Source organism: Microchirus variegatus (assembly GCF_963457635.1).
Source record: "Microchirus variegatus genome assembly, chromosome: 14".
NCBI classification, from domain to species: domain Eukaryota; kingdom Metazoa; phylum Chordata; class Actinopteri; order Pleuronectiformes; family Soleidae; genus Microchirus; species Microchirus variegatus.
Window position 1 is genome coordinate 13,750,688 of NC_139815.1, and position 125,460 is coordinate 13,876,147.

At 40.2% G+C, this 125,460-nt stretch overlaps 2 protein-coding genes across 2 annotated transcripts in view; one reads left to right on the forward strand and one right to left on the reverse strand.

Annotated features, from left to right (window-relative positions):
- Positions 1 to 51,443: 51,443 nt before the first annotated feature.
- On the reverse strand, positions 51,444 to 119,754 carry cd276 (CD276 molecule). Its single transcript, XM_083900688.1, has 8 exons — positions 119,517 to 119,754; positions 111,735 to 111,832; positions 99,379 to 99,729; positions 96,551 to 96,847; positions 73,916 to 74,053; positions 70,320 to 70,361; positions 65,760 to 65,798; positions 51,444 to 52,297 (listed from the first exon to the last, which is right to left on the reverse strand). Exons 2-7 carry the CDS (start codon positions 111,778 to 111,780, stop codon positions 65,776 to 65,778), a joined length of 897 nt encoding a protein of 298 aa, XP_083756814.1. The 5' UTR covers positions 111,781 to 111,832; positions 119,517 to 119,754; the 3' UTR covers positions 51,444 to 52,297; positions 65,760 to 65,775.
- A 2,914-nt stretch (positions 119,755 to 122,668) lies between these two features.
- LOC310936792 (ubiquitin-like protein 7) overlaps positions 122,669 to 125,460 on the forward strand; it is a 5,073-nt gene continuing 2,281 nt past the window's right edge. The window contains exons 1-8 of the mRNA XM_083900940.1: positions 122,669 to 122,771; positions 123,376 to 123,550; positions 123,664 to 123,783; positions 123,876 to 123,961; positions 124,848 to 124,932; positions 125,021 to 125,078; positions 125,163 to 125,296; positions 125,406 to 125,455. Coding sequence (XP_083757066.1) covers positions 123,376 to 123,550; positions 123,664 to 123,783; positions 123,876 to 123,961; positions 124,848 to 124,932; positions 125,021 to 125,078; positions 125,163 to 125,296; positions 125,406 to 125,455 — 708 coding nt within the window. The 5' untranslated portion in view covers positions 122,669 to 122,771. The remainder of the gene's footprint in view (positions 122,772 to 123,375; positions 123,551 to 123,663; positions 123,784 to 123,875; positions 123,962 to 124,847; positions 124,933 to 125,020; positions 125,079 to 125,162; positions 125,297 to 125,405; positions 125,456 to 125,460) is intronic.

The following is a 125,460-nucleotide window of genomic DNA, read 5'->3' on the forward strand; positions in this document are numbered from 1 at the left end:
CAGAGCCACACCTTGGTCTCAGAGTGACACATTTATTGCCTGTTATCTCAGAAAGAAGGGCAGGGAGGAGAGAAAACAACTTTGTGTGTGACGAGTCACACAGACACATGCAAGACACAAAAAACATTTCAAAATATGGGAACAATTAAACCCACTTCATGAACTTTTTGGTAATTATTTGACAAAAATGTTACAGGTTAGCCCAAAGTACACTGCAGCAGACATTATATAACGATGTGTCCTAGGTGCAGGAATTTATTGAAAAGAGCTGGGAGTTCAGTGTATTTGGAGAAAATGGTGACTGGAGGCAAAGGATCAGGCTTAACAGGTCTTTCCCTCTCATGAGCATACACCTGTATCTTTCTAAACAGCCATTAGCCTCGACAAATAAAACAATACATTAGACCTTTCAATAATTATCACTGGATTCCCATAACAAAGCCCAGGTGTATCTCTTTGGCACACAAGAAAATATGCATTAGAGGGGATTTACTTGAACGGGTTTATATGTTCAAATTCTCAGAAAATGTTTCAGTTTATTCAAACTGCTTTACTAAATTGCTTTTACTCTATTTTCAGGTTCTGTGTCAAACACCTGCTCACAGCTCCCCCTCCCAAAAGCCTTGTCTGCCGAAAGTATTTGGTCAACCAAATTGATTTACATACGTGCCAGGCTAACAACAATGGCGAGTTAAAGACCATAGTTATTTTACCCATAATCGGACAGCAAGGAGAAAGAAGCCAATAGCAGTGAAGACCCAGACTCCATAGCAGACAGCTGTTCAATATTTTGAGATTGTCATAATTTTAGGGTAAAACAAGGTTATGGAAGTAACAGTCTGAAAGCTGACCAGCCGTTTTCTGGGAGAATTTTTGAGAGAGAAAGCTCTCTGTGCGGTGCACTTTGTGCTTTGATGTATGGCAGACATTTTACATGCACAGAAATCCTACAGAAAGCCCTAAAAAAGACACTAAAAGAGCATAAGATGTCACCCTGATGTGAAAACATCAATAAACAAGATTTACCAAGAGGAGGTGGAAATGATGATCCGACTCCAGATAAGTATGCAGCTTGGTATTAAACTGGTAGTATGGTCTATGCAGCGAGTCTTCATGTGTGTGTGCAGGCATTAGCTTCAGGGAGTTATGGTTCTTTCCTGAAAAGAGACAGAATAATAATGGCATGAGAGTAGTATTTATCACATGAAATAACTATTCGCAGCAACACGAGAACAGACCATTTCCCTCCAAGCCATCCGCAAGAAAGGGACCACCATGCACTAGGAGACCATAAAATCTAGCATGTAATATAATACCACTGTAATGTCCAACTCATGCAAACGCCCACTACACATGGACATGTAACCACAGCTCGTATATAGGAAGCTCAGTAAATATTATACTCTTTGCAATTCATGAAGCTATTATCTTTGACCACAGAGAAATTTGTAGATAAATGTTTCACATTAAAGGGAAAATCAATAGTTTCCCATAAGAGGGGTACTGTCTCTTAATGGTGCAGTAGATCCAGTTTACAGCTGACCTTTCTTACGCACAACTTTTCCTATCATAGTACTAAATATGGGCAGACAACAAGTTCTGTTACTGTTTACCTCAAGCACACTATCTGTCCAATGTACTCTCAAAGCACTGTCCCTTCCATTATACACTATCACACTATGCAGTTCTGTGCAAAAGTCTTATTGTTATTGGGATAATTTCCTCAATTTCAAAGATTCATTAAAATTATTCCTTAAGAGGTTTGCAAATATTTTCAACGCATCCTTGTTCAGGGCGATGTCGACTATTATGATAGTAAATTTCAAGTCATTCCGAGATACTTTTTGTTTTTGAGACTAAAGTCAGCTCACTGTCAAAATGCATCAGGGCAAATGGATCATTTCCTGAATTTCAAAAAATCATTAAAATTATTCTTTAAGAGGTTTGCAAATATTTTCAACAGATCCTTGTTCAGGGCGATGCCGGCTATTATGATGGTAAATTCACATATTGGATGGATCAAGTCATTCCGAGATACTTTTTGTTTTTCAGAAGAAGAGTATAACACCTCCCCGCACCCTTAAAATGTTGGCACTGAAGGCAGCGCGTTGAAAAAGTTTTGTTCAAATTGTGTTCAATTTTGTTTAGACCAACTTTCAGTCGCATCATTCAAATCCAAAAGCCAATGATCAGAACATTTGACAGAGATAAAAAAAAAAGCAAAGCTGGTGGTGCCCTGAAACTTTTTGCACAGTACTGAACATCACAGAAAAATGGGTTGAAAAGCTAAAGCTCATTTCATTCAGAGGAGACAGTTTATCTCTTACCCTGATCACACTCGATGTTTCAAAAAGTGTCCGATTTCTTGTTTCATTATCCTCTGTTATCATAATCAGGCCTTTGGCAAATGGTTGTCATGGAAACATTATCCAGACTGTGCTGACTTAACTGTACGTTGACCTTCAGAATTGAAATGACTGTCACATGGAGGATAAACAAAAGCAGCAACCACCGCAGCTTTAGTAAACTTCTGAGGAGAGCCTTGGAAAGGGATGGCTCACACACCAGTCATCTTGAAAATAGCTGTGAAATACTGAAGAAATAAAGGCTGACAAGGTTAACTGAGGCTACCATGATGAAGTTGCAGCATATTTTTTGGACAGAGACCATGACGCTTGTCATTGCAAAATCAAAGATAAAGAAGCACACATCTGCCTGAGGGAGTTTTGTTAATGAATTTATGATTATGTCTCATGGCATCCTGGTTGGCAGATAACACATACTATAAATATTGCATATTTGCTGAGAGTGGTAAAAAAAAGACATGAAGAGGACTGAAAAACTAATCCCACAAGTGAATTATTACTGTACTCGGAGTACCTTCATCAAACATAAATGCTGCAATAAACCAACAGTTCTATACATTAAGATGGCCATTAACCTAATCATATTTCAAAATCATGACTGAATCCCATCCTGTAAATAAACTTCTTCATATTTATAACTACAGCTTCAACGATCAGTTAGTAGATAATTGATTAATTAATCGCCGATTATTCCAATATGTTGATTATTTGTTGGCAACTTTGGTAACTTGACATAAAACAATCCTTACACAAGCAATTGCTAAGCATAAAGAAAATATAAACCTAAAAAAAATACAACCAACTCTTGATGTTCAATATTCAATGCCTGAGAAGAACCTTGAAGTATTAGGAGACAATTTGCATTTCAGAATAAGGAGCTGTACCCATCACTGCCTGCTCTTCTAATGCGTCTCATTGTCATTTCTTCTCTCAATCACTGAGATGTCAAAGACATTACAGACGGGCCGTGGACCCTGCTGGGAGGGCAAACAGTGATGGGTATCAGTATTGACATTGGTCTAAAAGGATCAGTTAAGCCTTCTCCTTACCCCGCAGGCCTCACAATTCCCTATTTATACAGCAACCGCCTGCAAATGGGCTTCCCCTATGGTGCTCTTACTCTCTGGTGATCTCTAACAAAATACAAGGGGCACTACTGCCTAATGCCCCATAAAACTCTGACATTACCTTTCCACAGGAGAGGAGGACACACTCGATTTGATGGGCTAATTGTGTGTGGCATATTTAATAAATGTCTCCCGAACGACAAATTCCCACCTGCATAGTCCCAATGTCGTGTGAATGCCATTAAAAGCATAGGAGTAATTGAATTTGTATTTATGAATCTTTTATCAAGTGATTCACTCATTACTGGTAAATACAGTGTTTGTCACTTGTCTTCATGAGAAGAAGGACACAAAGGCAACAGTTTAAGATAGATTGCTATTAGTGTCAGTAGGATACAAAATACAAATACATACAAGACATAAATACAAAAATGACAAGCATCATTTTAGTAATATTAATATAAGTTAAAGGAAATAGAGATGTAAAGATATAAAAACCTCAAAACACATAAACCATGCACAGGAGCAGTGGGCATCATTTATCCACGCCTGGGGAGCAATGGGGATTAGGTACCTTGACCGGTCTTGGGATTTGAACCAGTGCCCCTCTGGTTACAAGCCCAATTCCCATCAACTTGGCTGCATAGTCTACCCATAATGGCCATGATATTTACTGTGATAGTCAAATCTGATATTCTTTTGTATTGGTAAACATGACTCCCCTCCTATCGACATACAATATGTGTTATGATATTGTGTTGTGTTGTGTGTGGGGTCCGGAAAAACATCTTAAAGGTAGAGTTGGAGATCCTGGAACAACTGTGTGAGCAGGCTACATTCACCTGAACGCACAATGAACAAGGATTTTACGAGCATTGCACAGCATCGGTAACGTTCCGTACTTTTCGGTGCCGCTAACTTTTTTCGGATACTTCTTCAAATGAGAAGGCGACGGCAAAAAAAACCAAATACTCTAAAAAGATCACAAGGACATAAAGTTAACCCACTTGTCCAGCGCCATTATGGCATCACTTTGCCGCCCTTTCTGGACTTTCAGTTGTCGCCACCAATCAACCGCAGCACTGATGTTCACTCTGGTCTTGGATTGCTCTGCATCAGCCTTTTTTTGGCAGTAGCTTTCACAAAAAAACGTTTTTTTGTTTGCAACCAACACCTGTTGTTGGCACCTTTACTGCCATATTGCTGCAACTGTTTTGTGTTTTGTTGAATGATTAGTAAGCTAGCATAAGCGCTGGCGTTGTCTTCTGAACATGCGTGATTAGTGCACGAAGAGGTGTATAGGGGGAGAGGGTGGCAGAAGGCAGTTTGATTGATGCATCACAATCCAATTAATTCCTTCGGGGCTGTTTTTACAGGCCTGTCCGTTCCACAGGTGACTGACATTTTTTCTTTGTTGTGACAATGCATTAATGAATTGGTTACAAGAAGGATTTAAAGCAATACAGTAAAAAATGCTCCAGGAAATGTCTTCTATCCCTGAAAAAACAAGCAATCACAGTCTACATTTTGAACCACTACCAGCACAGTATACCTAATAGTGTGAGAAAGCTGCAACAGAACATTTGAGTAGATGTTTGTCATGGGTGTGGTGAGCTCACATTGTTGATGTTGAGCTTAATTTTGATAAGTGACAAATTACAGTACACCGACTTCAAATTTCACTGAATGGCAGAAATTCATGTAAGCTAAATCAAAAATGACAGGCAGTGTGCAATGCAGCATAGGAAGATTAATTGCGCTCTGGCTATTCAAGGTCCGTCTTCACAGAGTCATAAGTCATGTTTTTCTGTGTATGAAGACGGCAAATTAAAAAGTCACATATCATGCCCGAAGAATCAAAACGAGTAAGGTCTTTTTTTATATAACAGCAAATATTGTTACAATCCTGTTGGTAATGTGAACAAAAAAAATGGTGCAGCGATTAGGTACCTTTGGACTCCATGACTACATTGTATCTTTTCTGTAGAGAGCACAATGCAGTATAATGGAAAACGTGTCACCATTTTGCGAGATTTGGTGTATTTTATTCATGGAAAGATGAATTTTCTGTGAAAAGATATAATTACTAGAAGATTAATGAGCAGTGTCAGTGCAGCAAAGTTAAAGTAAGTCAAGTAATTACCAGTTAAAAAAAGATATTACTGGGGATGGACTGCAGTCATAGGTTGCCGATATATTCAGAGCTGTTTTCCCAGTTGAAATTGGTATCATGAATCAAAAAGTTAAGCAGTGATTGTTTTTTTCTTCTGTTGCTTAATAACAATAACAAAAAATCTGGCATCCTTCCATATGTTCCACTCTGCGACTTTTGACAAACTGACACTGACATTTTTTATTTTTATTTTTTTTATTTAGTCCAGTTCCAGCAGCTATGCTACAGAAACAAAACAATGCTTTGCAAATTCTCTTTCTGACTAATTCCAAAATGCTCCCACACTGATGACTTGACTATGCTCAGCGGGTTTGCAGACTAAGTTATTGTTCAACAAAAAATTATGGCTGTTTTGGTCCTCCCTACAGTAAAGGTTAGGCCAGTTTTATTTGTATAAGTATAATATTCACATCATTTCGAGCTTCCTTTGTGTTTACCAGAATAATAACTTGGAGGTCACCAGCGGTGGCAGTGGGTTGGGGTTATAGTGGTGGTTTGTCCAAACTCCATTTATTGCAAGTGAATTTGTAGATGTTTGTTTCATGGTTATGGTTGTTCAGGGTCAGAGTTGTTAGTCAACTTCCAATTTGATATTGCACTCTAATGCTGAAATATACTCTTGATGCTCCTATTGGTTCACTGAGCTTTTACTGCTGTAAACTAATCACGAACAGATAACAAGATAACAAAGACAAATGAATAACAAAACCAGCCAAAGCATTTCTTGTTTCACGTTATGTTATACTGATCGCTACAGGCAGCACCTTGCTTACAAATGTGTTATTGTGGTAGCTATATGCTAAGTGGCTGGCAAGCTTGTCATCTACAGGAAGCAACAAACTCACACTGTTTTCTGTGAAGAGATTACTGACCGGCATAAAAGAATAGATGCTGCTTGACATTCCTTCAAAGCATCGAAAATGCAGCAGCAGCAGCATCACCGCATGTAGCCCGGTGTCTGACTTTGGGAGGACGGATATCTTTGATGGTTGCAAATATCAAAGGCAGGAAATTTGCAGCTATATGCAGTAATTTTTAGACACCTATACCCCACACACCCTCTGTTTATTTATTAATCTGAGACAGTTCATTCAAAAAAAAAAGTCTGTTTTGAAGATAAGAACTAAAACATCTGATCTAAGTAAAAAAAAAAAGAAAACAGAAATAGTCTTCATATTTGGTCTGTACAGTACAGTATTCACGATCAGTCAGTTTCCACTGATCATGGAGACGATAGACATCTTTTCATCACAGTGTGAGCTCCTCCAAAAGAACTGGCAACAGTCAAGGCAGACACAGAGTAGCCAGATGTCATTGCACTATCATGCACTGCTATTAAACATTTATGAGCCATTAGACTGCCGTGCTGGATGATGCTACTTCTGCTTATAATGTCTGAGAGGCACAGGAAGGGGGGGAGGGGCACACACCAGGTTAATTAAGTCTTTTTCGTCAGTGCATCAGGGACTGTTTGCACGCGTAAGACCTACATGCGATTTAACAACAGAATCACATGTTGACATTTAATGACGCTACATCCTAATAGATGAAACATTTCCTCTCCTCTGCTCGACCGTACAGTGAGTGCATATCACACAGCCCTCTTCACTACATCATGTCAGCTGAGAAGCCAGTGTAGATAAAGAAGCTAAAGCCCTTTTTTTTTTTCGAAAGGGATTTTGCTGTAAGAAGGTGATTTTGTTCTCTTGGTGTCTGTTATATTACTTTCAGCATTTCTGCAGCCGTAAGACCAGATCTCATTCCAGCATCATGCCTGAGAGAAGGCTTAAGGGAGATGACAGGCCTCTGTCAGAGCCTCCGTGCCAGGAAAATTAGGGTTATACAATTACACAGTTCCACAAGCGTCACCAGAAAGCTCTCCTCGTTATTGGATGGATTTCAAAACCCACTTCTTTAAAATATAGAGTTAGAGGAACCCTAGAAACACAATCCATCCCCCCCTCTATGTATGTCTACATCTCGTTTGCATTTAGACTGGCCAGAGAGAAAAGAAGAATGAAGCTTTTTTTCCACGTTTCAGCTTCTGAAATGTGCATATTTTCTAGTGTATTTGCTCCAAATAATAAATAAATAATTTTATCTGAATCATTTTGGTTTGTGGCCAAAACAAGACATTCGAGAACATCATCATTTCCAGGTTTGACAAACACTGATCAACATTTTTTGACGTTTTCTGATATTTAATTACCAAACCATTAATCGATCAATTGAGAAAAGATCGATCATGAAAATAATCGTTAGTTGCATCTAATTTGTTCTATTGTTACTAATTTTCCATATTTACCTGACTGTCTTTTACTGTGATGCAAACCCAAGAGAAGCATTGCAGTAATCAAGCTTACACAGAAATGTTTTATTGGTTTTTCTCTGAAATCCCTAGCAATAATGATAAAAAAACTGTTATTGTATCATTTTTCTAGATGTCGATTTGTTAGAGCCACATTCTAAGGTGTAAAAGTAGAGATATAGTTTTGTTCTTAAAGTAATGTCAGGAAATTGGAGGATTCGGAATTGCTTTTACAACATTGAAATGTGTGTGGTTGTTGGCCTGCGCGTGTTTGGAACCATCTATTGTTTAACATTCTGGTGTTAGCCACAAAAAAGATACTGCATAAAATATCACAAAGCAATCCATCCAACCCATGTATGCAGGCAAAAGCAACATCTGAGGTACCTGTAGATAGTAGACGTTTTTATTTAGGCTTTTATTTTTTTTGGAATGGGTTCATTTGGGTTGGCACATGCATAGAGGTATTAAAGTAGTGGAGAAGTCTATAAAAGCAGGACAGAAAGTTAGTAAAAAGAAAGGTATATCCTGAATTGTCAAGAGAATTGTCCCTCAGAGCCACTTTGGAATATAATACAATGCAATGCCCTACTGAGCACTGAGTCTGAAGATCTCATGTTAAGCTTCAGCTTGTATCAGGGGCAGTGAAATGTTCTTTTTTTTAAGGGGAGGATGAGTAATAAGTTAACATTTATGAAAAAAATTCAAAGAAATTAGCTCACGATACATTTAATTCCATCACATCCGTCTACATTCAAGTATGTAATATACACTTATCAGTGTCAATTTAGTGGTTGAAGAAGCAGAAAATTCTGCCCGTTTGAAAAATGTGTTTCGATATACTGTAAACCAATCTACACAATGCAGCCCACATACTAATTAGATCATTCGATCTTTAATGTCAATTGAAGGGAATACATTCACGACAAAGTAGGCTATCATTTCTTTCTTATCACAAGACGCCAACTGCATGTCACCTCATATTCCCCTGGGTTTTTATTGCAGCTCCTGGGGATCAAACTGTCTAGGGGAGACTATAAAGGTGATTGCAGTGTTTATGAGAACTGATTTTCAATCAGGCAAACGCGGCAGAGTGACTTTCCTCTTGAGCACAATTCAGCCCTTCACATGCTGAGTGATAATTGCAGCTCATCGGAAAAGGCTGTTTTCATGCTCCCTCTCTCTCTCTTTCTCTCCATCTCCTGTTCACTCTCTCTTTAAGGTGCATCTGCATTTGCCACGTCCCCCCCCCGATTTTGAATTAGTTTCTCAACTGTGCAACAGTAAAAGAAGAAGCAGAACATAAGACAAAAGGTAGTGAAGCACACTGTTGTTTTCCTCAGTCAAGGTTACCTGTGATTTTGTGTTTGGCAGGATTGAATAATTTATTCATCTATGGGGAGACAGTATTTGGATCTCTCTGAGGTTTTGGTAATATTTAATTTAAATGTAAGAAAGTGCACCAGAAAGAAGCATGACGCATAAAGACGGGACCCATCCACACCGACTGTACTCACACAACCAACCTGCCACAGTTACTACCTACAGTACCTACCCCTTATGCATTTTCAACCCTTCTCTCTTCATTTTCATCACACATTGCCGATGAGGTCATGAGCTCAATTAATCATTCTGCAGCCCCTCCTCACATTAATCAGAAACCCTTTTTCTAGAAGTGGTTGTATTGTCAGTGGGTGTCCATACATCCATCCATATGCAAATACTTACACACAACTGGAACACACATCCATCCATCCCTAGCTGGCATTATTGTACCTTTATGTAGGGAATATGAGCTGGGCTATTTAATAGTCTTTCTTCTTTTCTGTGGAAAATCTGCTAAAAATGCAAGTGATGACAAAATGGTCGAGCTTTGGATTTCTCTACATGTGGAAATGGTTTGTAAGGATGCAGGGAAGGAAGTGTTTGCACAGTTTATTATTATCAGATTATCTGTCCAAACTAAGCTGCAAATATTAGTGTGCCTGGCTAACTGGGTTACAGCCCACAGATGTCGCCTGTCTTTACCTGCAGCATTATTCTAAAAATTCTTTGCACAGCAGCATCTATCCTGTGGAGGAAAATACTCGAGCATCAGCTTTTAAAGTAACAATAATCACTCTGCCCTGTTCTTTATTTGTTTTGGGAAAGTTTATCCTTCAGAAATCCCAGTCAAGTGTACGTGTCATAGGATTATTTCTCATCCTCAAAGCGTTCTCCCTTGTTAAAGGTAAGCTTTCCTTTCAACAAACCAAACATCAAAACAGCACCACAGCCTATAGCGTTACAAAGGCTAACGTGCTCTTCCCTGCAAATCACTGTTGCTGTTGATGTCAACATGGATCATGAGCTGGTGAGTCATTCAAACCTACCATTAACATCTGGCCTGAGTGATGAAATAATGTGTAATAAATAGGTCTGAATGCTCTCAGTCACAAAAACTACATTCAGAGCATTTATTTCGATAAGTCCACTGATCACCAAATTATTGATTATTTTTCTATTTCTATTTTATCTTATTTCATACTACAGCAGTGTGAGTAGAGCTATCCTTCACTCAGATTCTCTCAACTCTTGGTCTTTCTCTCACTCTCCCTGTCGCTCATGCAAACACACACCAGCACACACATAGTCACGTGGACAGGGTTCTAGCTAGCACAGTTAAGCTAATTTTCAGTGAGCATAATGGAATTTTGACTGTATTTACATTAAGCCACAAAACTCATTCCAAGAACTAATCATGACGTTAGCATACATTTACCATATTTGGAAGGCTGGGCCACCTGGATTGCCACTTTCTAGAGTGTATCAACTCAACTTAAACTAAATGGCATCATTTTTATCGAGGTAAAGGAACACATTTAAGAGTTAATGAGATACTTGCCGCGCGCTGCTGGCAGAAAGATGTCAAATTCACCAGCGCAGTTCTGGCACGTCCTTTGTGAAGGTTACACACTGCCAAGATACAAAAGGTATACAAATTACCCATCAAGAATATATGGTGCAAGAAGAACAATGTTCCCCTTTGGGTACCATTAGAATGGCTAATTTTCACCTTAAATTTTCAAAAGCTCTGCATCAACCACTCGCTTGGTTGCTGTGCTCTCTCGCCATTACCATTATGCTAAAATAAAATCCTGGCTAGAACCCTGGACACATCTAATCAGAATGAATATTGGTCTCACAAACAGACTTAAGGACTGGGAAGTTCCACTCTGCTGTGGTCACAGGCATGGCTAGGTATTAAACTTCAATACATTTGTGGTGTCGACTGGGTATCAAACTTCCTCGGTATCCCCTAATATTGCAATGTCATTCAATATCAGAAGTCTCACCAGCATCACTAAGCCAATGAACATGAAGTACGTAAGTTTACCATATAAAAACATTCCCAAGAGCACTTGGCTTGAATGAGTTTTCAACCTGGATATTGCCGTGTCATCCATCCACAAGTTTCTTTTGTAACACAAGTGTCCATATTTCAAGGTAACTTATGTGACAACAATTGCTTGGACTAGCCCTGATAATGCCCTAATTGACCGATAAATATTTAATATTAGCCTTCCTTTGGTCTTTTGGTGCGTTTTCAAGGGAAGAAGATAGCTTGAGCGGCAGGGACAGCTTGTTCAATTATAATACATTTGTGGCTCTTATCTGTCCTTAGTCAACCTTGGCAATTTTTACTGCACCTCTTTTTACTGCTCTCTACTCCAAGGCACAGAAAACACCCATCTTTATGTCAAATATCTGCTTAAAACGCAAGACAAAGCCCTATCTACAGGCAGCTGTGAGCGTGCTAAGAGAGCAAATGATTCAGCTCCCTCAGTGCAGCACAGATTGGCTTGTGATGCATTGGATCGTTCAGCATTCTAGAGACGGTAAACTCATTTTGTAAATGGACATATTTGAAATACTTCTTGATAATACACAGTTCATTTGATATACTAACAGGGCGAGTGCTCACAATAGCTGCATTTTTATGAATCAAGCTACTATAAATCAATAAAATTTTTCCTGGAATGTAAGAAGATAATACCTGAATTCCTCATTTTACCTAAATGTTGCTGAATTTATGTCTATTTTTTTTTTTTTTAAATGCTGAATGAAGCAAGCAAATAAAAAAAAAAAAATATGCAGCAAGAAAGTGGACGGCTGTGGTGCTGGAAACCCAGACCAAAACATTGCCAGAACACCACTGAGAATTCACAAGTTGGCTATGTTCCTATCATACAATCTGCTGCTGGTGCAGTCGCAGTCAAAACAACAAACCGTGGCTTCTGGGTATTCTATAACGTACAGTGAGCACATGACTGGACTGTCCATATTAAACCTAAATCATGGTTCTCCTTGACTTTTTTTTTTTAGCTATCAATAAATGCAGTATATAAATAATAATGACTGAATTCTAAAGACGAAATAAACAAAATTAATTGTCATTGATGGTAAATGGTTTGTATTTATATAGCGCTTTTCTAGTCTTGATACTCACACACTTTTGATACTACACTCACACTTCCAAACAGCGCAACTATGTGCAGCACATTTTCTATCACTCATCTTTCATACCCACTCACACGCTGCCGGCACAGCCATCAGGAGCAACATGGAGTTAAGCGTCTTGCCCAAGGAAACATCGGCATGTAAACTAGCAGAGCCGGGATTAGAACCCACAACCTTGGAGTAGAAAGACGAGTAACACTGAGCTACCGTCGCCTATAAGACACCAAAAGTAGATTATACTGAGACAGCCTTGTGCACCACCAACAGCTGAAACAAAGCACTGTACATCAGAGATAAATAAAATATAAAAATATAAGACCTAATAGACCGAAGAACAAACAGTAAAACATGCAATAAAACAATAAAATACTGTAGAAAGTATAAAAACACAAATAAACAAGTCACAATAAAACTATAAAAAAGATGAAACCAGTGTCTCCTACTGGGTCGAAAGCCAAAGAGTAAAAATGGGTTTTAAGATGCGAGATGTTTTGAGGTCACATCACAGATCCTTGTGGACCCTTTCATATTCCTGGATGTGTACAGTGCTCTGTTGAGCAGTGTCTCTTCATCAGAAGAAAAATACTCATAAAGCACACATTCATTCATGTACAGGCTCTGTTCACCATAAATCTTAGGAGACTAAAAATGAGCCTTTATGCCCAACAAAGTTGCGATATGCCTCAATAAGATAACATACCTTTGGACTTGAGATCGAAAAGCATGACAAGAAATTTCACATCATGTATAAAGTGTCGAAACCAAAGCAAAAATAAATAAATACATCACAAACACATGACCTAACACGTGACATGACGTGAATGAATGTGTGCATTGCCGCATTATGCAGGTTATAAACACGCTAACAATTCTAACAATAATAATAATCATTCCTATGTATAAAATAAGTATAATATTTAATACATATTTTATCACATTTCATAAACAAATGTATTTAACCACAATAATGACACCCTAATTGTTTAGTGTGTATGATTCAAATCTTGAATTAAACCAGCTGAGTTTGTTTACTTAGTTTACAATAGAGTATATGAGAATGTTCATATCCTCCGCTCCTGCATCGCCCGGGCCTACAAATCATATTGTTTATCCTGTTTAATTAACTTCTGCAAGCAGCAATGCTATTTTCATTTAAATAGAAATCTGTTCCAATTAAACTACACTTCTTAATTACATAAGACGCAATAAATTGCAAATATAATCTTAACAATTACTGGTGAATGTCATCACATTCATTCCTTTAAAAAAAAAAAAAAGTCCACTTAATGATGACTGCCAGCCTCACATTTTGGGCTCGATTGGCTGTTTATTGTCCTGTTGTTGTTTTTTTGTTTGTTTGTTGTTTTGCATTACTTTGATGTCAAGCAATTCTTTTTATTTTTCACTTGTGCCACCATCCAAAGCTCAGGGGACACAGCATTCAGCGCTTCAGTTATTGCAGGCTTCATCTTCACTCCAGAGGACATTCCACCTCTGACATAGTTATTTCAATTTCTGCTGTTGTACAATACTTTTTTCTTTTTTTTTTAAACCTTTTGGGACCATCGCTTGTAATCCATCTTGGTTCCACCAATTTGTTTAGCACAGGACTTTCTTCAAGATATACCAAACAGCAGAGCTGATATAGAGAAATGGCAGTATGCTGATTTCAGAAAGTGGACACGCATCTGCCAATATAGAATCTATTTATAAAGCAAGTTGTGTATGTGTGTCTGTGTCTGTCTGTGACGGGCATATCTCACTGACCATTAGTCAGATCGCCCTAAGACTGTGGATATGGGTTGAGCATGGCCCAATTGTGTGCATCCTTGATTTTCACATTATTTGGAGGAATTTTAATTTTCGCTGATTTATCATGCTGCACCAGGCAGGCAGCAGCTCATCAGCAGAAGCTGCGCTGTCTGGGGTGGGGAGGTGGGAGTGAAGAGGCTGTCCTCACCGTGGGTGAGACATTTTTACACGGTTCACCACAGAACATGGTGTTATACTGAAACGACGAGGTGTCCATTCACCAATACATGCGCACATATTTACTTTGCATTAGCATGCTACTACTATGCGGCTAACTTGGCAAACCTGTTTCCAAAAGCAAGCTAACAAGGACTCGATTAGCATTAGCATAGGAATAACATAATACAAACACTGTGCAACCTCATTAGGCACAACGCAAATGTTTTCATTTTCGATTAGCATTAGCGTACCTAGCTGTTGTGACTGTCAGCCACGTACAGGGTTTTCAATTATGTTAGCCTTTACGTACCTTATCATGCATTACCATAACTGAAAACATTTCTTCAGCTCCAATTATAGGAATACATACTTCCTCCGGGCACTGCACTAGTATGCAAGTGAATGAGGCCCATTAAAAAGGATGGAATTGGCATGTGTGAAAAATGTGTGTCACACATAGTGATAATGCAAGTCACAAGATGTAGCAAAACCGCTATCAACTTTTCTTCAGGATCGTTTATCTACATGGTGTAGACGCCAAGCCATAGAGATACTTAGACCACTTATTTAGTATACTATATACTGTATTTTTAGTATATTGTGCCTTACTTAATATCTTTGTATATGTATCTTAGGCCACGTCCAGATGGGTTTGGCACAAAAACATAAAAAAAAATTTTCTTTGCCTTTTTCAAAAAGTTACCCATAAAGACTGCATTGTTTCAGGAAATCTTCATTCACATGGAACCCCCTGAAACAGCTAAAGTATATAATGTCAGCACTGTAGTTGTGCTTCAAAATTACACCAAAAAACAGAAGAGGTGTTTACTGATATATTATATATAATATTATTATATGTCAGTTTGTCTACGTTTACATTTTGTAACATTTCCGTGTGCATATTTAGGGACTTCACAGATGCCCGGTGACTTTTTTTTCTTTAAAAAGCTTTCTGTCATAAACCTAAATACTTTACGTGTAAGAAATGCACAATTCTGCTGCACGAGTGAGATTCATCTAACTGTATTTACAGAAGTGCTGTGTGAGCAGCAGCAGTGCACACACACAGCACACATAAACAGACGAGCTGTGGATGTTCAGTGCAGCCGATCACTCATCTGTTGTTTATCTAAGTAAAAAAATATAGGATTTTTTTTCTCCTCTTATTATTTTACAATTCAACAGCGTTTTTTTCCACCCCCGTGTGTGAAATCTCTGAAGACAGGACATGTTCTAGTGATATCTAGTGTCTTTTCAGATTGATTTAAGTTACCTTTCATTGACATTAGTTGGTAATAATGTCAAACAATCTCCAAATACATGACAGCGCAAGAGAGAGCTGGGAATATGACGTCCCTAAAGTAGTGCATTTGCTGTACAGGTGTATGTACGCAATGTTCTGTTCATTTCATTAGGTCCTTGTCGACTACACATGTGAGGTTCTTGGCATTTTGAGGCTTAGGAAACACCAGTTTACATACCAAACAACAAATAGATTAATTAATGAATTAAATAAATAAATAGATAAAGGCGGCAGATAATGGATCATGAAAATAACCATTGCTTACATACCATGATTTTACTCACTGTTGAAATGCTGAATACATTCTATCACTCAGAGGTGCAAACCCTGAAACCATTTCTCTCACATCCATTCTTTCTCTAAAATGTTTTTTGGGTTTTTTTTTTGGACACCACAGGAAAGTCACTTAACTGAAAAAGCAGGGGTGTGCACATTTGCAGTGGCCCAAAATCATCATTTGCACATGGAAACAGCATCTGTCTTCATCCTGGGCAATTTGCATATAATACCACAGAGGTGCGTCAATGTCAAATAGAAGTCTTCATTTCAATGTACCATCTACGCCATGTGTCCTCTCCTCTGCTGAGACGCTGAGATAAGTGCACCTGTGATACACAGAACACTGAGCAAAATGAAAGAATAAGCCATCAAGATTCTGAAAGGATTGTTATGTTGATTTACCACAAACATAAAAGCTACTTTCATATCCATATTTTCATTTCACACACATATATATATATATTGTAGATCCTGGAGATTTTCAATAAATCATGACCTGGGCTCTGTCCCATAAACTGTGTTCAGGATTTGGGCAAAATCAAAGTAAAATCAATATCCAACACAGTGGAAGAACAGGGAGGTAAAACTAATTGAAAAACCCCTCAGTCCAAAGACACTGACACAACAATATAACACACTATTGAATTATTAAATAACCATCACAATTAGTACAAGAAAAAAACCAAAAAAAAAGTGTTTCTCATTTGTTAAGTTCAGGATAAAAGTCAAGCCAAGTTCCCTTGCAATCAAATATAGCAAGAAAACATTAATGTAGGTTATTAACAGATGTTGCGTCGCTTAAAAACCAATGTCACTTCATGCCTTGTAGCTCGTTATATAAATGACATATGATTATCTGATGTTAATTATAATGAAAGCAGTCCATTGCACTAATTGTGAAAATGCGAAGTCGGAAACATGAAATGCACACGTGTTTGCAACAGAGGTGAAGTGATGAAGTCAATCAATCCAAAACACAGTTCTCTATTGAATACAATCACAGAAAAACATGGGCATCTTGTCTGTCTAACCAAGATAAAATATTCAATAACCCTTTAACACTGCCGCCGATGACATTCTTGCACAAGTGCACTCTGCATTACCGTAATTAGGTAAAACGGTTTGCGCTATTGGCTATTTTTTGAAAAAAAACAACTAGTGTTTGTTTGTGCTTCCACACTTGCACTTGCCAACATGTCCAGCAGAGGCCACCAGAGGCTTGTTGCGTGAATGGGGTAAAGTCTGCCATCTCCGATTGCCTCGTTTGGCCTGTTTTTGCACATTGAAACAAAGACTCAAAAAAGGTATTGTCACTATGTTTTGTACTGTTCAAAATTCGTATTTAACGTGCAAAATCTGTTGTTCATGTTCAACTGCAGTGTTTTTTCTCGAAAATCAATTGCCATTTTTTTTTCTCTTATTTTTAAATTGTTAGTACACTATTTTGTAAATAACTGCTAGATATTCAAAGTTATTCTGGAAAGATTGTCAAAAATCACATATTTCTTGCACTTTTATGGTTGAATTAAGCAGGACATTTTTGTGTCAAAGAGTTAAATTATGCTTTAATGTTGAAATAATTGCTGTTATTTGAATTATATTGTGTTGCTCAAATCACAATCAAACTAGTTCATCCTTTACTCCACTCTGAGACATTTATGGTTAAATCCCTCTGAGGTTCTGAGAGGGAAAGGTTCCATAATGTAACCACTGACTGTAGTAACACTTAAACCATCCGGCTGGTGTAACACACTAGTTTAGCTACATGTATTATTCATGCATCTTTCCTCAGAAGGATGCATTAAATATTTGTTAACTTATAAATGCATCATGCAACACTTTGCACATCAGGACTTTTATTTTTCCATGCACGTTTCATTGTAAAGCTCTACCTGCTTCACCGCCGGTCCTATTAAAGGCAAAGACGAAAGAAGCACGAATATTGAAGAGGAGCGGTTACAGTACATGTTACCTTGAAAGATGGAGGAAAACACAAGGCAAGAGACACTTTATATCCACAAATAAATAAAGCGCCTTTGTGCAGTCACTCGCAGACAACTATTGCAACATCTGAGAAGCCAGTGATGTTGTATATTGGCAAGAAGGGCATAACAAAAAGAGACAAGCAGCAGTGACAGTGACTCTGAACAAAGATTTGAGACATTTTTATACTTTTAAACTCAGACTTTATACTAAGTTCAGAATATCTAAAGATGCTTTACTGTAAAGACACTGGGACCCTCTTTTCCCAAGTTGTGAGATTAACTCTATAGAATTAAAAGCAGGGCAAGCATTGCAGTAGTTATTGTTTTAAATAGTCCCAATAAATCATCTTTGATCACTAAACACCCAGTGATACTGTCCACATTTTTACTCTCTACACACAGACGGGGGTAAGTACATTGTATTATTAATAGGATTTGGTTATTTTCTGCAGTGATTAATTAGATTCTATGTTGCTCCACAGAGACAATATTGTATTACACATTCAAACATGTTTAGACCGACTCTGAACAAATGAACATAAAAGAAACCACAGAATTCCATCAGTGTTTGTGTTTTGTTCGATAAAATTAGAGCAGAACATTTTTTTTTCTATTCATTTTCAATGTGCCCCAAATCTCATCAAATGTCCCTCCAAAACATGCTGCGGATCATTTATTACAGAATTCAAACCAGACAGGGATTTTATGTTTCTGGGCGCCACACACATTATTTTAGCGCACAAGGTGGAATATCACAAAACACTGCTTTGGTTGGTGCTGCAAAATAGTCTCTCTTTTTTCATGCCATTTTGCTGTCACACATGTCTCCCTGTGAGTCAGACTGGTTGGGCCAGCAAATGATGCAGCGCGACAAACGAGAGGACATGAAGAATAAAAAATTGTGAGGCTGAAAAAAGCAGCGATAAAAAGAAAAGTTTGAGGATCGTGTGTAAGAAACTCGACCAGTTAAAAAAGTGCACACAGTCTCACGTGATGTGAAGCTACGATGCAAATAAACGCCTTGTTAAATTGAAGACAATGAGTAGTGTCTGCACTAAAGTGTGAGATACTTTGCCGTTTATTGGACTCTCAGCTGAAGAAGCAGGAGAACAATTTACTGCACGAGAGGAAGGGAAAAAAAACAGAGCCGCAGTCAGCAGCAGACGTGTGCTCTGTAACCTCCAGAGAGAACAGGTAGGATCGATCCATGTTCGAACGCATTGGGAGATGGTTAGAGAGAGGATGCGGGACAGTTTATTTTAATGTGACGCAGTGTTTCACAGGGGAGGTCAACGAATACAGGGTTTTCTATGGCCAATGCCAATTTACGTATAACAGTTTCATAAAACAGAGGATACACAAAATTACTTCAATTAAATAAACATTTAGGTCCATTTATACACTTATGGTCCATCTCCCCAATCCGCATCTTGCACCTGCACTGCAGTGCACTATATAATCCAAATAAAAATCAAGTATAAACTAACTATTAAATACATGATGCAGATAATCAAAAAAGTTAAAATGTTGTCAAATAAACCTAAAATGAAGTTTTAGTGAGTTTTAGTGAGCATCTAACAAGTTTGTGATAACAGGGCAGCTGATAGCCAAGCAGTAAAGGTGGCCTTGGTAAATGGCTGATAACCAGAGGGTTGCCGGTTCGAGTCCCCGACAGGTCAAGGGAATTGGACACTCTAAATCCCCTTTTCCACTTTCTATTTACATTACTGATAGTGCCTATAGTACTTTTTTAGTACCTGCTCCGACATGGTTCCCAGCGAGCTGACCCGATACTATGCTTGACATCGTGAGACTGCTGGCCACTGATTGGTCAGAGTGACGTCACAGGAAGAGGCAAGAGCAAAACGTCCAACACGCGTCAAGCCGAACAATGCCAAACTGTAGATCTGTTCGACAATCCTAAAAATCTGGGTTAATCTCCAACAATTACCAAGAAAATGTCTGCATTTCAGTCCAGTGACTGTGTCAGACAAATCTTTTCAATTAACTATTTCTAATGATTCAGTTACACTGAAAAACAACTGCTTTACAAGTCACTAGTCACTAGTTTGAGTGTGTCGCATGTAAAAGGAAGACATGGCAGTTTCATCCAGCCGTGCAGAGGCAAGGCGAGCAAAGACCATGTAGTGGAAACGCAGCATAAATTATTGCGATTGGGCCACATCCACTGTACTCCTAGTGCCGGTCCCAAGCCTGAATAAATGGGAGGGTTGCATCAGTAAGGAAATCCGGTATAAGAAAATATGCGATTCAAATAAGTGGATCATTGTGGCATCCTATAGAGGGAGCTGCTGAAATAAAATATACATGTTCATAGGACAAAAGTGTAAAAATGTTAACTTAAATATGTAATAATCTGTCTGTGCATGTTGAGTCTCCATCTCTTTCATGTGTGTCGAAAAAGAGAGGGCGAGTGGGTGGTAGCTCTGATCAGCTCAGGTGGTTGATTAAAAAGATTTTTGCATCTGGGATGGTGTGGTTTGACTCTTTAATGTGTCTGGAGGGTGCGTGACATGATGAGGAGCTTACAGTCTATCTCCTGTATCACGCTATTAAAAACCAGCACAAGTTACTTAGCCAATGCTTCCTACACATGAGAGTGCACTGCCGACCTCAGCACTCACCTTACCATGCCATGTTTGTTTTTTTATAGGTACCATGTACGGCACGTGTCAAACTCAAGGCCCAGGGGCCAGATGTGGCCCGCCACGTCATTTAATGTGACCCTCCAGTGATTAATTGGTCTTAAAAATCTGTGTTAAAATAGGTCTATGCTGCTTTCCCACAATGCATGGCGATTGCGTTACCCGCAAAGTGACGGCATCCTGCCACTAGATCGCAGTGTATCATTGTATATGCATCATGCGACGAGTGAAATTGACTGTGTTCACAAAAGCCACAACCAAAAAACGATGTGGCAGTGAAAGCTAGCTTTATTGTGCTTCAAAGTCTTTTTCTGAGGGTGCGTTTTTGAAGCAGTGCATGCTGAAAGTGTGTGAGCAGGTCTGCCCCGACCAGATACAGACTTTTAAAACTGTTAGTTTTTCAAGAAACACCATCGCAGACCGGGTTACATCTATAATGCATCATATTTGTAACTTGAATAAGTAATAAATACAGAAAGTTATTTAGCAATATGTTACGGAGAAGTTACCTTTATTTTACATTATATTTGGTTACATTTAGTTACATCTATTCTGTTTGACAGTAATCTGGCCCTTTGAGGGTAACCATAATGCTGATGTGGCCCTCAGTGAAAATGAGTTTGACATCCCTGATGTAAGGTATTAGAAAGAACTGACGCTACAGAGCTGCAGCCTCAACAGCACAACCTAGTGCTCACAGCAAGAAATCTAAAAACAAAGCATTCTCGCTTCTTCTTCTTCTTCGACAGACAGAAGAAAAAGGTTGAAGTAATTTAACAAAGCTACAAAATAAAACGTTTCTTGGAGCGAGAGCCAATTAATTGGTGATTATGTGCTGGTTTACTGTGTGTAATTTCAGAAATATCGTGGTATCGGTTAATTTATTTATAAAAAAAAAGAGTTTTGATTGCACTGCATAATTAAAAGTTCAGCCCCTTTGATGCATGCGCCCACGGATAATAATTACAAAGCTCAACAGGAAGCCAACATTGATATGCGCCTCCCTTGAGTATGATGCTCCTCTTCTTGTTTGTGGTTTTACCTCAGACCACAGTTACATTTCAAACCTTTAAAAGTCCTTTTGTTTATAGTGGATGAGCCACTGCATTGTGAAGTCATTTAAGAAAACAGCTACTTCTTCTTGGCATAATTAAGTGTGACTCTAACTAAACAATCTGGATATGCCTATTAGTAACAACAAAACAATAAGAATATCACCCCATTTGTTTTCATCAAATTTGATGGAGTATCAATTTCCATCTCTCTGTTAATGGTTTCAAAATGTTTCAGAGATTAAAGATGGATTAAAAAAAACACTATATGCTATTCCCCCAAGACATGATTTTCCTCATGATGGAGCATATCGGAAATACACATCAAGACGGGAAAGCTGACTTCAAAAATGTCGGATTATCATTCTGCGTATTGTTGAGACAGAAATGGGGAGCACATGATTTCAACAAGCTATTAATGCGATGTCTGGTCCATCATTGTGCCGTGAAAAGTCCACATCAGACAAAGAATAAAAGCCACTAAACAAACAGGGCTGGCAAAGTGCAGAGGACCGGCTGAGGCTGCCCAGAGGCTCATTAAAGCAGCCTGCCTCTCTTTTCTTAAAAGCGGCTGCAGTCGAAGGCTCGCCCATAGAACCTCCAAACTGACAGAATATTTCATTAGAAGCCTTGAATATTTCATTTGAAAACACATCTTCGGATGCATTTCCTCTTTCCTCTCATACATTGGGAATTAGGCGCTGCAACAATTAAATGTACTCATCTGCATATGAAGAGGAGCCTGTAAAATTGGTTCTCAGTGAATGCAATTCTCGGCTGCATTTCGAACAGGGTTACACACGGGAGATAAAGAACGCAAGGCTCCATAAATTCCCAGGCCCGGGTGTAATGCTGCGGCCCATCAAATGGCTCATCAACACACCTTAAAACACTCATTACAACCTCGGCTACTCCACACCCTGTCTGATGTCCTGTGGCCCATTGAAAGCGACGTTCAGCTTTCCTGGCCCGTCTGCCACTGTGTCACCATAGCAACCGGTCTCTCATTCACAACCATTCACAGATACCTTTTTTTTTTTTTTTTCCTTCACAGCTACATTTCCTGAAGGCTGGTTAAAAGTATGACAGCTAGCCATCCAAGTGATGTTGAAATCCTTCAAGTTGAGGTTGTTAAAGTGTCGTCTCATTTCCCCTAACTCCCAAAAAAAAGGAGAAAGATTGAAATGAAACAGTACAGCTGCATAATCATCACTTTGAACAGATGAATGCATGATTGATGATTAATGCAATACTATACTGCGCTGGAACATTATTCTGAAATGTTCTAATCGTTATTGTATCATAGCCTCCTTTTTTTGTGTGTGGTGGCTGCCTATTTATGAGAATATGCCAACAATATGCCAACTGCCTTGGCACTCAGTGTAAGATCCCACATCCAGATTGTCATTATGACAGAAACAAGGGCTTTAATTCAAACTAATTAAATCATATTGTTGTCATTTATTTAAAAAGGGGATTTTTTTAGGCCTTAAAATAGTGTGTTGGTTTTAAAAAATGAGACACAAGAGTATATATATATATATATATATAATTAACATTTTCGTCATCTCCAAGGTGCTCCACAATGTTGCCTTCTGATGTCTACTTGAATGACATGTTGGTAAAACGCCTGTACAAATGTCATTTTAAAGATGTTTTAATTTTACTGTTCGTGTACAACTACAGTGTTTTTTTTTCCTCAATGAAATGTTTTGTTTGTTTGTAAACTATTAACATGCATTAAATTGTAAATTACTGTAAAATATTGAAAGTTATATACAGAAATGGACAAAAGCACTTACTCACAGGACCCTTTTGAGGTTAAAATAAGCAAAAATACATTTTGAGGCTTAGGTGTACTTAGGTCGACTTCATAGAGGATAATTCCTGTACAAATACTGCTTATTGTTGTGATCCACAGACACTATGTGCATGTACTTTTCTTGCATAAACACTGACTTGTAATCCTCATGGAGACCAAAACCTGGTCCAAAAGAGACAGAGCCTCATGGCACCTGAAATGGAGCATCTTCAGCAGGTAGAAATAAGGGTTCTAAAAGTGTCCTTCTACAAGGGCTGAGGAAAAACCCTTTCCTGAAGAAAGTGTTTAAGGGTTCTCGGTAACACTAATGGTTCCAGTAAGAACCATTTTGATCCAGAGAGCCCTTTAAAACCCCTTTCCTGAATAAAGGGTTTTAAAAGGGTTTTTGGTAGAACCCTCCAAAAGGGTTCCAGGTGGAACCTTTATAAAAAAGGTTCTGCCTGGAGCCAAAAAGGGTTCTCCTATGAGGACAAGCCAAAGAACCTTACATGGTTCTACTTAGCACTTTTATTTCTAAGAGTGTAGAAGACAAAGAACTAATGAGCATGTTAGCCTGGGTTTTACATTCTCACTATGCCGGTCAGCACTGATAAAAACCTGCATGCACTGCAGCGTGGTTTGACCAGATAGTGAATGCCGATTAAACACATGTCCACTGGTAATGGGTTATTAATGAAAGAGTCATGAATTGTGTGTCTATATTCAGAAAGGCAGGTACACGCATTATTCTCTTCAACAGCCACATACTGAGGCAGTGACCTATTTAAAGACGCACGCTCACTGAAAGTTGTTCACTTTCTCGTTCATTAACTTAACCACTTCTTTATTTTGACATGATTTGTCTCCGTAAATAATGAGGTGTGTAACACACCAACAATGCATAATGACCGCTTTCTTTTTTCCCCCGCACAGTCTGATCCACGTCTACGCTGCATCTCCTTCCCTCCGATAATTTTCCTCTTTTCTCAGTATCCGGCGTTCACTGTTCAAGCTGCACATGAAAATTAGACCGACACGATGACAAGCTTTGTACTTACAAATTAACAGCTGCTGACACCTCAGCTCGTGTTGCTTTTACTATCAAAGTGAGTTAAAATAAGAACCCGGTTAGTTTCCACATTATCAAAACAGAAATAGATAACAATAATTCATGTCATTAATTCAAACTGTGCAACAGGAGTAGTTTCTGTTAACTATGTGGCAAATGTGTTCCTACTAATAATCTATAAGTTAGTTTTGTTCGTCTTCGATCCCCTAAAGACGTAGTTGGTAATAAAGTATTTCTCTGGAACAATAAACTCCATCACCCACACTAAGAAGCTGATTAAGAAAATGGGTTTTCAGGGCCTGCAACGATTGAATGATGTAGATGAGACATATGAACGCAACAAATGTTTTCTGCTTTAATAGGTGAGAATGCAAATCCTCACTGCACTGGGACAATTACATGCTGAATAAATAAAAGTAACTAATCCCACTGCCTGTTTTACTGTCGACTATCATGAGCCTGTATTTATAGTCATTTTAAAGCACACTGCTGTCCTCATAACTTTCATGGACAATGGGGAGGGAAATGAATGCAAACACCATCTGGTGCTATTCCTACGTCAAAGAGAATATGCTTAATTCGCACTAAGAATTTAGATTAAAAGCTGATCTGCCAGTGTACAATGAGATACTAAGGCCGTAATGCAACCATTTTTATTCATCCATCCTTTACTGATGTGATCTCGTTTTTAGTTTTGGAGAGGTCAACCAATATGGGTTTTTATAAATCAGTGTACCATTGGCCCAAGATGCCTTTTTTGCTTTTATCTCCATTTGATGCAACAGTTTAATAATAACAAATGGCACAGAATTGCTCGGTGTATAAACACGTATGGGCAGCCCCTCCAATCTGCATTCTGTGTCTGCAACACAGTGTCCTTTGAGTGTCTTGAAAGGCGCCTTCAAATATAATAACAATTATTATTATTATTTTTAATTTTTAAAAACATTGAATACATTTTGAATACATTAAAATAAAAAAAAATAAAAAAAACTTTGTCATTTAAATATCTGGATTAAAATATTACGTTTTCATGAGAGATCAGCATTTATCAAGTTCCTGAGAATAAAACCGTAAGAATTGTGTTATGCTGAATAAACGACGGACATCGTGTCATCACTGAAAGATGAATGCAGTCCATTGGCTCGAGTATAACCTCCTCAGTTGTGTGAGAGTTTTTTTTATAAATGGAGTATTTATTGTGAAAGCAGAGAAGCAGTTTGCAACAATTGTGTCTATGAAAGCACCTTTGTGGATATTGCGTTAAATAATGCATGCTCAAGCGTGTTTTATTGCACTACATATGACAGCTGGCCGCAGTGTGTGAAACTGCAGTGCATCTAGATGGTGCTTTTGGGTCAGGGACAGATCGTGACGTCTCTGAGCAAAGAGGAATCCGGTATCAAAGAACTGCCTCGGAGAGGCAACACATAGGAAGAGGGCTTTATCATGTTGAAGTGTTAAATATTTATTTGATATCACAGCCACTTACAGTTGCTGTAGCTCAAGTGTGACATGACTGAAAACCACAGCAAACCATTAATATTTCAGTAAAATATCCTGTGGATAGTCTATTTATTTAGTCCAACTGAGAATCGTAGGAAATGAATCTCTTTCGCTCACATTTCCTCCCTTTTTTCTGAACATTCCAGTAAAGGCGTTAACTTGAACACATTCTTATTAGCTATCTAAAAATAGTCTCCTAGTTTGAGGGTCTATGTAATAATCTGCCAAAGCACAGAGGGAGAATCATGACCAGCCAGCTGCAGATGTTTCAATGAAAAACCTAAGGATTATAGCGTTATATGAATCTCATGTGGGATACAAGTCACCTTTATGAAGGATTTCTTGCCGATCATCAGCACTGGTAAATCAATATGAGGAAACAGCCAAGGTTTGTCGAATGTCACACTCGGTATATAATATACAGCATGATTGCAACACCGGTGGTGAGATTGCGTTATCCTTTTCTCCAGGAAATATGATCCATAATCATCATCATTCCACATTAATTTGCCATTTTAGTGTGGCGCATTCATACAGTGAGATTCAGCTATTGGGGTTTAAGGGTATGAACATAAAGGCAGGATTTTATGAGATCCTATCTCTGTGCCTTTAAACTTAGGCTGAACTTAGGCTTGTTATGGCTTTGTTGCAGTTAACGTTTTTATGCTCCTGTTGTATTGACACTACAGCTCCATTCTTTTCTCATTTTCTATCACTCCGTGTATGACTTTATGTCGAGCAAATCTAAATTTATTTGCAGTACAGCCCTGAAGCCAACACAATAACAGGCTTTGTAAAAGCGGCTGCATGGCTTTTATCAACTGTGCATCTGCTCATCATCGAGTTTATGATTCTTGTCACTGATAGCAGTCACTCGTCAGAGGCTGTAAGAGGATAGTTTTGCTGTGCCTGTGCCACACAGCTTCATTAATACTGTGCAAACGATGGAAAACACAACCGCTATCGACGTTATTGACCCGACATCCTCTGTGGTGACATGATGATGATGTGACACTTGACACATTGATTTATTACAACAATGTTCACCCTTTTCACCAAATTTTAGCAGAAAGTATTGAAAAAATATATTTGCATTATTGTCTTCACGTATGATTTATGAACCATGTATCCATCTACCTTATCTAATTTTATCGATACTTATCACATAATTAAATATTGTCATTTTACAATTAAAGGTACAATATGCATGAATTGTCTTGGTTCCGCCAGTTAAATCACAATTTTCAATTTTCACATTCAGCCAACAAATTCACGTTTTGGTTTGCCGTTTGGCTTGCTGCGCCACCCACTGCCACTCACCCCCATAATGCAGCCCATAGCACTGAGACAACCAGGTTGCCAGAAGATGTGTCAGATGGTGAGCTACAGCTCAGAGTCAGAAATGCCTAATATTACCAAACCTAAAAAGGCTCCTGCTTCCCCTTTCAAAACCATTTTTTGGGTAGAAAGAGAAGGAAAAATTAGGTTTGCTTTGAGTTACAGGTATATCCTGAGTTCAGGTGTCCCAGTGTGACTGTGCTAGTTAAAGTTTGTTTTATCCATACTGGAAATGATAATCAGACTTAATCAAATTTGGACTACACACAAACCTAGGTGTTCGTGAAATACTGGTGTCACCCTTGCTTCAGACTGTTGGCAGTTAAATGGGCTTGAGGACGTATTGCCTTCATACTTCAAGGACCTTTGTTTGGGACTTACTTGTCTCTGTGTGTTGTCTCACTTTTGTAAGGCCTTCTCCACACAGTCTTGAAGTCAAGAATGTCACATTTTTCTCGGGTTATTGTCAATAGAATGATGATGAGCGCAACAGGAGCAAACGCTTTGTGGAGAAAATGTCTTTGAGCACAATCTGTCTTCCTGCGTTGCCTTTTTCGATGTCTGCAGTGTGACAACTGGGATTCGAGTCCTCTGGGAAGAAGGTGGGATACAGGATAACAAACTGCACGAGGGACTTCCACAAGAAATGGCTTTAACATATGCACCAATTACAGTGAGCACAGCATGTATCCTTTTCCAAACACTATTGAGAGCAGCACACAAACCCCCCAAGAAAACATCTGCTTCTGTGCCGAGATCCAAATGCTACTTCCACATACTGTACATGCACATTATTTTGAGGCACACACACAAATGAGTGCGTTCACACACAAATGAGTGCGTTCACACACAAATGAGTGCGTGCACACACATATGCACAACACAAAATTAATAACTGCCTTTTGTGTAATAACAGGCAGAGCTCTCAAGTCACACGCATTCAGTGTGAGACACATGTATTTCAATAAGTTCACAAGCTCACACATGACATTTCTCACGCTGATAAATGATAATAGTCACCGCACATAAATTAGTAATCTATGAATCGATGATGCGAAGGCAGATTGCTCTGCGTAGTTTATTCATACAGCTGTCTTGAATAAGCAACCTATCAGCCAATCGGAAAATAGTATTTCCTGTTGCTGAATGGGAGTGAATGGCAGAACTGTTGTGTAAAGCAGTTATGAGTGGTCATCAAGACTAGAAAAGCACTATATACAGTCAATACAGACCATTTATCAATGCTAAGTTATCTTGGCTATCTGCTAACTGGTATTAAACAAAAGAACATACATCCCGATGGTGTCTTCATCACTGCTGGGGACTTCAATCACACTCATTTGAAGAGTGTGTGCTGCCGAAGTTCAACCAGCACGTTAAATGTGCAAATAGGAGAGCTAATATGCTAGACTGTGTACTCTAACATCATTAGCACATACAGAGCCTTCCCCCTTACTCAACCCCTGCCAATCTGACCACCTGTCTCTTCTTGACCCCTGCATATAGACCCATTATTAAAAAACTGAACCCCATTACTACAATTGTTACAAAATGGCCTAAAGACACATCTTCTCAACTACAGAATTGCTTTGAAAAGACTGTCTGTAGCCTCTTCTCTGACCCAGACCTAGATACTTACACCATCACTTCTACATCAGGACCTGCATTGAAAAGATAACAACAAATAGATACATCAGAATTTTCCCTAAGAGCAAACCCTGGATGACCAAGAAGGAAGAAGTTTGTTTCAATTCAGTCTTATATTGACAGATATTTCAAATACCTCAGTTTGACGGAGAAAAGGACATGTGTAACATTATTTTGAGGACAGAATATGTTTTCTTTTCCCTGAGAAAAAAAGCTGTGATTATTTTTTTTATTATTATTATATTTATTATTTTTAAGAAAAAGATGAGTATATTTTTTTGCTTATGCCTTTGACTTCTTCGATTTCAGTTGTCATGACAAAAAAACATCCTATAGTGAGCTCAGAATGGTGAATCGCTTCACATTGGGGGTTCAAAAGAATCATTGCATCCCTAAAAATAACTCATAATTGACTTCAGGAGACACTGTGTGTGAGGATTCAAGTTGCTGGGGACAATTAACTCATTTAGGCCTGAAAAGCCTGGAAAAAATGCCTGGAAAACCTATGGGTGATTCCAGAAAGGACCTCTAAAACCTGAGGTTCAAATTCAGCAATTGTGTCAATGCCTAATAAAATGATTGATTTCTCAGCCTCTGTAGCAGATAGGAACAAAATTCATGATAGTGCTTGCAGCGGTTTGGCATCTGAAGGTAAATTGACTTTCACCCCTGGTGTGCGGTTGAATTGAAAGCACTCCGTCGATTGCTGTGGGAATCCTCTGTCTTCCAGTCACTTTCAAAACATTCAAACTCATCGTCATTATCTCCGACCTCTTCATCTGCAAACACATGTCTTAACCATAAATCCCGATCAATTGGTTCAGTGCGTTCAAAGTCATCAAAGTCATCAGCAATAATGTCATCGAAGCCAACAAACTCCAACTCCTTCAGAAATCTCTTTGCTGTCAAAGTCCTCCATGTTTGCTCGAAGAACTTTCAAAACAAAACGAAGATTGTCGTATCCGCTTTCCAGGCGTCAATGGTAGAATTACGCAACAGCGCCCCCCGGCTTTAAAGGTAGAATGGGTCTCTGGAAGACATTTTCAGGACTCGATGCCTCCAGGAAGCTAACAAAGTGTCCCACCACTATCAATACTTGTTCTTGTTACCCTCTTGAAGGCGCTACAGAGCACTGAATCGTCTTCACTGTGAAACATTTGCCTTTTAACAGTGCTAACAATCTCCTTCTTATGTAATCATCTGAGATGATTGCACAATGCATGTGTGAGTCTTTTGAATACAGGTATGTGTGGGTGTATTTAATGACGACGAAGCCATTCTATGCTATACTATTCTATTTACTGCCACAGCACAACAAATCCCATCAATATGTCTTTATGTTAAAGTCTATTTGTACCATCCCAGCTATTGTCTAATCCCTCCTTTAACCTGGCTCATGTAAAAAATAATGAATGTAGTCAATCATCCTGATGGCAACAACAACACAAATGAAGAGGTATCAGGCACTCTGTCAAAAAAAAAAAATCAAGTAAAATATGCATCGTTGCTTCATTCAATTACAATATCATACAGCTATAGGGATCTCAGGGATCTTTACGTATTGAATGGACCCATATACCTTTTTGCCGAAAAACAATAAACTGGATAAGAACAGTTATCATAAGTTAGTTATTCCGGACTTGCTTTCTCATCTAAAACATCCAAAAATGAAAACTTCACTTGATTTTTCAGTGAAAATGTTGGTACAAACATCTTAAAGGTGAAGTAAGTAGTTTATAGTGCCATCTAGAGGAGAGGCTGAAATTTACAACAAAGAACTGCTCCTCTGCTCACCCCCTCCCTTCCCTGAACGATACGGTATCCTCAGCCGGTCAAATGTCGTCCTCGTCTTTCTCCGTGTCAGCAGATGAGGTTCGTGAGGTGAGGGAGAGGGCGAGCTACCGCAGCCGTAGCAGACGAAGCGGAGAGAGTGGAGGCGGGACTTCTGCTACAAGCGACGCTTGATTTGTTCTCTTGCGTTTGTCTATACAGGCTCCCGTAGAAACATGGCATAGTGGCAATGCAGTAGCGGCCCGCGACCATGTTATTTTCCATGACTTTTTGAAACACTACGAAAATGAAACGAAGAATATTATACAGCGACTAGACAATGCAGGAGCACATAATATATATACAAAAGTGGATTTTGGGTCAATAAACCGATAAATACTACAGTGTGTCCCTTTAAACAACACTCATTAATAAACATAAGCGTATATCTCAGCTATGGCTGCTAATTTAAGTGTGGACCATTGCAGACATTTTTTAGTTGCTGCCATAGTCTTTTCATTTTTGCAATTACCACCACAGCCCAAGTGCACAGACTCCCTGTGCTTCCCTGCACTGTTCAAACTGTTCAAGCTATTCCGCACAGATTTCTTCCAGTTTATACACTGGAAATCATTCTCACTCAGATTATATAGGGATCAATGCACACTGATCCCCTGGAGGATTTCACACCGTTTTTTTTTTTTTTTCTTCAAGCACCAGGCACCATTTTCTTGGATGGTCGAAATCAGATTTTATGTTGTACAAATTAGATTATTATGGGGGCCTGTCATTTTATGAAGTCATAGTCTAAGCTTTGAGCAGCCCATATTTCTTTTACATCAGTGCTATTAACTTAAAATGTATAAAAAAAAAAATAGTCTATTATAAATTGGTCTTATTTAAGCTGTGGTAGCACAGGAGGATTGCAAAGTGTTGCAGTAGTTTTACTTTTTCATTTTCTGGAATGCATTAAGCTTCCATTTCAGTCTGCTATTCTGAAGACAAAGGTCATGCTTTGTAATATCAACCTTAGTGTCCCACTCCCCCTTACCCACCACATAAATACAAGGGGAAAATTATGTTTGGGTTACCCATGTGTGCTCCTTCACTCTTAGTTTATTAGTGTTTTGCTATCATACTCAGTTACCAGAGCAGAGCATGGTTTATCCCAATGTTACATCGATAAAATAACACATCTTTCAAGATTGTCAGCTTGGAGAGGTTCGACTCCACTCGTTATATCTTTGCTTTTCCATTAGAGATTGTACCTGGTTCTTTTTGAGTACCTGCTCTGGCGAGGCTCCAAGCGAGCTGAGGCGATACTATCGTGTGATGTTGACAGACTGTCGGCCACTGATTGGTCAGAGAATGCCATCACCGGAAGAGTCATGAGCGAGACATCCGGCACAAGAATTAAACCGAACAATGCCAAACAGTAGATCAGTTAAAAAGACGTAAAAATCAAGAAAAAACATATTAATCTCCAATATTTAGCAAGGATATTTATATATTCAATCTCAATATTTAACAGAGGAGTCACAGTGATGCAGGAAGTACTGTACTAATATTATAACTTAACTGATTCTAGTGATTCAGTACACTGAAAAGCACAGTTTTGCTGTTTGTGTGGCATATAAAATAATGTCACGGCAGTCTTGCTATGGTGACCCCACATTGAGGAGTTACTATAGTAATGGAAAACGGCATGCCTGATACCAAACCGAGTAGAGTCGAGCCAAGTCATGCTAGAACCGTATTGTGGAAAAGCGCCATTAGTAAGGTTATGTACAAATGTACAAAAGAAAATGTTCCCGAATGTGACTTCATGTATTCACGTAGCACTTTTGTTTCAAAGGCTGAGCAGGCAGAGGAGGAATAATAATTATTACCACACTGCTGCTTTGAAGACGTCAATAGGATGGCAGAAGGGAGGTCAACAGGCTCATGCATGGAGACAAATATACACAAACCCATCAATCATTAAAGTTAACCACGGGCACAGAAAGTAATCATGAACATTTTGGCCCTAAAGTGATACATCTTTACAGCTTCATGGAAGATCAGGAAGCAGAATCATTACACAAATCACCTCATTTCACTTGACTACAGTAAAGTTATTATGGCCAACGTGGGCAGTTAGCATTCATTCATATTTAATGCATAAGGTCATGATCGCCAAGCGTCAGTATGTGACATTATTTACAGGCATAAGAGGCAGTCACACAGAAGGATTTCAGCACTCACTGTAGCTCCTATATATTGGCAGGTTCATAAATGCGGGCATTGTTTAGCATGAGAAAGAGCCACAATACACTGGCCATAAGGCAGGAGTTCCTAATTACTGCCTTGTGGGGCCCTGCGTATCATCAGCAGCAATTTTTGTGTGGCAAATATTCCCACAACAGCCTTTGATGTAATTACTTTCCAAACAGCTCCCCTCTAGCCAATATCCTGTTCTAAATTCATGGCTTGGCTTGTTTGCAGCGTCACTGGAACACACACGTTTTTCATTTGTTGCCCTGTGGAGAACAGAAACGCTGCAGCTCCACCGACACTAGAAAGAGAACCACACAACTTTCATGACCACAGCAGATGAGCAGCACGGTGGCAATAAAAATAATGTCATGGTGAAATCAAACAAGTATAATTTGGTTTGTGTAATCTCTATGGTCAGTGACTATGATCACATTCTGTGGGCATGAGCAAGGGAACATGAAACTCAAAATTTAAAATTTCACTAGTTGCCAAGACATTGCACTATAAATGACAAATGCCATCCTCTGTGGACCATGAACAAACTGTTGTGCCAGTCCATCTAACAGATGTTGTTATGTGGATATGGGGCAATATTGACCTGCCGGGAGCACTACAGGAAAGGTCAGGGCATCACCAGAGTCATTAGATTTACTTCTATGGATATGTACCAAAATTCAAGGCAATTGATCTAATAATTCTGAAGATGTGTCAAATGAAACTGCTGGAACATTTGGGGAAATAATAGAATCAGAAGGTTCCAACTTCTGAAGAACGTTCAAAATTTAAACTTGATCTTCAGTGGTTGTTGAGAACGTTGACAATCCAATCCGTTATTTTAGTCCACTCACTGTTGTTAGGATGTCTCAGTTTGGACAAAAGTGGTGGACCCACTAAGTGACTGAGGTACTGATGTGTAGAGTACAGAATTTCAGTTTAGTTATGACTCTCCATCTTTTAGGGTTCTTTCTTGTTGTTATAAGGTAATTACGTATTATAGCCTGTGCTATGTGGTTGCTCTGTTGTATATGAGACCTGGCATCGCTGTTGTAACCACTAGCTAACTTTTTTTTCCCCCACCACAATTTGTTGTGGTCCTGTTCTTTGTATGCATTTCCATACAGGTGAGTTACATTTTCTCGTAATCATGACACCAAGCCACCTTGGTCCTAATGTACATGTGTTTATCAAAAGCAGGGAAATGATAAGAATTTATCTGAGCTGCTCAATAAATAAAACACATCTCCATGTGAAGCAAATTAAGCTCAAGGAGGCTTTAACTGCATCCAAATGTATTTCCTTGTTCATCACAAAGATCACAGAACGAACTATGAGGACCCTGCTTTTACGGTCTTTTAAGGGATTTAGTTTTCACTTTTTTACATTAGCTGGTTTGTTTTGGTTTGGTTGAAGCTTCAGTTAAAACCGACTCCACAGTTTAATGACAATACACAAATGTGACACAATCTGCATTGATATTTTGGTCTCCTATGAGATTTGCTTTCACTATATATTTTCACCACCAGGATGGGATTTAATGGAAAAAAAATGACAACTCGATTTATGGCATAAAGGACGAAACAATGAAGCTAATAACATTCATCGAGTGTCCTTGCGTTTTCCCAGCAGGGGTGCCTCACATGACACAACAAAAACAGAATCTTATTGCCAAATTATTTATCACAAAGCAGTGGCCAGAATTAGACATTTCCATAAAATGGATCGTTATGCAGTTCACACACACACAGAAATAAAGACCACAAATTAGAGGCTGTCAAACGAGAGTGTCCTTTAAACTTAATATCTGTCAGTGCTTTCACAAAAGCATCACTGTCTTCATTATGACTTGATGAAATCGGCTTCAAAGGACCGTCGCATATTTAGGGTGGGGTGGAACGGGAATGCATTCCTGCTCATGTCACTTGACAAATTGTGCTTCAAGGTTTCTATTTATATCATTCTCATCTTACAGGGAAGGGTAGAATCATCCCAATTCCCTTGCCATTTGCCAGAGGCTTAGCATGACATATTGCTAATCTGGTTATTATGCAATTTATCAGCCGTCTCTCTTTTACAGGCATGCATGGATATTATGCAGGTTTCTTATGAGCCTAACTGCAATAACACTGCAAGGAGCTAATGAGCAGCTGCTACTACTGTGGTAATTCATCTCAAGTCACTTCAGGGTACTCCTGTTGCAACAACTTGTTAGTCTAAGTCACTCCATTAAACTAACCAAATTATTTTTTCTTTGAAAATGATATGGACAGTCTCACAGGCTGGAACCAATGGATTGTGGGGGGAAAAACGAGAGCAAAGGTATCATCAGAGTCCACTGTTTGATGGCAAATATTTCAGGAAAGAGAGGTTCAAGACCTTACTGCAGACAAAAAGCCTCACATAGTTGGTGTCCGGAATGCAAGTGAAGCAGATATTTCGGCGAGGATTCATTATTGCCTCTGGCATCTTTCAACATATGAAGTGTGGCCACAGCTAAAAGAGGAAGCTGCTTTTTTTTCTGTTAGCAAAGTGAGCGTGGCTTGATGTGGATGACAGATTCAGAGTGGCCTGAAGCAAACATCTATCCGAGCCTTGGATGGTCATCCTTTTCAGCATTTAGCTGCATTTTTGCACCATCAGCTAATTAAGGTTGACCTGTCATTAAAGACACATAAATCAGACCTTAATGTGATTCAGGAGTCTCTGTGAGACACTGTGTGGGAAGAATGGGGTCCTTTGATTTAATGGACCCTGAGCTGAAGGGGATATAAGTCTTGATAATGATGACCAAGTACAGTGTATTGATTACCGCTCTCCTCTGGTGTCTATGGGGGTTAAAGCAGCCAGGAAGGAGACTGAACTGTGATAGCTCAGCTGCGAGGAGCAAGTTTACACAGGGACACAGTGGTCAGAATAACTTCACTAATGTGTTTTTGTCAAACCACTTTATCATTTCTATGAGAAGCCTGCACATTTAATAATTCGGTTACTGCTGTAATAAAAAAACTAATTCTGTGTGAATATTAGAAAGATATTGTTATCTCTCTGGGGGGGAAACAAAGCACTAACTTTGGCTGCCCCGCAGATGACAGCTGTCCTGAAAACACTACATTTACACCAAGGATTGTGTTCTCGGTCTATGACTTGTCCCTCTTTAATTGACAGAAATATAAACATTCACACAACGGATGCCAACTACTGAATTAATCGTTAACTCTTTCAAGTGCAGTCCACCTCTGTTCTACACACAATTCCCATCCATGCCATCACTTCTTTATGAAAGTGCTAAATGCTGGCAGGGCCCGCACTGGGAAAATTGTCCACAGTAAGAGCTTTCACTAATTATAAGACAACAGTAGCAAAAGTTTGACAGTTAGTGGTTTGGCATTTTGTATTCCCATCATTATAAAACATTAAATATCTCTCATATAAGAGTCGTGGGATCATTTTGCCCAGTGTCATTAAGATTCTGGTTAATTATCATGGCCCATTGGGTCCAGCACCTCCTGCAATGTGCTGCTCCCCTCTGTCCATTATCCACTATGCAATTATCAACACACTGTCTAGCCACCATGACAACATTTGCTCTTGAAAACATGTTAATAATTACCTCAATATGTTGATTTGTAAAATGCTGTTAACGAAAGGCTCTCTTGTTGTTAGTTTGCCTGATTTTGAAATCAAAAGGCTTTTAGGTAGGAACTTGAGAGAATCTAATTGCCTGCTTTCAACTGCAAAACAGCTCTTAATTCTCTTCCATCACACAATGTTTTGCATTAAAGGAACAATGATAATGTCCTATGTTGGTGCAATGCCAATCTACTGTCTGTTACTGAATATAAATGCCTTTAAGAATGAAAAACAAAAAATGCTGTTTGCATTTCAAAATATTCACAACGTCAGATAAATCCGTCACTTTCTGATAAGCCACATATACACAGAACACAACTTACTACCAACATATTCCTGTGTTTGTTCTATTTTTGATTGCTCTATGTGTTTTGCAAATTAAAAAATATGATTCATACATGTTGGAAACAATCAATATCAATCAAATGCTCTACCTCATTTTAATTATTACTTGGTGAATCTTTGGGTGGCTCATGATTCGATTCGATTCTTAGGGTCATGATTCGATTCAAAATCGATTCTCGATTCAACCGATTTGATTCATATGATTCTCGATTAAAAAATTGATACAATGCATAGTGTTTTAAGCAAATTATGGAATCAAAACAATACAGTTTGTATAAGATAATGTGATCTTTATATAAACTGATTCCAAAGATGTGATCACACAAAGGCTAACTTAAGAAAAAAGTTAAAATTTATTAATTCAATACTAATAAAAACTTACTTACTGTACAAAAAAAATGACTTGCATATATAAAAGCTTAGGCTAGCTGCCTTTTTCTCCCAGAAGTTACAAAAAAACACTGTACACAAATAACACAAACTGGTGTTTTGTGTGGTTTTTCAAAATAGAAACTTAAAAAAATTATTTTCAAGTTTATGAATCAATTCAGAATCGTGGATGATTAAAATCGATTCCTATGTGAATTGATTATTTCCCCACCCCTTCTGGTAAATATTGAGTTGACTACATATGTCTTTAATCCAATTCCAACTGCAACATCAAATATATCCAAAACATCCCAATTCGATGATTAGCCTAAAAACACTCAACAACACATAATCTAAAGAAATACAAAAACAGCAACATAAAAATTTGGAAATACTATTATAAATAAAAATGCCTAGCGCTTGCTCGTTGTGTTCTGTTGGGTTTCTCTTCCCTCTATAATATTGTAAAAGTTTTTGCCTCACTATGTACAGCGCCTTGAGATAATGTATGTTGTGATTTGGAGCTAGACAAATAAAATTTAATTTAATTGAACTGAAATCGAAAAAAGCTCATTTTTAATCAAACTTTTCCATGCTAGTAGCACTAGCACTGTAGGTCATATTTAAACAGGGTGATTTTTTTTGTAGTAGTAGTAGTAGTAGTTACCACTGTATGTGACATTTACAACTGGACAAACAAACAAACAAACAAGCGAACAGACAGCAGTAAAACTCACCTGAATACTTTCCCAGAGAAACTGAGCCCTCGTCCTTCTCTGAGTGAACAGTTTGCGTTTTCGAAAAACACAACAGGTGTCGAACGTTTCCTCACATCTAGCTAGCTCCCAGGCGCCGCCGTTTGTTTTCCTGCCGACATGTAATCCTCTCACTTGTAATATTTCAGTCAAGTTTACTGTATAATCACAACTTTGTTAACGTTCTCGCAGCAGACAAAACTGTGTAAATGCGTAGACGCCACGTTCGCTGCGTTTCCCCGTTGACGCCATACGTCAGCGTGTCCGCCATCTTGGATAGGTCGACGTGGAGACTGAAAAGTCAAACGTTTACATTCTTCTTCTTCTTCGTCTTCTTCTCTTGATTATTGGCGTGTTGCAACCAAAAACGTTTACATTCAACAGTGTGAGTCAGTTTATATTAAATGATTTATATTAATTTAAGCACTAATAATGACAATAATCAAAATAACAAGTCACTTCAACTAACAGTGAAATGAAACACTATGTGACTGCACATTATCCACAATCATTTTATTCTGTACAATAACATGTCACCAGTGTCTGAAATAGGAAGATTTACTCAAGCATTAAACACTAAATGATGAAATTTTTCAGAAAATTTAAAGATACCAGATTACCAAATATTTAGTCCATTGTAAAATAACAAAAAACCTCTTTTACATTTTGCCAGCTTGTATATTTAGATTAACCACAACATTTCCAAAAAAAAATATTTAAACACAATCCATTTCATTTAGTGTCCTGTGATTATACTGTTCCTCCAGGACACAAAAGTGGCAAGAAGTCGGTGAATACGACCATTTCTAAACACTTCCTATCGATATTGTTCTATTGTTATTGAACATCACGTAATCGTAATTGGTTCTCAAAGTGCGGCCCACGATCCAATGCCGGCCCGCAGAAACATTTCTGGGGGCTCACAATGAATTACAGTTGATAGTTCTAATCCAGGAGCTACTAAGCTTGTTAAATGTTTATTGTACATTACTGGATACAGACCAATATGTGTAAACTGTAGAACTGCAATCTGGTCGTTAAAATTATTACAAATGAGATTTATTTCTGTTTTTTTGTTTTTTGTTTTTTTTTTCTTCGGCGGCCCTCAGTCCAATGTTGGGTTCCTAAATTGGCCCTCAGGTATCAAAACTTTGAGAACCCCTGACGTAAAGTAAATAACAAAAATTGCAATACAGCTGTGACCAAAGCAAAACAACATCCAGAAAAGCTATTAACTTTTATAAAATTGTGCTTCTGGCCATATGGATATTTTTGATAACATGATCGCACTATGAAAGCACCTTCAAGTTAATCTGCATGAAGAGAAAAAGAGTATCCTTTAATAAACACAAACACAAACAAAGCATCTCTACTAAAGCCACTCACAATGATGTTGACGTATGATGCTGCTGATCGTGAGGCGTCTACGTACAGTAAACTAAATAGCATGTGAATATAGACATATTATGTCTATATTCACATGCTATTTAGTTACTTCAGAGGACTAATTCATCATGAACATCATCAATAACTCATATAAGTCACGACGATTCCAATACTTTAGTTAATGCATTAATGAATGTCATGAAGTCAGGCATGAAGTAAATTACTGACAGTTCATTGGGTAATTTCATGAATTCATTAATGATTTGTCATGCATGAATTCATGATAGTTCATGTACCTTGACTATAATGTGCTACCCAAGTTTATTTTAATATCAGAGGGCTCATTAAAAAAAAGTTGCCTTGGACTTCCTCCGTGCATTCTGCAACATTTCTGTAGAAAGTTTAAATAAATAAATAAATAATCATATCATTTGGCTCGATCTGATGGCGACGGGGAAATTCAAGGGATTCGAGAACCCATTTCTACATCACAGAGCTGGAGGCTGTCATATGGCAGAGGAACATTCCTGACAGGCCCCTAGTGTGTCCAGTAATGACAAACAGTAGAAAGGCTGGAACGCTGCGGTGCTTTCCACTGCCTCGTGCCACCTCTCCTGCTGAGATGCGACTGCGAGTGTCTGAGTGCTGCTTTTCATGTAACATGTTGCCCTGTCATTTGAAATAGACTGGCATGTGTTAATTACAAGTCGTATTCGTGGGTCCCCGGAGCGTCTCGCTCTCTCGTGGCCACTGACTGTGAATCGGATGTGAGCAATTCCTTAGATTTACTCAGTTTAGTCAGTCAACCAGGAATCTGAAGGTCACGTGACGTGCCATGATGACAAAAGCCATATTTGGCCATCTGTCAGTATTTTTTATTTTTTTTTTTGTAGTCAGCTATTTGGAGTCATACTTTTCCATTGTGGAAAAGAATGTGTGCTCTTCCTGTGACATTTAAAGTATAGAGCAAACTGAAGATGAAAATCAAACACAATTTCCATTAGTGGATTCACTACCTCGCATAGCATATGTGTATATAGCCAGAGGCGATTCTAGAGTCTGTAGGGGCCCTAGGCAAATATTCCCAGGGGGCCCTTCCAACCAGAGTTCATCACCATTATGTTACAAATAATCTGACACCAATGAAAAATGGATGACAAAATGAATGAAATAACATGGAAAAACCTTGTAATTATAAGTATGTGAAAATATAAATGTAAAGAACAATAAAATATTGTAAATAGCTTTTTAAAGAACTAAATAAACTTAGTAAAAAAAATACATTACACTGTAAAGAACCCACATTATAAAACAATATAGATATATAGAACAATAAAATACTTTTAATAACTGAAAAAACATATATAAACTGAGTAAAAAAGATAAGCATTACATTGCAAATAATCCTCTTCATTTTCCAACTTGCAGAACGATAACTTCACAGAGTGAGGTGGTGCCCCTTGTGGGGCAAATTGCCCATTGTTTTTTAAGGGGGACGGGGAGGCGGCTGGTCACTGCACATTTCAGTAAAAACAGCCCTCAGGCTCCGAGTGTCGGGGGCCCCCTATCGGCTCGGGGGGCGATGGAGGGGAAGTGGGTGTGGGGGAATTCTAAACACTGGAGAACACAGTTGCTCGCAAGCACAAGGAATCATGGAAATATTAATGAAGTACACCGGATACAAGAGTGTGGCTGTACCACAAAAGGGTGTGAAGAGAACAAGACATGACTCTTCAGTTATTAGGACACTGCATTGACGTTATTACTGACCTTTGACTTATACACATATGGAGTAATGTCCAATTTAATCCTAATCCCCAAATCTGCATGTTTTTGGACTGTGGGAGGAAACCAGAGAACCCAGAGAAAACCCATGCACGGATTCTCCCACGGGGAGAACATGCAAACTCCATGCAGAAACCGCCTTGTTCTGATCAGGTCACAAACCCAGGTCTGTTGCTGCAAAGCCAAGAGTGCTAATCACTGCACCACCGTGTGGCCCTTAAATGAAGATAATTTTTGAAGAAAGCGCAGTGTGCTGAATTGCTTGCTTGAATTTCTATGAAGAAACAGTTGAAATGGTATGACGAATTGGAAATACACAAAATGTAAGAGTGGGGACCCTGTGCCTAAAATGATGTCTAACTGAGGAAAGAAAAAAAAGAGCTTTTGAAGCTTTACTCCATTTTGCAGCAGTTCCGCCCTTGAAGACATGCAATGGCTGGGGTCATATGTAGTTTTGCCAATCCTTCCTGGAGAATAACTGGACTGTTTTCATCAACGAATGCAGCTGTCAACACCCAATAAAACTTAAATGACCTCAGTTTTATTTTGTTTTTCCCCTGCTGGAGGAAACCAGCGTGAAGATAAATGTCAATGGCCAGATGCATTTATTCATTATTCTTATCCAGCGCGATAATCCAAAGTTTATCTGATATGGATTTCTGGAGAGCGAGCACAAACACAAGCATGCATAATTTGACAGAAATAGCAAGCGGCCTTGACAACAACAAAACACACACACACACACACACACAAACTTCTAACCGCACCTGCACACGCGGCCTAATCTTTTATTGAAGAACCTGAATAACACAAATGAATGTGTGCATCTTTATTAGTAACATTCAAAGGGACCAATCATTATCTTTTAATTACTAGTACCCCACAGTAGGACCCATTAAAGCAAAGTAATTAATCTCACACTTTGGCAGGGGAGGGGATCGGCTGTATAAACAACAAGTTCATTGAAACTGATTTTGAGCCATAGTATTTACACATGAAGAGGCACTGAATAACAAATTAATGATGCAAGCAAGTGAGGCAGCACAAGTTGCCACGTCCTCACAACACAATAGTTTATCAGATGATGTTTATTTGTTGACATTTCTTACATTTTCTGAGGAGGAAAAAAAAAACCCCAACACATTCCTGACACAAAGGCTAAAGATAAGAGAGCAAAACTAAATCAATACGCAGCGTGCAAATATCTTACATTCACACTCAGCGGCTCATACACCACACCTTTGTCCATAGGACGTAAATGCTATTTATACCCCCCCCCATTAATATATTAGTGTGTGCTCTAGCAATGTCGATGATTGATTAACATGTCAAATTAAATCACTGTCAAAGCTGCGTTAGCTGTTCTGATATTCCAAACAGTCCAATTACAGGCATTAATTGATTGAACTCACTCAGCCCTCAAGGACACCAGGAGGCGACCACAAAGATGTGATTCTGCTGTCTGCAGTCTTTAAAAAAACATTTGGTGAAATTGGGTGAAAATACAGAATGTCACCCAACAGTGCAGCGTCGTTAAGCCATTAAATCCTTAAAAGGTCGCGCCCCACCTTACCTCTCTGAGCTGCTAGCAACATGCTAATGCTAGACTACAGGTTTATCTGTAAACGTACCACTCTGTCGTAGTCAGAGGTTTGGCCAAAATGACCCATACTTATGTTCCAGTTGAGACAGGTTGAATCGACCAAGTTTTCAGAACCAACAAATGTGCTTCTGGTTAACTCAGTCTGAACCGGTCAAGATTTTATACTATTTACAGCAACGCAACACACCAAAGATCAAGGTGACACACAACAAAACACATGGCATCGACTTTCAAATGCACAAACAGATAATAATGGAATACACTAAATACACTAACATTTTCAGTGCTATTGCTGCCAGAGTTTGTGCACATTCATAATGAAAGGAACATTTCAGCACCATGGACAGCTCATGACAAACAGGCTTCTATTAGTAGTTGCCACATTATGTTGTATGTACTGTATATGGTGAATGCTCTGTGTCTACAGCATATAACACTTTTCATGTCTTGATGTATGGTGGTCCAGAAGTGCAAACCACGTTTTACATATCGTGAAAAAATTTTTTTAAATCCCAAAACAAATGAACAACAAAAGACACAGTTCTGACAGTACATTTTCAACAAAAACCTGAAACAAATTCCTTCAACCAAGCCAATCTTATATACAAAAAAATATATTTTATTAATTATTAAGTATAAACAATACATTTATCTGAAGTGTTTCACATTTTGTAATAATGGTTTGCACTTATTGCCACCGTATTGATAACCACTGTAGTGCTTTACACTGCAGATTTGCCATTCACCGTTCACACACATACATCTATGTGAAATAAGGTGGCACATTTTTAAGAAAGTCAAATATATGGCACCTATATATCGATTGATTGCATGTGCAGTATAAATTGGGGAACACATTTGCATGAATATATCTTAAAACATTAATTAAAATTCAAAAAGGACTGGCAAAGATGTGGGCAGTATCTACACTCTGTAAATCTGCAGGTCAGCAAAGCTCAGAATAATCTTTTGAATAATGCAGCATCCATTTCCTGTGTTTGAAGACAATAACGCAGTATTGACTTTCCATTTTGATATGCATCCATTTTATGTGTGACAGCAGAAATCTCAGCATTAACGTCTCAGCATTACGACAATAAAAGCTGTGACACATAAACAGCACAAATGAGTAAAGGGCGTAATGAAAATGATATGTGAGCTAATGAGCGTTTCGTTTATGAAGTTTGTCTTCCGTCGCTGTATCTGTCTCGCTGACATCATTAAGTGCTCACAAGCTTGAGCCTATACTTCAACATAATATAACGATAAATCACACAGAGTATAGCATCACTTTTTGAGGGGAAAAAAACAAAATATTACACTGGTCTGCAAAGTTTTTATCATAATCTGCAACCAGGAAAAGAAAAATGATCATTACCAGCTGGAGAAAACAGCAAAGTAAGGCTTTAGATTTCGACGGTTTTGGAGATTTGACAGGCTGGCGGTAATTTGTCAGAGTTGCTCTCGACGAGTGTCTCAACAACATGCCCACACTTAAACACATGAAATGATTCATCTGCATCCACCAAAGAGAAGCAGAGCACCATTTCTAAATTACCTATGAGTTATCTCCTCAATAACTTCTAATCAGACAGCTGCTGTTTCCTCCACTGTAAACAAAAGTAATTACAGTAGATGTGATGGATGGAAAGAATAAGACAGCTTCTGCATGCTCAGGACCAGCCTGGGACTTTGTAGAGCAGAACACTTTAATTAGGGACAGCCTAGCCAAGCACAACTGAATGAGTCTGACAAAGCACACATTTCAGTTTGCTAAAAATGAGCCTCTGACTTTTTTTTTGTTTTCCCAACTTTGGGCCAGTGATTTACTTCAGCACCTTTCCGTGGGAAGTTATTTTGAGAAGCGAGCGAATCACTTCGTCCTGATTATGCTGTCGGTAATAAGATTCTAAATAGAATTTCGGGATAAAAATCAAATATGCAACCACACTGAGTCAGATTAAAAGAAAAAAAAAAAAAAGAAACCTGCCTGCGCTTTCCATCGGTTTGGGACAGGAGTGAGGACTCCCGTCGCTCAGCCTATCTCTGCTCTCCCCAGGTGCTGGAGTGGAGGAAGGAGACTGTGTTTGAGACCGTGACAGACTTAGTCGAGATCTGTGTGCTGATTGTAAATAGTGTAAATGTTGCTGTAAATGACATCTGTGTGTTTAGTCACGGTACAGTCGGGGTGAATCGACACCCTTGTTTTGAGCACTGCTTTTCTTCTGTTTACCTGGCAGTCAAATTGTGAATGTCAAGACTCCGAAAGTCTATCTATCTATCTATCTATCTATCTATCTATCTATACTAGTACAGCTGTAATTGTACATAGCCTATGTATGTACCAGAAATTTTGCACTAAGAGCCAACTGTAGCAATTGTACCTGAATATTATTGGTACTGTAACTTAGATTTCTGCAAAAATAGCCTTTTGTGGCCATTGCACCTTAATGTTTTTATATTGTTACTTCTAATTTTGTAAGAGCCAATTGTGACTGTTATACCCGAATGTTGGTGGTACTGTAACTGTAACCTTTTTTGCACTATACACAAATTGTATTGTACCTGAATGTTGGTGGATTTGTTAGTTACCTTTTTTGCACAAAACTAGCAGCCATTTCAATAAATAAGTGCTAAATAATTTATATAACATTTTGTATCTAATTGTATCTGTTTACTGTACATACAACACAAAATAGTAGTACAGGGGTTGATCGGCCCACTGGCTGGACAGCCTTCTGAAATGCTGGCCCTTTTTTAAATTTTAGTTGAATAGCCCTGTTCTATACTCTTAGAAATAAGGGTTCGGGTTCAGGATGTCCATATAAGGAGTTGTGTATTATGCCCATGGCAATTTTCCAAGGTTAGGTGCATTGTCCCTGTTAAATATCCAATATATACATAAATAAATAGGTCTACTGTGCATTGCACTGCATGCATACACAGTTCATTTCTTATTTTGGTTGTTTTCATGAAGATGTTTTGAGAACCTGTATGGAGAGGATTCTTTTTTTAAAAACTGAGGAGGAAAACTTCAGTTTTCAAAAAAATATCCACCTGTGTTTAGACGAGATCAGCCTTTAGGCGCTGTCCGTCTGTGTGTCTGTCTGTGCTGCTCCCTTCACTGTCTCAGTTGCTGCTTAAAAACAACAACAACAAAAAAAACATATTTATGGAACACCATCGAGGTCACTTTGCCTGTTTTATGTTTAGCTCCAGTGTACGCATGCTAAATATGTTACTGAAGGAGAAAAAAAAAACACATTGTAAAATAGTTGGCAGCGTTTTCTCCTAAAGCGAAGAAGAAGCCCGAGCAGACCATAAAAATGATGCGAGGACAACTAACAGTGAGCAAAACCCTGAGTAAGTTACACACTGTGCTCACATCCACAGTAACTGACTACACTGGCCAAAGCCCAAGCTATTTACATGCACCTTAGATAACTTGTGATAGAGTAGCCTCTGTTTCCATGAATAAACCAATTACACAGTGCTCTTTAATCCTGATCCTGGAGCTGGCACTTTTTTTTATTTCTGTTGCCTACTTAATTGCATTCACTTGCTGTCCCTGGTGTGAATAAGGTCCTGATTAGACGGCGAGAATGAAAACAGCAAAGTGTTTGGACACAGAGCCGCTGATCTCAGGTGTCCCATCCCGAACATAATATGGAGCATGAGCAAGTGTGAAAAGGAAAAAAAAAAAGCTGCCAGATGCCTCCTCTCTATTTGACTAAAATGACTTTTAAGAGAGAGAACGTGTACATGATTTATGCAAGTGGCGTGCACGCTAAAGCATCGGTTATATAAAACAGGGAAAACTAAAGGGGGAGGGGGCATTTACTAAAGTACACTAAGCATTTAGTGTGTGCTAAAATTTAAGGGGCACAGCTGGCCATATTTGAGTGACTACTTTATTGGGACCTCATGTTCAAATGAAGTCAAATGCAGAGTAGCAGAAGTGCTAATATAAATCTATTGTTCTGCTTGAACCACAGCCTGAGCCGGAGCCTCAGAGCGGTGTTGAGCTGGAGCACAGCTCTGTTGTTTTGCCTCGAGTGTTGAGTGTTTTTTTTGTTTTGTTTTTAAATGGAAGCGCCGATGTTCTCTCTTGCCTCTAAATATTGGATCATTCCGTCTGCACTGATGGCAATTTTTGTTGCTTTATTTGTGCAGACATGACTGCCAGAGTGTTTGCCGTCGCTGTTTTTTTCTGTTTTTTCGCCACAAACAGCCGACAGATGTGTTCACAATAAGAACTTGTGCCGAGTCAGTGTGAGAAGTGTTGCCTCTGTGCATGTGTGCGCGCAGCTGTTCGGGGCGAACCAAACCTCAGCAGAAAAAAAGCTCACTTTATGTCTCTCTGTGCGCTCGTGGTACGTACGCACACTTGGAAAGATCACAGGAGCTGAATGGAAGGAATAAAAAATGATCTAAATCTAAATAAACAGCAATTTCACACACACAAATAATTGATATTACACTTAATTTGCTATTTTACGGTTGCTGCAATGTATTTCTTTGGATAACCATCATCTACTTTAAAGTTGCCAGGATAAAAAAAGGTGCTTAAAACGTCGAAATCAACAAACATTGACTTTCACTGAAACGTGTGGACTGAGCTGTTATCTCCACCAGTGTTCATTTTATTGTAATTAATCACTTCTCTTGTTTAGTTAGAGTGTGCATTTATAAGGACAGTGATTCGACTCTACTCCAGTGCAGTTGCTTTAAGGTCACAACATATATATATTGTTGATTAAGTGCATGTAAAGGGATTAAAAAGTGTTTAAAACTTAGGTATCAAATCCATGTAAAACTGACACACACACTTCATTTATAGTGAAGACAATCATAGACATAATGCATTCTGTAGACCCTAACCTAAACCATCACAACTGAGTGCCTTACCCTAATCCTAACCTAAACCTAATTCCAACCCTACCCCTACACTCTTTGTGCTAAGTAGAACCATATAAGGTTCTTCGGCTTGTCCTCATAGGAGAACCCTTTTTGGCTCCAGTTCCACCAAGGAGCCCTTTTAAAACCCTTTATTCAGGAAAGGGGTTTTAAAGGGTTCTCTGGATCAAAATGGTTCTTACTGGAACCATTAGTGTTACCAAGAACCCTTGAAAAACTTTTCAGAAGCAAATGGTTCCAGGTAGAACCTCAGCCCTTATAGAAGGACCCTTTTGGAACCATTATTTTTAATAGTGTAAAACCAGGTCTTAACCCCCCAAAAGCCCTTTAAAGATATGAGGACCAGCCAAAAATGTCCTTAAGTTTTTTGGTCCTCAAAAGCCACAAATAGAACACACACACAGTCTGGTTTCCATGACTTACAGTCAATTCCTTAAAACATATGTACACTTAACCATTACTAATACTGGCTTAACCCTAACCTGAACCATCACAACTAAGTTTCTGACCCCTACCCTAACCCTAAAATCAGGTCTTAACCCCCAAAAAGCCCTTTAAAGAAGTGAGGACCAGACAAAATGTCCTTACATTTGTAAATGCCCCTTTTTGGTCCTCACAGAGCCACAATTATGACACACACACACACACACATACAGTCTGGTTTCCAGGAATTACACTAAATTCCTTAAGACTTATCTAACCTTAACCGTTACTAATACTGGCTTAACCCTAACCTTAACCATCACAACTAAGTGCTAGACCCTAACCCTAACCTACACCCAATTCTTACCCTCAACTCTAACCCTAACCCTCATGTTTCCATGACTTATATCCATTTCCTTTGGACTTCTCTAACCCTAACCCTATACTACACCTCACCCTAACCATACAACATACCTTCACCTTAAACTGTAACAATTATGGGTAGTGGCTTTTTGTCTCCATAAGGAAGACAAGTCCCCCTAATATGACTGTGTCCCCACAACATGACGTAACACCTGAAACACAAGCACGCACACGAGCGCATGCTTGCACTTTATTGGGGACCGAAAGCAGCCGAGCGTCGCCGTTTGTCTGTGTTTGTACAGAATATAAATGTAAACGCTCTCGTATCAAACCACCTGTTTAACAAACGGGGGTGACGGGGGTGTTGTTTCGTCGATTTACTGCAGGACAATCATACAGCAGATGGCTGTGGTGCGTCATATTTTTAGACTGGTATATAAAAAAAAAACCTGCACAGAAGACAAAGAGAGAAACAGTGTTAAGCCCTTCCTGCACAATTATTCCCCCCCACATATTCTCAACCACTATTTTCTAACACATATATAATATGTACAGTAAAGGGAGAATCTCTGCATTTAATATTTGAAATGATTGTCTCTGTGTATGTGAGCTGAACAGTCTTGGCCATGGGGCAACTCCCCCGAACCCCTGCCAAACTTTTATATTGATAGATAAATAAAATGAGACATTAGCATCTTAAACACTTTTGCTCTTGAACCCAGGTCTATGAAACAGTAGCTTCCTGAAATGTGTCATCAGCCCTGAACAAATTTGTGCATGGTGTATTTGGACGTAATTGGAAAGTACTTCCAAAATTCAGTCTGTGCTCACTGTCGCAGAATCAAGGGAACAAATTCTTCAAAGTCACAGTCTTGTTTGTAAAAAAAAAACCAAAAAAACAAAAACCTATCCCTTAAGTTAGATTTTTTTTTTTCTTTTGGCTCAACACCCCTTTCCAAACACAAGATATCCGGCCCTTTTGTGTATTCAAATTAGGATGTCGAGACTCAACTTGCACCTAAATACAACATCCTGCAAGATACCTCTGGGGGAGGGAAGGGTCGACTCAGATACCTGCAGTAGACAAAAGGGTGTGAAAGCACGGCCTGGAGGGGCAGACCCCTGCAACAGACAATGGGATGTGAGAGGGGTATTCCTTCTGTATAAAAGTTCAGCTCTTGCCGTGCTCTGGGTCTTTCTTCATCTTCGGCCACTCGTGTGTAGATTGACCTTTTCTTTGCAAAGAAAATAAAACCTTGTTGGCCTTCAGAAGTCTCCATTTGATTCTTCACCACCGTTCCACTTTTCTTTTTGATTACCGATCGACTGTAATTTGGAACGAGTGAATGACAAAGGTGGGCCACACAGTGGCACATGGGGCAAGATGATTGTGGGTTTGCATCCCGGTTTGGAGTTGTGTGCATGTGTGGGTTTGTTTTCTCTGTGTTCTCTGGTTTCCTCCCACACACACAGAGGACAATTTAAACCAGGGGTCCATCCATCCATCCATCCATCTTCTACCGCTTCATCCTCCACATGAAGGTCGCGGGGGTGCTGTGCCAATCTCAGCCGACGTCGGGGCGAAAAGGCGGGGTACACCCTGGACAGCTCGTTAGTGCATCACAAACAAGGACACAAACACAAACATCCACCCACTCTCGCTGTCACACCTATGGTCAATTAAGAGTGTCCAATTTTACCTTATCCCCATATTGCATGTTTTTGGACTGTGGGAGGAAACTAAACCAGGGCTGTCAAACTAATTTTAGTTCAGGGGCCACATACAGCACAATTTGATCTCACGTGGGCCGGACCAGTAAGTATTTTTTTCACAAATTCATCCCGTGGGCCTGATTGGACCCTCTGGTGGGCCGTATGTTTGACACCCCTGATCTAAACTGACACCGTGAGAGTATGTTTGCCTTGCGACTCCTGTGAAGGATAAGGCGGTAGACAATGAATGAATGAATAATAAAGGATTTTCTTACTCTTTCCTACTTTACTTACAATTTCTGGCTGCCCACTGGTTCCAGCAGTCAGGAGAAAGAAGAAGAAGAAGTCTTCAATGTTGGCATTTTCTTCCTCATATCCCATGACATTTTTTCTTCCAGTTCCTGAATGAGAGAACGAGCACATCTCAGAGAAGGGGCCAACCAAATAAACCCCTCTTTGGGCCTGGAGCCACTAATCTGTAATTTAATTTCAGACGGTCGTCTGGGCCATGAGGACACACAGCAAGGTCAAGGGCTACTGTACAGAGAAATCGGTGCACTAGTGCACAGCCGGGTGTTTGATCAACAGTCTCATCCAGCTTAGGAGGAGGAGTAGGAGGACATGATATAGGTGCATGTTCCTGTGCGGTCGGGCTGCACTACTTGTATATAAGTCAGCCTCGATGCAAGGTAGCTATTTCACTGGTGACAGAAAACAAACAATCTCAGAGAAAATCCATTATTCAAAACAAGTCAAATGTTCAGGATGACTGCACATCTGCAAACACAGAGGGATTAGCCCCGAAAATAGGACTCCGTCTAACTGGAAACAATTTGACTTGTCAGTGTTGATCTGCATGTGAATGAAATATTTGTATTACTTTGACCATAATTCATGTTTTCCTCATTATGTAGAATTGTCTGTTTGGCAGATAAATCAACTATTGGAAAAATGGAAGAATGAATTGGAGCAACACGCTCGTCCTGCGGGATGAGAAGTGTCTGTAATAAACTCGACAGTGTTCTGCCTGAACGAGCACAAAGTGGCTCTGGCAATGGAACCAATAATTACCAATGACCAGGCAGTTCAAACATGTCTCTTTAATGCGAATAGGCACTGGGTTATGCGACACAAATGGCTTTGGCATTCATACATGAACATATGGCATGGGGACTTGCTAAAGTACCAAAAAAAAGGAGAGAAAAAAAAGCTATAAAACAGTCCTGTCCAGTGCTGTGTCTGGAGGAGATAAAACAACCCACACCAGCAGGTGTGAGCAACTAGCTGAGATAGTCAGCGTGCATTAAAAACAATTTCTTACATATAAGGCTGTCAGGTCAGCGAGAAAATCCGGGTGTATCCCATGCACCGTTTGCGGTTTGTTGGAGCTTAGCTGGCGTTTCAATTCCAATTCCTTCAAGTTACTGAATATAAGAGAGCAGCGGACAGGTACGAGTTACTCCCAACGACAGACGCTAATTAGCAAGTGCAGGAGGAGAAGGCAGAGCCAAGCGCTCTCTTTTGCTGGCAGAGAGTCGGTGACGGCAAATTTCCTTAAGTGTCTCAGCTCGTATTAGACAGGAGAGCTGTGGCACACGCCTCATCACAGCGACAGAGACAGGATCCTGTCGCACAACCCCGTGTCGTTTTTTTTCTTCTTCTTCTTTTGCATACAGCAACAGAGCGACAACCTTCTCGGGCTGCGTTTGCTCAGCTCTCCATTGACAAGAAAAAAAGGGAGGGCAATAAAAAAAATTACGGCACATGATGTGTTTATGTGTTTTGATGGAAACTCGAGGGGAAAGTCTTAGAAAGAAGATGATGGACTCATCTTCTGCTCAGCGAGGCTTTGACATTCTGTAGGGGGACGCTGGAAATAGTCTCCAGGTTGATGGATAGGTGGACTGGGATTACCCGCCAGGCTCATCTCCGACTCGCAGCCTGGCCCTGACTCCTGGAAATAGACACGAAAAACACAATTCATACAGTGTCAGTGGCTGTTTGCGGTGAGATAGAGGATATTAGCTTTGAAAAATAATGAAAAAAAACAACAACTACGAGCCTGGTCACTATAACCAGTCGCGAATCCAATAACTAGGGCAAACAGAGTTAATCCAGCTAATAACATTTGCTCTAACGTGAGGATTACCTCTGCCGGATTTTGTCTGTCAATCAATCAATCAATCTTTATTTATATAGGCCACAGTTTACAAAAACTGTTTGTCTCACAGGGTTGGTAACATCCTCTGTCCTTAGACCCTCGACCAGGCTAAGTTAGCAACATAACTCTAAAAGTCATGGATGGATTTGGATTGCATTTTCAGGAAATGTCCACAATGGGACCAGGAACAAGTGATTAAATTTTGGACGTGACCCGTAGACGCTATCACTGGTTACAACACATGCTGTCTGACCATAACGTTATCACTGGTTACAACACTCGCTGTCGGCAGGGTGTACTGTGCTTTTATTTGCCAAAATATCACTGCTAAGAGTAGATTTTCAAAGTCCAAAGGGGGTGGGCTGAGCGGCCCTGGCAGAGGTCTGCGCTCTCCGAGTGCTTTTCTAGCTTTAATAATATAATAGCGGTAGAAAAACCAAGCAAATTAAGCACCATTTACGTAAACAATAAGACCAAGTGGAGGAGGAGCGTTTTTTTTTTTTTCAAGGATGCAATAACCTTCAAGCCTCTCTCTCTCCCTGTAGTCGTCCTCTTCATCGTAACCTATCTCACCGAGCTCCTGGTGCTGCTCTTCACTCGTAGCCCCCGCGGACCACCCCGCCGCCACTGCAGCGAAAGAAATTGTTCTTCCTGCATCATTAAACAGTTTGAATTAACTTGGGTGGGATTTAATTATGTCACACATGAAGCTCTCCTACTTGGAGCTTTTAAAAGCAATACAGTTGCCGATATGCTTGGTGATTTGGGTTTTAGATACATTAGTCAAGGCAGTCAGCTATATTTCCATGCAACTGAGAATCCTAAATGAATGCTGTGGGTTTACCCAAAAGGATTGATCTTTTAATTTTCCGTTTCCTTTTGAGCTGTGCAGCTTAAATACACAGCGAGGAGATAATCATCTCTGCAGTGGAAAACTTTGTTGTTGTTTTTTGGTTGGGTTAAAACTTAAGGCCTTTGGACAGCAGCGTGATTTATTCACACATTAATATTTTCTGAGCCTGCATTCCATCAATGCGGCACTCATATCGGTGACTGAATTTCACAGAGGGATATTGCAGCTTTTACTTTTACTTCAAAATAAGCAAATGCGCACAACTGGGACTGTTTAAAATAAACAAAACCTTCAAACTGTCAAACTGACGTCCTAATGTTCTCCCTAAAGCAGCTCAGTTGTTCTTCTCCAGCGTTGGCTCTACTTCTTTTTCTTTTATTCAGTAAAATGACTGAGCACCATTTCATCATCACTCTGCATCTTCCCACCTCCAAATTATTCGCAAATTCGTGCCGCTTATTTGCATTTCTGTTGACGCGCGAAGACCTTTGAGCAGATCGTGTCTGTGTGCTCAATACGTATCATCATGCTTGAAGCACTAACTGTGTCTGTCTCCCCTAAAATTACATCACAGGAAATACAAAAATATAGCTTCTCTTACCGAGCGCCTCCTTTTCCCTAATTGACACTCATTATCATCCCTTTATTTCATTTTACACATGACGGGCTGGCAGGACGTAGATAAATCCTAAATGAAACCCTGAGGGCATTTGCCAGCAGCTTCAAAATGTCAAAGCAAAAAAAAACCAGAAAGAGTTATAAAGTCTGTCATTCCTGCAGGATCGGAATCCCTGCAAACAGCAAAGCTCACTGTCAGAATATCTGCTTTACGGAGCAGAGTTCTATTTGAAAAACACAGACTGGCTTCCATTTGCTTCCTGCCAGAAAGTAATACAACGTGTCAACGTATCCATCATCCAAATGAACAAAATACAATATTCATACGTGCAGTTTCTTACAACACTCAAATCTAGCCCTCCTTGGCCCCCAGACGGTGGATGAACATCTGTCGCCGAGTTCATTTATATCACAGGAAATGGCAGACACATCACACCTCGCAACGGAAAAGCAAATTCCATCTAAAGTCTTTAACGGACAGCTTTACTTTGTCGGAGAATCCAAAGCAGCCGTGGCGGAGCATAAGTGCTCATCCAGTCCAACACCTGAGACACGAGCTGATGGACAGATCCATTTACGACCAGGTTCACGCGATTGTACACTAATTTAACCTGGCTATAGGAGACTGTTCATGTGAAAGATACAACGGCACAATGGGTTCACTCTAATGAAGCGTTGCAAATCCGCAACGTTTCTTTCCTCATTCACACTGAAATGTAGTCATCATATCTCGTCGGTAACTTCCCGTGCACTTTTCTTTTCTTTCTTGTTTGTTTCTGAAAACACAAATCTGCTTTTTGACCCCGAAAGAAACATCAACAAAGGTAACCATCAAAGACAAAACACCAGGCATGGGAGTATAAAAGTAAGTGTTTGAAAATAACCTTGGAGAGGCATTCAGGATAATGAGAAAGTAGCTTAACCTTGGCGATAATTAAAGAACATAACCAGATGATCAAACGCGCTGTGACAATTTAACGCAAAACTGGATAACTGCCTGCGTGTGTACGACTCAAAGGGGGGTATTCAGACCTGCTTTCATGGATACATTTACATTTCAGCAATTACTCCACAGACCTTAGAGGGCTGCTATAGAGACGGGATCCATGGGTCCTACAGGACACAAATAGTGAAGTGTGGGTGATATTTAAATAGCGGTTAGTATCATCAGCGTGGGAAGAAATATAAGAGGCTATTATTATTAGACTTAACCATGCGCGTAAATGCATAGCCTTCTAGTAAATTGCATGGTTTATGTCTCCAAATAAAGTTTAGTGCTGCATTGTCCCCCTCTCTCTATACATGTCTTGAACGAATAACTTTTTAAAATTATTTGTGTAAACAGTACACAGACAAGTAGAGGAACATTCAAATTTACTATTACAATTACATGTCAACGACCTCACATCAGATTTCATTGACGATGTATGCTTAGAAATAAGTGTTCCAAAAGTGTCCTTCTACAAGGGCTGAGGTTCTACCTGAAACCATTTGTTTTCAAGGGCTCTTGGTAACAGTAAGAACTATTTTGATCCAGAGAACTCTTTAAAACCTTTTTCCAGAAAAAAAAAGGGTTCTTGGTAACACTCAGGGTTCCAGGTGGAACCTTTATAAAAAAAAAAAAAGGGTTCTCCTATGAAGAACTCCGCCGAAGAACCTTATATGGTAGCACTTTTATTTCTAAAGGCGGATTTCCACCGGGCACGTTACAGCAGCAGAGCGTCAGCGGCGCGGTATTGCACCGTCCTCTGCCCGGCGACAATCCCCACTGGGCACGTTACGGCAGCACAGCGGTGCCTTGGGAGCCAGCGGTATTCACGGAAGATCCCGCGTTTATTCTGAACGAACACAAGTTTGCGAGATCCCGCGATAGAATGTGTGTATAAAGGAAACGCAAACAACACAGCTTCTTTCATTCTCCGACTTGGGAGAACTGTTGATCTGGTGTCATAAATGATTTTATGTTTCTCCACTTCAGCAATCAGTCTCTCGTCGTACATTATGACTTTCCGAGACTCTCTGATCAATTGCCTTGCGATCAGCAACGGCGACCGCGCTGCTGACGCTCCGCTGCTGTAACGCGGTCGGTGAAAATCCAGGGTCAGAGTGTGCTGGTGGAGCAGAAACTTTGAAGGGATGTTTGTGTAAAGGCTTCTACAAAAATAAACTGGCAATAAATATGAAGCTACAGTTGGATCTCTCAGTGGATCATAAGCTGAAATATTTATTTACCACTGCGTTTACTCGCACCACTGACCTGTTTTAGTACAACGCAAATGTCACATTGATTATTAATAATTAGGGGTGAGTCCAAATATGGATTTGGTGACACATCGTCGACTTTCCTCACGCAATATAGTAATCGACACGCCAGGGCAAATATCGATATTTGGGTGGCCTCGTCAAAATGGAAGATAATGGCGCTAAGCTACGTTTAATACATAGACTTTATGCTCTATATTGTGAATAAATAGAGAAATCCTGCAACTGGTAACTTTTCACGGTTGTTTTTGTTAGACAGATATTGTGATGTATCAAAACATGATCATTTTATCGGGATATTATTGGTATCGTGAGGTATTCGATTATTCACCGTTGGAAAGCTTTGTTGTTCCCACAATTTCCAGTTCTAAATTGGGCTAATAAGTCGCCAGGTGAAGTGTTTGCAGATTTATACGACAGTGCTGTCACTACTAATCCATCTCACATCAAGAAAATGTGCTTATGTTTTCAAAATGTCAAACTATTTATAAAGCTCTGTTCTAAATGAAGATGACAAACGATTCTGTATTTCTCTCTTTAATCACTCAACTGACACTGTGGAGCAGCAGAGCCACATCAGCAACACATTCTTACAACCTTTATCAGCTCTTTTCCTGTGGTTGAGGTACCCCACCCTTGACCTCTCTCTAAAATCAACCTGCAGCCCCCTGGTGTTAATTATAAGACTTTTCCCCCTGAGCCTTGGTGGGACGTGGAAGTGCATTAATCTTGATTCTTCACTTCAGTCTAAAGGATCGTTTGAAGAGACTCCTGTGGTAAGCCCCAAAGGCGAGGTGAGTCAGTACCAGGCGAAATGTAAAAGGAAAGGGAAATAGAAAAAAAAGTCACAGTATATTCCATGCTCAGACTGGGACGCTGGCCATCTCAGTAAGCGAGTCAGTCATTTACCCTGTAGCACTTATACTCTCAGTATGCTAATCTGGATGAATATTAAGAGTCACACAGGGCGGCGTGCCATGACCATCTTCAACCCGCGTTGTGATTTATTTGTTTGCTGATGCAGCATGAAGGTGACTGTCACCTTACATGCTAAACGGAGCAGAGCCGAGGAACTGTGACATGTTGACGTCAGTGACTTTACATTCAGCCCCATTTCAATGCACAAGTTAACCTATCACAGCCATATTCTTGTAACCTATACTCTATAGATTTTTGTCTTAATGATTGTTTCCAAAAAAGGAAAAAATTGTCTGGTATGTACAGTACCTGATGCCTGATGCACAATTAGGCTTTCCATTGGAATTATGGGATTTTTGGGAATTGATGGGAGTTAATGAGAATTAATGGCAATTAACTGGAGATTTGGGATAAATTCAGAGTGGAACTATTACCACAATATTTACTAGTGCTGGGCACTAGGTTAACGCACATTGATGGTATGGTGGTTTCCATGATGACTGACCGGAAAAAGACGCGATTGACGTCATGTTTACGTGCCACGACACCGGAGTCCAGGCACCCTTTACCCGTTCCAGCTTCCTTAGCTGCGTTAGCTCCTTTTAGCTCCGGTTAGCAGCCCCACAGTCAAACTTGAGCGGTCTGTTTATTAAACGAAAAGAGCAGTGCTACAAATAACCAGCGTACCTGTATGTGTGCCTCTGTTTTTAAAGTTTAGCGTTACTTTAGAGACTCATTCTAACAATCCGGAGGTACGTAAACATGGCGTTAACGGCGTCAAAGTTAGCGCACGTTAACACATTAGCACGCCCAGAACTAGTATTTACACATAAACAAAGACTTTCCAGCTTAATACGTGCAAAAATAGGTGTCATTTTTCTGTTGAATAAGATGACAAAAAATTGAAGGTATGTAGATATTTAGCTGAACTTAAGGAAAGGTATTCAAAACATTTTACAACTGATATATGGAATCTTGTGTGGTTATAAAACCGTTTAGCAGGAGGCAGAAGAAACAATGGTGCTAGCTAGCTTACATTTAGCATATCTGGTTTACCAGTAATTTAGTGATACATTTAGATTTAATAGTCGCTAGTTAAACAGCATAGATCAAATATCATGTACCTCAGTGTTGACCAACCCTGGTCCTCAGCTGTTCAGCTCGTCATCAAGCTCTGCAGAAGCCTGATAACAAGTGTGCTGGAGCAGAGCAACATCTAAAAATGCAGGGCAGTGTTCCCTGAGGACCAGGGTTGGGAAACACTGATCTACCTCACAATATCATCAAAGCTTACTTGACTTTATGTAGTCCTTTGGCTCAAATGTGTGACTTCAATAGCCTGTATCTGTGTTGTGGGCTCAGAAAGGAAGCGTTAGTAGTTCAGAATTCTCGAAATCATTATGCATGTGATTGATGTGTGAATGCACAATGCATGTAGGGGTTGTGGCCTCAATACTCCTGCAGTATGTAAGTATTGCTATGTCCTTGTGAATCAGGAATAGCATAATATACACACTTCGAAATAAGGCTTCCAAAAGGGCTGAGGTTCTACCTGGAGCCACTTACTTCTGAAAAACCCTTTCCCGAAGAAAGGGTTTCTCAAGGGTTCTTGGTAAGACTAATGGTTCCAGTAAGAACCATTTTGATCCAGAGAACCCTTTAAAACCCCTTTCCCGAATAAAGGGTTTTAAAAGGGTCCTTGGTGGAACCCTCCAAAAGGCCAAAAAGGGTTCTCCTATGAGGACAAGCCGAAGAACCTTACATGGTTCTATCTAGCACTTTTATTTCTAAGAGTGTACTCAACTGTATTCACATCAAATCTGATTGTTTTAGCCAAGATTATGCTACAATATGTTTTTTTTTTACCAACTATATTTATGTTTCCAACCTTGAACTTTGAAAATTTCCAGTTTATTCCCATTAATACCTGATGGAAAGTTTCCAACTTTGAAAATGCCAAGGATTTAGCAACCCTACTTTTTGGTGTTGCAGACTAATATTAGGGCTGTTTATTTCTTCATTTGGGGAGAAGAATATTTACACAGTTGGAGAATTGTGCCTTTGAAATGACTTAGCAGACTTCATAAATGGTCTAAAATTAATTTATTGGACTAATACCAAGCCAGACTTAAGTGCCTTCAATAGCATTGTTTCTGTGCACTTGACTTTAAATGACTAAATGAAACATTGATTACAGTCCTCCTTAACTTATTAGCTAATTCACTGCTACAGTAAGTTAGAATAAAAAAGGTAACCTGCAGAGACATATGTAATTAAACTATCACAATTATGCATGCACACTTCAGAAAGATGTGCATAAAAGTCATCTCGCCATTTAATAAACAACACTTTAAGTGTATTCTCGTCACAGCAGGAGTGCTGCTCAGTGTTTTGGTTCGAGCCATCTGTAAATCCTCTGATGCTGAACATATCCTCTTTGATCGCCATGTTTTGGAAACAATAGGCTGCAACCCATTTAATCATGCCAGCTCTTACATTCGTCAAAAAACTGATTTAGAAATAAAAATGTTATTCCTCATCGGTGTGAGGATGGATGGTTGTTTGTGTCTATATGTGGCCCTGTGATGGACTGGCGAACCTGTCGTGGTTCACCACGTCTTTTGCCCTGTGTCAGCAGGGATTGGCACCAGTGGCCCTCATGTGGAGGATAAAGCGGTAGAAGATGAATGAATGCATGAATGAATGAACTGTCATCATTGGTTGCTCAAATAAGCAAACGTTCAGAATTCCTGGAAAAAACACCGAGATGTCACTAACAATAGCAAAGAGGCTTGAGTGAGACAAATGATCATGAAGAGGTGTCCTCATTTGTGTCCGTTTGCGTTGACATGTTGTTTAGGTCGAGAAACTGACGGCAATGAGTGGTTCATTCAGCGATGGTAATAAGCTGTGACAAAAGCTATAGCTTTGAGACCACACATAACCACGCCATTACCATGGAGCTCTCAGTTGCCCATAACAACACAACAAAACATACGTCTGCGTCAGGGTCACGGTGCTGCCTTTTGCTTTTTACATTTGCTCCATCTGAGTATGGTATCCATACTGTGGTGCAGAGCCTTAAAAAGCAACCTGAAAAAAACGTGTAAATAATGTCTAATTTGATCATTCCAATTCCAATGATTTTAATTGCTATGGACCCCGTTATGGGACTTTTACATAATCCATACATCGATAACATATCTCAGCATCACAATGTCCCCGGCTCGGAACTCAGTTTGTGTGTGTGTGTCTTTTAACACTCTTGTGTACAATCTCTGATCTGCATCATGAGTAATCTATGGTAGTTAATTGAGCCCAGAGGCAGTTAGTTTCAATGAAGGCTCCTGTGCTTCTCTAGCAAAAACATGGAGGAAAAAAAGAGCTCTCTGGAGAAGGCGGCTCTCTGTCGAGAGGCAAACAGAGCAGAACTCCTGCTGTGTTCATTAGTTGTCATTGATCAGTGATTCAGCCGCTGTGCAACTCCTACCACAGCTCACATTATTACCACTTTCATGACCTGAAAATTAATATTAAGGTGTGATGGTGGAGCCAGCCCATTTCCCCTGTTACGTATGATTATTCAGTGGTGGATGGATGTTTGCCAATGTTTCACTGGTATGCAGAGACTGCTGAGTGGCACACTTGTCTATTTTCTGATATTAATATGAGTGACTATATTCAGTTATTGGCTTCCTTCAGGGGCTGTGATTGCTGCACCCTATTCCATCACAGGTGATGTACAGTAGAACGAGGCTACAAGGTATAAAAACGCTGATAAATGGCAGAGACAAAAAAGCATAAATAATGCAGGGAGCAGAGATAGGAATGGAGAGTCAAACACCACTTGGTGATACACCACACCCCTCCCTGAACAGAGCCCATCCTCGTGTCCTGTCTGACATCATCGGCGTTTGCCAGGCCTCACTTGCCACATCCAGCAGAGATGAAAACTCAAAACCTCACATCATCTGAGAGCTCACATTCTCGCACCTACATCAGGCTGCAGCAGACTTTTAAACACACGGAGACATCGTCTCTTCCTTTCAAACTCCGTTCGTTCTCCCCACACCTTTATCTCTTCCAAAGCATCCTCAGAGACACGACTCCCTATAAGCACTCCCCTACTTAAAAAGCCATGAGAAAAGAAATCCCGACTATTACTGCTTAAAAGTATTACGATAAAAGAGATTCTTAGCATGACAGTCCAGCGTTTAAGTGAATATATACAGTGTTGTGGTGAATTAAATCAATATTTTTACTGCTCTGCTGAAGCAGCTGAGAAAGTACCATTATGTAGCACTAATTGCACCTATAGGGCCCATCTTAAAAATGTAATCTGTGCTCTCATTGGAATTCATCAAAAGTCCTCGGGTAGATGACCGGGTGGTTCTTGCCGCTCCTTTCCTTTATTCAGTTCATGTCTTCCTCTGAATATTTATCTTCTTATTTGCAGTCATCTCGAGCTGGGGCAAAGTTCTGAACTACGCCATCCCTTATTACCCTTTTAAATATTAAGAGAACGAGACTCTGTAAATCATCGTAAGTTATGAACCGAGGAAGGAATTTCTGCTGAAAATGTACAAAGATTCTTAAGAGAAAAATAACAATATGATTTTTACACTTATTACACATTATTGCAACAGTATGAGTAATTGAGGACATTTCATAGGGAAGAAAAATCTAATAACTGAGAAACTGTTGATTTTAGAGGAGGGTAAGTACAACCGACCATTCCCTACACCACTGTTTGCCTCCAAATGTGTATTCTTGGTAGACGGTCTGGGGGAAGACACTGTCAGGAAATTCCTTTGTATAAAACATTTACATTTCTGTAAATATTTGTCATCAGGATAATGATCAGTATAGGTCACATTTGTTGTAACATACAATAAGACAAATCCACTAATAATGATGGCAACAAAATGAAGGTGCACAATCAAGACAGTCAGTGTTTGGCTGTTGGTAATGAAACAAAAAAAAAAAGTTTGGGTGGATAAACATAAGTCACTGATTGAACACATGCATCAGTAACGTAAAAGTTTATGAAAACAAAGTGCCCACTAACTCTTAAACAAATTTAATTAAATGCAGAAGCTTCCTTTATTAAATAAGATATGCTGCACTCTGCATAAATCCATTAATCGATAGAAAAAAAATGCCACACAAATATTAGAATAATTGATCCGGGGTGATTCAGCAGTGGATGGGTCTACAGGCTCGGGGACATTACCTAGCAGTAACAGTCCTGCTGAAGGTCAGCGGATACTACAGTAATGACTAATGTCCTTTCTGTGGTTCCTCCTGGCCAGACTTTATTTTGGCTAGTTACAGGAAATTGCTCCTTCTATCACCTTCTTTTCTGTCTGTGTGTTGGGGGGGGGGGGGCTTCATGGAAAAAGAGAATCATATAGTTGAAACTGCTCATCATCGTGATGAAAATGAATCACACAACAGAAAGCAAGCTGCTTGCTGACAGTGGTGCGAATGAGAAGCATCACTCAATATATTTGACTTTACTTTATTTTAACCTTTTCCCAAATAAATATGTGCCAATACTGGAGACACACATACACATTTAACGGCTGTTAAATGACATTAGCATGTCACATTTGTTGCGCTTCTGCGGTGCTGCTAAGTCACAGAAATACAAAGACCTTCAGAGTAGGCTTCTCTTATCTACCTGATGAACTTGGAGTGGTTTTTGAACAGCACGAAATATGAAACAATAAACAGCTAAAATAAGTTGTGATGTCTCTCCGGCACCAACAAATCAGTAAAAACATCATTAAGATTCGACTTAGAATTGATGGAGCACCTCTAAAATGTTCCCAAAAATATCACCGTCCAATATCAAAACATCTGTCGCGATGAAAAACTATGTTTTTTTTTCCTACTTTGAAAACAAGAAAATCTGCCATAAACTTCTATTCTTTGTTAGTTACTGCTGGCCTACAGAGGCCAGTGTTCTGGGCTCCTCCTGTAATGCTGTATCTTTTGTGTTTTGTGTAAAGCAGTTGTACTGATGAGGTTTCTGTGGCAACTGAAGGACACTCACACTCTGTTCCCTCCTGTGTCAATGTAGGGAATGTTAACTGTCCACTGTGCTGAAAATCTATTCAACACCTTCTTTTACCCCAGAGGAGGCTCTATAGTACATATCATACATAAGATACAGTACTGTACAAGAGTCTTAACCTCTTCTTCACGGTTGCCCCGGGGGCAGCGTCACACACAAAAGCGTCATTAAGCCATATCTAACTTCAACAAACACAGACATGCTGCATACCCACAGAAAGGTCAGAAACTCAGCTAAAAGCTCATACAAACCATTCTTGTGTTCATGAAACACAGTTAAAACAACGATGGATCAAATCAGCAGGAGCAAAAAAAAACGTTCCAGCGCACTCATTGAAAAGCGGCACCGAAGCGTCAGCGTGATTATGTAAACATAAAAAACAAGTGTCCACTGGACGGCGGAGAATCCACAGATTCCAGCGGTACCATTTTTATCACTTTACGGCCAAGATTCACGGATGCAGCCCCAAAATAAGAGCAAAACAACAACTGACTTGTCAGAAATACAAGCAGAAATGTTGTCTTACCTTTGTTGTTTATCAAAACAAGTTATTTCCACTAGAAGAAAACCACTTCTAATGAAGAACTACATTTTCCAGCATGCTTTGGGGACTATTCCCAGTTTCATTGATCATTACAGAGCGACATTAGATCGTTCTGATTAGAGAAGGGCAAATGTCCGCACAAATGCGTCATATGCATTTATGTCCTTTTGACTTGCTAATGAAGTGATTCACACGCATTTGGAGACCAAGGTCTGATTCTACCGGTTTAGAAGTTTAAAACGAGCTGCCAATCACCCAAATTGACCAAGGTTAGCCAGAGTTATGGCGCTGCGTAACTGAAGACGCTGCAGAGTCACAGAATTGTTATTACGCACCGCACAGGGAGCATCGATTTACAGAGAGTTATCATACTTTTGGTACCTAAGAAATCTCAAATGGCACAGATGGTGCCAAACTGTGCCAAAAGAGAGAACGCCGTCATTTCACTCTGTTTCACTTCAGCAGCATCAGACTTTGCACAACTCATGTCCATATGTTATTACATGACCTCCATGTGTTTTTAAGCTCCTACTGCACATTTTACAGGTGATATTTGCTTAAGAATGCAATATTGTTTTAGGCGAAAGAAAAAAATCCTTCAGTTATGCTGTGTTCCATGTGCATTTACTCTGACACAGTGGTATCTACAGTGAAACTTACACCTTTGGTGGAATCTCACAAGTGTTATCTTTATTTTGATACCAAATACCTAATCCAAATAGAGCTTGTAACTGCAGGGACTCCAAAAAGAGGGTCAGGGAAGAAGAGGCTACGGCCCTAGTATACATCCTGCAGATCCCGATTTTGGAACCATGTGCAAAGAGTGCGTTGGGTGCGCGACAAACTGAACTTCCTGCCCACCGCTAAGTGCAGTACAAGTCTCGCTCATTTCGGCAACCGAAGAAGTAGTCTCCTTTCAGCTGTGAACCAGACGTGTCTGACAGAGCTGTAGTTAATGTTAATGTCAAGAATTCAGCGTGACCTTCACTTCCACTTGGACAATAGCACGACCCTGGCTCTCTGCAAAGCTGTAGGTGAACCCTAATTAATGTTGGCAAAACCTGTTTGTTCAAAGATTTCAAAGGTCTGTTGCATCAAGTTTATTTAATACATGCTCGAGTAATACATACACGTGTTGTAGGAGTTCAACTCATTGAAAGTTTGCTAAAATATGAGACCAACTTTCAGTCACATCATTCAAATCCAATTGTCGATGTTCACACTTCACAGACTTTTGCACAGTACTGTATTTTCTCTTTTTATTGATTTAAACTAAGCACATAGTCTTGTGTTATGTGAGATGATTTGTGAGGAGGTTACAGTTTTAATGTCAATGTTTTTTTTGACAATTTAATTTTTTGAGCTCACAGTCCTAACAACACATTTTTTGTGTGTCCTGAAACCGATTCATTGTGTTATTCCATGGACAGGCGTTCCACAAGAGTTAGTGCTGGAGCCCCCGACAGGTTATAATACATACACACTACAACTATCAACTATCGATTCATAATGGCTGCTCATGTCACTGCAAGCAGAGTTCTGTCACATGACCCCCAGCAGTTATCAAACATATCTCGATAAATTGACTCTAAGTCAACACTTCCTTTCACACCCAAAACCTCCAATCATGAGAAACATGCTAATAAATGGTCTGCTGCAGCTCCTCAAAAGCTGAAGCTGGCAGTTTAGAAACTCCACACATGGATATCAGTTTCCAACAGAGAGAACTTGGAAAGAAAGGCTTCATGACTGATTTGAGTTTAACATTAATTGGGTCGATTTATCAGTGAACCTGTGATTCCTGAAATCAAAAATTCCAAGACTTATAGTATTCTTGGTGGTCTGCTGAATTAAATTAATGCTGCCTAGCCTCATTACAGCAGCACTTACCCACACCATGACTTCCCGAGAACACCAGGCAATTCTGATAAGTGAACAAACTGTGACGCCACAGCAACAACAATGGTGAACTCCTACTCACCTTCATTCTCTTGGCTTTAACTTTTCAGTGGCGTCATTGCTGTGGAGAAAAGAACAAATTAAAAATGAATTGTTCTGCTCAGATATACTGTAGCGTTATGTAAATAAAATATAATCTAGTTATAATTTATCTGTCATACTGTTCTCAACTTTCATGTCGATTCTCTCATGGACCAACAGAATTTTCCCATGCTACGTGTTCGTTATTGAACTCCCTCCTCCTCCTCCTCTTCCTCTTCCTGTGCTACATCTCTGTGCACCAACCTTGCAATGGCTAACAGGAAGCAGCGGGCACAGCGCTTTATTTAATTAGTCACAGCAGCTGAGTGCTCATGTGGAACCAAACAGGGGAGACAGATTGGGGCAGTGAGATGGATAGGCACTCTCCCACTGGACTTTGGCAGTACTGTCAGGGAAGCATAGATTACAAGACAGACTTGGAGAAATTGGGTAAGTGGGTGAGAGGGGCGCTAGTAGAAGGATGTAAATGGCGCTGTACAGGAGAATTAATCCTGAGGAAAAAAAAAGATTTCCTTAACTTTTACAATGGCTCTGTTCTCAGAGAAGCACTCGTAGCACAATTGCTTTTGTAATTTCAATGTGATGCACCGCTCTGAATATTTTACTGTGGCAACATGATTTTTTTCCCTCAAATTATGAAAGGGCAGCTACTTTTCATCCGTCTCTTCAGACAATAGTCAGGTGGCCTTTGGCTCATAGGTCAACACATAACCACTGAGAGGTTGCTTTGTGTGCAGCACATCTGCACGGTCTCAAAAAAACTGGCAATCTACTTTTGTAAGTTAAAAATAAAGACAATTTCTCCCTTTGAAGACGTGATACATACAGACATAATAAGGGGAGAACTATATGATTTATGTGGTATAATTTTTTATAATTTCAATATTTCAACGGCCTTCAACAATGAAACATCATCTCTCTGGGTGATAATCCTCGGAGAAAACAGTTGTAAACATGTAGCTTACTGTATGGTGCTGAAACAGCAAGGAACATGAGTGCAGCACTTAAATAGCTACTAAGCAATAGTGTGCAGGGAGCTCCTTTAATTAGTGCTCTTGAAGTTATCCGGTGACCCACATCTAATAATGAAGGCAACATGAATGTTCTATTTACATATGTTTAGTCAGTAATGTGTGACCGCTGGGAGAGTGGCTGAGTATGTGGTGCCAGTGAAAAGGAAGGGCATGACAAGAAGAGCTGCCTGGAGCTGCTTTCCAGGGCCCTCTTAATTCAAACTGTAGCTATGAGGAATGCTAAATTAGTAACCTGCAGGTCTCAGCTGTGTTACAACAAGCCTGTATGCAACTTTTTTTTTTTTTTTTTTTTTTAAATAAGCCTTAGTCTGGTAATACCAAAGATTTATTCTTTTTCATCAGCAGACCAATTTCTGTGTGGTCATGTTTTCAGGCTAACATGGAACAAACAGCAGGATGGAGATTACACCACCGCAGGTTTTACAAAATGAAATTATACATTATACATAACCGTAGCCGACTATCCTTTCTCCAGTCACACGTACTGTACCGTGTGTGCAAAGGATTATATGGAGGCAATAAATGATGTAATTCTGAGGAATATACAGCTGTACTGTCCGTTAAAATCTAAATGTCTAAACTCAGGAGGTCACTGTCACTTTGACAGAATATTGTGTCTTCCATTCCTTAATAGGGGACACAGCTCTCGGTCCTGAGCTCCTCACATGAGCATGGACAAACCCACTTATCTTTATGTGACAGATAAATCAAAGGCAAAGACTCAAACATACAGAAGTGCCATTCTCTCTCAGATACGTTATTTACATTATGCTGAAAGGTTACGATGGAATCGATATCCTCCCTACTGCACCTTTTAACTATTGTGTAGCTGTCCATTTCCTTTTCCATGCGTTTGCTGAAGAATCACCATCACATGGCCAAAGCTACTGTGAAAATCAAGACAATATTTAAGGGGATGAGCTGCTTGGCTTTCAGTGAATGGCTTAACATTGAGAAGTAAGTGAAGGGATGGACCTCTGTGTGCTATAAAGGGCCTGATATGTCCTAACCATCCACCATCATGGGACTTTGCCTCAGTTAAGACGGGTTAATAAACCCCTTTTCTTTTCTTTTTTTTGCTTGGAGCTTCCTCTTTTAAAAGGTATGTCAAATTGTTCTTTTCTACAATCGTTTTTTTTTCTCTCTGAAAGAACTGGGTCACTGAATAACTCTCTCTTCCAGGGCCTCATTGCTAAGACTTGACACATTTGAGCCCAAGACGTAGGGAGAGAGGAACAAGTTCACACAAACTAAAGCCAACTTCTGACAGGAAGGAGACGCCCTTGCATGACCTCCGCCCCTTCTGAGCAGCACATCACGCTCAGATTACTGAACATATTAAAGAAAGTAGGTGAAGATCTGAGGGATCCAGCCAGAAAAAGCTGGACACAGTTCTCTGCATTTACCTCTCTGTGTGGTATGTGTATATTATTTGCCCCTGCTGTAAAGGCAACAAAGTGATCCTACTCTATTGCAAATGAATGTGCCCTAGTTATCACTGGTTATTGTTCAAATCAGGCTGGCTTTGAAAGGGGAGGCACACTCTCCTTTGGACAGTTCATTAAGATAACACACAAACGTGGCTCCCCATCATCCTGGGTTTATTAAAGTGGGGCTCATTTCAGCTCTTTTGTCTCGTGCAGGAACCTCTGCCTTTGTCAGCACAATTGGAGCCAGATGGCTAAACAAAGCCGCCTGTCTGAAGTGCTTATTGAGTGATCTCTGAAGGCAGAGCCATTAGCTTGACTTCACGAGCTCACTGCCCACAGCTTCCACCTGGATCACACAGGTGCACGGACAATGAGCAAGGAAGGCTGAAAAGTCGCCGTCTCGTCACTGCAGGCATTCTACTGCCTCCCAGGTCTGGTCTGCTTCCTCTTCCCGGATACTTTGGCTGCACTATTAAGTCTCGCTCGTGGTGGGTTGGGTGACCCCATGCCTGGCTGCACAGATCTCACTAAAACATTCATGAGGAAGGCATTAGAGAATAAAAGTCATTGCCCCCCTCCCTACACTGGAAGACTCCCCTTTACCTCTCAGCTTATTAAAATCACATGGTATTAACTTTGCTGTTCACAGAAAGGCTAAATAATTCAATCAGACTAAAGAAGGAGTCAAATGAATAACTGTAATGACATTAACGCTTGAGGGAGGACTGCTCAGGACTGGCAGGCACAAGAAGCTTGCACTGCTTACTAATGGCGAAATTAATTCTGGACTCATAAGGTCAGAGCCATACTTGGTAAAATATCGCATTGCTCTCATCACACACAAAAAATAAGCACATTGAGATATTTGTCGTGACTCACTGGCTTCAATTGAAAAGCTAAATATCTTTCAGGAAACAAGAAACTTTTTTGCCCCAAAGCAAAATTTGTCTTAGTACTGAATGGGGTAATTTACCATTACCATTGAGCATATTTATGTGCTTTCTTGCCACCAGGTTAGAATATTGAACCACTCTTCCATCAGTATAGTAAACATAAATATATATACAGTATAGTAGTGTATGGAATGAGCAGCTTGTTAGCAGAATATGCACAGACTGGGAGCAGGGGGGAAAAACAACTCGCCAAGCATCGGCATAGTAAACAGAATAATTTGAGTGCAAAGACAAGGCCGCGCTATTAATGACATTTGTGGAACTCTGGAACTTACCGTTAAATTAATATCAGGATAGATTGTATATTAACAGCAGTAGCTGTGGGGGGGCCGTGTAATGTAAAACAGCTTGTTGGCATCATTAAATTAGTGCGTCTGTCTCCCTTCCTATCTTTGCCTTAAACACACACACACAGGTTTTAAGCCACTGGGCTGCAGTGATGTGGTCACTGGCAATGGTCTTATTTTTGGCATGCCCTCATGATTCATCAGTGTTTTCTCACAATTATGTGATCAAGTTTGACATTCAGATGCTTGTTCTGTTGGTCTCTACCATCCTGCCTGCTGGACTTCTTCTTCCAAGTAGTCAGACTCATCATTGGATATATTAGTCATAAATCAGTTAGTCCTTTTATATATCCACGCTGTATAAACAGAACAGAGAGTGTGTGGGGGCTTCTTGGTGAGAGGTGTTGAGTTTGAGAACCTTCTGTCAATGTGCTCAAGCCAGACTTGACAGACAGGAGTCAAACTTCATTTCAAAAAACTCAAATGCCAAAAGGCACCACTTCCATCAACTTAGTTACCGTGAAGGTTGTCGAAAAGCTTTTGATATCTGCTCCTGAGCTCAATGATTACAGGTTTAGGACAGATATACTGATCACTGCGTCGAAAAATTACAGTGTTTACAGCCTTTGGTGATAACAAGGCTTAGATTGTTGCATGTCAAAGATTTACTATATTTCAGTGTAAGTTTTATCTAAAGGAGCCACTTTTACCAAGTTGTTTTTCGACTGCTGCAGCTCCCTGAACAGCATTTTACACCTGCACAGCAGTTTACAGCTAAAACATACAGCCGGTCCCTGATGAATGCGGCAGCTTGACCAGGTGTTTCATTGGCTGACCTGTCTTTGACTCCTCTTCTTCCAGCTCCTTGGCCTCTTCAGCTGTAAGAGGACAGAGAAGCCATTATCAGTGGGAGCTACAGCACAAAGGCAGACAACACAATGTCGGTCGACGTCATCACAGGCCCATGGTGAGCTGATCCTTCACAGCTCAAAGGACACAGGCTGTGATGAGCGAGTCCATATGACGACAAAGCTGTACACAATGGTGCCCTTGCCACATCATTCACACACACACACACGCACGCACGCACGCGCACACACACACAAAGAGCCAAACCCACCCTTTAACCTCCTATCGAGCCCATTCACAGAGACAGTAATCATATTAGGCTTTAGCTGCTGGCTTTATGAAAACCCACTGTCAACAGAGTGAGGGAGGCAACCAAGTGATGGCTGTCAGACATACACACATGGCACACAGACACACACAGGCTAAAAATTGTTCCGGAACACAGTATCTAAGTAGCTGTTGATATCAATTCTCTGACACCCTTTTATACTGCCATTGGACGTGAGAATCACTATTTAGCATCAGATACATGAGATTAAACTGATAATTGAACAAAATGAAATGCCGAGGCAACACAACTCATTTGTTTATATTGCTGTGCATTTGCCTCACGTCCCTTGAATTTGACAGCAGAGACTACAATCCTCCAGGGAAATGAAGCGTAAAAAAATATTAAAAAAAGATTACAGCAGCACAATGTGCTAAGCTTCCAGATTCAAAGAGTCTGCATTTGAAACTTCATACGCCGGCTTTGTTCGTTTGTCCTCCTTTGTGCTAATTCTGTAATTTTAAAATCAGACTTCTGAAAAACACTTCATGCCCACACGTTATCATTAGCGAGCCAAAACAATAGCATCAGTCATTCAGTTTAAAGATTTTGAGGGATTTATTTTAATCATCAGACTGGCACCAAGATACAGTTTTAAGTAAACTTTAAGAGTAAAACTCACAAAAGCCAAACAACACATACACTGTGTGTGTGTGTGTGTGTGTGTGTGTGTGTGTGTGTGTGTGTGTGTGTGTGTGTGTGAGATCAGTGGCAGCAGTGGAAATACCTCAGGTGGGCTCTGATGAGTGACCGAGGCTCATTCAATGTCAGGGGAGGACGAGGGCACCAACAGGGCAGGAAGTGAGAACTGCCTTCACTGTACACTGAGAATGTGTCAATTTTATGCCGCTTTGGCTACATCCACAATGTGTGGGGGTGAGACGGAGGAGGGCTATGGCTTAAGAGCTAAAAGTGGACAAACCATGTTATATGATGAGAGTCAGAGGACAGAACAGGAACGGCTACTCACTGAAGCAAGACGAGCGCTACTGTTCCTGTTCCTGCTCGTCCGCCCCGCCTGCTGTGCGTGCAACCTCTTTATGCTTCAAAATAAATAAACGCTGTGATGTCATTAGTGCTTCAAGTGGAAGCCAAAAACAAATGGATGCAATTTGTAAACCTTCATCAGTGCTAAAAAAAAAACATACTGTAGTAGCCTGATTAATCCATTCTTGCACGCTGGAAGCAAAGTAGTCTTCCTTTTAAAATCTTTCTGAACATTAGAACATACAGCAAAGTCTTAATGACAGCAGCATTTGTGCTGTATAGCTTTTTAATTTATGTTCTCTGCCTTAAAATATACATCACCAATGACAAGAATAAAACAAGCAAAGAATAAGTTACAATACAGAGATTTCTTAAGCCAATTTTTGATTGTTTAATGTCTTCTACCGTGCTGTTGTAACACAAATATTTCAAGTACACGATGTGGCCTTCTAATATACTGTAAATTTATGTGACATTTCCTGTACAGCGGTTGGTGAACCTGTGGACATGGAAAATCCCTCGAGAGAAACGCTGTTTTCATTTTGAACTTTCATCCTTCACACAGAGAGAAATCTGTCGCATGTCACCCTACAGATGATCTCAAGTGTACAAGTGTAGGTCTGATTAAATCACACGCTTATCTACATGTAAAATGAGCTTTGGAGAAATGGAAATGAGGCCCTGAATAGGTCACGGAATGCATTTATGAGATACATAGTCATGGTCATTATGTGAGGAAGGATGAAGGAGAGGGATGAAAGAAAATAAATCATATATATATATATATATATATATATATATATATATATATATATATATATATGGAAGTGATCTTTTCCCACATACAATGCCACGAGCTGCTCTGCTCTACAATGTTTTGGATGCCCTGCATACATTATGACAGGGAAGGAAAAACGACAAACTCACTTCTCCACTTCTACAGACCTTTTCACCCTCACTACCAACGAACGGTGAAGGGAGACTCACTTCAATCAGGCCATACCCGGGAACACCATTAAAAGATAAGACAACTACAATTAGGCTGCACTTCCCGGCTTGCTGCTCTCCCCCCACAGCTCTGGATATGTGCATCGCTGTCCTATTTTAAGCCCGTCTCCACATCTGCATTCATACAGTCTTAGTCTTTCAGGAGTATAAGAGTTTGCATAATATGAGCATAAGTCAGCGTTCTCGGTCATCGGTTTCATGCTTTTGAAAACGCCGCTGACTCTTGAAAACATTGTTAGCAGAGGACAGAATAGGACTTCATATTTCAGTAAGGTGGATAGCGGATGACCATATAATCGATCCTGCCATTGGTGTGTTAAGGCTGCTCTGGAGAAACCCCTCTCCTTATGAAAGCCACTAAGAAAAGGGCCCAGAGACGCTGCGAGCCCTTTGCCCGTGGGACAGAACTGCATTATATTTCTCCCTTTCCATTTCATTTGATTTCATATGTTTCACGGAGCTATTTACACTTTCCTCTGAGTTTTTGTCACTTCCATATTTATTTTTAAACCTCTGGGCCCTGATACAGACACAGGCTGACCTTTATTTAAATGTCTCCTCCATTCTGAGTGGATCTCATTACGGCAGAGCTGGTGGCTTTGCACCATCTATCTCGTTTCAAAACTTTTTTTCCCTTCGCACTTGCGGCGATCCTCAGCCATTCCACAATGCTAATTACTGAACTTGAGTAATGACGGTTCTCCCTGCCACAGATACGTGTCCGCCATCACCAGTCGAGATCCTGCCTACATACACACTACGCAGAATTCCCTCTGGGTTCTCAAAGTTCCTTGAGCAGTTAACATCTCAATGCGGCTTTCTGCTCCATCTCCCTCGCTCTTGCTAAACCTCCCACATGATCTAAGCAACACGTCGCAATTAAAGCATTTATCTACTGACCCATGCCCCACTATGAACAGCATCATTCCGAATTTTAATAAAACGCCCAGAGAAGGGTTGAAAGGAGCGGAGAGCATGATAGGTTAGCATCCATTATTCAGTAAGCTGCTTCTGAACTATGTATGCAATACGTCACTAAAGCACAAGAAAAAGAAAACAAAACATTGCACTACTTTTTTTTTTTCTTAAGTTGCCACCACTCTCAGATCTATGTTCTATATTGCCCTTAATGAGGAAAAATATGCCAATATGTAACCTTGGGGACGGTACACAGATTTCGAAAAGAGTCATCACTAATGAATATGATTATGTACTCTGGTGCAAAATGTGCAGTCATTTCCACAATTTTATCCCCTCTACCTTCTCTTCTGGCCTCCTCACAGCTCTCCTTGATCTTCCTGCGGCAGACAGCAGCCAGGGCGATGAGCAACACCAGCAGACACACAGCCAGGCCAACAGTAACCCACAGAGCCACCGGAGGGAATGCGATGTTCTGACCTGAAGCAAAGGGCAGAGGGAGAGAGGGGACAGAAGAGGGAGAGACTCATTATTCAAACCTGCAGAGCTAAAATAAGAGCCCAACTGTCAATGCTGTATCCATCACCATTACTTCACCAAGTGACAATTCAGCTGTTATAGTGTGTTCCCATGAAGAAATCTGAATTATCCAGACTGCGAAACTGCCAAAGCACAACATGATGATACTGATGACCATCACTATCATCATCTGAGTCATCAGCATCATCACCATTGTCACATCCGCTCCATATTGGGCTTAACCTTCACAAACAGTCGTGCCATCATAAAAAAAAACAACACAGACATGAGTGCGAGAACCTTTGCTTTATGTAAACTGAGTCAAATCTGCTTTACTAGTGTCCAATTAAGACACTTGCGTCCAGATGGCAAATAGCTCACCAGGCTCATATGACTGTGTTGTCATTTCATTCAAACAGCATTTGGCATAGCTTTAAGTGGATGTTGGCACCAACTCTCCCACCCCCTGCCTTCTGCTACACATTGCTCAGACATATAAAAATCTATAATTTCTTAACTTTTTATATTGTTATCACCTGGAAAGTAATTTAAAAAAACAACAACTAGCCATCAACATAATATTTGTATTTCTTTACATATCAAAGTGACTACTTCTTGGCAAACTGGAAACTGGTGGAGAGAAAAAAAAAACTGGTCAGCAGGGCAAAAAAAAAGAAAGAAAAAAGATATCAGAGACACAACAAAATTTCTCTCGGGTATTCAAACTGAACAGAGGGAGAGGGGAAGAAAACAGCACAGCAGAGTCACCAGATAGCTGTGAGCCTGGCTCCAGCACAAACAGATCTCCTTCAGAGAGAGGGCCCAAAACAAAAACAAAACAAAAAAAGAAAACCGAAAAATGACTGGCATTGGGAAAAGAGAATGATGAAGCATCTGTAAGGACCTGGCATCGGCTATGACAACTGGCAGACAGGCAACAATATGGCCCTGCCAAGATGGAGGGCAAGTAAACACATCCTTTTGGAGGTGATCAATTCTCAGATGGAAATTCAGTCCATCTGATGCTGAGAAACAAATGTAGCTGATTATTCTGCAAAAAAACAAAATAAAACACAAAGAAAGCCATGGAGGGCCACAGACAGGAGGATGAAGGACATGTACTTGCTAGTTATAGAAAGGGGTCATTTAAAATACAAGCAGCATGGCTGTCCTGAAAGCAATGTCAGTCTGTCATCAATCAGTCAGTCTGTGTCCACCACTTTGGTGAAAGCTAAAATATCGCAACCGCTCCTGGATATTATGAAAGGAAGTTTCCATTTGTTCAAAGTAGACATTTCTCTAAGTTAACCTTGTTCCCTGGTGTCCTAATGAACACGTCTGTGATGTGCTTTGGTCAAAATACCTTAAGGATGAAGCACCATAGCAGTTCAATAATCACCCTGCCAAAACAGCCCTGTTCAGAAAATTCGGTTTTGAGTGCCTGTCTCTTTAAATGCAAATGAGACACAGGAAACTACATCAGCGTCACTGAGGCTCCGACAGCTAACAGGAAGTTGGAATTTGGAAAAGCCATAATTTGCCGACTCTAGCCCGGCACATTGCCGTCATATATAACATGTATCTACTGGACACGTAAATCCTCTGGGGCTGGAGGTTTGTGTAGAACTCTGTGCTGCACTGTGGAGCCAAGAATAGAACACTTTGCGGACTTCCACTCTTCCGGATACTATTGCCCTCGCCTGCCCTCTTGCGTTTTTTTTTTTTAGGACAAAGCGGAGCTCCGCGAGACAACAATTCCAGGAATGTCTCATTGTGACGTAACAATGAGTGTGGAAGTCAACATGTTTAATCTCCTAATGATTAAACACGCAATCTCTTAATGTACTTAGACTGAGGCGGACCACAAAAACATGAGTGAGTCAAAAGTTGATTTTGCATAATGTCCCCTTTAATGTGTCAGTGAAAGTGCCAAGTAACAAATACTCCCCAGCTAAATGCAACACTAATATAGTTAAGATCCTAGTGAGTATGTTAGATTGCTGACATTGGTAATAAACTCAAAGCACTGTTGTGTCTACGTGCAGCCCCCACAGAGCCACTAGCAAAACCACAGTCCTTTTCTGGCCCCCTCATTTTGTCCGAATACCGTGCGACCTAATTTGTAACTTCAACGCTTCAAATGGTAGAAACATTAGAAATAATCACTATAATCACAACCGATCTATTTGAAGACGGCCTGAAAACACGGGACACTGTAAAGACGCCGTGATACTGCCGCTACAAAAGAGGTTAAACAATGGAATGTCACAGAGAGAGAGGATAAAATCTGGAAAGTCAATCTTGTCATTTTGATGAAGCTGCGTATCCCTCCCCAGGCCAGTCATGACTGATGATGCTGCAGTTTGCTGTCCACCGAACCCTTCACTCTGCTATATTTAAAGAATGACATCTAAGAGCCACTTTGTAGCAACAGGGAGAACTGCGAAAAAATATATATATATACGAAGAGGAAATAATCATGGACACACTGTTCATGACTCATAAAGCCAAAAACTACCAAATGTATCTTGCTCTTTGTGATGAGTAAAGAAAATGTGGCATTCTTTGTTACTATTGTCTTTCTCATTCCCTTTATATTCTCACACCTTCCCACCACGCTCTCCCTCCCTTAAGGCAGACTGATAAAGACAAATGCCATAGTCGAATATCAGTGCTACGCCAGGGCCCAAAGGGATGGAGGATCATATTTTTCTTTTTCTCTTGTTTGATGATGTGATTTTGTTTTCTTCAGAAATAGATTTCTCTCTAATGGCTCTGTTTACCTATCGTCTCTTCCCCCTTTTCCCTATTCCCTCTGTGCAGTGGCAGGGATGGAGTGCTCTGGGCTGTACCATCACATTACACAGAGTCTGCACTATTTGAGAGCTGCACCAAACAGGGCAAAGTTATCCTTGTGCACTTGACTTTATTCACTCACTTAAATTAGTAGCACTCATTAGAATAAACATTTGAAGTTGTGAAGTGGAACGATTATAGTCATTTTAATTTTAAAACCTACATAGCAGAAGGCAGATATTTAAGTGGAAAGTGCACCTGACATGATATTACAGACACTGATGGAACCTAAGTGCTTCACACTCACCAGGCTTAGGCCCGAACAATTAATGGTTTTCAAATGGAAATTGCAATTTGAATAAATGCAATTAGCAAATTGCAAAGCCTGCAAATTTAATCCTTATATTGTTGATTAAAAATGTTACTCTTACATGTGCAAATCAATGTATTTCTTTCAGTTCCTTGCAATAGCATATAGAGTAAATACCGTGTTTTATGTTGATGGGTGATAATGCTCCATCACATCTAATCTACCAATCTACTCACTGTATTTGTATCCTTGTAGCATATAAATACTGCTCAATATGTAACATTACACATCAAATCAAAAGGGAACGCACATATCATCATCTGTTCATCAGATTCTGCATTCTGTCGTCATTTCTAATTTGTAGATTTGACCGAATGCAACTGGTATTCTAACGCTCTTAATGTTGAGCTGCGTACCAAAAAAGGGACCCTATCCACAGTTGTCCAGTAGATGGACACTATTACACAAGCTCAGAGTCAAACATGTAGTCATATACCTTAAATACAGTGCAAATGTTGGTGTTGTCTGTGAGGGATCAAGTCAGCACTATGGCTGTTTTAGAGGCTATAAAATTGAGTTGTATTTACTATTATGTTGTACACTGTACATTCATAGTGTCTTCTATTTTATATATATATATATATACTATATAAATATATATTATATAAATATATACTTCCAGTTACTGCAACATTTTATGAGGGTCAGCCAAACCTTGAGCATATCCTCTGCAGTTACTTCTTATACTAGGCGTTGTTGCACTCTAGGTGTTATGTATATGACAGGGGGCCACAACAGGCTGCTCAGGTAAAAATAGATATTTAATGGGGCCAGGCAAGAGTATGATAAAATACCACCTCCATACGGAGCCTCTAACTCAGGGTGCCTCGAGTGCCAGTGAGAAATGAGGCTCCTTTAGTCTCTGGGAGACACTATAGGGGACTTGCAAGGGGCCAGCACTGGTATTGTTTGGACTTTGGTGAATGTGTGAGCCAAGATTTGCAGGCATTTTTACAAGCCTGAGTGTTTTCTGTCCCGCACATTTGGTGGAATAAAATGCCCCTAAGACTCCCTTGCCTGTCATCTTGCTTTTGCAATGTGAAGGCGGGGGTGGGGGGGGATCAAAGCTGTTTTTCCTCCAACTGTCATCCCAGTTTTACCTGCCTAGAAGAAACCTAGCCTCTTAAGATGTGACCAAAGGAGAATAATGTCCTTTGACAGAGGGATGGCTTCAGGCTAAAAAGAGCCTCAAGGCTCATTGTAGACAAGCTGGAGGGATGAGGAAGAAGAGCAGAGAGTCAATTAGGCTTTTCTTTCATTGTCAGGATAACCAACCTGGGCTTATCCTGCTTGGATGTGAAAAAAGAAGAGAGAAGGGGGAGACCTGCATGTAGAGGAGGAGTGTTGATCACAAAGGAGTGGAGTGGACTAGAGGCTAGCCCAGGGGTTGAGCAGTATCAGGTCCTGGCCTTGCTTTGGGGCCTACATAGCCCTAAGAGATCACAAAGGCACAGCCATGCCCGGGATTGGAAATAGGCTTATATATCTCTCTAACAATGAGTCACATGGCAGAGATAAAGACATTCATTCACACAGTACAGTAAGGCAGGGTAGAAACAGTAAAGTGAATGAGATATAAAACTCAGCGAGACAAAACAGGGGCTCACACTTAAATCACATTCACCCAACAGTGGTGAGGTGATTGATGCATACTACCTCAGCGGGCGCAAACAGGACTGCCGACAGTGGTGATTTAAACTTCTTTATTCAGTTTCTGTATAGCACTGGTACTCTCATAGGAAAGAAGATTGGCAGAAACAATAACAACAGTGCTAATGGAAAGAAGATGGCCTTGGTGTCAGAGGACACAGATTAACCAGAGTGAAAAACATGAGCATGAATATTAGCATCACATTCAATGAATGACTTTGAATTTATTTCAGCCTCTGTTTCAATTACTGGCCTTTATTATCAACCTAAAAGGTGTCCATCAAAGCCCTAAAACCCTCTTTCATTCAGCCCCCGTATGAAAGTGTGTGACCGTGTAGCAGTGCCAGCTGTTCTTGTATGATTTCCAGGAACACCTCTGTTCTCTGGGAGAGGACAAGAAGCTCCCTTGCAGAGGAAAAACCTGGCAAACTGAGATGGATGGTGACAGGTTTTTGTCCTGTCAGCATGTTTTCTCTCAGCCCCCCCCCCCCCCTTTTTGCATTTCAATAAATTGCTCTTCAGCAAGATGATACCTCAATGTCTTTTTTGCATGCTGAGAAGCAACATGCCTCTTCCTAAGATGACCTAGCACCCATTTACCTAAACAATTTGTCTGACACTTTTACCCTCCCCTTGACACCGTAGACTTGTAGCAAAGGTGAGGGTATGATGCAGACGTGCACATTAAAACAGAGTAATGGCTCTGCATTTATAGGAATAAAGGTTCTAACACCGCTGCTTTTTTTCTCACTCTCTCTCAGCAGAACCATAAAAGCCATCTGGCGGCAGTGGTAGTGGGAGATGTGGTAAAGGGTACATGGGAGAGTAACGGTCAAAGTCAAACTACACTGCAAATAATAATAATTAAAAAAATTCACAGGTGTTTCTGTCTTTTTATGTCATCATCACCACAGTGATGGATGTAGTGGATTTCTAACAACTGATTGGTTACCTTTCACATCAAGTCAAGGCAAATCGATTCCAGATAACGGATTGATGCAGAGCTTGTGAACACATTCCTATACACTGGGTGGCGATATTCACCTCTACGTTGGTTTAGATATCAGACAAAACTTTATTTACAACCACTAAAAAAAAAATTGATTGAGGAAGCTCTGGGCAGAACCAAAGCAATGGATCAGACTATATCAGCATTAGCCCCGCCCACTGACTTTGATGGGCGAGTTTGACAGATAACATAAATTCCTGATGCACTGCAACACAGGACTATCAAATAATTAATTAAATAGTGAATAATGTTTTTTTGGCCATGTTTATATATGCAGTAGTCTATGAGGGTGCTTAACTTACATTTTTATTAATGTATAAAACATATAAAACTACTCCCCTGTTTTTAATGACTTCACATTATGTTTGAATAAATACAGAGACAGACTTTTTGATACTTTGATAATGCAGAGAACATCTCCTGTTGGCTATAACTGCACATTACATTTTAAAGATGTCACAGTGACTTATAATGTAACAGATCGGTAAGAGTAATCTCAGTGACTGTCAGGAATGTTTTTGTGTGTCAGCCGATTAGATACAAGCAAACCTACAATGACGTATGGAAAGGAGGCTTGTCTGGAAGGGAGGAAGGGCAAAGCTAAGTCACAAGCACATTTACAAGGATGATTTTAAATCTTACTCAAATATGCCAAGGGCAAGGTAAGAGTGAATTTTCTCATCTTTAAAACTGAAGGTAATCCCATACCCAGTAGACTGGCTAATTAACTGAATACATAGCTCAGAGCCAAATGTATGGCTGTCAGGTTAGCAAGACAGATGGAGGTGGGCAGCATAACCGGAAAAAACTTCAATGGTGGAGATACATTCTCTGATGTGGATTTGGCCACACCATTTGTTCTGGTACATGTCACGTCCAAGTGCACTGCAAGCATTCACTCACTGCATGTTAACCAGTGAGCAAATACGCTTCTCTTTTTACACTAAAATAAACCTACATTTGCATGCCGGGAAAAGGGCGGGTGAAGAAATTGAGTTAGACAGCTCAGCAGAGACGGAAGTAAAGCATGAGGAAACATGTCAGCGTGTATGAGGGATGTTTGAGAATGTGCTCCAGCTGTGACACATGCAGCACTTCCACTGGAGTAAAAAAGAAAAAGCACAATGTCGACATTGCTGCAGAGCGCCTGTCCTTGTGATGAGACAAGTTAGGTGTAGAATGCCAGGTAAAAACGCAGGTTTCATGGTACATGAAAAGATTCATGAAATGATTTCACCCAGAGCAAAATGAACGCTGCACCACAAATGCTGTAAACTATTAATAGATCATAACTGCAGGTAATTGTTAGAATCACATTCTACTGAAATTATCTGTGGATAAATACTATATGTTACACAGTAGGACTGGGCGATTCATCGATTTTAAATCGTAAGCGGATTTATTTGTTTCAAATATTCTCGACTTCCCTGCATGAGAGCTAGTAAGAGATACATTCAAGAACCCTCTCAAATGTTATCACTTCTGCAAACATAATATGAGGCAGTCATTAGAGTAAGAAATAATCTTTTTTTCTTTCTTTTTTTTTACCAGTGCAATCATTGATTTAACTTTTTTAGGTTTTGTAACGTTTTAATATAATTATGAATAGTCAAGTTGACTGATCGACAAATAATAAAATATTAATTCTAGGGATGCAAATCAGTATCGGTCAGTGTCGGTGTCAAATCCAAAAATCATGTATATCGCATGCTTCACTATGCACAGACTGTATGTAAAATTGTTACACAGCAGGAGAATTATGTCTTTGAAATGACTCAGCTGGATTAGTATTGTCATTGGTAGATACAAGTTTGTGATATCCATCCCTAATTAATGCCCATCAATACTGTATGTGTCATGGTCCTGTCAGTGTTTATGAAAACACTAAGTCTCAGGTCATGCTGCTCTGCTCGAGCCTGAGATCGAGATGAAAGTGGACAACTATATCACCACAAAACAGGTCTGCCCACCACATATAACACCAGCTCTCTCTCCCTCTTTCAACATCCCCCATGCCCCCCCCCAGCCCCAGTGGGGCCTCAATTAAAAACTCCTCTGATGTCTAGTAACTGACAGAGACTCCATCACTTCCACACATCCCTCTCCACTGAGAGTGGCATTAAGATGTTGGAGGCAGAGTGGACTATTGATTTTCTCTTTTCTTTTCCTCCCTTCTAGTTGCACCATTTCTTCACCAGGCCATCTAAGTAATGCAGGCAGAACCTGGGCTCAAAACTCAGTTTACAACTTTGCGTTGTCTACAATTTTAATTGGCTTTTAAACAACAGCCGTCTCTGAGATGCTGAGGACATGTAGGAGAGAATCACTAGTGACAGCTATCATGGCCAAAACAGCCTCTCTGGCTGCTTGATAATGCCAAGTGAAGGATATAGGAGCAGAGTGACAAGGACAAATAGTATGAAAGAACTAAAGAGACATTTAAAACAGAGACGACGCATTGATCCTGCCACACAAACCCGAACGTCACTCTTCATCAATTGAACTCCATTTTATTCCTCTGAAAACAGTAGGCCCTGTAATGATTTCTAACAAAACATAAACACAACAATGTCACATCATCCTCCTCTAAAGCTGTTGCGGATGGCAAAGGTTATTGCAGACTTTTAACCTCCATATCCTCATTTAGCCGGCACAAACCAACATTAGCATTCATTTGTGGTTGTGTTACTGGCCACTGCATAAATGCAAGTTCAATATTCACTCTCCTTTAAGCTCTTTTCTTTTCCTCGACCAGCCCCTGGGAGAAATACCTTGCTCTTTAGCTGATAAATGCCTCACTGCTCACAAGGTAGTTGGGAGGGCTGTCAGCCTGCCATTTAGTGCTGGTCAAGTAGCCTACGGTGGATTTATCAGAGCTTTTTTTGAAAACAGCTGCCTGCCGCTGCTGGATATGATGAGAGCAGAGAGACTGCACCAAACAGAGCATCAAAACAATGAGCTGAAATGCTCTGCAGAAATGAGGGTAACTAAAGTCGGTGATTATTTTACCACAAGCAGCACCTTTATTTAATCCACTGCAATATGCAGCTCCACACCGAGTGCAAATGTACATGCTAATATTAGGAAATTGCTGTATGTACATGATAAAGATCGGATAGAATGATAAAAAGAGTCAACTAATACTTGCATGAAACAAATGGCAAACAATTCCTACTCATTCTAGCAGCTCATTGTACCAAAAACAAAGTACAGCTTGAAACTTGGATCTTTAGCTGGTCTTTCGAGGTGCACACCTATTGCTGAAACAACTCCTGTGTTGCATCAGCATAGTGTGAAGTGGGCGAGAAATAACATCAGGATGTGAACTACAACACAATGCTCACTGAACCTTCCGTCTAAGTAGTTGCACTTGCTTTTTAAAAAAAAAAAAAGTATTTTGCATTTGTCGTTTGATTTCGATTGACAGAGCTAAGCACTTGCACATTGTTTCTGGAGTAATATCGTTGAGTTGGAGTTTGGCCTTTAGGAATCACTGTTTGTTTTTGAAGAACAGCATCAGTCGCTGCTTACAAGGTAACATTTCTGCAGACACCATGACAGGATGCAAGCGCAGCCCTACAACACAAAGGCATGCAAGTTCCATTTGAATCATTTCAGTGCTGCCTGGATCACTTCAAATAGTGCTCTTCCTTAGTATGCTTCTACCACTGCAGTCTTACTCAGAGAATATGTGATGACAGATTTTTATTTTTTTTTAGACATGTCTGTTTATGTCTTTGCCTAGGGCTCTCGTTATAAAACAGCATTTCTCATTTTCCTCTGCATCAGTCTTTAGTGGTTACTGAAGAGACAGATGAATATTCTCAAAGCACTTGAGAAAGCCTGGCCTCCGACTTTGGAGTAGGTCAGCTTGATTCTGTTAGCCGTTCGTCTCAAAAACAAAGCCGAACCACGTGATTATTTGCTTAGTTGGAATGCGAATACACACGGATGCTTTGGTCAGAGGTCAAGTTTATGCCCATATATTTATTTTATTTTTTTCCCTTTTTCAAGATTTTCCATCACACACTCGCTGATCTGATTCAATGAAACAACGGTGTGAAAAGAGTCATAGGTTTAAAGCAAAACACAAATAGGATTCATATTATTAAATGTCAAATTGTGGCACCTTTATCATTTTGAATATCTTTAAAAGTACTGTTATATTTGGCTTGCTGTTGTTTCACACCGATAGTGTTCATTTAAACAAGTGACTGCTGTATGTTAGCTAACTATATGATGTGGATACTAGGGATGCAAATCTTTGGGTGGCTCACGATTCGATTCGATTCCGATTCTTGGGGTCACAATTCGATGTAAAATCGATTCTCGATTCAAATGATTCTAGATTCAAATATGGATACAAAGCATAGTGTGTTAAGGCAAATTATGGCATCAAAACAATACAGTTTGTATAAGATAATGTGATAATGTGATCACACAAAGGGAAACTTAAGACAAAAGTTAAAGCGGACCTAGACCGGAAGTTCCAATTAACGCTGTTTTTTAGTGTGTATCTGCACCATTACCTTGTTTAAGAAGCCCTGGAGTTTTAAAAACGAACAGTTCAGCCACTGCTGAGAAAGCTGTGTTGTATTGTAGTCTCGGGCTCAGCGAGATCTCTGAAAAAACCTGGTCCGGTTACGTAAACACCAGTTCTCCGGAACAGCAGATCGTCCTGCTCCGGTCACTAGTCCGGGCACATCCGATTGCGTACATTGAACCGCAGAAGAAGAATAACGTCCGTTGTGGAGGTGTTTCACGAGCGACAGTGTCTTCTGACTCTGGGTCTGACTCCGGGTCAAAGTCATAAAAGGGACTGCACCAGGGAGTCGTGAAGAAGCTATTTTTAAACATTGTTACACTTTGGCCCGGCCGTGACACAGGGATAACATTTTCTTTACTGAATATGCAGAAGATAAGGTTCAAACGTTTGGGAACACTGGCAATGGCAAGTGGCCCGAGTTAATAATTCTGATATGAATTAATGTGATTAAAATAGTGCCATTTGTTAAACTGTACACAAACAACACAAACTGGTTTTTTGTGTGGTTTTTCAAAATAGAAATAAAAAAAATATATATGTACTTTTTTCTTTTTTTTCAAAAATCGATTTTTGAAGCTTATGAATCGATTCAGAATCGTGGATGATTAGAATCGTGATTCCTATGTGAATCGATTTTTCCCCCACCCATAGTGGATACACATATTTGAAAGATTGTAGACTTTTACACACTCAAACATCTTCCATTAAGGGCTAAGCTGGATCAATACATACAGCTCCACTTTAGTCGATTACTGAGTTTAAAACATAGCAAGTTTCTCCATCAACTTCTGTCTGTGAGTATAAGTCTTGCCAGATAGATTATAACCCAAAATCACCACTTAAAACTGTTAGAAGTATAACTATTCATGACGGAAATTACTTTAAAGGGAACATTTATGGCACATTTACACTATATTGCAGCCATTTTACAAAATCAAAAAAAATCTACTTGAGGCTCCGCTTTGACAGTTGCTTCAGAAGTGTCCCTAACAATGTCTCCAAGCTATTCCCAAATCACTGTTGAGTATACTGTCTCATGGCTTATAGCTTAAATATACTTTGTCTACTTCCAGCAATGTTAAAATGGACAGACTATAAAAATTACTTTGTAAATCTCTCTCCATGGAATATAGCTAATAGCACTTTCACAACCTGTGTCGAGCAAAGTTATTTGGCCGGTGAAAATGCTCACTCTCTGACCGCACATCATACCAGCGTCCCACAAGGACAGCACTTTCCACACATATAATACATAGTGACTAAAATAAGGCTTCCTAATGCACACATAAGGAAATGCATCCTCACATTTACTGTGTCTAAAATGTAAGTAGGTTTTATTAAGTCTAAGTAAGTATCTTACAATGATAAAAAAAAAGAAGGTAATTTCTGCCAAAAATGTTTGTTTTGCTCTTCTTAACTACAAGCCTCGCATAGATAAATATAAAAATTGGTACAGGAAAAGACAGAGAAAAAAGCAAATAAAAGATATCACACCCCAGTTGTGTTTTTTTTTCAAACTTAACACACATTGCTAGGAACAATCCACAATGCAACGGAATACTATTTAGCTGTACTTGAGCAAGGCACCAACCTATAAAAGTCTGACATATACGGGCATAATTACACTTACTTGGCTGTTCGCAGTAGTGAGTGTGTTAATCTGGCCACTGCTGTTAACAGCGTGCATGCTAAGCAAGCACTCTGTGGGTGAATAAAAACAAAAGTGACAGCAATGGCTTTGAGACAATACTTTTCCAACTTAAGTGCGCACATAAATACTGACAACTTTTTCGTTTATTACCAGTTTTAGTGTGCAGGTTTGAATTTCAAAAATGTTCGGGCAAATGTGTTCAAATGTCCACACTATGGATGATAATTACCTCTCCCAGAAATGAGTTAATGATACCACATATTGCTCTTTTTGCAGATACACAATAGACTTGTGTAGCCTACAAGTGGGAGGGAGACCTTCAAGCAAATGTAAAATTGAGTGTGTCCACTGTTGTCTTTGAAGCTGTCTGCCCCCTTTGCTTTTAAATATTTGATAAATACGAAGTAAATACTGGGAGGAACATTACTTAAGACATTCTCGAAGAATCAGTGGCAGATTTACAATGTGCAGGATTACAACTTGAATCCTATTTTAGTCTACAACCTTGACAGCTTCTCTTCCTGCACTGGAGTGCCAGCACTAATTCTTAGCGTGGTACACGATACAAAACAGCACACACTTGCTTTCATCTTTAAATGCAAGTCAGCTCTCCGCCGAAGCAGCAAATATATTTCAAACCCATAAATACTTAGATCTACATGTCACAATGTCGTCGCATAGTGTCACGTGACTTTATTCAGATGCAGTGAAATATTGAAATCCAAGGACATCGCTCCTCAGTCTGCACAGCCAACACTGACAAATTAAATGTATTTGTGAGAACGAGATTTATGACTGAAATTGAGACAGCCGTATCGCAAGCACAGTGCAAATATGTGTAAATCTGTAACTTCACTTCCTAATCTTTGGCTTTAGACATTTAATCGTATCTGTGATATGTCTGAGGCATACAATGACATTTTGGGAAACAGGCTTTGCAAGAGAAAATATGTTAGATTCTCATTCCTACAGGAAATTACCTTCAGTCTCTGCCAGCTCTATGTTTAAAAAACTCTGACAAAGTTTTTCGATTTAGGCAAAGCCATCCGCCCATTATCTTTACCGATTATCCTATGTGGGTTGTGGTTGAGCTGGAGCTAATCCCTGCTGACATTGAACGAGAGGCATAGAACACACCGGGGCAGGTAACAGCCGACAACGGGGTCGATATACAGCGATAGACAACCATTCGTACTTTGTATGTCAATTTTGAATCTCCAATGAATCTCATAACCCTCTGCATGTCTTTGGACTGTGGGAGGAAGCTGAAGTACATGGACAACAACGCCCCAGCACACGTGGGAGAAAGTGCAGACTGATATTCCAGTGGAAACCTTCTTGCTGTCAGGTGACAGCACAAGCCATCACACACAGCCTTGGCAATGGTAGAGTAATGATTTTGTGTCGACTAGCTTTAGCCTCGCTGTGTATTTATTGTTATTTGTGCATCAGTCCTTCACTGTGCAACAGGAAGCAAATAAGCTTTTCAAAGCGTGTTCATTTTGTCTAACATTGAACAAATCAGCAAACCTGGCTCAACATCTGACTCCTCTTACAAACATTTGCCTTCAGTTAGGCAGAACTTGAGTTCTTGGGTTTCACAGCCATAGTACTCAACACTGCATGGATTGATCAACAACTCTTACAACCACGTCAGGAAAACCACCCGACATTACAAATGGCCATCATTCTTCATTTGTTGGAATGAGTGGCTGAGCGCATTAAGAGAGGTGCATTATAGATATGACAGTCTCCGGTGGTGTGGGTCACTGAGCTGTCTCTGCCACTGATAGTTGCACTTTCTGCCGTAACACACACAAGCAGCGCCAGTGATGGAATTAAATACAGTTGACAATATTAATAAGGTAAGAGGAGCAGAGTTTGTTTCCTTGTAGCAGTTGATTTGTAGTGAGCTGTAAGTTGTCAGACTCTGGGGAGGCAGGTGTGGCAAAGAGTCCAAGCCTGCAGGGGGATATTAATACAAACTGAAGGGGATGTGAGTCAATGCAGGTCACTGTCCATTCATACTGGTATCATAAGGTGCACGACTGCAACATTTCTTAATCACAGGTGTTAATGTGATATTAGTCTCTGGGGTTGAAACAAATGGCTCTGTAATAGGTGAGTGTCTTATTGTGCAGCGAGTCAGTGACTGGGTTCATACTTCCAGTCAAGCTATCAGTGTAAAGAGTGGAGAGCGAGTTGAACACTACACCAGTTCCAAAACTTCTTTCGTCTGTGACACGGCCACACTCAGTCCATTCTTAACTTCCATTTTCACACTTGGTAATCAATTACTGGTCTCGAGAGCTATTGAAGAAAGGAGCCACCTATCCTGAGAATAAGCTAAATCTCTCAACGCCTCCTAATTGAAAACACATTATGGTGCTAGACAATGCTCTTTGTGTATAGCCAGCCACTAATTTGGACTGTTTGCATGCAAAGAACAAAGCAATTTACTGAGGTTGCAAACATCCATTGCAGGACAATAATTCATGGTGTTATCAGGTGCAGAGTTTAAACATCAAATAAACAGACTGAATAATTAAATAACCAAACTTTGAAGGCATGCCCAGCCATTTGTTGGTGGCTATACTCCCAGTGACTCTGAAAAGCTGAAACTAATATGATTTCATATCAGGAAACCAAGACTGATGCCAGACCAATCCCTCTTACAGGATTTAGAGGGGAGCTGTTTGAAATGTATTGCTGCAGGGCCATAACGGTCCCAATGATGGTCCTTTTTTTAAGGTCCGAGTTTAAAGTCCAAAGTGAACCTGATCAACAACAAAAGAGGGCTTTTGTGCATTTACTGCCATCATAAATACAGTGCACTGAAAAGGAAAGCAAGGAAGGATGGAGAGGACAGACAGGTTTCTACAAGGCTGAGGACTGACATAAAGATGTCAGACTGCGGTTTGTGGGAACACAGCAAAGGTGGGGGATTACACGAAAAGATGGATACGCAGAGGACATATATAATTTTAAAGATACATACACATCAGGAGGAGATGCCACGTCGATATAGGTTTTAAGTGATGCAAAGAAGTGCACAAAAATATCAAAAAGACAAGAAAGCAGAGACGAGGGTAGAAAAAAGGAAAAATAAATCCCAACACAAAGGAGATGAGCCTATTTTATCTTCCTGATTGTGTCATTCTAAAATAGCAGCAACTGCCCACAACTGAATCCAACACAAATCACAATTCCTCAGAGCCAGTATCAGTAAGGAGGAGTGCATGACAAATAACTTTGGCCCGGCCGTGACACAGGGATAACATTTTCTTTACTGAATATGCAGAAGATAAGGTTCAAACGTTTGGGAACACTGGCAATGGCAAGTGGCCCGAGTTAATAATTCTGATATGAATTAATGTGATTAAAATAGTGCCATTTCTGTCTACCTGGATTTATTTTAGATTGCCTACGTCTATTTGGTTGTTTTCCCTGACTGGGTTCCTGATAAGACAGAGCAGGCATTCAGTAAGAGAAAGAAAGCCTGTTTGTGCACTGGACACTAATTAATACAGTGCTCCGTTGGGAAAGTAGCCTGCTTGCTGCTCCACTGACAACAAATTCATTTATACCGCTGCTTTCTGCTTCTCCAAAGACTCTGTTAATTGCATTTAAATTAGTCCTCATTTCATAGAGAATAAAGACAGGCACAGTGGTTTGTCATGGAATCTGGAAACCAAAACATGAATTTGGGCACTATATTAACCAAGACTTGACTAATCCTAGCATAGAACAACCTGAACATGCTTGTAAGATGTTTAAAGGATAATTGCAATTCCAGCAATTTCAGCAAAGCAGCCTATTTAATGAGAGAGAGAGAGAGAAAGTTCAAGTAGTATATATCTGCATTCTTCTTCTAAGCCCTTTGGCAACACAAGCACAGAACTGATCGTAACGGTAATCTGATTGAAGACATGTTTTTAACTGCCACGTAATATTTTCAGAAATTCATTTGCGAGAGGAAAAAACAACAACAACGTTTGATTCAATGTTCAGAGAAAACACTCAGTGAGAGACGTCTTAGAAACACGATTGGAATGAACACTTATAGCTGGAATAAGCTGCGGCAGGTAGCTATTTAGGTGGCAACATGCTGTCAGGATCAAGCTCTGAAGACATAATAACACAGTGAAGTGAAAGGGGCAAGAAACACGCTGACATACATCTAATGAAGGGGAAAACTGCATAATGAATAGGTTAATACTCTCACACAGACCACCTACCATTAGCACCTGTGTTAGATTCCTTCTCCAAGATAAAGGTCAATGTTTATATAGCAATTAAAGATGTTTTTTAACCTTGATTTATCCAGCGAAGGTTGGTTTAGCATGGATGTGCTTCACAATAAACATCCCCCTTGGGAAAATATGCCCCACAAAAAAAACACAGCATTATACCTGGAGTAAAATATATTGGCTCAGAAACAGACTTTGTGAAAGAAAGTGGAAGGTCGCGGGGAAACTGGTAGGATCCAACTGAAAACTTTGCACACGTGTGAGTGAATGTGGTCTAGATTGGAAGTCATTCAACTTTTTTGGGGGCCTTTCACTACATGTGTTTTATGCCATATTTTGTCACAACAGTTTGTAATCTTTCAAATGTCGGTCCTTACATTTAGGAAACATTGGGCTGATAGACACAGGCGCTTCTTAAGAATTCTGATTATTCCTCCACACGGAATAAGTGATGGTGTGTATTCCTGCACATGGGACTGTGGTGGATTCAGAAAAGACTAATAAGAGCTGGATGAGAGCCCATGACAGTTGGTTAAAAAACAATTTGACAAAAAAAAGAAGAAGAAAAGACTAATCGATGCAAAGAAAATAAACCACACCAAATCAACTTAACACAGTCGTGCCTGCCAAGAGAGGGAGGAGTAGGGTCTGTCTGCAAGACTGCGAGAGAGAAGACTGCAAGACAAATTAACACTAGCCCCAACCAGATAATGCCTAATAAAACACTGATCTTGTGAAACATTTTTAGACAACAAATCATTTCTATCAAGTGGGTCTGCCTTTTATTAGGTATTCCTTTAAGGGGCAGTTTATGATTGTCTGTGTTTGTAAGTTAAAAATCTGATTTTAATTTGCAAACTGTCAAAGTTGACTGGAGTATTTTTCTGCAAAATACCACCTTCCCTTTGTCTTTTTGAACAATCATTCTTTTACAGAGGGAAGGAGGATTATATAATCATTTCTTTGGTTCGCATTAGCCATGAACACATGATTAGTTTACTCGACTAAAGATCTGAGTGAAGTTTAATAGATGAGTTTGCAGTTTGTTTAGCAGATGTCTGTAGTCTGCTCCTCATATTTGCTTGGGGCTAAAAGCTAGATGATACATTAGCCACCGTAAAGAAAACGTGTCCAAATCAAACAGACATGCTGGCAGGCAAGTTGCATTGTGGGTAGCCCAGCACAGTGCTTCTCAAAGTGGGCCCTGGAGTCATCAAAAAACAACAGCAAAAAAAAAAAAATATATATATATATATATATATATATATATATATATATATATATATATAAATGATGCCTTATCAGGCAGGACAAAAGGTGAAGAAATATTTCGGCTGAATGTTTTCATGACATAAGTGAGACTGGAGTGAGAAAAACGTCCATGTGCCACTTGTATGGACGATGCGGTGGCAATTACAGGCTAAAAGAGTGGGGTTACTGCAAGAATTAAGCCTATCAACATAAAGGTTATTGTTATGCACTGCATGCTGCATCTGTAGGCATTCACATCCAAGAGCATGGGAACCAGGTTTTCACTATTCTTTGAAAAAGGCTGTGACTGCAGATGCTTTTTATGTCAAGGACACTGCAATCACTGCTTTGCAGGGACGTGGACGCTGGACACTCTGAAGTGCGATAGCTCTCTAGTAGTTTAAGTTTTGCAGAAAAGTATTTGTGCTACACAGAGAGACATCAGTATTAATGAGAGAGCGAGAAAAAAAAACACCTTGAAGCTTTGCGAGTACCAATAGCAGTACGCATGTATGCTTAATTGGAGTTAGGATTATGGCTTTCTCCTCTGAAATACATTCCTCTCCCCAAAAGTAACAAAAAAACTAGTGCAAAATATAAAGACTGTTGCCAATAATCAAAGTGTTCTTCTCTATTTAGTATTTCAGCTTAAATAAAATACAGACAGTTAGACTTTCAGTCAGTTAAACTTCATAAAAAGGCAGCTTGGACATTGTAAAGTTTATTCACTTGCATGAGAAACAACTCAGGGTTCCTCCTACGATCAGGTAACAGCGCTAACCACTGAGCCACTAACTGCCCAGTGAACGCCGCTGCCAGTTAGATCGTAAAAACTTCTGCAGAAATTCTTCTACACCATGTGGGGTGATCTCCCTTCCTGTCAGTGAGTTCATCTCTTGCCTGTCAGGTCGCTGGTGCCACAGCTCTGAGCTCAGCAAACGTTTTCATCTCCATCTTGCTTCCTGTCATCCACTTCTCGCCCCTACTAACCCCCCCGTCTCCCTGGCTCCCTCTTCTCTATCTTCCCGCCTCATCTCTCTATCTCCTTCTTTGCTCCCACTCTATCTATCTCCATCCGCAACACCGTTCTCTGTAAATGCTGTGCCAGCAGAGTGGTGCCGGGGAGATGGCGCCATCCTCATTGAGAGAGCAAGCAGATGGAGTGGGGGTGGTGCCGAGGCTGGGGTGGGGGGCGGCAGGGGGGAAGTTCAGTGACAGGCCCTGAAAACCAGCCATCAGACAACACACTGCAATCACACCGATTCACTAGATGGGCTACATCACTAAAAGCTCCACATTCAGAAAAGGATCTGTAAAAAAAACGATAGGATATAGACGCTTGATCCCCCCCCAAAATCTGAAAACATGATTCATTTAAAGGAGAACAAAATAGTCGGAATAGGCTTGGAGTGTGACATCAAGACAAGTAGGACAGGAGGATGAAGTGGAAGAGGAGGGGAGGGGGGGGTTGTACACAAGCACACTTGCCGGGCAAGCAGACAGGCCACAGTTCATTTAAGGACTGAAGCTGCTCCTTTCCATCATTGGACTCTTCATTAATTCCAGCTGTTTCTCTAGGTCTCCTCCAGCATCTCAGCCATTGCTGCACTCAGCCACATCTATCAATATCCCGGCAACACAACAACACTGTCTGTGCCAAACTGTCTGCAGGGTGTATTAACAAAAAAAAAAAAAAAACATCTCTGAGGTGCCTGGTGATCATACGTTGTTGGCATTTGGGATGTTTGTGGCACGGTAGGGAACCTGGTCAGAACTATGAAAGAGGCAGGATTAACATGGATGACTTCACACAGACTCTAAAGTGCAGCTCATGCTAGTGCTTCGTTCAGTGCGGGGTAAAGGGTTCATTTTGTCAAAATTAACCTTGTCAAACTCCTGTTCTGCCTGGGGGAGATTTGTATTACAATTGTAATTTTTCAATCAGAGACTGGGGAGAGTGTGAAATGTTAACATGCTTGTCGTCTTCCCCCTACAATCTCTGGCTTTTCTTACTCTCCTCTTCCTTCACTCATTCTCATAGTCCCATTTAAAATTTTAAGCAGATTTCAACCGTCCTCCTAATAGGATTCTGAAGTGCCTGAGCATGGTGGGTATACAGCGAGTGTGTTCACTATATCAACACAAGCTCAGCACACTCCAGCAGAAGAGTTCTGCTAGGTCAAAATTAATTACAGAAGCTGTTAAGCACACACCAGCTGTTGTAAACACACGCAAATATATTTTGATTTCAAACAAGCCCCCCTTATATCACGGCACACAAACTACTGTAAATCTTTAATGTGTTTACGAGCAACTCGGGCCATCGTCAAGCTGTGCCCCTACTGAGAAACTCTTATTAATGAACACCCATCTGCTGAAAATCACTATTACCAATGTTTTAATTAAAGAGTTTCCTCGGTTTCTTGTGTGGATTTGCTTCATTTGTGCTGTCTCTCTTTCAATCATTACAGCGTTACGCTTCAAAAACACCGTTGCTCTGAAGTATTTTTCTAGTCTTGGTTGTTTAAGCTGATTCCTTTTTTTTTTTTTTTTTTTTTTTGAAACAGCAGGACCATGACACTCGAAGCAAAAGAAATGGAAATGAGCACAAGTAAAACAAAATAAATCAAATCAAATACTGTGTTACTTCTTTAAATTGAACTATGTTGAAATATGCATGAGCAAAGGTGAACCTGGGTGGCTTTGTGCCAACTAATTTTAGAACATATTTAAATAACAAAAGAATAAATAACATTGATAGTTATATAGTGTTAACTCAAATGTCACCAGTAGTCAAACTCAAATAAGGACTGTGACGATGTACGTTGAAGATTGTCTGATTAGGCAGTGTGCCCAATTACTGAGGGATATATACAATATGAACGACAATTAAAACTTTATTCAAATTTGAAATAGTAATAGTTAGTTTTGCTTTAACATAACCATATTTCAGTAAATTAAGTACTGCACAATATACTGACATAACAGTGACTTAATAGCTTGATAAATCAGTTGTACAGAGAGAGTCCTAATCTAGGCATGTCTATTTCACAAAGATGAATGTTATCATTAAAGGTGCCATATGTAAGAATGTGGCCAAAAACGGTTACTACATTCAAATTCAAAATACCAAGGTCTTTTAGGTTTCGTTTTCTGATGTAACTGGCAACCCGTGGTTGCTCGGCAGCTGAGACTCTACTGACTGCAATGATTGGTAGACGGCGGTAGGTGGCGCCACATGCCAAAACATAACTTCAAAACATAAACATGATTTGCAGTCTGCAAAATATTTTTTTAATGCAAATATTCTGGCTGTACTGTTGTTGTTGGTGAGTTCAGTATGTTATATGAACATTATTCCTGAGTCTCTGTGACATATTAGGAGTATTTTATGGCCAGTTGCTTTAGAATTATTTCATAATGCACCTTTAATGTTGGAGCAACTGAAAATGGTGCAGGTTCTTCACAACTTCCTCTCCATCTGCAAAAATAAATTATGCTAAACTTATAAACAGAGGCAGTTTAAAGCAGAGAAGGTGTATCTATTTAAAGGTGATTGCATTCTAACTGCAGGGAGAGGGAACCACAGCAATGGGGTGCCGTTTACACCTGGTACTTTGCCTGATTCATCTATATTGAGGACAAATTACTGCCACTGTTGATATGTTAAAGTTTCCACATGTGCATAAGGGGTTAAAAGTGTGATTTAAAATGGAACGTTTCAAACTAAATGGGGGTGAAGGAAGAAAAATTGGAAATATCACTGTCACTCTTTCATATCACCTGCCTTGAAAATGATAAGAACGCATGACCATCGAAGTCATCAATTCAGACAATTCAATCTTTTTTTTCCAAGTGAATCTCATTTAAAGAGGGGAAATAAAGAAGGAAAAAACCTGGCATGAAATGTAATAAACCTGTAATAGTGCATTGATCCAGTAAGAAGGAGAAGGGAAATAGCAGTCACGATGACTCAGGCGCCTTTAACACGATTACCTCTCTGTAGTATTTCATTCTCACCATGTGTTTAATACCTTTCCACTCCCCTAATAGTTCATTTCACTAGCTTTCTGTACTGTTTTTGAGAGTGGCCAACCAAACCGTTGGAAAGGCCACCCTCCTTCAGCTGTCCAGCAAACCCTGCCCTGCCAATCGGCCATCCTGTTTCCAGACAGCACAGTCATTTCCCAGCCCACTGGAGCAGCACTCCGTGACCTCTGCCTCAACAGTCCCAGCTCCAGCACCAGCTCCAGCCTGGAGAGCAGGCTTGGGCCACCTCAACTTATTTATGAGCCATTTTACACAGTGCTGTTCCCATTAGAGACCCTGCCTCAGCCCACCTTACATGGCAGTCTCCTTGCACTTAACACCAGCAGAGCCAGGGGGACATGTGAAGTGGATGGGTTGATCATTAGATCCATCACTTAGGTGCTGTCACACACTTTTTCTCAAGATTACATCACTCAGAGAAACTTCTTGGTTAGAATAATCCTTACAGATAAAGGGGAACAATCACTTTATCTTACATAATATTTTACTCTTTGAAATGTGTACTGAATAGGATATTTGACTATCATCAGGGAAATAATAACCCACTGATAATTTAACAAACGCACAAAAGAACTGGTGCTTCTTGGCCCAAATTGGACATTTCATTAATCCTCTGTCATTGCTGTGAAGCTGAACTGAGGCTTGGAGAAACAAAGAAAGAAGCTGAAAGAATAACAATTAAATGACGATCGATTCACAAAAGCATGCGGGACGTAAATGAGAAACTCTGCAAATGCATGACAAGATTAGGCTGTGCTGGTAACACTAAAACAAAGCAGGGAGCTAGTGAGTGTTAGTCAGTTTACTTTGCACTAGAGTGGGGGTGATAACATTATCTAAAAGAGCTAAATCTACTATTAAAGGGAGACGAAGGCCAACACCCACCTGTGATTGTGACATAAGCGTTGCCCTCGTCCCCCAGAAGAGGGTTGATCAGTCGGCAGCTGTAGGTGCTATTGGGCTCCAACATGACTGTCAGCACACTGGTCATGGTGAACAGCCCCTCCTCGTTGGCGACCACTGAAGTGGTGATGTTTTCTGTGAGGTTGTGCCCACCGCCGTCCTGCCATATCACGTCAGCCTCGGGAAAACCACCATAGGCTATGCAAGTCAGGGCCACTTCATCACCTGGCCGCAAATCGGATTCGGACTGCAGAGTAACCACAGGTTTGGAGTAGGGGGCTGAGAGGAATAAAAGTTGGACGGGGAGGAGAAAAAAAGAGGAAGGGAAAAGATAAGGGAGCAGCTGGTACATACAGTAAATTTAGTTAGATTCTCGGCAGCCCTGGGAAATGTTTGATGCGATTCGAATTAAATGCTTAATTATATTTAGGGAGCTTAGCATAACTTGGTGCTGAAGATCTCGCAGACATGAGTTGTGCAACGCTCCTGGTGCTGCATCCCCACACTTTCTACAGAGCCAAAGCACTGAGCCATTCCCAGAAAGGAAATCCAGTGGCAGTCAGGGGGTGAAAGTGAGCCCGGCCTGGGAGAAAACTGGCTTGATCCCTACGTGGCAAATTCTCCTCTCCTGAGAGCTGGAATGTGACTACAGAGGTGGCAGAGAAAGAGGCTGCTTATTTTGCGACAGCCAAAACCAATCGTAGCACACAAACAGCTGGGTGAAGCCGAGTGCGAGATAAAATTAATTTCATCTGAAATGTAAACTCTTAACACAAAGACAGCGTTAATAGGCAGATTTCCATGAAGGGCTCCTTACACTTGCTTCCTCCACTGCATGAAGGAAGTCTGCAGTGAGAATTGTAAAAGCTGGCTAAAATTAAACATCTATAAATCTAATACGTAAAATTGAGTCAATTTGTCACTGTTGGAGATGTTGTTTTTCCTCTCCCAGGCCAGAAGAAAACAAATCTTATTCATTAACGCTGCCTAATGCACATCCATCCTTGGAGAATACAGAAACAATCTCACAGCAGATATAGAAATGTGAGAGGAGAAGCGCACAGTATCATTATAAATAAATAAAAGGCTCTCGGCTGTGAAGGTGGGGATGTAGTCACACAGCAGAGATGTTAGTGATGGCCAATTGACCGTAACAACAGCTAATAATCAAAGTCAGCACATTATTGACCATGACAGAGACCACAATCAGTGCTTATTGACCAAAAACACTGCTCAGCAGCCCTGAGGAAACTGTTTATCACCTGCTTACATCTTGTGAGAAGAAATTACCCTAAATCACTGTCTACATTAGTAAATGCACGACACATTTTACTGCATACTATTAGTGTATATGTGTGAATAAGCACCGGGGTCAAATGACTTTTCAGCACAATCAATATAAGGTGTTAAGTGAAACTTTGATCCAAAGAATGTATAATGAAGCAGCATTTATACAATCCACTCATAATATTGAACAGGGTAAAAAAAAATATTTATGCAGCATTTATTATTTTATTATTATTGATTAAAGGAATATAAAAATATGCCTGGTTAACTTGTGGGGTAAGGAATTAAACGGACACTACACCGACATTACTCATCAAGAGTCCTATGCACGCTGTAAAAACAGTCGCCAAGTGAGGAAATGGAGTTTTAAAACAAGGGCATTTATTTATGGGCCAATAGAAAACAGACAAAAGATGCTGTTAGACTGTGTTGTGGAGAATATAGTGTTCAGACGAATTAAAGATTGACCCAAAGTGTCAAGTCAGGATGTCTCTATCGCTCAATATTCTAAGTCTGACCCTTTTTGTTTGTTTGTTTTGAAATCTGTCTACAGCAATAGTGCATTCCTTAACCTAAATCAAATTTAAATAATTTGAAAATACATATTAGAAAATGTCATGAAAAATAAGACACCTGGGCTAAGTGAAGCTTAACCCTTTAAGGTACTACTACAACTATTTGGTCGACCACATTTTAAGTCACTATATCTCATTGAAAAATGCATCAAGCTGAACTCAACCTGAAAGAGCCATCTCTACCATTGCGTCTGTGAGCAGTATACTCGTAAGACTATTTTGTTGACATATTATCGTTGTGGATAATCGTTGTTGTACAGAATTGTGTAACTTAATTCAACAAAAATAAGTCTTATAAGGGTCAAATAATTTTTTCAAAACATGCTCCACCAAACAGTTGACTTGTCATTTTATGGTAAAGGTAGAGAAGCGAGCTAATGTTGGTAAAATTAGGGGGGGGGGGGATTAGTGTTAAAATGATTACTTTAATTTATTGACAAAGAAATTGCACTTAATGTGACTACTCTGAATGTTGTACTTTTATTATGAACAGACGTCTCAACCGTTTGGTAGAGTTGTTAAAACAATGTTTTGATAATGAGTAGCAGTGCATCCACCGTTCTAGAGTGGGGAGCTGGGCGTCTCCGTCTTCTGGGTGAGAGAGTTGAGTCTCAAATCTCGCAGCTGGGAAACACCGTCAGAAAAGAGGATTTCTATCGGCTCGTTTACGGCAACTAGGAGGTTTTTGACCATAAAAACAAGTTGATGTATGTAGGTAGACCTCCATAACTAACATATATGTGCAACAGGACCACTCTATGTGAGCTTTAAAGGGTTAAGGTTGTCTGATTTACTTACTTACTGATTTTTAATCAAGCTGAAGCTAAACTGCAACTCTCACATTGGTTAGGGCAAAGTCTTTCGTTGTGTGTGTGTCTATGTGTGAACAGCCCATGTTCACATTCATCTGTTACTACTATGTGTCATGCGCTATAGAGTTTGACTCACCGGCCACCTGCAGTAACAGAGCAGCACTGCCATAGTCTTGCACCCTGACGAAGCAGGTGTAGCTGGCTTCATCTGCCACCACCACCCTCTTCAGCAAGAGCGAAGCATTGCCCAGGCCCAGCTGGCCAGGAAACAGGCTGGTACGGTTGGCGAACCTCTCAGCCTGGTCGGCCAGCTGGTCGTGACCCCCCCAGTAAGAGTGCACGTTGCGTTTGGTGTCGGTCAGCTGCCAGAAGACGCTCAGATCTGAGTGGTTGAAGGGGCCAGCGTGGCTGAAGGAGCAGTTGAGTATGGCATCCCTGCCATGCAGCACCACCACTGGCTGCTCCGGGACATCAACTTCCATCACAGCTACAAGACAAAAGACGGCACACATGAGTAATGTCAATAAATACAAAATACCCTATGAAAAAAAAGGAGGAATTGTGTTTTTATCTACACAGAGTGACATTTCCCTTGATGCGAGGAGATGTCAGATGAACTGTCAACAAAAGAAAAAAGTGCACAGTCTTCCCTGCAACCATCTAAACCCCTTTCTAAGCTCCTGTGTCAAACATAACCGATTTGTCACCCAGGTATTCGAAAATACACAGTAAACAGTAAAGTGCTGGTTTCATGTAAACGGAGAATTCACTGAATCACAACATTCATTTAGTGCTCTGTGTTCAAATGTGACTGACACCTACACAAATATGAATATTTTTGAAGGAAGAATCAATGCAGCAATCAATGCAATATATGCCGTTACTACTTCAGAAACATCCCCTCTGTTTGTGCAGCACAGCAGCAGGCAGTGGCTGAGGCGGGATGAAGGCAAGTGGAAAGAAAGGAAGGATCTGGAAGGAAGCAGTAGGACTTTGTTTGTGTTCCTATAGGCTTTGCCTCCTGGCGATGGCTCAGCGCACTGAAAATCAGAGATGGCGGCAATAACATCTGTACAGCTTTAGATAATCGTTAGTTAAATCTAAAGAAAGAAAAAAAACAGCCAAGGGAATAACTGCAGCAAAGCTCTTGACTTTGTGTTTTAGTGGGAATAAAAGCGACACTTGGGAACAACTGCGGAGTTTTCTGTGCATCGGTGCTTAATGCATGCATGCGAGTGTATTGTTTGTCTAGACTAGGCCAAAAAGCATAGAGTACACTGCCTAATCATTCTGGATTAGTAGCCATCTTGGACTGTTCCGAGTACATCCATAGTATTCTCAAGAGTCAGCAATCTCCATTGATCCCTGTCTGCTGTTATACAACTCTGAGACACTCATCAGCATCACAGGGGAGGGGGGGGGGGGCGAAGCCAGCCGGCCCCTGAGGCAATGCACTCTACTTTATGCTCAGCCTCTCTAATTGTTATAATCACAGTGGCATTTTAGCCTCCTCACCTCTTTTGAGCTCTGTCTATCACAGAGCCAACATCAATGTTGAATCACTTTGCCATGAAGGAGATTTGACTGCTGCAGAGGTGCAATAATTACTTCCCCCATTAACAACAAACAAGTCTTACATCTGAGGGGGCTCATATATAAATGGGTTTTGTTCAGTCGAGGCAGACCTATTTTCAATCCTATTCCTCCAATCCCAGGGAAGTAGCGTCTCAGCATCACACCCCCATACTAACCTGCTCATCTGTAGGAACAGTGCCACCTGCTGCCTTCACTTACAAGTGCACAGAATGCTACTGATGCACTGACACTGAGGTTCTTAACCTGGTACAAACTAAAATAAAAGAATCTTTTTTTAAGCATTAAAAAAAAAATGTTTTTGCCATAAATTCATAATATAAATTCACCTGCCTTAGTTTCATTTTTCATGGGTGACCTGCAATATTAATATCTAGCAGGATACTGGCAGGATTTTGTTTTTGTGTAGTTTTTACCTGCCTCACTAAACAGCACCTGTCGGACCAGCTGGAGCTATGCAGCACTTCCTTCCCCTCTTGTAAACTTCAATTATGATGAATATTTTCCTCCAGAAAAACAACGAAAATAAATGAATCCTGAAAAATGGGGAGACCAAACTGGTTGTTTTTGCATGCTCCACTATTTTTTGCATAATTGATTCATGCCTTGGCAATACAAATTCAGACCTGGAACATATCAGAGTGTTTAAACAACCCAAGTGCCAGCAACATGGAAATTCTGACCCCTATGGTGAAAGTGGTGCCGTTTTTTTGTTTTTTTTTGTTTTTTCCTTTACTGTGATTACAAAAGGGTTTTCCTATCACCCCATAGTCTGCCAACAAGCACACAGCCGCACAACAACGTGGCAAAACAATGCATGAGAGGTTATCAGGGAAAAGCATGGTAAAGGCAGACGGCATTGTGTCGTCCTCAGTGGGGACAACAGAGCAAATTTCATTGGAGGTGGCCCAGCCTTTGCTGAAATGAATAGGTCACTCGTGTTTTTTGGTAGGACTGGAGGGTCAGTGACAGCCCTCTGTGAGATGTGTATGTTGAAGGAGAAGGAGAGATAGCAATTATATCACTCCCCGAGCAGCCTGGGATGACTCACACCACTGAGTTCATACAGGAAGGAGGATGGGATAAGAGTGACAGAAGAGAGAGAGAAAGACAGGCCGGCGTCAAGCTCACACGCAAGTCAAGGAAGAGGCTGTGGTGGAGCTTTGGTCTCTACTCCCTCAACACGGACCAAAGAGAGGAAACGGAGATAGAATTTCCCCCCCTTGTATTCAACGTCTCTGTCTCACTCTTATCTTTCACTCGGTGCGTCTTTAACCGGTGTCCGACCACGAACACAAAATTATGTGGAGACACCAATCTGCTGTTGGAGAGTGAAAACGAGGGAAATTTTGCATTGGATCAAGGGGAGAGGAACGGACAGGAGGCAGGCTGAGTTGACATCATGGAAAATCTGATGTCCTACTCGTCAGAGATGAATTAGCATGAGCCAAAGTGAATCACACACACTGCACACTTGGCTGGTTTTGATATGGAGCTGGTTTCAAGCAGCACGTTCTGTACATGAGCCGGCAGTTTGATCGTCTCTCCTCAGAGCTGCACTCAACACGACAAAAACATGTATCCTTCCGAGAGATAAATGTAAGCAGAAGGCGTTAAAGATTACAACGTGAAATGTCAATGGTGGGAGAGCTAGTTCATGCCTTGCAGCCAGACCCACGGTGTCCTCTCTGGGTTTGAGTGGGGATTTCGCCTCTACCTTCTCTGTCTCCATAAAGAGGTGCTCAGAAGCCGTAGAGGGCAGGCTGGGAGATGTCAGGCTGTAGGGATTTACACACTGCACTTTGTGTTTATGGGCCTTAGCTCTGTTTGAGTGCCTGCAAGACAGAGACGGGCACTTTCACAGCCGACATGAAATAAACTCATTACAACCTTTGCGAGAACTGGCAACGGGCCCTCGCTTAACAGGGAGGCACGGGTCTGGCTAGGAAAGGCTGCAAAGAGATCTTCATAGAGCTCTCCACTCTATTTTTAAAGTCTTCCCACCACCTTGTCAGTATCAACACCTCCTTTTGTCCTGTTTTACCCAGGTGTACAAAGCAGCAGTGCTGCTGGATACCCAGTGTTTTCACATAGTGAACTGAGGCTAGCAAGGCCCATGAGGCAAGCGTGGAGGCTGAGTGTGACACTGAGACAGCGTGGGATGAAAGCAGACAGCAAATAGGAGGATCACAGTTTGTATAGGGAGAAGGCATTCAGGGTGATGTGTGATGCCGTTGGTAAAAAAAACAAAAAAATCGAGCGAAAATTTCATATCCCCCTGGCAGATACAGATACATGCACTGATACAATGTGTATTCGGCAACATATTGGCAAAAATACTGTTGGGAACATAGTGAGAATACAGATGCACAGCAGAGCGAGTGCTGCAAAAGTTCTCATATCACACATTTTTTCCACAGTGAAAAAAATGTATTAACTGAAATGTATTTCTACAGACACATTCCGCATCTACAAAGAGAGAAGGGTTGATACTCAAATTAAACAGATTTAAATTTATGAAGAACTTGAGAGAGAAAAAAAAGTGTGAAATAGCAAAGCTCTGTCTTTCTCAGAGGGTGGAATCACTCTTTTGATCATCCCTAATTTAACAACCTGAGCCGCAGCATGCTGCAGTGCTACTGAGTTGTATCAAACTGCCCATCATTACAAAATTCTATCTGCTCTGTCCCTGTGGGGGAAAAAATCCTCAAAAAGTAATCACACTAATGCTAGAAATGATCAATTCTGTGTGATTATTATCATTGTTATTTCATTTCTCCTGACATTTATTGACTAAAAACGAAAAGACGAATGCTTGTCTATTGTACCTAAAAGGTAAAAAAAAAAAAGGATTATCAGACTTATCAGAAGTATTTAGTATCGATGAGCAGCGTTATCAATAAAATCCAAAACAACATCCCGTCACACGATTTCATAGAGAAACGCACACCCAAAGGCCAGAGAAACGCATTGATATTCCACACCTGTATGACTGCTGACAGCACCACAGCAACCCTCTGTCTGAGGAATTGGACATGAGGCACGCTGACACTACAATGGAGACACTGTTACAAAGCTGCTCTGGAGCAGAAAGGTTCATATCAGCATCAGCGGCAAGAGACACATAAGCGCATGCACCCAGCAGCACTGTAGTGCAGAAATGTTCAGAGCCATAATACTACTGTATTTGACGCACACTAACACACACACACACACACACACACACACACACACACACAGGAGAAACACATTTTGTTCGAGGTACTTTAAAGCTACTAATATTTCTACGACCATCTGTGAGGATTATTAACATGATTCACTGACCTCAAATTCAGTTGTCATGATGAGTCAGTGGTCATTGGCACGCGCGCACACACACACACACACAGACACACACACACGCACGCATTGCAATACCAAGGCCTTCCACCTCATTAAACAACACAGCTTCACTCAAACTTCAGTGTAATTACAATTCAATACAATTTCAACCACAAACCTCAGTATCTTCTCATAAATGGCAACTGTTCAATGACAGCTACACACACAACCAGTGGAGCTATTCAGTAAACACAGCAACCAAGTATACATATTTCAGCTGTACTGTATGTCAAATCACCCCCCGCAGTGAGATACGACACGGAATTAAAGGCTACTGTGTTTTTAAATATAAGAAAAATGAAGCTCCAGCACTGGAGGGCAAACTGCAGGAGTAATATTGACACAGCAAAAGTAAACAGGTGCAATACTAACAGATTGCAATGACTGTATGGTTTCAGTTGAGCGAGGAGACAAACATATACTTTTACAACACTGCCCCCCTCTGTTGAAAAACGTGACTGCAGCTCAAGACATTTTCTTTTTCAGACAACTCTGCACCACCTGAACATCAAAAGACTGCTCAACGGATCTGTGAGCTTTTAATTCCAATTATTCTCATAACATATATCCAATCGCTGTTCTAGTCAGAGGGAAACGCTTTTGATTTTATGATGTTATGGTGGAGATGCAAATTAACATAATGCTGTGTTTGGAAAAAAATAATAATAAGGCATTAGGAAAACACGCATTTAGCGATGTGTGTCTCGCAGATTTGCTCAGAAAGAAACAGCCGTGTGAAAAATCTTGTCTCGTGCAGCGGTTTTCAAATGGCCACAGTAAAAGAGCCACAGTATGGATGAGATTAAGTGTGACATAAAGCCTTCTGCAGTGCAGAGGGGTCACTTTCAACATTAAGCTCTGAACATAATCTCTTCCTTTCCCATTTTTGCTCCAGAAACTCATCATGGAGTGTGAGTGCCCTCGCTCAGGGAGAGATACAGGTGATGGCAGATGGGCAAGACAAGGGCTTGCTTATTTCCAGCAATGTCATGAATCAAGATGAGACCCACTTGTATGCAATCTTTCTTTTCGTTTTTTTTTTTTCTGTCTGCTTCTTTCAGAGATGTATGCCATCTCATATCCCTTCAATAACCTGTTAATGGGCACCGGCACTCAGATAATAGCGCTGGGTGAAGAACAGCGAGCAGATAAGGAAATCTCAAGCTTACGAGCGAGAGAGACAGTGAGCCTGAGACACAGGAGGCTGAGGATGGATAACAGAGGGGCTGGGGAGGTGGAAAAGGAAGCACATCAATGCAGAAGGAGGGTCACAGGATTAGATCTGATAAAAAGAGCAGGCCATTTCTAGTACTGGCAGGCTACACTGCAATCTACATACACAACATCCACAATTAGAGAGGAGCAAGAGAGAGCTGATGATGACGACAATGGAAGAAAATAGAAAACAATTATTTGTGCTGATATTTTTGAGCGACATAAGTAGGGGTGGGACAATACAACTTTTTTTGTCTGATACTAATATATCACAAACTTATCTACTGATATTTGTCCAATACAGTCATTTTATGAACTATGAAGCACATTTCTGCCGAGTCATTCCAAAGACATAATTCTCCAACTGTGTAACAAATATTTCTCTCCCAAAAAAGAAGAAATAAACAGCCCAAATATGAGTCAGCTAAAATGCTTTTAGTGATTTTAATTTACATTTTTACAGTCTGTGCTTAGTGAAGCATGCGATATATAGGATTTTTACATTTTTATTTTGTGTCCGATATCTGATCCTGTGATCTTGACCAGTATCAGACCGATACCGATTCACATCCTTAGATATAAGTTCATTTAAAGCACGCTCATGTAAATGTGTACTATATATGTGTACATATATAAATGCGTAAGCATACTTCTTTTTACCTATGTACTTTTTCCTCCCTTTTTCCTTTCTTTTTAAGAAGGGCAGCATATTTTTGGCAATACCTGACCAGCATGTATACACTTGTGCCTTTTCAGTCTTTGCTGTGTGTAACTGTTCATTGTTGTTTTTGTGACTGTATACTACTACTATTAATCCAATTGGAATTACAGGAATCCAAGTGGAAACATGAGGCTACAGGGAGTGGGGATAAAGAAGGTAGAGGATTTTTAAGTACTTAGGGTCAACTGTCCAGAGCAGTGAAGAGTGTGGAAAAGAGGTGAAGAAACGTGTTCAAGCTGGTTGGAAGGGGTGGAGAAAAGTGTCAGGGGGTGATGTATACAAACGTATACAAGACAGTGGTGAGACCAGCGATGCTGTTTGGACTAGAGACAGTGGCACTGAGGAAAAGACAGGAAGCAGAGCTGGAGGTAGCAGAGATGAAGATGTTGAGGTTCTCTTTGGGAGTGACGAAGATGGATAGGATCAGGAATGAGTTAATCAGAGGAACAGCACATGCTAGATATTTTGGAGATAAGGTCAGAGATGCCAGAATGAGATGGTTTGGTCATGTACAGAGGAGGGATAGTGAATATATTGGTAGAAAGAGAAGATTTATGGATGTAGTGAAAGAGGACATGAAGTTAGTTGGTGTGAGAGAGGAGGATACAGAGAACAGGGTTAGATGGAGGAGGTTGATTCGTTGTGGCGATCCCTGAAGGGAGCAGCCGAAAGGAAAAGAAGATACTACTACTATTAATGTACCAACAGCAGACTCAAGGGGCTTTTCCTGATCCCTCTGATGGGGCAGGTGTTTTGCATCCGCTGCCCCGTGAAATCAAATTTCCAGCTCTCTCTCACAGGTTCATATCTTTCGCTGATTCATAGTTTCAAAACCCCAGGATGACAAGAGGTTAAGCAAGAGTCACCTGCCAGCTGTGTGCTGTGGATGAATGAGCTGCCGTGCCTGACTTTACCAGAATAGCACAATTTGCCGTGGCGACATGCTTAGAGGACGGTGTCTCCCTGTGACAACTGCGGAGTTGCTTCCTCAGCAACTCGGTAGCTGCGATGCTTTCCAAACACAGATCAACATCCATTCAACAATTCATCACAGCCCACTTGACACACACACACACACACACACACACATGCCTACAAACCCCACAACCCCTCCAGAACTGCTATGTATGGATATTATCCATATAATTTTTTTAAGAATCCCACTGGGCAGGCTTTTTAGGACTTGTTGAAATCATCATGAGGTGCTTGTTGGGTAATGCACTGTGTTTCATCGAGAGGGTCTGATGAGTGGGAAAACGGTGAGACAGAGACACGCCAATAGAGACTGGTCATTATGTATGCATTGTGGCGAAACCAATCTTTGTTGAGCTTGTCCTCGATTGTTTTTAAAAGGATACTTCACTGGACGCAATCAAATTAGCAAGAACATCACTGATACGGGGTAATAACCCTAAATTGAATTTCTGCACAGGCTAAAGTGCCCCCTCGCTGCAGAATCAATTGCTGTGAAAAGAAAAGGAGGACAAGAAGGACATTCATAGTTAGCAGACCTTTAAAAAGTCCACCAGAGATGCAGGCATGAGCCGGCTGTTTTCACGCTCCGAGGCGCTGCCGTAATGTGTGCTTGCCCACTGCAACACTAGATGCAATCTATCCAATTATGCTAATTAATTTGAATTACCTAACAGCCCCCATCTCTGACAGTGGAATCAGGTCAGTTTTCATTGTTTGGGAGCTCAGAGCATCACATGGCGTTCACGGAACAGAAAGTATGACAACAACAAAAGCAGTTAGCTGAGCCGTCTCTCGTTAGCTTTGCCATTGGCTGACGCAGCTGCAATCAGATGTTACTGTACATACACACCTCCCTCATGTTTAAAGTTGTTATTTAATTTAACTTAATTAAATATTAAAGGTGCATTATGTAATAAATCTAAAGCAACTGGCCATAAAATCCTCCAAATATGTCACAGAGACTCAGGAATAATGTTCATATAACAAACTGAATTCACCACCAACAACAGTACAGCCAAATTATTTGCATTAAAAAATATATTTTGCAGACTGCAAATCATGTTTATGTTTTGAAATCATGTTTTGGCATGTGGCGCCACCTACCGCCGTCTACCAATCATTGCAGTCAGTAGAGTCTCAGCCGCCGAGCAACCACGGGTTGCCAGTTACATCAGAAAACGAAACCTAAAAGACCTCGGTATTTTGAATTTGAATGTGGTAACCATTTTTGGCCACATTCTTACATATGTCACCTTTAAATTACTTGTTCAATTTTTCAAGTGCAAAGAATAAAATTCCATTATTTTTAATTTGATATGACTCACTCAGCAGCTGTTCTTTTGACAATGGAAATGACATACTTCTGAATATTCAGAAGATGCAGCTACATCATTTTAAACATTTTAAAGATGGAAATAGGTATGAATAAATCTTCACGACTTAATTAACTTCTTGATGATGAATGTTTATACCAACCAAATTGTTCTTTTGTTTTTTTAACCATTTCACCATTTATTTTTTTATAAGGTTAATGAATGTATAACGTTCTTTGTGCATTGTCCCTATTCAAATAAATATACATATTAGGCTAAACACCGGATGTAAACTTCCGAGAAACAGTTATTTCACAAAAGTCAATGATGAGTGTGACAATTAAATCGGACACAATATAACCTAAATAAAGTTATAACAAGCTTGTTTATAAACTTTTTGCCCTGGTTTATACTTTATTCCTGTTTTTATATGTGATGTATGGCAGGGTGTCTATGCCTCTCTATTTTAATTAGATTTTAACATTTTTACCTCTTCAATTTTTATGCATATATTTGAACAATTCTAAGGTGTCCTTGGAGGGTTAGATATGCATAATGAAACAATACAATGTATTATTAATGTAGTTGATATAAACAACCAGTAGGGGCGAAGCTACTACAGTAAGTTGTTGTTGTACATTTTCACACTCCTGCTTCTTCAAAAGTGTAGCGAAGCACAAAAACAACAAAGCCCTTTGTCAAAAAGCATCTTCGCAGCTGTAGTGACATAACAGCTGCGCAGTGCTCTGTGTGCAACATCAGGGCGAAGTTCCCCTGGGAATGATCCATCATCTGACTCCTGAGTCAGTTTCCAGCTGGGGGCTAAACACACAATACTGTCTGCAACAGAATGACAGTGTTGTCATGTGCACTTCTTGTCTTGTTCTTCTTCCACACATATTATTCTCACAACAGGAGGTGTTTGAGCAGAGACCACACAGTGCAACTGTGTTAATATAAACACACAAGTTACAGTATGACTCAGCTCGGCTCTACTCTACTATTTTTTTTTTGTTTTTCCATTAGCAATATTACCTGGTACTTTTTTGCTACCTGCTCTGACTGTCTGTGGCGGGCATGTCTCGCTGACCGTTCATCCAAATCCTTGATTTTCATATATTGATAGTTGATTTCGGCTCATCAGCAGCAGCTGCGCTGTCTGGAGCAGGGAGGTGGGAGTGAAGAGACTGTCCTCACGTTGGGTGAGACATTTTCACACTGTTCACCACAGAACATGGTGTTAGACTGAAACGACGAAGTCAGTGTCCATTCACCAATACGCGGGCACATATTTATTTAGCATTAGCATGCTACTATTTGCCGGCTAACTTAGCGAACCCGTTTCCAAACGTAAGCTAGCGAGGCTACGATTAGCATTAGCATAGATAGCTGTTTTGTGACTGTCAGCCACGCTGGAATCTCTTTACAAGGTGTTTGCGGTGTGCACATACTTCCTACGGGTAAGGCACTGCACTAGTCTTTTTAATTAACTGATTCCAATGATTCAGTACACCACAAAGAACTGCTTTACAAGTTGCTAGTTGCTAGTTTGTCTGTGTCACGAGTAAAACGACATCACGGCTGTTTCATGCAGTCATGCTATGATGACCCCATCCATTAATGAGTTACTATAGTAATGGAAAATAATACCAAACTGGGTAGAGTCCAGCCGTGCCGGGTCGTGCTGGAACTGTATAGTAAAAAAGCGGCAATAGTGGACCGTGGTTTCATATGAACCCAGACATACAGAAGATACACTGCTGCTCGTGTCACTACAGATATCTCTATTTGTGTGGCTGACAAAAAAAATTGCTGTTTAAAATTTGTCAAGTCAACCTTTAAGTAGTTTTAAATGGACAACAATTACCTGATTTAAAAATTATTAACTGCTTCCAATGCATCCAAAATTAAACATTATGTGTTTGGGTGAAATGCACTTTAAATGTCATGCATCAAGTGTTTTTTGTATAATCAGACAGTTTTACATGTAGCAGACACAGACTCCAACTATAATTCACTTAGTGTTCCACTTGGGAGAGAGAAAAAAATGAATAATTGTGCGAGCAACAATAGCCCATTATACGAGAGTTAAAGAGCTCCATCAGTCGACACCACCTCCACCTCCTCCTCCTCTTCCCTCCTGGTGAGAAGAGCGAGTTAGGCAGCGGATGCCACACAGCCAGTAATGAGCAGGCCACAGGCCCATTTGTGCTGGGGCAGAATAAGTCCCTAATGAACCACTGAAGACACTTGGGTCTGCTGAGTCAAGACTGAAATGATGCCACTGATGGCTGAAAGGAGGTTGTGTCAACTCAATCAAAGAACATTTTTGCTCTTTTTAAATCATGGTGTTTGGACTAATTAAAATTCTTGAGGACATCTTTGAGGTTAGCCAAAGTATTTCAAACACTCTGAGCAGAGGAGGCCCACCTCCCTCTTTCTCAGGGTGCCTCAGGCTATACGTGGATATCAACATAAATCACCAAGTACGACATAATAATTTATGTTATGTGTCAGCCCCAAACAAACTGGGAAAACAGAGATTTGAAAATATATGCCCTGTTGATATCTCCTTTGATGTTCTCAATTCCCCGTCTGTTATTTACTTCATTGCGAGATGTTATCGAGTCTCTCCCAACTATTTGTTTCATTTCATGATGACATGAGTTTTTCTTTTTTAACAACATTTTTTACTGAAGTAAAACTTTTGAGCATGTGAGTAATGAATCATCGATTGCAACATCTAACCACCACACTGTTATAAATATAGGAGGATGACTTCTTCAACACACTCCCTGAGTCACAGCAGAAAAACTGCACTTTAAGCACTTTCCAATGAGAAGCTGCCCTGCCCGAGCTCTCTACTCCTCACCTGTATGGAAAAGGTCAAAGCTATTCTGTTTTACATTAGCTCAATTATTTTTTGGGGAAAGAAAAATCACTCCCATATCACTTTGTAACCCTATAAAAAGTAAAGTTAAAGGAATAATTGTGAAAAATGTCACTGTTACTCCCTCAGGCAGAATCTCAGTATAAATAGGAAAGTGTTGCCCGTCATCTCATCTAAATCCATGTGAGTTTAAATTGAGACAACAGAGAACTTAATGACGTCCCAAAAAAGGATGTATTATTTTTAGCCACCGCCTCTTTTGAACTCCTGTTTTGCACAGGGAAGCAGTTGAAAGTTGAAGACTAATAGGCGCTGCAGGGTGTACTGTTAAACAGTGAGTGGTGTTTCCCAGTGCGGTGACTTGAAAATAATGGCAACAGAGCGTAGTCAGCAGTGACACCCACCCACAGCTTGGACGGCGAGCATCACAGGCAGCAGGAGGGACAGCATGGTCTCCCAGGGTGGATTCAAACCGTGGGTTGAAACTTCTTCAGACACGGCGCTGTAAGGGAGGGACAAAAACAGGCTGATATCAAAGGTGGAGGAATTATCACACAGAGAAAATGTACAACAAAGGGTGTTCATAGGAGGTGTGCATCTTTTTGATCTTTTCTTTGGCTGGATTTGTTTCCCAGGCAGCTATGAAACATTCTAAGTCTTTATTGAGGTGCAGGCTGTTTGAAAGTCTAAAATAATTTACAGTGACTTATCCAGTCTGAAAGTTGATGACTTTATTCCATTCTCTGACCTGAGCCTGAAAGCTTTTCTCTCTCTTCAGTGTAACTGGACCAGTGATGACAAATGGGGACTTCCAAAGCCTGAGGAGGAAACAGCCGTGTCCTTCGCCTCTGCTTTCCAGAGGGGAAAACACTACTTGAGGAGTGAGCCCAGACAGAAAAAAAAAGATGCCCTCCCTGTCTACTTCCACTCGACGACCATGCATGAAATATTTATGAGATTTTTTGAGATCTTATGGATCTGTATTTGCTGTGGCAAAACAAAGTTAGATTTATATTCTGGGCAATACTGAAAGACAGCTTTGTCCCATCGATATGGAATAAATGTACCTATGGCTACTACAAAGCACTGCTTTTTATGGAAGATATTTTAACGATATTTACATCAGCGTTATTTTTTCACTTGTCTGCAGAGATAAACACAAAAAAAGCTGTCATGTATCTTTTCAACAACAAAACAACAAGTCTATAGTGTCAACAGCATTGGAGCAATGAGACTTATTAAAAAGGAGGATTGTGAAGAAACAAATAAAGCTAAATAAATGTCAGACAAGTTTCATCTCGGCAGGGTGATGTTTCCTGTTTATTAAACCAAAAATTACATTGAAGATATGGGGAGATCAACTTCTCGGCTTTGTGCAAGTGTCAGCTTATATGAAAAAGAGGAAGATGAAAAGAAGAAAGGGAAAAAAACGTTAGTCGAAGTAGTTTCTATGTTACTTTCAACAGACACACTCAACATAATACATTCCGAGTATAATCATCAATAAACTTACTGTAAAATATCTAGACAGAATAACCAAGATTTCTTCATTGTGTTGTAATGTGCTGTACTCCCACATAGTATGCTTTCAACAGACGGAATATCCTTGACTGAGGCAGGATGTCAGTAATAATTGACCAGCAGTCTTATAGCTGAGCTGTTTTAGCATGTCATCATTTCTCAGTCCATTAGAGGGCCTGCGCTCAGCATGTGTCTCCTCCATAGTAACAATGAGTGCCACCTTAAATGATTTTTGTGATAGTTACTGCCTGAGTTTTAAATGATAACAAAGCTTAGGAAAATATATGAAAGGTGGCATGCAGATTAAGTGCGTGCCATTTCAATGTGAGAATAATGAAACCGCAATCCCTTCATAGTACAGAATGAAGGGATGACATCATGACACACAGGGACCGATGTCCGCTGAGATTAGCTCCAGCTTCCCCCGCTCACTTCCTCCAGGCAGCTGTTACAGAGTAGTCATGTGTTAACGTAATCATCTTTCCTTTATCCTTTACGTCTAATATTGCCTTGAATATGCTCCTCAAAACTCAACACATGTAACATGCTCCTCCTTTTTCATTCCCATGTTAGATTAGATTAGATGTGTTTAAACAATGCTTTAAAACCAAACCCCAGGGAGCCACCAAAATAAGACCATGTCAAATTATGCAAACAAGTCCAAGAATTAGTGTCACAGTAAGAGCGACAATTTTAAAAAAAAAGTGAAGAGGAGCAGACTGGTGATGCGTACATTGGCTGCACATTGCCATCAGGAGGCTGTTAAATAAGGACTAAGCTAACATGATATTCAATACACACACACACTTGGTGTATTGTGTAAACAAGTAGCAACAAAGCAATCTTTATACATTCATTTGCAATAGAAAATATTTCAATTGGAAAAGAAAAGTACTTTCAGTCTTTCCATTTTTTTTTACTACATGAGTGGGAAATTACCTAGAGTGAACAGTTACCACTGTTCTGTACTGTAAGCTGTAGAGCTATAAACTTCGAGGTGTGGGTGGACACCTCGCTATTCACTGTCTGTACAAATCCAAAACTGTAAATTCAGCATATTTGCATGTACCAGACATAGCAATACATACACATTCAGAGAAACCTGATCAGTCGTGGTGAATCATTTTGATCTTGCAGTCAGCTGTAGCTCCACCTCATGACTAAACCAGAGGTCTTTTTTTTTCCATAAGGCTGGCTTCAGCAGAAAGGATGTGGTCAGGAGTTCATCACATAAGTTCCAACACAGCATCGCTGCTCACCACTTCTCTGGACTTTCAGGAGGCTTTTGCCTGCCAGAGGCCAGCTCGAAATGCTCGTAATGCCACTGGAATCTTCCAAAATTCACGTGGAGGTGTTCAAAAATCCACATCACACTGAATCCCTCTTAAAATATATCTATGCTTCTTTCTAAATGTAGTATAAACCGAACTGTGCCAACACAGCAAGCCACAGCCTGACTGTCTGTGATCTCCAGACACCAAGAAGCCATCAAAGGGTTTTGCGTTTTTTTTTTACTGGATGACTCAAGTACTTTACCAACCCCATGCCAGGATGTGTTTCTTTTCATGATTCAGCTTTAACAGTTCAGCTAAACAGTGGGTATTGAGACAAGCTCACCGCACTTGCAAGTCAGAACCTTAAGAATATGAAAGGTACACACTCTGCAAGGTTGTATTTTCCCAAAAAAACAGCAAACAAAAAAAAGCTATGAAGGCCAACATTATATTGAACCAACGAATCAAAAGTACAAGCAGCCCATTATTCTATTTTTGCTCTTGTAATTAATTAGTAATAGCTATCTCCACAATGAAGACTATTAAAATAAGGAAAACATGAAAGACTCCTTGAATTGAATTTCTTTCACTGACTAGTGATCAGCATTTGAGCCATAATAACCGCGGCATTTCATTTTGAGGATTACTAAGCTTCTCACTGAATGTTAGGGTATCACAGAACATTGAAATTTAGACTGCCATTTTTTTTAAAGCTCCCATCGCACATATATGCGAGTTATGGAGGTCTACTTACAACATTAAGTTGTTTTTATGGTCAAAAACCTCCTAATTGCTGGAAACGAGCCGATAGAAATCTCCTCACTGAAGCTCTCGTCAGCCGCTCTGTTTAAGACTGAAATCTCACACCCGGAAGACAGACTGTTGCTGTTGTGATTGGCCAGCCAACGACAGCTTTCCCAACTGTCTTGTGATTGGCCAATACCTGGAAGTGACGTAATCAGCACACCAGCTCTCAGAAGCGCAGCTCCCCCCTCTGGAACGGTGGATGCACTGCTACTCATTATCAAAACATTGTTTTAACAATGTTTAAAAATAGCTTTGTCACGACTCCCCGCCGCTGTCCCTTTTACGACTTTGACCCGGAGTCAGAAGACACTTTCACAAGCGAAACACCTCCACAATGGACGTTCTTCTTCTTCTGCGGTTCAATATACACAACCGGATGTGCCCTGACTAGTGCCCAGACCAGGAGGATCCGCTGTTCAGGAGAAAATGCTGTTTACGTAACCAGACCAGGTTTTTTAAGAGATCTGAGCCCGAGATTACAATACAACACAGCGTTCTCACCAGTGGCTGAACGGTTTGTTTTTCGAACCTTCAGGACTTCATAAATGAGGTAATGGCGCAGATACACACCAAAAAAACTGCGTTAATTGGAACTTCCGTTCTAGGTCCGCTTTAAAACTGTTATCAGTATCTTATATTATTAAGCTTTCATCACTGCTATTATTGTTATTATAAGAACTATGGAAACTTTTTTTTTCTGAATCTCCTCCATTCTCTCCTGGATGACAAGGCCATTCATAAGCACTATTAATATAATGGATCCGCCTGACCTTCTGGGCTCAAATGTTTCATTGGCATATGGCTAGCATCATTGCCAACCCTCTCAAGCCATTGGGAACTATTCAACCCTTGATGATGGGCACATTTCCAACCTGTATGGCAGCGGTCCCATCGAGGGGAGCGAGCCTTTCAAATCCATATGGCAGCCGTGGTTAAAATTTACCAAGCTTTCTTTCATGTGGGGGAGATGTGTGCGCATATCAATTAGTACATTACTTAGTCAAACAGTACATTAGTTTGACAAACTGGGGAAGGAGGAGCTCCATAAACTTCCAGAAAGCTTTATGGCTAAGAAGTTTTATGAAAGCTTTACTTGCCAACTTTCACTATGAAAAAGTCTAATTTACAGTTTACACTCAGCCATGCATCCGCCTAGCACTGCAATCCAAAAATAGAAGGAAGGCAGCATTAGACTGAATAGTTTTAAGCCGCCAGACAGACCAGTATAGACAGTTATCCTAACATCGAAGCCACAGGATCCACTTTGATGTAAGATTTATTTTTATGTCAGTCCGACACATACTGTACTGTGTATATATATCTGAGCAATAGTAGGGATAATTATAAAATAATGGTATGAACCAGGTAGGATCACAAATGTCAGTCACATCCCTGGCATAAAAATAGGAGCAGAGCATTCCACAGAGATAATATTATTATCTCTGTGCTGTATCAGTGATCATTTGCCATACATGCTGTCACAGTGGTAAATACTACATCCTCCTAGGTCCCATAGGAAGCTGTACCTGCCAACAGAGTACAGCTGCACTATCATGTGATGATAAGGGTAACACGAGGACAGGAGTCGTCTCACTCGCAGCCTAAAGCACAGCATATCTTGTCCAGGTGGTTTCAATCCTTTTAGTTCTTGTAATCATTACCTCTTTTTCCAAAAGGAAAGTGTACTTGCAACTCATCGCTGAAGCTACAGAGGGGATTTTCCAAATACCAGACTAGGGTCGGGCTTTAAAGTAAAAAAAAAAAAAATAGTCATAGTCAATAGTCAAATAGTCAAAAAGTCAGTATTGATATTTCTTGAGATAGATGTCAGATAATTAACAACAGAGCGATAGTGCTCTGTGACTGAGTGTTCTGTAAAGTTAAGTCTCTCTGTAAGCAGAATAACTTTAATTCTAAAGAGATTTTCTGGGGATAATGGTTATGGCCCAAAGAAGACATTCTTATATTATGATGTAACATGGAATTTAAAAAAATCAATTGTTAAACTTGAAAGATTGGGGAGTGTGCTGACTTAGTGGTAAACTAAGAAACATGGGTGGTTTGTGAAGCAGAGAGACAGAGACAGAAGAATAACAATTATGTATAAATATGTGTTTGAAAAGTTTGTTTATAGAAATGTGCTGGGTAATATAACAGGGGTCAATATACATTGATATTTTTTTGTATTTACTACAAACACTTTGAAGCACAGCATATAATTGCTTTGAATGTTTCACCTCAGATGTGTGACATGTTTATCCTTTTAAGTATGTGTTGTTTTCAGTCCATATAAGAAGTTTAGAACTATAAATAGGTAGTTTTCTCCACTTTATTTTGTGACACTTATCATACTTATTATTCAAATCATCATGATAACATTTCGGGCCTTATTGTCCAGCCTTATATGTACATTTCCAGACAATACATATTGTGCAGACCGTGCTTTATAATTTAAGTCACATCACTGGGAGATATGTTCTTTATGATCTCAGTGAAAGGCTGTAGATAAAGCTAAAGTGTACCACTCGCCAGTGAATGCACTTTTATGACCTTTTGAGTTATGACGGTTGCCCTTACACTGATTAAATACAGTGATGCAGTGCTTTCTTTTTGTCAAGTGGGGGCGCAGTAAATTTCATTTATTCATTGTCTATCACCTTACCCTCCACATGAGGGTCACAGGGAGCTGGAGCCAATCCCAGCTGATAAAGGGGCGAAAGGCAGGGGACACCCTGGACCAAAGGCGCACAGCCAGGACAGACATACCAGGCAAATGCTTGAGGCCCTGAATAAATGCCCTTTTCTCTGGGATACATTTTCAATGACAACTATAAAGCCACCTAATATGCAGCTCACCACATTTACATCCAAACCCCCAGCAGCACGTCTGGGACCTCAAAAAAGCAGAAATACAAGTGGGCTACCAAGAGCCAGTCCTAATGTTATATTTTGCAATGACATCCATTAAACCCCTAAAACTTCACTAATACAGCTCACCACTGATACATCAACCCCCCATGATGGTGCCTCTTCTGACAGGTGGAAGGATCAGTGAGAAAAGAAAATCTCACCGTCTCAAAACACACTGACCAACATGATCCATGTCCTAGACTGACCTGCAAGTGGCAGTAATGAGGCCCTCACTGTTGAATCCAGCTTTCTGGGTAGCAACAGTAACAAGGAACTGTTTTTGTATTTATGTGTGTGTGCTATAGAGAATATTTGATTATTTGGTCTTTGTAAATGTGAATAGTTTTAAGTTATTCATGTTTAAAAATAAATGTGAATGATTTGATAAACACTGATACATTTTTATGAGGGCTAATGGTGATGGTGAAGGGTCCCGACTGTTTTAACTCAGTGTATAGTGTATCTATATTCCTGTAACTTTATTTAAAGGTGCATTATGTAATAAATCTAAAGCAACTGGCCATAAAATCCTTCTAATAAGTCACAGAGACTCAGGAATAATGTTAATATAACTAACTGAACTCACCACCAACAACAGTATAGCCAAAATATTTGCATTAAAAAAAATATTTTGAAGACTGCAAATCATGTTTATGTTTTGAAATCATGTTTTGTCATGTGGCGCCACCTACCGCCGTCTACCAATCATTGCCGTCAGTAGAGTCTCAGCTGCTGAGCAACCACGGGTTGCCAGTTACGTCAGAAAACAAAACCTAAAAGACCTCGGTATTTTGAATTTGGATGTCGTAACCGTTTTTGGCCACATTCTTACATATGGCACCTTTAAATAAATAAATAAGTCCTTCATCAGTCTCTTCTCTTCTCTGCATTTAACCCTTCGTCTACTAGAAACCTTCCTAGAATTAGGAGCTGCAGGCAGCCACTGAGCAGTGTCCAGGGTACCATGTGGACTCGAACTGGCAACTCTAGGGTCACTAGCAAAGTTCCCTTTCCAATTGCCCCATTGGGCATCCCATTCGAACTTTTTGCAGTCTTATTGTTGACATTTTTCCAATATTTTACATTCACAGATGCATGAAAATGCATGTTTTGCTGCTGTGACACTACATTTCCCCATTGCAGTGCTGCCATGTCCTCCTTTGGACACCTGGAACACCCAATAAAGGGCTATCATACCTTATACTGGCCCCCCAGAGTAGCCAGTCCACCAGGACCAACACACAGAGAACAACCATTCCTTCACACAATCAATTGCGAGAGAGAGATTTTGGACAAGGAAACCGGAGGTCCCGACAAGAAGATGAAAACTAATAATTTAGCTGCAAAGCAACAGAGCTAGCTACTACGCCACCATGTGGCGACGCAGTAACTGTCATTCAACTGTCAATTAATTTAAACACGCACTTATATACAACAATATAAGCAGATATTAATCTATATCCATGCATCTGCAGCTTGTGTGTGGCGTTCACAGACCAGAGACAGACTAAAACGGGGCGAACAGAACTGCGACAACTATGTGGACCAGTTGCTGCCCTGAGTTCATGCGGTTCCTCTGCTCCCTCCGGCTGTTGCTCGTCGTTTCCCCGTTAGCTTCCACTCAACTTCACAAAAACGTGCTCTGCTTTTCAAAGAAAGTATCTTCGCTCTTACCATGTTAGGAGGATGGAACTTTAAAACCAACAACAATCCCGGCGCTGACTCTTTTTTTTCCCCTCCCCTCCGTCCAGCAACACTGCACAAAACGATGGTGTTATTTTCCACAGTAGTTCATTCCTCTGTCGGTAACAGCCAGCATCAGCACAGAAACTACTGCCCACTCGATAGCAGCTTGTTTAGCCTAAATTACAGGAGGTTTTTTTCCTCTCTTTTTCCTTTCTTTCAGAGAGTATGTGGGTATGAACCATTTAATTTTTGGGTGGTTCACACGAGACCACTCCTTCTGCTTTGTCCAGCAGTGACGTCATGCCGACGAGAGTTGAAGCTGAGGGGAAAGAGTTCCGACCCCCGAGTTAACCATGAGTGAACACGGAGTGAGACACCACGATGAAGTTAGCCTTCGGTTGGACATTCAACATCCGGATCTACCTCAAACTCTCCCGCCCTTAACACCAGGGATTTCACAGGATTTCACTTAGGGATCATCAATAATTTACTGTTGAGGAAGTTGTAATTATCTAGTGCAGGGGTGTCAAACTAATCAGGGCCGGCCCAAGCCTCCATGGGGCCCTAAGCAACATTTGATTTCGGGGCCCTCTGTTACTGCCAATAATCATGATTATTGATCATTCACACACCTTCTATACTAAAGGTATTCTACTTATTCTACTCTGTCACGAATACGAATACACTTGTAAAACTAAATGTGAGAACTTTTTGTTGCATGGAAGCAGACACCAGATTTGCAAATTTACAAATCTGGCAAAATCTGCAACTCCCCCTACTGGCGACACAGAGAATCAACACATAAAACCAGACAAAAATATTAAGATATTAAAGGTACAATGTGTAGTATTTAAGGGTTTATATAACCCAAAATCCACTTTTTTATACATATTATGTGCTCCTGCATTGTCTAGTCGCTGTATAATAGTTTTTGTTTCATTTTCGTAGTGTTTCAAAAAGTCATGTTAAATAACATGACCGCGGACCGCGGTTGCATAGCCACTGTAAGCAGCAAGACGCCATGTTTCTACCGGAGCCTGTAAGGACAAACGCGAGAGAACAAAACAAGCGTCTCTTTACTTGTAGCAGAAGTCCCGCCTCCACTCTCTCCGCTTCGTCTTCTACGGCCGCGGTAGCTCGCCCTCTCCCTCGCCTCACGAACCTCATCTGCTGACACGGAGCTAGACAACGAGGACGACATTTGACCAGCTGCGGATACCGTAGTGCTCAGGGAAGGGAGGGGGTGAGCAGAGCAGCAGGTCTTTGTTGTAAATTTCAGCCTCTCCTCTAGATGGCACTATAAACTACTTATTTCCCCTTTAAGGTCTGAAAATCTAAAAATGTGCACAATCTTTGGGGGCTGGGGGGATTCAAAATACACTCCTGTAATACAAAGATTTGACTTTTATATGTAAAAAACACAGCATTAAATAAAATAAACAAACAAATACTTAAATAATATTGTAAATCAACAGAGGCACCTGGAACAAGGTAATAACAATGGTTTATAAATAAAATATAAAGTTAAATAATCACATCTGACAACTATGTAAAAACTGTGAAAAAGGTTTGGTAAAAATGGGGAGAAAAATTCTAAATAAATTACAGCAATCCAAACTTTGATTTATTTTTTGAGTTAGTTGCTCTTGGGGGCCCTCTAGTGGTCATGGGGCCCTAAGCAGCGGCTTAGTTCGCTTATGCCTTGGGGCGGCCCTGAAACAAATTTTCACTGAGGGCCACATCACCGTAATGGTTACCCTCAAAGGGCCAGATGCTCTGTCATACAGAATAAATGTAACTAAATATAATGTAAAATAAAGGTACGGTAAAGGTACTCCGTAACATATTGCTAAATAACTTTCTGTATTTATTACTTATTCAAGTTACAAATATGATGCATTATAGATGTAACCTGGTCCACGACGGTGATGCCACTTTGCGGGTAACTCAATTGCCATGCATTGTGGGAAATGTAATTTATGGTCAACGCAAGCCTTAAAGCAGCATAGACCTATTTTAACACAGATTTTTAAGACCAATTAACCACTCGCGGGCCAAATAAAATGATGTGGCGGGGCAACATCTGGCCCCTGGGCCTTGAGTTTGACATATGTGGTCTAGTGGCTTGGTTCTCAAACTGTGGTACGTGTACCACCATTTGTACGTGAGCTTCCTCTGGTGGTACTTGGAGGAAAATCAGAAATACCTTTCTACTGTATATACCAGGGTATGTGATTGTAGTGGAGCATGAGGAAAAACAAAAAATTAAATGATAACAATTAGAGTCACCTTATCTCTTTCGCCATCCTTCTCCTCATTTAGCTATACACACTTTTAATATTAGCTGGCACACGTGTACTGTGACTGGGCACTGACTGTGTTTTGGTTGCTTTTGGGTTGTTAGAATACAAAGAAATGTTTTTCCGTGAACAGGAATTATATCACAATGACAAAATTAGTGACGATATTAGACAAAATAAATAATTTTTCAAAATAAAAGTGTTTGTTTTGACATGGAACAATATATAGGTCTTAACTTTACTTAAATGCATGTGTAAGTTACCACAGTGTCATGAAATAACATTGTTTTTCTGTCCTTTCAACATTACTTTATTGATGATCCCTAAATGGAACTCCTTTTGGTTTAGGACTAGAACCAGAAAAGCTCGAGTATCCAAATGAAAACTAACTTCACTACGCACATCTGATACATAGCTAAAATAAAACAACATTGAGAGCATCCGGATAATAATAATATCAAGACGTAATGTATACAAATATTCATACAATATTCATCAGTATTTAATCTTCAAGCCATTTAAACATGCACATTGTGGACTTTCTATTATACAGACTCATGTTCAGTGAAACGTTGTATTACTGTGACTCTGATAAATTAAATACTATGCCCTGAAAATTATATGATGTATTATCCTGATATTTATATTATTTCTATTGTTTTATAAATCAGCGTTAACGTTTGTTTTGAAAACCGGAAGTTGGTAACCCCGCACATCAGCCTGCTTCATTTAAACCGGTTCTTTGACACAACATCCGTCTGAATAAAATGATGGACTGCTTTAATGTCGATTTAATGTGACGGATAGCTCGATCTTACAGGTGATTTAAAGATCGAGATACAATCGAACAAGCAAAGTAGCAACAGTTTTATTTCGGGACAGCGGAAGTACGTATTCCACGTGACTAAATCCAGGAAGTGGATTTTCAGTCAACAAAACAACGGTGAGTGTGCAGTATATTCTGTCTTACTGTTTGTGTTGGACTTTTCTTGTTATGTTATGCGGCGTTTTTTACAATGTAATAGTCGTATTTTACGAACAGAGTGTGTCCACTTCAGGCAAACATTTGCGCTCCTTTAGCAAACGCTGAACAGTTTAACCGTCGTTGCTAACATAGCTATTCATCCATGACTGCCCTAAACATAAACCATGCCATTTCTAGTTTGTTCACTGAAAATGTATATAATATATATATTTTGTTTAACACCAGGACTGCTGGTACCACACCATTTTTTTCTGAGGACCGCTTGTTTATGAATGATCAATACAGACTTTATTACGCACTTGTAATCATAGTAAATAATAGAACAATCTATAGCACAATACATACAAATATTCCAAATAATACACAGTGTGTAAAATTGAATATAGATATAAAGAACTATACTTCTACTACTTGTTCTCTGTATCAATGTTTTCCTAGCTCGAAGAGTTTTGCCTGGCACAGACTCGCTGTCACTACACCATTCATATGCCTGCACTCTCAGAGGATCACCATACATGCCCCCCTATTAAAGCTGTCTTCTGTTTGTGTGATGACATAATAGATGGCTACTCCAGACTGGCACCTGTCCTTGAAGCTGGTGGATCAGCCAAAATCCATCTTCCACTTCCCAGAGATGATGGCAGGAGACGTTCCACCCGGAGGATACAGGGTCGCTACCTTAAAACAACTTGTGGCAGCTCAGCTCCCGGACTCCATCCCTGACCCTGAACTAATAGGTTCCTGTTCTTGCTTATATCAGTTCAACACAACATATGAGCTGGTAGTTAAGTCCTTATCTGTTCTGTGTTGATTTTTGTCATCAACCTGCTCTGTTTGTTTTGTGTGTCAGAGTTGATCCACTGTGGACGGAAACTCAAAGATGAGCTGACCCTGGATTCCTGTGGGATTCAACCAGGATCCACTCTTCACATCCTCAAAAAGACCTGGCCAGAGCCAGAGAGCAACCCAGGTCTGTCTGTGTGTGTGTGTTATGTGTGCTTATGTTTTACTGTTAGTGAAATAGAAAATATCAACCACAGTATGTGTGCTTTATTTCTCTAGAGCCTGTGAATAGGGCAGCTGCAGCGAGGGAGTTCAGGGTGTTTCATGCTGCTCTTCACTCTCTTAACTCCTCCTACAGAGACTCGGTGAGTAGGTGACACACTGTCCAGCAGATTTGCTAAAAACATAATTTTGTTCTTGCAAACAGTCATGTCCAAACAGGGCCCTTGGTGTATCCTGATTAAATCCTCATTATTCGGATTATTACACCAACCTCTGTGTTTTGAATGTACACAGTTGCGTGTTGGTCGTAATTGTAGAAAACAGGGCAGGTGTGGAATGTGGATTTTATCCTGCCCTCAATCCAAACCTTCTCTTGTTTTATTTGACACAGCCAATAAACTGTTTCTAAGAGAGTGTGGGAACTTGTGTGTGGGAAGTAAAATGTGTATCCGGTTGTCCTTGACTGCAGAATACAGGAATGAACTGTGTTGTTTGAACTGTATCAGGTTTTTGGTCACACATCTCTGACTTGACATATCAGCTGTGAGTTAATGCCAACAGGCCCGGAGTGGTTAAAAATGAGCCATAACAGGAATAGGTTTAGTTGTGACAGGTACATCAGATACTGTAAATCTTAACTTTTTGAAAACCATTTAATCTGCTTCAGTTTTGTTATGTATTATACTGTTATCATGCATTCTCTCAAAGCTTACATTCTCTGGATAATGATTATCACGGAGCTGACACATCGTGGTTTGTTGTTATACTCGTGTTGGATGGTGTGATTTTTTTAAAGATGGAAACACTGGCATATTCTAATTAACAAGTCCATTTAGTGTCTGGATTTCCATTGACTACATCTGTCAGAAAAGAATAAGGAAGTATAAGTAGTCTTCGGTCCTAGGACTTATTCTTGTTGTTGGTACCAACTAGGGAATCTGTTTGGAACTGAGTTTGTTTGCTCTAGTATATGAAATGATGTTTTTTCTGCTGCTTACAAATGGCACTTACTGTGTTCCCCACACATAGGTATATAAAATGCTAACAAATAAAGAGTCCTTGGATCAGATCATCGTGGCCACACCAGGGCTCAGGTCAGACCCCGTGGCCTTAGGTAAGAACTACTCAGTTTTGTAAACACTCTCATCTCACTGCACCATACAAACACAGTATGTTTAAACATGTACCATTCATGTGTTCAGGTGTGCTCCAAGACAAAGATCTCTTCGTGCAGTTCACAGACCCGAGCATGCTGGACGTGTGAGTACAACTCGTCTTTGTTGCCATGCTCTGATGCGAGCGTGATGTAACTCACATCTCCACCTTCGACTGTCTATCCATTAGATTAATGAGCACACACCCAGCGCTCGTCAATGCCATCATCCTGGTCCTGCACTCTGTGGCGGGCAGTATGCCCAGTCAGTCCAGTGCCAGCTCCTCTCGAAATGTCTCTGGCAGCTCCTACAGTGACATGCCAGGTAAGAGTAGTGATATTAATAAGTATGATTACATTTTTTAATCCATTTTCATGAATCACTTTTTGTCATTTTCACTGAAAGTGTACAACTTATTATTTCCATTTGCCAGGAGGCTTCATGTTTGAGGGCATGTCTGACGACGAGGAGGATTTCCAGTCGGTGAG

What these genes read in the sequence shown, in the direction of transcription:
- cd276 (XM_083900688.1), bottom strand. Translation starts at nt 111,780, where the DNA reads ATGCTGTCCCTCCTGCTGCCTGTGATGCTCGCCGTCCAAGCTGTGG. An exon ending in CGCTTATGTCACAATCACAG is followed by an intron (nt 74,054 to 96,550) that starts GTGGGTGTTGGC and finishes CCTTTGCTTCAG; the next exon opens with GTCAGAACATCGCATTCCCT. An exon ending in TGAGGAGGCCAGAAGAGAAG is followed by an intron (nt 70,362 to 73,915) that starts GTAGAGGGGATA and finishes GTCCTCTTACAG; the next exon opens with CTGAAGAGGCCAAGGAGCTG.